The sequence below is a fragment of the Ammodytes marinus genome (genome assembly GCF_949987685.1).
Source record: "Ammodytes marinus genome assembly, chromosome: 6".
Classification (NCBI taxonomy): domain Eukaryota; kingdom Metazoa; phylum Chordata; class Actinopteri; order Uranoscopiformes; family Ammodytidae; genus Ammodytes; species Ammodytes marinus.
In genome coordinates this window covers 34444643-34588821 of record NC_137235.1, presented here as the reverse complement: position 1 = coordinate 34588821, position 144179 = coordinate 34444643, and the positions used below count along the sequence as shown (strand labels likewise).

At 40.9% G+C, this 144179-nt stretch overlaps 1 protein-coding gene and 1 long non-coding RNA gene across 2 annotated transcripts; one reads left to right on the top strand and one right to left on the bottom strand.

Annotated features, from left to right (window-relative positions):
* Positions 1-19483: 19483 nt before the first annotated feature.
* On the bottom strand, positions 19484-20193 carry LOC307251816. Its single transcript, XR_013844910.1, has 3 exons — positions 20091-20193; positions 19809-19930; positions 19484-19550 (listed from the first exon to the last, which is right to left on the bottom strand). It is a non-coding gene; the product is annotated as an uncharacterized lncRNA (long non-coding RNA).
* Positions 20194-77388: 57195 nt separating this feature from the next.
* On the top strand, positions 77389-136136 carry LOC307251549 (complement C3-like; the record flags this gene model as incomplete). The annotated part of the gene is made up of 43 exons (XM_080028917.1): positions 77389-77465; positions 78336-78537; positions 78693-78855; positions 79102-79196; positions 96942-97030; positions 99079-99161; positions 99245-99332; positions 99503-99605; positions 99964-100084; positions 102720-102835; positions 104693-104839; positions 105175-105277; positions 105417-105511; positions 105603-105794; positions 105953-106108; positions 107603-107732; positions 108876-108947; positions 109194-109391; positions 109491-109608; positions 109709-109797; positions 109898-110037; positions 110405-110617; positions 119075-119138; positions 119242-119331; positions 119514-119720; positions 119895-119970; positions 120115-120274; positions 120516-120611; positions 120978-121128; positions 121464-121549; positions 124870-124947; positions 125088-125243; positions 125474-125536; positions 125699-125780; positions 125940-125988; positions 126153-126243; positions 128045-128134; positions 128225-128327; positions 132545-132637; positions 134087-134179; positions 134274-134357; positions 135625-135769; positions 135995-136136. The coding sequence occupies 43 exons, from the start codon at positions 77389-77391 to the stop codon at positions 136134-136136; spliced, it is 4989 nt and encodes a 1662-aa protein (XP_079885043.1).
* Positions 136137-144179: the final 8043 nt, after the last annotated feature.

Here is a 144179-nt window from a genome sequence, read left to right as displayed (position 1 = left end):
CTCACTCACCACCGGTAGCACCGAGTGAATCGCGGACACAGGGACTGCGCCGGGGCTCTGCAGCGCTCCAGTGGTCACTGGCCCAGGATTTAGCTGAACATCTCCGGCCAGCAGGAGCAGTGTGAGGAAAAGACCTGCCATTCTTTTCCCCCTTTTTTTTCCCGAACATACCCCACCCACATCCCACCCTCACACCCAACAACACGAAATATACACTTCGAGAAACAGAAATAAACAATTAATATGAAAAAAAGAAGAAAAAAAAAAAAAAAAAAAAACACAAAGAAATCAAATTAAATCAAATAAAAAGGGGGGGGGGGAGCTACTCTTCTATAGTTATTGTTTTTTTAAAATAATTTAGGAAGGGGCGCCAAATTCGGTCAAATTTATTCTCGGATCCCTGGGTAGTGTAACGTATTTTCTCTAAATTCATACATGCCATAATGTCTCGAATCCAATGTGAGTGGGAAGGAGGAGCAGGATCTTTCCACTTGAGTAGGATAGCCCTGCGAGCAAGTAGTGAGGTGAAGGCCAGTACTCTCAGCTTCACTTTAGGTAAGCCTGGATTTGGTGCAATGCCAAAAATTGCAGTGAAAGGGTTCGGCTTAATTTGATGCTGAAGTACTTCAGAAATTGTTTGAAAAACTGATGTCCAGAACTCAGTCAAGGTGGGACACAACCAGTACATGAGAAAGAGTGATGCCGGTGCGCTCTTACAGCTATCACAGGTCGGGTCTACATCGGGGAACATACGGGCTAATTTAGTTTTAGATATGTGGATACGATGTACTACTTTAAATTGCACAAGAGCATGTCGGGCGCACATGGAGGTAGAGTGTATCCGATCCAGGACTGAATCCCACATGTGATCTGTGAAGGCAGAACCTAGGTCTTGCTCCCACAGGGTTCTTATAGCTGCTAATGAGGGGCTATGCAACTTCGAAATAAGGTTGAAAAACACAGAAATTGAGCCTTTTAATGTGGGGTTTACAGAAAGAAACAAATCGACATGATTGGCTGGCGGTTTATAAGGGAATTGGGGAATTAACTTCTGCGTAAAATGCCTGATTTGCAGAAATCGGAAAAAATTTGTCTTTTCGATACCAAAGTTTTTTGTCAATTGAGAAAAACTAGCAAATAGATCATTAATAAATAAATCACCGATGCATTTTAAGCCTTTTTTATGCCAGATCTTGAATGCACCATCCACCGTCGAGGGAGTAAACAAGTGATTAGCTGCAATTGGGCTGAAAAGTGAAAAATTCTGCATTCCAAAATTCTTCCTAAATTGGGTCCAGATTCGAAGGGAGTGCTTAATCACGGGACTACTGTTGGGAATAGCCGAAGAGAGTGGAAGTGCGGCACTTAAGAGGGCAGATAGAGACAATGGGCTAACAGCGCTCGACTCCATTGTTACCCAGACTGGGGCTGAGTCGTAAAGGTGAAAATGCACCCAGTACACTAAAGAACGGATATTAGCAGCCCAGTAATAGTATTGGAAATTAGGGAGGGCCATTCCACCTGTTTGTTTGGGTCTTTGAAGAAAAGCTTTCCGTAACCGAGGGTGTTTACCATTCCAAATATAATTTATCATTAAAGAGTCAAGGGCCTGAAAAAAGGATTTGGGGAGAAAGATGGGGAGACATTGGAATAGATATAGGAACTTTGGGAGTAATGTCATTTTAATTGAGTTTATTCTACCTATGAGAGAGAAGGCCAGAGGAGACCACTTCGATAATATTTGCTTCGCCTGATCCAATAATTTGAGGAAGTTCGATTTTAATAGGTTTTTAAAATTTCTGGTAAAACATACCCCAAGGTAACTCAGATGATCTGTCACCACTTTGAGTGGGAGAGCTGTATAATCAAGTTTAAGAGCTTCTTTATTAATCGGAAAGAGTTCGCTCTTACTCAAGTTAAGTTTATAGCCAGAAAACTGACTAAAGACCTCCAACACAGAAAGTGGCTCCGGTAAAGAGGTGGCTGGCTTGGCGACGAACAAAAGTAAGTCATCGGCGTATAATGATACCTTATGTTCACTTCCTCCTCTCCATATCCCCCGAATCTGTTTGTTACCGCGAATGGCAATCGCAAGTGGTTCGATTGCAATAGCAAAAAGGAGCGGGCTCAAAGGACAACCCTGCCGGGTCCCACGGTGCAGATCAAAACTACTTGAGTAACGGCTGTTTGTTAATACTGAGGCAGAAGGGCATGCATATAATAATTTAACCCAAGAAGTGAAAACAGGACCCAAACCGAATTTTTCAAGGGTGAAAAACAAATAATTCCATTCTACTCTATCAAATGCTTTTTCAGCATCCATAGAAGTGAGGCATTCTGATTCAATATTTCTGGGGGAATATAAAATGTTCATTAGCCGGCGGATATTATAAAATGATTGGCGTCCCTTTATAAACCCAGTTTGGTCGGGGGATATGATAGAGGGGAGAGCATCCTCCAATCTGTGGGCGAGAATTTTAGCAAGTATCTTCACATCCGTATTTAATAGTGAAATTGGTCGGTATGATGCACAATCTAGAGGATCTTTATCCTTTTTTAACAATAGGGAAATACAGGCCTGGTAGAACGAAGGCGGGAGTTTACCTGAGTCAAATGAGTCTGAGAATACTGAACATAAAAAAGGCGACAATTCGGCTGAAAATTTCTTAAAAAAGTCAGATGGAAGTCCGTCTGGACCAGGAGATTTGCCTGATTGCATAGATGTTATTGCTGCAATAATTTCCTTCTGAGTAATAGGTGCCTCAAGGCTATGTCTCCGGTCTTGAGAGAGGGAAGGCATGTTTAGGTTACTGAAAAAGGTTTCCATCACCGTTACGTCTACTGTACAATCAGAACTATACAAATTTGAATAGAATGTTTTGAACTTTTCGTTTATCAATTTCTGATCTGATGTTGTACACCCACTGTCTGTCCGTATTCCAGGGATGAGTTGCTTCGCTCTAAATCCGCGCAGTTGATTGGCCAGGAGTTTACCAATCTTGTCACCATGCTCGTAAAAAGTACTTCTGCTCCTAAGCAACTGGTCAGCAACTTGACGAGAGGAAAGAAGGTTGAAATCTGTCTGAAGTTTTAAACGTTCTTTGTAAAGTTCAGGTGAAGGTGAATTAGCACATTGTCTGTCTATGTTCAGAATCTGATCAGCTATTTCAGTTTGTTTCTGTTTTGTACACTTATTTTTGTATGCTGCAAAAGATATAATTTCACCTCTCAAATAGGCTTTCAGGGCTTCCCAAATTGTTGCATTGGACACATCTGGTGTTTTATTTATACTGAAAAAAGTTTTAATATGTGTAGAGATGTGTGAAAGAAAACTCTCATCTGTGAGCAACAATGGATCCAGTCTCCACTGCCTTCTTGTATACTCAACGTCAGAGAAAGCCAGTTGAAGGAGCAGAGGAGCATGATCTGAGATCACAATACTTTCATAACTGCATGACTTTAGGTCTGGCATCAATGAGTTATCGACAAAAAAATAATCAATTCGGGTGTAAGTGTGGTGGACATGTGAAAAGAATGAGTATTCTCTTCCTGTGGGGTATAAAAACCTGTATGGATCAGAGAGGCTATAATCAGCAAGAAATGATTTGATATAACCTGCAGATCTGCTAAGAGTGGCAGGTTTGGGGGAAGAGCGGTCTAAGACTGGATCTAGATAACAATTAAAATCCCCACCAAGAATAAGAGAATGGGAATTGAGATCAGGGAGTTGAGAAAAAAATCTCTTAAAGAATTCTACATCATCAACGTTAGGCGCGTAGACGTTGGCCAAGATGACTGATTTATTGTAAAGTTTGCCTGAAACAATAATAAAACGTCCATTTTTATCTGATATAATGTTTGAGGACTCAAAAGGAATATTACTATCAATAAGGATAGCTGTGCCCCTGGCCTTAGCCCTGAAATTAGAATGAAAAAATTGTCCACGCCAGCATTTACTTAGTCGCCCATGGTCAGTCATGTAAATGGGTTTCTTGAAGGAAAACTATTCCAGCCCTGAGCCGTTTTAGGTGGGTTAAGACCTTACCCCTTTTCACTTGGTGATTTAGCCCCTTGACATTCCAACTAATTAAATTAAGATTGCCCTTCATCTAGCTCAGTTGTAGTGAGAATAAAAAGAGTTGCTCCGATAAGAAAAAGAGTAGCAAAATATACAGAGGAGAAGAAAACACACAAAAAACAGCTAAACCCCCAGTTAACACCAACCCATCCCTCCCAGAACCCACCCCATGTATTGCTCTGAACAGCAAACCCCAAAAGACCCTTACTAGTCTCACAACGTACAATTAACTTCTAATATCAATTAGGTAACCCTGCAGCTTAAACATACTCATGAACTGAACAGAACACACAATGAGCAATGTACAGGTTCAGCTTGCCACACTTGTTATGGCTCCAAGGACTTTTTCCATTTAGGAGCAGTAATCATTCAAAACTTATCCTCTTAAGATTCCAACAACACAGGATCAGAAAGATAAATAAAAATAAGCCTGGCATGAGACAGAAACCCCTCAGCACGAGTCACAACAAGGCCCTTGAGGTTAAATGTAGGCTATGTGAATTTAACAGGCATAGGCCTCATGACAGTTAGGCTGTATTTCAGTCAAACGTGTTTGTGCAATATGAGGCATTGAGTCAAATGATCAAACACAGTCAGTCAGTGAGCCAGGCATTATGATACTTATCCCCTATCCCCTGTCGGCTGAGGCTTTTCTCTGAGCATATCGGTGTGCTTCATTTGGGTCGGTGAAGACGGTGTCAGTGCCATCGTATGTGACACGGAGCTTGGCCGGGTATAGGAGCCCAAAACGAACTCCTTGTACATCTCTTAGGATCGCCCTCGTCTTGGAGAAAAGAGCTCTCTGTTTGACGACCTCGGCGGGGAAATCCTGGAAGATCCTTATCTGCTGTCCCTGGTATGATAGGTTCCTATCCTTCGCCACTTTACGCAGTATTTCCTCCAGTACATGGCAGTGGTGCACCCGCAGGATCAGGTGGCGTGGTGGTCCGTGGTCGTCCGGTCGGGTCCTAAGCGCCCTGTGCGCTCGGTCAAGTGTGGGCTTTTCGTCCAGAGCGAGAGTATCTTTGAGTAGCTGCGCAGTGAAATCACGCACACTTTGTCCATGTTCCGCTCCCTCCTTTACCCCGGCTATTCTCAAATTTTGACGTTTTGAGCGTCCCTCTAAGTCCAGACACTTTTCCGACAGTTTTGACACCAAGCTAGAAAGGCGTTCCACTTCGGCGTTTAAGCCGTCTGTAGCGTCGGAGCTAGTAGTAGCCGCTAGCTCTAGCTCTTGTATCGTCTTGCTGTTAGAGAGGGAGGTAGCTTGAATGGCTCCTAGCTTACCGTTGAAATCCGACTCCAGTCGTAATATTTCCCCTCTCAGGGTCGTGGTTACGTCTTCAATGCGAGAGTCTATTTTAGCACATATATCCTGCTTCATTGTGGAGAGTTCTCGGCGGAGGGTTTTAATAGCTTGCAGAACCGGCGTTTGGTCCGTTTGTTCCTCGTCTGCGGGGCTCTCCGGCTCAGGGGAGCTCGGGGCTTCTGCGTGGCCTTCATCTCCGTCTTTCTTCGATTTCTTTTTGTTTGGCATAGTGAACTCTTTCCCGTTAACGATTGTATCGTTAATTTTTCGGTCTCTCGGGTATATTACTGTAGTAGTTATAAGCAAATTCTGTTCAGTTTTTGGTATTATTTGTTCGGAAGAGTGCAGAGCAACCTAAAAGTGCGTCCTATCCCTCCATAGCGCTACCGGAAGTCCTCCCAAATGGTTTTCAATAGTGTTATGGCGCTTTTCCACCGCAAATGTAGCTCGACTCGACTCAACTTGGTTTGGTAGCAGCACGGGTCGTTTTCCACCGCAAATAGTACCTGCTGAACGTGGGCGGGGTCGTCGTAAGGGGCTGAAAGCCTACTCCGGAGCAAAGTAGCAGAGCAGAAATTGCGAGCAGTTGTTGCACTATTAACTGAACCAACCGCCAAAAACACGGATGAAAAATGTTTAAGAAATACCCCCCTTGTATCGGTTTGCTAAAAGAAGTAGAAGAATATTGCTACGGGCCATTAAAAGGGATGGTTGTTGTCCCGATGTGTGACTCTGCCACACAGTCAGCTGTAGGGATGCGTCACGTACATCCCTATGCACGTAAACACGGGCATGATAAAGTTGACTGTTTAGTGCTTGTTTCAGGATACGTGTTTTCAAATGCAAGCCGTGTCTCAGCCTGAATATTTTATTGAGGTAATCAGTTCAGTCCGAGGCTTGTAATGTAATCGCTCGCTATCATGTCTGTCCCAGCTGGCTACTATTAGCCTAGCTGCTAGCTGCCCTACATGTCTCCTCTCGTATGATAAGTAACTTCCCCAACAACCAACACTGGGTGAGCTTAGCGAATATATGGAAAATAAATTCAGATCTGTGATGCAAATCAAATGAAAGAGAGCCAGAGAAGGCTGCACGCGGCGTAAATACACTCAAAAGTCCCGGAGAGTTGGGGAGAATAAACAACAGAATGAAGCCGGTAGTCTCTGGCCAATCAGTGGCCGGCCGTCTGCCGACGTCACCTTTTAGCATCGGCTCAGCTCGCTTGGAACCTAGAGCGAGGCGATACCAAAAAAGCAGCCGCTACGTGGTACCAGGTACCATGAAATTGCGGTGGAAAAGCCAAAAATGCGAGTTGAGTTGAGTCGAGTCGAGCTGATACCATGCGGTGGAAAAGCGCCATTACACAGCTTGCCAAGCAGATCTCAGGATGCCAAACCAGTTGTGCATTGAAATATGAAGAACATTTCAGAATAAGCCTTCATAAGATTTGTATTGCTTTTCTCAACATTTCACAGGGAGGAAATAAATGTTTTCAACTATGTTCAAATGTGCTCTCACGTTTTTTACAAATGGTTTTCAAGAATGTTTCAGAGCTTGCCAAGCAGAAATCAGGATGCCAAACAAAGTTGTACATAGTATTTGCATTGAAATATGAAGCAGATTTCAAATCAGCTTTCATAAGATTTTTATTGCTTTTTTGGACTTTTCACAGTGAGAAAATGCATATGTTCAACTATGTTCAAATATGCTCTAACCTTTTTCCCAAATGGTTTTCAATAGTGTTACACAGCTTGCCAATCAGATCTCAGGATGCCAAACCAGTTGTGCATTGAAATATGAAGCAAATTTCAGAATAAGCCTTCATAAGATTTGTATTGCTTTATTCAACTTTTCACAGTGAGAAAATGCATATATTCAACTATGTGCAGATCTCAGGATGCCAAACCAGTTGTGCATTGAAATATGAAGCAAATTTCAGAATAAGCCTTCATAAGATTTTTAATGCTTTTCTCAACATTTCACAGGGAGGAAATAAATGTTTTCAACTATGTTCAAATGTGCTCTCACGTTTTTTACAAATGGTTTTCAAGAATGTTTCAGAGCTTGCCAAGCAGAAATCAGGATGCCAAACAAAGTTGTACATAGTATTTGCATTGAAATATGAAGCAGATTTCAAATCAGCTTTCATAAGATTTTTATTGCTTTTTTGGACTTTTCACAGTGAGAAAATGCATATGTTCAACTATGTTCAAATATGCTCTAACCTTTTTCCCAAATGGTTTTCAATAGTGTTACACAGCTTGCCAAGCAGATCTCAGGATGCCAAACCAGTTGTGCATTGAAATATGAAGCAAATTTCAGAATAAGCCTTCATAAGATTTGTATTGCTTTATTCAACTTTTCACAGTGAGAAAATGCATATATTCAACTATGTGCAGATCTCAGGATGCCAAACCAGTTGTGCATTGAAATGTGAAGCAAATTTCAGAATAAGCCTTCATAAGATTTTTATTGCTTTTCTCAACATTTCACAGGGAGGAAATAAATGTTTTCAACTATGTTCAAATGTGCTCTTACGTTTTTTACAAATGGTTTTGAAGAATGTTTCACAGCTTGCCAAGCAGAAATCAGGATGCCAAACAAAGTTGTACATAGTATTTGCATTGAAATATGAAGCAGATTTAAAATCAGCTTTCATAAGATTTTTATTGCTTTTTTGGACTTTTCACAGTGAGAAAATGCATGTTTTCACCTATGTTCAAATGTGCTCTTACTTTTTTCCCAAATGGTTTTCAATAGTGTTACACAGCTTGCCAAGCAGATCTCAGGATGCCAAACCAGTTGTACATTGAAATATGAAGCAAATTTCAGAATAAGCTTTCATAAGATTTTTATTGCTTTTCTCAACTTTTCACAGTGAGAAAATGCATATTTTCAACTATGTTCAAATGTAATCTAACTTTTTCCCCGAACGGTTTTCAAATCAGTCAGTGGTGTTAGGTCAATATCTTTCTTAGTTTGGTGCCAAAGCCTTTATGCACTTACTTGGTTTGTGGAAGTTGATTGTAGTCTGTCCGGTAGGTTGTGTGAGCGTGTGCATGTGTTGGCTCTAACATGCAGCAAAATAAATCCAATAAACTGAAAAGTGCAAATACATTAAACTTACGTTAATATCACTGTTTGTTATACTCTGTCGTTATCAGAGTGTGTCAGGAGCAGTAAAAGATTGTGTGCTCTCTCAGCATTCACTGTTTGTTTGCACACCTGCCTACAATTACTGACCTGATTACAATGCTTTGCATCACTACCACTGGTCAACACCAGATGGAGGCATTTCTCATGCATTTAAATGAGTGATAATGGCTCCAACACTTACTTTTAGGGTTATCTTTATGTAACTGAACTAAATTTGCCAGGGGTATGAATAATTTCGGTTTTGACTGTAATTCAGTAGGTAAAATGTTCTTACCTTCATCACGGCTTGGAAGCCAAGCCTTTTTGCACTGCTTCCCCAGACGACGGACGCGTCACAAAGACTTTGCAGCACCCAGGTTCTCTGCGTTTATCTGAAACAACACAGAAGCATTTTTTGATACACATGACATAAATATACTGTATAGTTCTAAGAGTGGAGAGGGTTTGAACTGTCCCTGCTCTATGGGCCCTGAGGCAGTTCTACACAGTGGACACTAGGTGGAGCCAAATTACTTCACATCTTCACACAAGCATTCTCTTTCATGAGCAAAGCTTTTAACAGAAGCTTGATGATTGAATTGACTGAAAACAAAATCTGTGTTTGAACTTTGACCTAACCCCAAACCCAAACATATATGGAAGCCAAATGAAAAACATGTAATGTTTGACCAATCAATAAAGAACCATTTAAAACACATGTGTACTGTGGTTATTTTGAAGAGTTATTTATACAGTGGGCATGCGGAAGAGTAATGTTTTCTAGTAGACCTCTGAAATACACATTTTAACCCGAGATTTAGCATAATATGTCCCCTTTACACCAGCAAGCTATCCATCTTCTGTTTCATTTATATATTTAGTTATGACTACTCGATTAGGACAAGGATTTTTTCTCTCAAACTGTATTGTACATTTGTATTGCTTAATGTTGTTGTATATTTGTTTAATAAAATGTATCTAAAATATTCACTGGAGATCGCTTGGTATGCCTTTAAATCCAAACAAATGTAACTCCATTCATATTCACATTTTCAAAAGTAACAAAGCAAAGCATTTGCAATATATACAGTCAAAACCGAAATTATTCAAACCCCTGGCAAATTTCGCCAATTTTTGTTCAAATGTGAATAAAAGCTGACCATTTTTTTCCACAATGATGCCCCTTGTACATCGTCTTAATATCTTTTGGGAGAAGCCTGTGTCATTTCCAATCAAGAAAAAGCTTGCTGGTTTCATAAAAGTTAAAGCGGCAACAAGTAACTTTTAAATATCTTTTAAACAGCCTCATGTTTCCTCTCATAATCATAAATTACCTTTAACAGCAAACGAGACCATCAGTGCAAAGAAAGACGTTTTTATATAGTTTTTATTACTGAATTTGATCTGGTCGTACACCCAGTCCGATTTTCGGTTCACGCGTGCATGCTCTATGGTCACATATCCGTATTGGTCACAGATTTCAGTGAGGCGCAGGAACGCGATTTGAGAAGCCTATCCCTCCAGGTGAGGGAAGGGGAGCGGGAGCCTTGTTTGAGACAGTTGTTTGTCGTCATAATGACCGATAACGGGGCTGAACCATAAAAGAAAAAAAAAGAAAATGCAATGAAGAAAAGCTATAAGGGAGAGTGATAGTCCGGCGGGAGGGCGTTGCCAAGCAACGTATACACAATTTCACGCAGCGAAACTAGACTGCAGTGTTTACTCCTAAATGAATGAGCGGTAGCCTACTAAAACAAAGTTTACTTTGCCTCACCAGCATCATCAGATGACCATTATTCATCGGAAATAGTCATTATTTACAACATAAACACATTACCTCATCGTGATCCATAACTAACTGCCGTCTCTCGTTCATTCGCTTTGTGTGGGGACACATACTCGTTCAGCTCCGTGAGAGGTGACAATGCATCAACTCATTGCAATCAGGTGTGTTTAGCACTTACTGGCATTAGTTGATGCTGTGTCACCCATAGACTCACGGAGCCGAAAAGAGTCCGGTGCCCTCACACTTTCAACACACGGACACGCACCATATTGCTTCCTGATTATTTGAATCTTGCACGCCTGCACGAGCTACAAAACAGCTTCACGACAGCTGGCGTCGTAATAATACTACCGCTTTTGTTCGAAGGTGTCGCCAACGTGCCGACTTACTCGTAGTAGCTTTAAGTAACTTTAAGTCAAAATTTGCCAGGGGTATGAATAATTTCGGTTTTGACTGTAATTCAGTAGGTAAAATGTTCTTACCTTCATCACGGCTTGGAAGCCAAGCCTTTTTGCACTGCTTCCCCAGACGACAGACGCGTCACAAAGACTTTGCAGCACCCAGGTTCTCTGCGTTTATCTGAAACAACACAGAACCATTTTTTGATACACATGACATTTGTTATGTCCAATCTACAGTTGCCAACCACATCACTGCATGCACTGGTCATAATTTGAGTCAATATTCGTTGTGTGCTACAATGACAATAAAATCCTTGAATCTTGAATCTATACATTGGAAACCCGCCACAGCCAAAGCCATCTTCAATAACTGGTGCTCACTGTTAAATGTATGACTCCGCCCAAACGCAACCCGGCTACCACCACACCGACCACAACACTGACCTGGGGCTGAGTTCTACATCCAACATCCTCAACCTCTTCACCCCAATCCACCCTCCTGGAGAAGGGCCTTTCATACATCCCGTCCATCCAACTTTGACTGGGAGGAACTTCATTAGGGACCTGCACCAATACCACAGACGACTGAAAATCACCAACTACTTCCACTCCAGACCCACCACACACACACAAAATCATCATTTACTTACAGCTCCAATTGGGAACCCCTCACAGCCACAGTAGACACCACCACCACAGATTAAATCAAACAAAACATACGAGCCCTGCGCACATACCGGCCTCCGCCAGATGTCCCCGACAATCTGTCGGAGGCCGAGTGCAGGGCCTTATCACAACTCACCAACATCCCCAACATCATAATTAAACCAGGGGACAAAGGCTCCAAAATTATTATCATGGATATACCTCATTGAAGCAAACCGGCAGCTATCTAACACCCTCCATTACCGACCTATCCCATCTAGCATTCAAACAGAAACACAGACAGCACTCCGGACCATCATCCTCTCACTTTATAATAAAAAAAAATCATCACCTCCAAATAAAAGGACTTCCTCTATGGACCCGCGACACACATTTTTACCTCCTCCCCAAAATACACAAGGACCCACACACCTGGACCATTCCCTATGAAGTTCCTCCCGGCAGATACATTGTGTCCAATTGTAATAGTGCCTCATACCACATATCAAATTACATTGAACACTTCCTCGGCCCCCTCTCCACCAAACATCCCAATTGTATAGTTATATATGTTAGAGAAAAGTGTCAGAATATTTTCATAAATATATAAATATACTGTATAGTTCTAAGAGTGGAGAGGGTTTGAACTGTCCCTGCTCTATGGGCCCTGAGACAGTTCTACACAGTGGACACTAGGTGGAGCCAAATTACTTCACATATTCACACAAGCATTCTCTTTCATGAGCAAAGCTTTTTAACAGAAGCTTGATGATTGAATCAGGACCAGTTCTGGACCCTTAAACACCATTAAAATGTGCATACTTTGCATTTTCACAGATAGGGTAAAAGTTTCACAAATCAGAAACTATGTTTTCTATAATCCATAGCCTCACTGTGATATTCTAGTCCAGATTTGAAGAGTCTAGGTGCAGTGGTTTTCAATCAGGACCAGTTCTAAAGCGACATAGACCCCTAAAAATCATTAAAATATGCATTCTTTGCATTTTCACAAATAGAAAAAAAGTTTCACAAATCAGAAACTAAGTCTTCTATAATGTATAGCCTCTCTGTGATATTCTAGTCCAGATTTGAAGAGTCTAGGTGCAGTGGTTTTCAATCAGGACCAGTTCTAATGCGGTCTAGACCACAAAAAAGCGTTGACATGTGCCTTTATTTCATTTTCACAAATAGAAAAAAAAGTTTCACAAATCAAAAACATGGTTTTCTATAATCTATAGCGTCACTGTGATAATCTAGTCCAGATTTGAAGAGTCTAGGTGCAACGGTTTTCAATCAGGACCAGTTCTAATGTGGCCTATACCCCTAAAAACAATTAAAATGTTCATTCTTTGCATTTTCACAAATAGAAAAAAAGTTTCACAAATCAGAAACTATGTTTTCTATAATCTATAGCCTCACTGTGATAATCTAGTCCAGATTTGAAGAGTCTAGGTGCAGTGGTTTTCAATCAGGACCAGTTCTAATGCGGTCTGGACCCCAAAAAAGCGTTGACATGTGCCTTTATTGCATTTTCACAGATAGGGTAAAAGTTTCACAAATCAGAAACTATGTTTTCTATAATCTATAGCCTCACTGTGATAATCTAGTCCAGATTTGAAGAGTCTAGGTGCAGTGGTTTTCAATCAGGACCAGTTTTAATGCGGCCTAGACCCCTAAAAACAATTAAAATGGGCATTCTTTGCATTTTCACAAATGGAATAAAAGTTTCACAAATCAGAAACTAAGTTTTCTATAATGTATAGCCTCTCTGTGATATTCTAGTCCAGATTTGAAGAGTCTAGGTGCAGTGGTTTTCAATCAGGACCAGTTCTAATGCGGTCCAGACCCCAAAAAAGCGTTGACATGTGCCTTTATTTCATTTTCACAAATAGAAAAAAAGTTTCACTAATCAAAAACAAGGTTTTCTATAATCTATAGCGTCACTGTGATAATCTAGTCCAGATTTGAAGAGTCTAGGTGCAAGGGTTTTCAATCAGGACCAGTTCTAATGTGGCCTATACCCCTAAAAACCATTACAATTTTCATTCTTTGCATTTTCACAAATAGAAAAAAAGTTTCACAAATCAGAAACTATGTTTTCTATAATCTATAGCCTCACTGTGATAATCTAGTCCAGATTTGAAGAGTCTAGGTGCAGTGGTTTTCAATCAGGACCAGTTCTAATGCGGTCTGGACCCCAAAAAAGCGTTGACATGTGCCTTTATTGCATTTTCACAGATAGGGTAAAAGTTTCACAAATCAGAAACTATGTTTTCTATAATCTATAGCCTCACTGTGATAATCTAGTCCAGATTTGAAGAGTCTAGGTGCAGTGGTTTTCAATCAGGACCAGTTTTAATGCGGCCTAGACCCCTAAAAACAATTAAAATGGGCATTCTTTGCATTTTCACAAATAGAAAAAAAGGTTCACAAATCAGAAACTAAGTTTTCTATAATGTATAGCCTCTCTGTGATATTCTAGTCCAGATTTGAAGAGTCTAGGTGCAGTGGTTTTCAATCAGGACCAGTTCTTATGCGGTCTGGACCCCAAAAAAGCGTTGACATGTGCCTTTATTGCATTTTCACAGATAGGGTAAAAGTTTCACAAATCAGAAACTATGTTTTCTATAATGTATAGCCTCACTGTGATATTCTAGTCCAGATTTGAAGAGTCTAGGTGCAGTGGTTTTCAATCAGGAACAGTTCTAATGCGGCCTAGACCCCTAAAAACAATTAAAATGGGCATTCTTTGCATTTTCACAAATAGAATAAAAGTTTCACAAATCAGAAACTATGTTTTCTATAATGTATAGCCTCACTGTGATATTCTAGTCCAGATTTGAAGAGTCTAGGTGCAGTGGTTTTCAATCAGGACCAGTTCTAATGCGGTCTGGACCCCAAAAAAGCGTTGACATGTGCCTTTATTGCATTTTCACAGATAGGGTAAAAGTTTCACAAATCAGAAACTATGTTTTCTATAATCTATAGCCTCACTGTGATAATCTAGTCCAGATTTGAAGAGTCTAGGTGCAGTGGTTTTCAATCAGGACCAGTTTTAATGCGGCCTAGACCCCTAAAAACAATTAAAATGGGCATTCTTTGCATTTTCACAAATAGAATAAAAGTTTCACAAATCAGAAACTAAGTTTTCTATAATGTATAGCCTCTCTGTGATATTCTAGTCCAGATTTGAAGAGTCTAGGTGCAGTGGTTTTCAATCAGGACCAGTTCTAATGCGGTCCAGACCCCGAAAAAGCGTTGACATGTGCCTTTATTTCATTTTCACAAATAGAAAAAAAGTTTCACTAATCAAAAACAAGGTTTTCTATAATCTATAGCGTCACTGTGATAATCTAGTCCAGATTTGAAGAGTCTAGGTGCAAGGGTTTTCAATCAGGACCAGTTCTAATGTGGCCTATACCCCTAAAAACCATTACAATTTTCATTCTTTGCATTTTCACAAATAGAAAAAAAGTTTCACAAATCAGAAACTATGTTTTCTATAATCTATAGCCTCACTGTGATAATCTAGTCCAGATTTGAAGAGTCTAGGTGCAGTGGTTTTCAATCAGGACCAGTTCTAATGCGGTCTGGACCCCAAAAAAGCGTTGACATGTGCCTTTATTGCATTTTCACAGATAGGGTAAAAGTTTCACAAATCAGAAACTATGTTTTCTATAATCTATAGCCTCACTGTGATAATCTAGTCCAGATTTGAAGAGTCTAGGTGCAGTGGTTTTCAATCAGGACCAGTTCTAATGCGGTCTGGACCCCAAAAAAGCGTTGACATGTGCTTTTATTGCATTTTCACAGATAGGGTAAAAGTTTCACAAATCAGAAACTATGTTTTCTATAATCTATAGCCTCACTGTGATAATCTAGTCCAGATTTGAAGAGTCTAGGTGCAGTGGTTTTCAATCAGGACCAGTTTTAATGCGGCCTAGACCCCTAAAAACAATTAAAATGGGCATTCTTTGCATTTTCACAAATAGAAAAATAGTTTCACAAATCAGAAACTAAGTTTTCTATAATGTATAGCCTCTCTGTGATATTCTAGTCCAGATTTGAAGAGTCTAGGTGCAGTGGTTTTCAATCAGGACCAGTTCTTATGCGGTCTGGACCCCAAAAAAGCGTTGACATGTGCCTTTATTGCATTTTCACAGATAGGGTAAAAGTTTCACAAATCAGAAACTATGTTTTCTATAATGTATAGCCTCACTGTGATATTCTAGTCCAGATTTGAAGAGTCTAGGTGCAGTGGTTTTCAATCAGGACCAGTTCTAATGCGGCCTAGACCCCTAAAAACAATTAAAATGGGCATTCTTTGCATTTTCACAAATAGAATAAAAGTTTCACAAATCAGAAACTATGTTTTCTATAATGTATAGCCTCACTGTGATATTCTAGTCCAGATTTGAAGAGTCTAGGTGCAGTGGTTTTCAATCAGGACCAGTTCTAATGCGGTCTAGACCCCAAAAAAGCGTTGACATGTGCCTTTATTGCATTTTCACAGATAGGGTAAAAGTTTCACAAATCAGAAACTATGTTTTCTATAATCTATAGCGTCACTGTGATAATCTAGTCCAGATTTGAAGAGTCTAGGTGCAAGGGTTTTCAATCAGGACCAGTTCTAATGTGGCCTATAACCCTAAAAACCATTAACATTTTCATTCTTTGCATTTTCACAAATAGAAAAAAAGTTTCACAAATCAGAAACTAAATTTTCTATAATCTATAGCCTCACTGTGATAATCTAGTCCAGATTTGAAGAGTCTAGGTGCAGTGGTTTTCAATCAGGACCAGTTTTAATGCGGCCTAGACCCCTAGAAACAATTAAAATGGGCATTCTTTGCATTTTCACAAATAGAATAAAAGTTTCACAAATCAGAAACTAAGTTTTCTATAATGCATAGCCTCTCTGTGATATTCTAGTCCAGATTTGAAGAGTCTACGTGCAGTGGTTTTCAATCAGGACCCCCCAAAAAAAACTTGAAATTTATCTTTATTGCATTTTCACAAATAGAAAAAAGGTTTCACAAATCAGAAACTATGTTTTCCATAATGTATAGCCTCTCCGTGATATTCTAGTCCAGATTTGAAGAGTCTAGGTGCAGTGGTTTTCAATCAGGACCAGTTCTAATGTGGTCCAGATGCAAAAAAAGCAGTGAAATCTCCCCTCTCTTTCTTTTAAACAAACTTAATAAAGGTTACATCAATTGTAAACTGTTTTTAAAGAATGGTTAGACTCTCTTAGATAATCTAGACTAATTTATGTGGCTTTACCGCGGCGATTTAGGAGGTTAAACAACGGAGAATCAGTCGCTCCGCCGCTCCTTAAGAATCCCTTAACTTTTCCTTAACTGCCGAATCGGCTGCTGCAAATCAGCTGCCAACTTCAGCGTTGTGACATTGAGTGAGCATTACGCGGTTGGATATAGGCCTACAACTATCTGCTTTGGTGAGTTATTCATATGTATTTAAATTGTAGGACAATCATTTTATATTATCTGCTGCCCTTCTTATTTTAAATGGTGACTTAGGCAATTTTCTTACAACTACAGCCCATGCTTTTTTTCTCTTTTTTTCTCCCCATCGCAGACCTCCCTGGCATCTTCAATCGTCGTCTTCGTGTATAATTTTTACCTCCTCAAGGCCTTTCCCGAAGGAAAGCTCAAGCCTAATTGGCATGGGACGATGCCATCAGGGAAGGTGTTGACCCAGACCGTGTTATGTATCTGGACCTCCTTCTCCTCTTCGTTTATGAGATCAACGGTATTCTCCGAAATGCAAAATCCAATTGCATTGAATTTTACTTTTCCTTGCAGCACCTATAGGAAATAAGAGTATAATTAGTTTCCTGAACCGGCCTGGTATGACAGCAATCCTATTGGTCAATACAATACATGTAGTCATTTTCTCACCTGAACTGTGCTGTGGCCAGTGGTCCACAGATTGTGGAGAGTCGTCCCCCTCAGGTGGGACACTCTCAAAGGCCACCCGATCAAAAGAGTACAGATGGTGGCCTCCCGCCACAGGGTAACTCTTATTGTCTTCTCGCCCTTCAATAACACAAAAAGGCAGCATAAGTACTTATTTCCTAATAAAATATGATTCAGACAAACGTTGACTGGAAACTCTCTCTCTCTCTCTCTCTCTCTCTCCCTCTCTCTCTCTCTCTCTCTCTCTCTCTCTCTCTCTGAGATAGGCCTACTGTTTTGAACCTAGCCTACATTGTTGCACCCAATACGTGATTGATTGACTCATAATTCGTTACTTAATTTTGTTTTGACGAAAAAGTCAATTTTACATATTAGATACAAGGAACTTTTAAATATTTCTAAAAACTGTCTAATTTTTCCTCTGATGATCATAAATTACATGTAACAGCGAACGAGGAAATCAGTGCAAAGAATGTTATTTTTACAGTGTTTTTAATGTCTTTGTCCGGGTATGCTCACCCAGGCCGCAAGAATTAACACAAAATGAAAGTACCTTGTAGCTACTTTAACCCATTCATGACTATGGCAGTTTAGGATGCATGTCCTTAATGCCTGAGGGTTTTCTGAAAAAAATAGTACGAATTGTCAACGTCTACCAAAACCTTAATATCTAAGCCTGTGTAGCACAAATAAAATACATTTAAAAGGTAAGGTTAAACATGCTCCCTTAGCGCTTACAAACCAACACATTTTTCTAAAAATCGGCAAAATTAGATGGGGGAGAAAAAAAAAGAATAAATAATATAAAATATTTAAAAATAATGTGCTAAATGAGGTTACAATCCTGCTTCCTTTTAGCATGGATAGTAGTGACTGAGTGTGCAGTGGAGAGATAAAGATAGACAGATATAGGAAGGAGGAGATAGCTTTATTTTATTATTTAGTTCAATTATCACTGGCACCATAAATCCGACTTCCCAGTACAACTGGAACGCAGACTGACTCCCGCTGACGAAAACCGATCAGCTGGTCCAAACGGTTGTATACCACGGAGATGAAAACGAAACTGAAACTTAACTATCGCCTGGCTGGGCTGAATTTGAGTTGGAGCAGCAAAATATAGCCTAAATTCATAAATATTGTTAATAAATAGATGAAATGTGTTGTGTGATTTTTGTCAGTAGTCTATAGTCGGCCTAGATCCTGCGCTCTGAACGCCACTAACTGTTCTGTAATACACTATTGCAGACACAGCCGGCTTATTTTTTTTATTATTTATTTTTATTTTTTTTATTTTTTTTATTGACGTGATTTTTGGCAAATCACACAACTTTTGGGTGGTCACGTGGTCTTAAAAAAATCACACAGCAATGCCAGTGTGAGAAGTGAAAAGGGATTTTTGGACACTTCACCATGAAAACAAGTTTCTAGTAAGTAATACAAATCTGAAACTGAAAAAATACATAATATAGGATCTTTCAAATAGAAATTAAAAGTTTGTGAGGGCAGTTTACCATTGGCAGTGGGTCCTGGTGTTTGAGTAAGCGGTTGTTGATGTTGTTGACGATCTCCCGGACGTCGTAGTTGGCTATCTTACAGGCCCAGCCGGTGCCGATGCCTTCAGCTCCGTTGACCAGCACCATGGGGATGATGGGGATGTACCACTCTGGCTCCACCTTCTGGTTGTCATCGTACAGGAACTTGAGCAGGTTGTCGTCCAGCGCTGGAAACAACAGCTTGGACAGAGGACTGTAGGGTGAAATCAGACCACCATTAAAATTATAATTCTTCTAAACTTTACCGTTTGAGACAAGAAAGAAACTGAATCACAAGGCATATTTTATTTTCATAGTTCAATACACTTTCAAATTTGAGAGTGAAAGTTAAAAGGTGAAGTGAGCGATATATTTATGTTGATATACGTGTTAAATCGCTCTATAGTCATACAGTGATCACTTATATAGTGTGCGCGCGCTTCATAACACAGGTCTCTCAGTCACCCATTCTGCATGTAATCAGCAAATAAACTTTTCTGGGATCCCACAACCTGATATCCAATCAGAAGAGAGAACACAACAAACGGGTACGTCTCTCTGCTGGTGCTTTACCTGAGCATGGTGAAAATGTAACCAGGGCTGGCAGCGTCTTTGCCTCCGTTGATGCGAGTACCGAACTGACCCAGAGGCTGCAGGATGTTCACGTTGTTGCTGCCCACAAAGTTCTGGGCCAAGTTGACTATGGTCATCATGAGGGCTTGCTACAAGGGACAAATGGAAAAGCAGGACATAGAAACATAACATTGGTCATAAAATAATTGAGAATCACTTCAATACCTCTACATGCAAGCTACGGAACATAGGTTTAAAAAAATGAAAAATATAGAAACATTCACTCACTTAAAGTTTTATGATTTTACAACGGATGGATTTTTTTTTTCTTTAAATCTTCCCCACTGGCATAATGCCTCTTAATACATTTGTTTGTCATGCGTGGAAGCCATGAGGTTGACTGTTACCTCTCCGTGATGGTAGGCTGACATCTCTGCCACTGAACCAGCCAGCTGTGCCACCTTCACTTCCCTCTTGTCATTCCTCTTCATGCAGGTGAAGAGCACCTTCCTCTGGCCGGGCTTCAAACCTTTTAAAAAAACACACACACAAGCCATCATCGACAGACAGACAGTGATGCTTTTAACTGAATAGTTTTAGAATAGAATGGTGGAATGAATGATTCTGTCACTACTTATGAGAGAAGTAGCACACCAAACAGATGACAGAGACGAGGAGAGTATACGCACCGTCCACCAAGGATGGGATGGATCTCTCATTGTCAGAGTTGGAGAACAGAATCAGCTCTTTGTTGATAAAGTCGTTGTAGGAAAGGTGCCGGGCCTGGGTTCCATTCAGGTATTGCTGAAAAAACAAACACACAATGAAAACACATATACTCTTATCAGTAAATGGATGGTAAATGGACTTGACTTATATAGCGCCTTCTACACTCTAAAAAGTGTGACCATTGTTTGCTTAAAAAAATTATGGCAACAAAGTGACACGTGATATAATTGAGCAGATTTTACTACTACAATTTTAATTAAAAAGTATTGAATAAATTAACTATATTCAAACAAAAAAAAGTAAGTATATTGTGTTAAAAGCAAATGTGTTAGATTTAGTAATAACTTGCCGAATACATAGCAATATAGCCCAAAAATATTTGGTAAATCTAAATAAATTTCACAAGGAAAACGGCTTGCATTTACCATATATTTGGTGTAAATTGAGTTACATTTACTATATATTTGGTGTAAATTGAGTTACATTTACTATATAATTGGTATAAATTGATTTACATTTACTATATATTTGGTGGAAATTGAGTTACATTTACTATATATTTGGGATAAATTGATTTACATTTACTATATATTTGGGATAAATTGATTTACATTTACTATATATTTGGGATAAATTGATTTACATTTACTATATATTTGGTGTAAATTGATCTACATTTACTATATATTTGGTATAAATTGATCTACATTTACTATATATTTGGTGTAAATTGATTTACATTTACTATATATTTGGTATAAATTGATTTACATTTACTATATATTTGGTATAAATTGATCTACATTTACTATATATTTGGTATAAATTGATCTACATTTACTATATATTTGGTATAAATTGAGTTACATTTACTATATATTTGGTATAAATTAATTTACATTTACTATATATTTGGTATAAATTGATTTACATTTACTATATATTTGGGATAAATTGATTTACATTTACTATATATTTGGTATAAATTGAGTTACATTTACTATGTATTTGGTGTAAATTGAGTTACATTTACTATATATTTGGTATAAATTGATCTACATTTACTATATATTTGGTTTAAATTGATCTACATTTACTATATATTTGGTATAAATTGAGTTACATTTACTATATATTTGGGATAAATTGATTTATATTTACTATATATTTGGTATAAATTGATTTACATTTACTATATATTTGGTTAAAAGAATAGAAATCTGCTCAAAAGTATTAACTGTCACTTTGTTGCCATAATTTTTCTATGTATAATTCACTCAATATCATGCATTTTGGTGCCACAGTTTACTAAAGTAGGTTCAAATGATACACATGTATAACAATACAAGCATGTTAACATTTATTTATGCCACTGTGTCTCAACATGGTTATCAAACATTTTTCAGGTGCAAATACATCACATTTTTTGAAAGAGGGGTTAGTTGGAAAAGGCTGAAATTTAACAGACTGCAGAATGACCTTTGGAATCTGCCCACACTTGTGGGTGTTACAGGCACACCACAATACATCACAGTACATTTGCATTACTAAAATGTTTTCAGACTGGAAAATTCTTTTTAATATCAATTAGTGTATGTACATGCGCAAACTGAAATCATAAGGACCAATATCTTTTACAAGCAGCTAAAATTTAGTTCCAATACAATAAAAAAAAATCTTCAATTTGCATTCCTACACAGTGAGCAAAGATTAGGAACAGCTGCCTTTGCCAACTAAAAACATTACGCCACTCCCCTCAAATGTGTATGGTTAATTGGATTTTTCAGAACAATCAACTGCAGCACAGAAAATCAAGCATTGAACAGAGCCCTTAACATAACTGACATTGACTTAACAATTTCCTCTAAAACCCCTTTTCTACATCACAGACCTCAACAAACAAGGCATTAGCATACGTATGTATGTGTGCTTGTGTTGGTGCGGTAGCCTAAATATAATCCCCTTTTTCAAAACTTTTTCAGGGGCATGTATGCAAATGTTACGGACATGCAAACCTTGCAGAGATAGTTCCATTATATGATCCATCCGTCCAGAACAATTGTGCTTTGATCGTGCATATTTCCTATACTTTTCTGTCCTTTGTTTCTCTCTTTTTACATTCATAAAAAAAAGTCCCTCATGCGCACGCTATTATTATTGTGTGACATAACGTAGTCGACCTACAGGTTTAGAATTTAGGAGCCAGGAGAATAGGCTGTCCCTTTCATTTATTCTGTTGTTGTGGTTTCCATGCAAATTAAAAGTGCCAGTGTATTTGCTGTCCTCTTGTGCCCTTTTAGAACTTAAATAAATGTTAACAGAGAGCATAATGGATAGTAAAAAAGTATAGTTATTTTAAACTCAGTGTACTCTTTAGTGTAGATAAGTTTGTAAATCAGAAAAAAAAAAAGCCTTTTTAAGAATGCAATTCACAGTGGTCTTTTAATTACCTCGAACCAGTAAATGAATCACCCTTAACGAAAAACAGCATATCAACAAGCTGCACGAGCTTCAGTCCGCTTCTTAAGCCGCTAGTTTCTTAAAGAGGACCTATTATACTACTTTTCTGGTCTTAATTTCTTGTTTTACACCGCTATAGAGCAACCTGACACGAATCACATCACAAAAAACTATGTAGATTTTCGGGAAGCTCTTTCTCTTATTTTGGCGATCCAGCACGTCCTGTCAACACTTGAGTGTGTGTGCTTCGGCAATCTCCGCTCCCTCCGCCTGTGCATCGGCCATCTCCGCTACCCCCCCCCCCCTCCTGCAAACCCCACTCCGTTGTGATTGGTTACCTTCCTTCCGGAACACTTTCAGTGGCGGGAAGCGCGAGCATGGACCTATAAGGGCGCGAGGCAGACGCGAGGCAGACGCGAACAGGGAAGTGACAGCATTACCATACATGGAAACATCCGCGTGGTGACTTCACAAAGTTACATGCGACGTCACAAAGTTACAAAGGGTAGACCGCTTTGAACACGTGACTTCTCGACTGGCTAGAATAGTGTTTAGTGCTCGGCACAGACACCCCAGACGGTCAGCAGGGAATACGTCGAAATGCATGTAAGTCATTATTTGATAATTTAGTATGGTTAAGCATGACTATGAATCATCATAACAACGTTTATAGGTCATAAAAGTCAAAAAGCATCATAGGTCCTCTTTAAGCTAGTAGCTTATTTTTGAGGCTGTTCACTTTTGGGGACAGCTTCGAACTATCCAGTTCGAGAAAGAGCTTCTGGAAGGCTTCAAATGTGTACCTGAGCTCCTTGGGATAGGCAAGATTCACCGCGTATGCTAACCCAACGAGCATGGAGCAAGCCCTTGGCATGTTACTCAGAGCGCTCAGAACTTTGATACCGTCCACCACAATACCAACGTCGGGATCTTCTGATGTCTTAGTCTTTATATTGTAGATTTTCATCTTTTGTACAGCAAGGTCCTGTGACACAACGTCTTCATCAGCATCCTGCAATAGCAAACACATAACAGCAAAATGTTAATGACCAAATTGAACATCTCCTAAAATGCTTCAAACCCTTTGGACAATTAAAGGCCAGACTCACTGTCTATTTCGCCATTTGTCACATTGTTATCCAAGATTAGTTAAAAAAGGATCCAACCAGCTTATTAACAAATGATATAGCACTGTGAGCTCATTCCTGCTTGCTTAAAGTCTTCCTAAGCAACTTATTTTACTTCAGTCTCTCTGTAAAAATGTCTCTCAACTGGTTTGTAAGTTCTCAGGAAGAAAAGAAAGAGATGGGGAGTATTAAGTAAACCCCTATTTCTGCAGTAGTTATTTAAAATTGCCAAAGGAAAACAAATGTACAATATCTGGGAGTTACTTATATGAATCCTCAAACCTTAGTAGCTTGCAAAAAATGACTGGGAGTTTCTTGAACTGTATTCTCTGTTTTAAGATTACCAAGACACAACAGACGTGAGACATGAAAGAGATAGATATCACCTTCTATGTATTTTAAAATGTACTAAAATATTACAATAATACATATATTAGTGCCCATATCTAATTTTCCCAACTCTTTAACTCACATGAGATGCCTCAAATAAAGCGGGCCATCTGGCTTTGATGTCCTCGATGCTGGGTGATAGGTTGACCATTTCGTTTCTTCTGTGCGCAAATGTTTTGGCCATTTTTTCTTTTATCAATTTGTTGTTGTCTTTTTTCTTTACTTCAGTAAGCAACTGAAGCCTCTCTTGTTCCTGGCTTTTTTCATCCTCTCCTGCTGGGTAAGGGGGAAGATAGTTCACTTCTGCCTTTCTAGGCTTTTTTACACTTTTGGCAGGCTTCTGGTCTGCAGGGCTCTTGCGTTTCAGTGCATTGCACATCACCTCGGGAACACCATAGCCTCTGAGTTTAGAGCGATAATGTGCCATCTTGTATTTGATGCTTTGTTGCCAGCCATAGTAACCTGCGAAGGAGCCAGGTTCTTTGAGACATGGATATTTGTTTACAAGTGCCTCAGCAACATAACATACCTGTGCACTTGATGGATAGGCTGTATATGCATAAATAGTTTCGACCAGCTTCTCAAGAATGTCTGCCTTTACTTTTGAGGTAGTCAGAACAGTTCCATTCTTCTTGTAGTAATCAGAGGCACTTTCAAGGTACATCTCAGTTTCATATGCAAATAGTGGAATGGGGAACTGCTTTGGCCATGGCTGACATCGTTCTGTGGTACTTCACTTGGGCAGAATAATGGTGTCCTGTGAAGAAGACGTTCCGGTAGATGATTCTGCATGTGATGCACTTGACTCTGCATATGAGGTAGATTCATAATCAGTTGACGTTTGACTCAAGTGACTGCCCACGCTTTCATCAAGCTGATGAAAGGTAAAAATGATTGGGTCAGCCTGAACAACCATTATCGTGTCTTTGTGTTTAATTTGGTCGCTTTCAAGAAGAGTAAAGAAATCTTCAAATTCAGAGTCCAAATACTGAAGACTGAACTCGCCCGAAATTCCAAAGGTCTCCTTCACAACAGTTTGCAGCTCCTCCACAGTGGGGGGGATTCCTAAAGGAAGGACAAGCTTCTCAATTCGGTCCTCTAGTAATACTCGGAGCTTTGCTTCCATCTTTGCCAACCTGACAAGAATGGGAATAGACAAATTAAATATCATAACAAGCATACTCTTATAGATGAGAATAGACATACAAAGAATAAAGAAGAGCCTAGTGTGTTCCACCAGAATAAATTTAGTAAAGAATTAAAAAATAAATAAAATAAAATGTGTATTTGTAATAAAATATCAGCAGAATGCCAAGTAAATAAAGGAAATATAACTGGCAACTTAGCTGTGTCGCCATGTCTATTGTGATTTAATTGCACATTTTTAAGAAGTAAAGAAATACATGGTGAATGTCTATTCAACAGGCAGAAACATGCAAGTGGATTTTTTAGAATTAAATTATTTTAAGAATATGGAATTATATTCAAACATTTAATAACTAAAACATAATTGAAAATAATGTACATATAATTATGTATATGTGCAAATTCAATTTATAAATGTTTAACATCTTTTTAAAATGTAAGCAGTTGGTAGAAGTTTAGAATTATTCAAATGGAACTACACTGGTTTATAATACGTGTTTCAATAAGGTATTATGATTTTCAGGAAATTGTTAGTATATTGTGTTTAAAGAGGACCTATTATACTACTTTTCTGGTCTTAATTTCTTGTTTTACACTGCTATAGAGCAACCTGACACGAATCACATCACAAAAAACTATGTAGATTTTCGGGAAGCTCTTTCTCTTATTTTGGCGATCCAGCATGCCTGTGCTTCGGCCATCTCCGCTCCCTCCGTCTGTGCTTCGGCCATCTCCGCTCCCCCCGCCCCCTCCTGCAAACCCCACTCCGTTGTGATTGGTTACCTTCCTTCCGGAACACTTTCAGTGGCGGAAAGCGCGAGCATGGACCTATAAGGGCGCGAGGCAGACGCGAGCAAGGAAGTGACAGCATTACTATACATGGAAACATCCGCGTGGTGACGACACCAAGTTACATGCGACGTCACGAAGTTACAACGCGTCAAGCCGCTTTGAACACGTGACTTCTCGACTGGCTAGAATAGTGTCTAGTGCTCTGCACAGACACCCCAGACGGTCAGCAGGGAATACGTCGAAATGCATGTAAGTCATTATTTGATAATTTTGTATGGTTAAGCATGACTATAAATCATCATAAAAACGTTTATAGGTCATAAAAGTCAAAAAGCATCATAGGTCCTCTTTAAGTTATGATTAAAACACTGTGGTTATATTTCCAGATACATGCATTACAGATATGATAAGATAAACAGATTAACATAATTCCAAATAAATTACCTAAAATGAGCAACATATGTGATGTTTGAGTACAACCAGGCGTTTTCCTCCCACACTGTATGCAGCCAAGGGGTACACATCATCAAGTTTCTGCTGCTCCAAAACAGCCATTTTCCCAGTGTCTTCCAGTTGAAAGGATCTTATGCCTCATTTCCACCGAGTAGAGCGGGTCGGATCGGAGCGGCTCAGAGCGGGACAGCTCACTTTTAAGAATCTCGGTGTTGTTTCCACCGCGGACCCTACCTTTACTGGTAGGGCGGGGTTTATGACCCTACCCTTACTGGTAGGGCGGGGTTTAGGCTGGACTGCGATATCCGCCGCCAGAATATGGGTCAAACTATAGGGTTGTGGAACAACTGTGGTCAAGCAAGCGGTCTCTCGTTCTTGCTTGGTCAAACCAGCCGCTTCTTTATTTATTCCCACCGTGTTGTTGTGAGCACAGAGACTGCTCGGTGCAACTGATAGACAGTGAGCGAACAGCGCTGGCTACGTGACATCGTAGCAGTGGGACACAGTGTAGCCAACTGATTATTTTAATGACGAGGAAAAACACCACACAATAAACAGTGCCGCGCTCACATTTTCGCCAAAACAAGACTCTCTTCACTCTAGCCGAGGTGAATACACATGGCGACCTTTCGACCAACCAATCAAATGACGGCAGCGTGTAGATCCGCATTTTCGGTCCGCTTTCAGGCGGCTAGTACCCCTACGGAGGAGTACTGAGATCTGGAGCGGCTCAGAGCGGTTAGGTGCGCTTAAACCGTACCCTACCCAACTTTTTACAAATGAAAAGCCAAACTACCCGGACCGAACCGCTCCGATCCGACCCGCTCTACTCGGTGGAAATGAGGCATTAGATGGTCTTCATACCAGGCAGCACGTAACTTTACAAGAAAATGTACACAGCTATCCAAAATGGCTATCTGAATAATCTCAGCAAAGTCAGGTAGTCCACCAGTAGAGCCATGTGTTAATATCATCCCTACACTGTACCTTGTTCCATAGTATGTGACAGTGTTAACTGCACCGTAGAAAGAAGTGGTGACGTTTCTCTTAAAGCTTCCTGTATGTCTGAATGCAGCACTTCTAAAGGCAATTCAGATATTTTTGTTACACACAATGCCTGTTTTCCAACATCTGTATGCAAGTGGTATGCCATAAACAACTGGGGCCGTATTCACAAAACATTTTAAGGCTAAGAGTAGGTCCTAAGGTGCTGATTTAGGAGTAACTCTCAAAAATAAGGGGCGTCTCACTCCTAATTTTAGGACTCCTAACTTTTTAAGATAAGTGTAATTCACAAAGCATTTTAGCGCTAAAACTAGCTCCTAAATCTATGAAAAGCTAGGAGTCCTCGAGAGGACTCCTAAGTCACTAAGAGTAAATCACAGACACTCATTTGATGGCATTTTGGAGAGATTTAATGCTAGTGAGCTTTACAAAAGGTACCTTAATAGCTGTAAGGGTTTAATGATCTTAGTAAAGCTATATTTAGAAAGTATAGACACATTTATATTTATTATATTTATATAAAAAATTATTTATTAATTATTAAGTTCCTTTTCCTGCAGTTGCTTTGGGTTTACGATGCACTGAAAGTTACTGTTGGTGTCACGTTTGGGTTTAATTTGTTACTAGAGTAGGCCCATATGTGGCGCTTCCATCTCCTCCATTCCACAGGTCCGCTACTGTATAGTTGCGTGTCTCGCCTTTTTCCTTCCACATGCACTTTACAATTTTGCCAGTTGTTGTTTCTAAATTGTGAATTTCCTGGTTTATCGCTGTCAGACTATTGCTGCATAGTCCGCCGTTGAGGGAAATACAGTGAGAGTGCATGGCGTGCAGCTGTTCAATGAGGATATTTTTTCCGATTCAAATCATTGTAAAATTTTAAATGAATAGACCTATGTGGCGCTATTGTAGGTTAATTGTGAACGAATGTGTGGGAAACCCTGCAGTATCTTGGTTTCATGTTAAATAAGTGTTACTTGTCATTAATTGTATATAAAAACTCTTCACTTTAATACAGCGACACGATATGGATATCTCCCACAGTAGGCCAGGCAAAGTAACCCATTTTTGGGCCAAAAAACCGACAAATTGTAAAAGAATTTTTTTCAGCTCAGATAATTTCTATGAGGTGTCCAGAACAACATACTAAAAGTCCTAAGAAATCCTAGTTGAGGAAATATGTTTAATTCTCATCAATCCGAGGTGTGTGCCAATAAGGCGAGACACCAATAAATCCCAATAGGGCTATTTTTTTCCTTTAGTCCTATCAAAATGAAACTTTACACAATGAAAGTATCCATGAAAATGAAAACATTTTGTTTTACAAGTTTCTTTGAAAATGAATTTTAATATGCAAATGAGCTATACACTAATCGTACATGCCCAAAATCAACCCAAATAGGCTTAATTTTTTCCTTTACTCCTACCACAATAAAACTTTACATAGTAAAAGTATACTAGAAAAGTAACTTTTTTTGTATTACAAGTTTATTTTTAAATTAATTTGAATATGCACATGAGCTCCACACTTATTGAATATCCAATCATCCTACTGCCAATGGGTGATGGCAATGCTGCTTTTAGACTGGCCTCAAACCTGAAAAACTGCCTGGCTTACCTGCCAGGGGTATAACAGGTGCCTCTCATGAATTAGATTTGTCTCTTCAAATGCCACTGCACGCAATTTGATAGCACTACAACCAATCAGAGCAATGAACAATGTGACGTATTAAGCCCCGTTCATTCAGCGAACAGTGGGATTAACTGTTAAATTTTACTTTTGCCGTGGTCGTCTGCAAAACCGAACATTCCACTTACTTGCTAATGAAAGATTTGAGTGCCGTCTTCCAAATCGTTAAGGGTCGAGGCCAAAGCCATCTCAAACTCAAACAACATATCCACAGCCATCTTTGACGTTTACTATCACGGCTTCGACGGCGCACTGTCGTCATCCGTTTACGTCCGCCCCAGAGCACCATACATAGGGCTCTGGCCCGCCCATATCAGATAGAACCAATTGAAATGTAGCTCAGGATTTCTTGACATATTTAATGAGCTTCAATGGAGAGTGCCCAGACCAACAGGCGCAGCACATTTAATTTGCCAGCGCCTAGTGGCAGGTCTGGATTTACAGGCTAGTGCCATTCCCTTTCCTATGCCAGATGTAGAATCACAGCCTGAAATGGCATGGAGAAAGAGGAGATTGTCACGCACCTTGGGACCAAGTAACTCCTTTGTCTACTTTATGCACCATATCCGTCTTATTTTTGTTGCTTTCTTTGGTTCTTGTGCCATAAACAGCTCGTGTGCATTCAGATCAGCATGATGCAACAAGAGTACTAACAGGTCTGTGTCATCACCTACTGAGACTGTGTCTTTTGTTCTGGCAGAGGCAATGGCAGTTTGGACAATGAGCACATCTGCATCGTGCTTTGCATGGTTTGTGATATACCATTTTTATCTTACAAGTTTCTTTGAAAATGTATTTTAATATGCAAATGAGCTATACACTTATCAAATATAGGCTACCCAAAATATATCCGCATAGGCTTAATTTTTTCCTTTAAAGATCCAAGTGACTGCTGCAGATATTGCTGCGGTTGGTCGCATACACATTCAGTACTTTATGATTCCTCCCATACGTGAACCTATTGAGTATCAGCCACTGGCTCTGTTGCCAGCAGATAACAAAACATTACAGCTGGATGTTTTCTGGAAGACATCCCTACTCCTTCATTCTCAAAGGCCATCGTGGTCTGGTATGATGCAGATCCTGCATCTTCTAGATGAACACCCTGGAAGAGCTTCAGTAACATTCCTTCCAATGATTGATCTTGATCCCAGTGATGAATCCTGCATATACTCAACATTGAGGTTTGTGGCAACTCAAGCTCTGCAGCATGATGTGACCCCTGTTCTGACGTTCGACCAACCCCTTCTGGAAAGCCTTGACCATTATAGGTTAACTTCTAATACAAATGTTTTACTTTTCATTTAGACTTTCATTGTGTAAAGTTTTAATGTGGTAGGAGTAAAGGTTCAAATTAAGCATATGCGGATAGCCTATATTTGATAAGTGTATAGCTCATTTGTATATTAAAATTCATTTTCAAAGAAACTTGTAAGACAAAAAATGGTGTTTCACAAACCATGCAAAGCTGATGCAGATGTGCTCATTGTCCAAACTGCCATTGCCTCTGTCAGAACAAAAGACACAGTCTCAGTAGGTGATGACACAGACTTGTTAGTACTCTTGTTGCAAGTCTGATCTGTGGCAAGTCTGATCTGTATGGGTTCACTTTGGTGGGCCTACACTGACCTGGTTTGATCTCTGTTTTATCTAGTGCCACCCAATTTCTTCCCTAAAGATCTCTCATTGCATTGGTCCATTTCATCACTCAATTTGGCCCACCTGATTATGTTTACCTGCTATTGAGCAGGTAAACATAACCCTGAGCTGCATTGGTTAAATTGTTAACCAATGCAGCTCAGGGTTCACAAACTTTTGCACATACAAAAGTTGGCAAATAATTTTTTTTAATCTGTTTTAACAATTGATTTCTGGAAAATAAAAATGTTGAATTGATAAACAAAAATCTGTTATTTCATTTAAAAATACTGGTATTGATAAATAAAATTCATAAAGGCTCAAGGGGTTCACATACTTTCAAGCAGCACTGTATGGTGCATAAAGTAGACAAAGGAGTTACTTGGTCCCAAGGTGTGTGACAATCTCCTCTATCCATGCCATTTCAGTCTCGTCTATTTGGCATAGGAAAGGGAATGGCACTGAAAAAAGTAAAAAATTACACTAGCTAGGGGAGGAGTAATCTAATTCATGAGAGGCACCTGTTATACCCCTGGCAGGTAAGCCAGGCAGTTTTTCAGGTTTGAGGCCAGTCTAAAAGCAGTATTGCCATCACCCATTGGCAGTAGGATGATTGGATATTCAATAAGTGTGGAGCTCATGTGCATATTCAAATGCATTTAAAAATAAACTTGTAATACAAAAAAAGTTACTTTTCTAGTATACTTTTACTATGTAAAGTTTTATTTTGGTAGGAGTAAAGGAAAAAATTAAGCCTATTTGGGTTGATTTTGGGCATGTTCGATTAGTGTATAGCTCATTTGCATATTAAAATTAATTTTCAAAGAAACTTGTAATACAACATTTTTTAATTATCATGGATACTTTCATTGTGTAAAGTTTAATTTTGATAGGACTAAAGGAAAAAAATAGCCCTATTGGGATTTATTGGTGTCTCGCCTTATTGGCACACACCTTGGATTGATGAGAATTAAACATATTTCCTCAACTAGGATTTCTTAGGACTTTTAGTATGTTGTTCTGGACACCTCATAGAAATGATCTGAGCTGAAAAAAATTCTTTTACAATTTGTCTGTCGTAAAATGCTATTTTGCCTGGACTATCATAAACTCACTCTTAGCTCTCATTCCCTCTCAGCCAATCACTGTGGGCATAGAAGGTATGAACATGACATCATCCATAGCAACAGGGTCAACACCGCCCTCTAGTCTTAGCTTAGGAGTCCCTCCCATTCCTTAGTAAAAGTTGATCTTATCAGCTTTGTGAATAGGTTTTAAGAAATTACTCCTTACTAAGAACTTTTAGTGCTCCTTAGGAGTACTCTTAGCGCTAAGATAAAATTTTTTGTGAATACGGCCCCTGATGTCTAGTAGAAAGGGTCAACAAAACATTTATGAAATTCTTAGAGTGCCTCACAATTTGCTTTAAAAAGCTGTGTTTTGCTTCAAAGTGCATTGTCCAAACACCAACCAGAGGCCCATATTCTTCAATCAATGCAGGGTAATGTTCCAAAAAATTATGTTTGGGTATCAATTTTTGTTCTGGAAAAACTGCAAGGAATCTGTCACGATGTTCAGATATTTTCAAGTCAAGGTAAGCAATAATTTCAACTGTGTGCACAGGTGCAACGGACAACTCAACTATGTCTTTTAAGGTCATAATAACCTGCCAGGCAGAATCACCTTCAGGTACCCATGAACCAACAATGAGAGGCAGCAACCATATTAGGGCACAATTTTCATGGGCATTTCCACCTATAGTTCTGCGATTAACATAGCTTTGAGGGATAGCTTGAGGACTGTTTGCTTTGTCTGCGCCTTTATAGGGAAAACTTGTGATTAACTCGTTCAGTACAGCCAAACTAAAGTACTTCTTCTTGGTAAAAATCTGGAAACACAATGCAAGTTCCCTTGGGACGATGCCTTCAAACAGGTCGTGCAGAATATCCGGTGGATACCCACAGACAAAGTGAAAGTGATTCAATTTGTCAGTCAGTGGACATGAACGCTTTACGCCAAAACAATGTGTTAAATTTGGAGTTTCTCGCAAAGTTTGTAGATGCAAACTATGGTCCTTCTTTGTCCGAGGTGGAAACACTCCAGTCCGCACTTCCCGTGTCTGGTACTCTGAAGAATGTCCAAGGCAAAATCTACAGATGTATGGCCCTGTAAAACTTTCAACCAATCCACTGATCGAATGTGCACCAAGGTTATCAGCTACAACACAGTGTACAGTTCCTTTAATATTTTTTCCAACGCTAGAAATGAAAATCCCTTCCTGTTCAAGAATGGCAAGATCTTTCAAGAGTGGTTCCAAAACTGCTTTGTATTCAAACTGTTTGACATCAACCGCTTTGCAAAGTAAAGCTAAATGTACTGATGTTAATGTAGATTGCAACCTGGATGGCACATTTGCCAAAAGCCAATAAAAAGCTGTTATTTTGTGTTTTTTTCTCGAAGTTCCAAGTGGGTTGCACACCTCAAAATCGTCAACATAAAGGATTATAGAGAGTCTTGTTTCTCCCCCGGAATAGAAGTCATTTTGTTTGAAGGTTTTACCATCAAAAATTTACTTAATATAGTCAGTACTGTTTGAATGTGTGGATAGGATTTCGTCTGCAATGTCCCTATTCTTCAAGAGTGCCTGCAAAGTCTTGAGTACAGGCACATATTGAAAAGTCTTGTTCTTTTGAGAATCAAGAATATATTCAACAGGATCAACACACTGGAAATGCTCCTTAAACCACCTTCTTCTCTTAAAAGCAGAACCAAGTGGACCACTTGCCCCAAGTGCTGTACTAAGGGGATGCAAGTTACACAACTGTTCTGCCAAGTCAGTTATGATGGCCTGGTCAACAATGCATTCATTAGACTTTAATGTTGAATCGAGTATGTTTCTAACAACTGCAACAGATGCTGAAGATGAAATGAAGTGGAGGTCTTCAACTAAGGCATCAATGCAACTCACTGAGGCGTTATATATGCTTTCTAGCTTCAGCAATAGTAAGCCAATCCTTTGAAGAACTAAGTATGACACACTTTCCTGATCAACATTTGAACTAGTGCCCTCATCATCACTGGCCTCTGGTAAATCAGAACGGTCAACAGTTTGATTATGGTGACTATCATACACGTCTTGCTTAAAATCACTCAAAGAATAGGATGTGTGTCTTCTGCTTTTGTGTTTCAAATAAGTATTGTATATATTTGTCCTAAAGTTGCAGCCTTCAATTACACAACAGACAGTTTCGTGGCTCTTCAGATGATTTCCAATATGCTTAAAGTAGTCCTTCTCTGTATAACAACAAACATCACAAACTAAACACTTGAAAGCAGAGCTAATTCCTGGCTGTAAACTTTGAGCTGCGTGGTATCTTGACAAATGTGTGCGAAGGGCACTGAGCGTTTTAAATGTGCAAGGGCAACTGTCATGTAGACATGGCTGGGATTGCGCACGACCAAAGGTTGCGTGTTGTAGTCTGTAATGCTTTAGGAGATTCCCCTTTGTGGCAGACAGACTTGCAGATCTTACACTGCCATCCCATAGGAGAAAACCTGAGGTCATAAGAAAAAAGTAGCCTACATCACTAATAGGTCCAACAATTAAATGTGCTTTGGCTTTTTTTTGTGTTTGTTGTTTAATATTTTTTTTTATTTAATCCATAAGTGCGCGTCAAGTTTATTTGATAGACATTTCTGATCAAATGGATTTGGACTAAAATCCTTTTTTCCACTGGTACATTATTATAAGACAATTTGATTAATTAGTGTAAACGTAATAAAATGAATGTAAATAGTAACCAAAGGATGTGGAAAAGTATGTACAAACCATGTCAGTTTAGCTTAATTACATGTCTATGAGAAGCAAAATTTCAATCAGTAATTCAGCAGTATTTCAATATTTTCTATTGATTTAATTTCAGATTCAGGTTGGAACTACAGGTTCTGATCATCAGTGACAAAAAAAAACTGTAGCAAATCTGCTTTTATACCAGCCAACGTTTGTGCAAAATAGGAATAATCACATTTTCTATTGCAAACAAACAGTGTTTGAACATTTAGGCTACATATGTTTTGGATGTGAAATGATTACAGCACGTTGTGTTATGCATGTTAGTGCGATAATACATACAGTCCCCTCCATAAGTATCGGAACAGTGAGGCCAATTCCTTTATTTTTGCTGTAGACTGGAAACATTTGGGTTTTACACCAAAAGATGAATATGAGACAATAGCTCAACATTTCAACTTTCATTTCCAGGTATTCACATCTGGATCTGATACACAACTGAGAAGATATCATTATTTGTAAAGGAACACCACATTTTTAGGCGAGCAGAAGTATTGGAACAGATAGACTTTAAATAAATTAAAGTGAATAAAACATACTATTTTGTCGCAAATCCTTTGCTTGCAATAACCGCATCAAGCCTGTGACCCATTGACATCACAACACTTTTGCATTCTTCTTTTGTGATGCTTTTCCAGGCTTTCACCGCAGCCTCATTCAGTTGTTGTTTGTGTTAGGGGGTTACTCTCTTAAGTCTCCTCTTTAGCAGGTAAAAAGCATGCTCTATAGCATTTAAGTCTGGAGATTGACTTAGCCAGTCTAAAACCTTCCATTTCTTGCCCCTGATGAACTCCTTTGTTGTGTTTTGGGTCATTATCTTGCTGCATGATGGAGGATCTTCCAATCAGTTTGGTTGCGTCTTTCCTTAAATTGTCAGACAAAATGTTTCTGTAAACTTCTGAGTTCATTTTGCTGTTGCCATCATGTGTTACATCATCAATGAAGAATAATGAGCCCGTCCCAGAAGAAGCCATGCAAGCCCAAGCCATGACATTGCCTCCACCGTGTTTCACAGATGAGCCTGTATGTTTGGGATCATGAGTAGATCCTTTCTTTCTCCAAACTTTAGCCTTTCCATCACTTTGGTAAAGGTTCATCTTGACAACAACACAGTAACACATGATGGCAACAGCAAAATGAACTTAGAAGTCTACAGAAACATTCGGTCTGCCAATTTAAGAAAGATGCAACCAAACTGATTGGAAGATGCTCCATCATGCAGCAAGATAATGATCCAAAAAAACTGCAAAAACAACAAAGGAGTTCATCAGGGGCAAGAAATGGAAGGTTTTAGACTGGCCAAGTCAATCTCCAGACTTAAACGCTATAGAGCATGCATTTTACTTGCTAAAGAGGAGACCGAAGGGAGTAACCCCCCAAAACAAACAGCAACTGAATGAGGCTGCGGTGAAAGCCTGGAAAAGCATCACAAAAGAAGAATGCAAACGTTTTGTGATGTCAATGGGTCACAGGCTTGATGCAGTTATTGCAAGCAAAGTATTTGCGACAAAATATTACGGTTTATTCACTTTAATTTATTTAAAGTCTATCTGTTCCAATACTTTTGCTTGCCTAAAAATGTGGTGTTCCTTTTCAAATAATAATATCTTCTCAGTTGTGTATCAGATCCAGATGTGAATACCTGGAAATGAAAGCTGAAATGTTGAGCTATTGTCTCATATTCATCTGTTGGTGTCAAACCCAAATGTTTCCAGTCTACAGCAAAAATAAAGGAATTGGCCTCAATGTTCCGATACTTATGGAGGGGACTGTATCTTTAATCCCTCTCCCTTACAGAAGTTGTTCCTTACCACTGCTGTGCACTTTCCATGGCTGGCCATAAAGGAAGGTCTTCCTCAGTTGCATGTTCCACCACAGACAGTTGTCTTTCCAGCATTCCCTCCTTTATGCACTCCTCCCGTCACCTGCTTATTGTATCGCTTGATTGCGTCAAAATAGATTCTCTTTTTTTTCTCGATACAACTGTTGGGTCTGGTTGCTGTCTATAGTTACAAAAGAGACATAAAACATTAAATCCAGGTGGTTCACTGGTTAAGGTGAATACCATATACACTCACCGGCCACTTTATTAGGTACACCTGTTCAATGGCTTATAAAAACAAAAAGCTAATCAGCCAATCACATGGCAGCAATGTAATGCATTTATGCATTTAGACGTGGTCAAGACAATGTACTGAAGTCAAACCGAGCATCAGAATGGGGAAGAAAGGGGGTTTAGGTGACTTTGAACATGGCATGGTTGATGTTGCACGGCAGGATGGATCCATACTTTCATGTTGTTTACGCCAAATTCTAAACCTGCCATCTGAATGTCGCAACTGAAAATCGAGACTCATCAGACCAGGCATGATTTTTCAATCTTCTATTGTCCAATATTGGTGATCCTGTGAGAATTGTAGCCTAATTTTTCTGTTTTTAGCTGACAGGAGTGGCACCAGGTGGGGTCTTCTGTTGCTGTAGCCCATCTGCTTCAAGGTTGGTCGTGTTTTGCGTTCAGAGATGGTGTTCTGCATACCCTGGTTGTAACGAGTGGTTATTTGAGTTACTGTTGCCTTTCTATCATCTCAAACCAGTATGCCCATCCTCCACTGACCTCTGACTTCAACAAGGCATTTTACATCCGCACAAATTTCGCTCACTGGATATTTTTTCTTTTTCGGACCATTCTTTGTAAACCCTAGAGATGGTTTGGACGGATCCCAGTAGATCAGCAGTTTCTGAGATACTCATACCCTCAACATTGCTATGTTCAAAGTCACTTAAAACCCCTTTCTTCCCCATTCTGATGCTCGGTTTCAACCTCAATAAGTTGTCCCGTCCAGGTCTACATGCCTAAATGCATTGAGTTGCTGCCATGTGATTGGCTGATTAGTTATATGTGTTAACAAGATAATGAACCGCTGTACCTAATAAAGTGGCCGGTGAGTCAGTGTAGTACCATAATGGCCCAGGTTCAAAAAAGGCTTGGGCCCTGTGCTGCATGTCCCCAAAGAATTCCAGATAAGAGATTTGCAGATCATGTCAATACATATAAATAGGTGAGTCAGTAACCCACCAGTGCGATTATAGAGGCTTGCTGTTTTTGATAAACACCCAGACACATCTGCTCTATTAACCGCTGAAGGCTGAGTTGGTCAACGCAACTGCAGTTGGGGAGACAAAAAACATTCAATATATACTGTGAAGTGATGGTCAGCATACTTTTCCGATAACTACTACTAAACTGTTAACTTTGCGGCTTTGCTTCAGTTGTGTGGAAGCAAACTGAAGCTGTGAACAGAAATTTGAAAGCCAAATTACCATTACCAATACTTAAAATTCTTCATTGACACCTTTCAGAATGAGACCACAAATCCATCTGATAGCTTTGTCTAGAGATGCTGATTAAGCATTTTGGGACAGTGGCTTTGGCTGAAATATCCTATACATGACATTTCCATTGGAAACATAATGGCCCTCATTTATCAATCTTGCGTAGACCAGAAAAATGGGTGTACGTACATTTCCACGCAAATCTCGGCATTTATCAATATGGACGTGAGCGTAGGATACGCTCAAATCCCACGCCAGCTCTCAGCTCGCGTACGCAATTTTGTAAACAGCATGGACTCGCAGTGCAGGCTGTGCCGGGTAGCCGATGACTTTGTTGGACAATTATAAGAAGATAATACAAATGCAGTGTTTGCTCAGACCGAAATAAAGATATTAATCACTTAAAATTGTGCAGCTTATGGTGCGCAACTGAGTAGGAGCACTGATTCAATAGTGCACACACCGGCCACTTAGGAGCGCTGCATGGGACTGCGTAAGGGCAGTTATCTCCGTCTGGAGCTGCTGGGGGGGACACTGAGGCACGGGGGCTGCATTCATTCAAAATGTTAGCCACAGTATTAAATATGTAGTAGGCCTACACTGCTCTTTATGATAAAAAATACACGGCACAACATTCAGCTTAACATTTTATTTATTTGACGCACTTTTTAGATGTTAGTTCCTCTTTTAATGTGTTATTGATCGCTTAAGCGAGCGATTTATTTCCACCGTTAACCGGCACGTTTTTCCGACCTGCTGGTGGAGCAGGACTGTGGGCGCTCTCACAGCTGATCGTTGCCGGGTCGGCTTGTGCAGCTGACCGCCGGGCTGACCACTCCTGCTGTCATACAGTAACGCAAAATGTGTTATTTTTAGTTTTTACAACCCTTTTGAGTAGTGCTATCTAAAAGGGCCAATACATTCTAATCATTCAAATCTCTGCAGACCTGTATTTATTTCATGGGGACCATTACCGGACAGTTGGTGCGTCTGTTTCTCCTCTACCACTTAGGCTATATTATGCCCGCACCCTCAGTTGGTTGCATTTCAGAACAGCAACACGCTTTTTTTAGTGGCGATGTTTGAGTCAGACCACTTTTTCTTCATCTATGTAAAGAAATGGCGACATATAATTGTATATGCTGTTTTATAGCATTTGAGCGATAGTAACCTACTGATGTAAACCTAAAATGCTAAATCCTCAGCTGGAGATCGTTTTGTCAACACCAACGCTGTTGACTGCAGCAGTTATTTCCTTCCTAACTGCTGCCTTCTGTTGTTATTTGATGCCGCTTGTAATGCTCCGAAATGAAACTATTTTTGTTCTACTTTCGCTGTTATTCTGTCAATTTCTACTTCAGATAAATTCCTCTTCTGTGCCGTAATTCGCATATCCATGTCGTAAAACCTCTGGGCGAGGCCTCTAAACTGAGAAAATATAGGGGCGTGGTACGATCGTTTTCAGCCGCCGCATTTATCAATAATGGCCTGGCGTACGCTGAGATTGGCGAGATACGACTGTTTGATAAATACCACGCGACACCTGGCGTAGGGAGGTATTTGCGCCAGAATCTGCATCAGTTTCCACGCAAAATTGATAAATGAGGGCCAAAGTGTTACAGGACAGACAGTAATGGATTACAGCAACACGTTCAACACTGCATATTACACAATGCAGTTAAATAAATATTATTTGGAACTATGGCAATATAATGTACCATCAGTTACCCACTGTCTGACGTCATCAACCCACAGCTGCACCATGTTCTCCAGCCCTTCAGCCTCTGGGAACCTGCCTCAGCCTTAGAACAGCCTATAGTGAAAACAACAAACAAACAATTGCAGGGTTTGTGTGTGTAGGTAATCATGTGATAATATTATTAGTACCTTGACATAACTGTTGGTCAATTCTAGGTTAAGACTGTCGTGCTTGTGCCTGTTATAACCAATGACATGAAGTCAGCATGTCATCCCGATAAAAAAATAAAATATATAAAATGGACCTCAGTGGGTTAGGTAGTTCAGTCAACTGTATGTATTTGCATATAGAAAATGGGCATGCAAGACTAAAGTAATAAAGGAGAATTACATACCTGATTTGATAACCAATTCAGTTGACCAATTCCTCCTCTTCCCCTGCAGTCGTGCCGGCCCCCTCCATATTCTTTCTACTCAAGGCAAGGCAAGGCAAGTCAAGTTTATTTATATAGCACAATTCAAACACAAGGCCACTCAAAGTGCTTTACAGGGGCAAGATTAAAATACATAAAACACATTAGAAGACATTTAAAAGCAAATGAAAAGAAGTAAAACATTTAAATTAAATAAAAAGTACAGGTTAAAATGGAAACAGAAAAGTCTTCAGACTCGATTTAAAAGAACTGAGGGTTGCAGCAGACCTCAAGTTTTCTGGGAGTTTGTTCCAGATATTTGGTGCATAAAAACTAAAAGCTGCTTCTCCTCGTTTAGTCCTAACTCTTGGGACTGTAAGTAAACCTGTCCCAGACGACCTAAGGGCTCTGGACGGTTCATAACGTATCAGCAGATCAGTAATGTATTTTGGCGCTAAACCATTTAGTGCTTTATAAACCAACATCAGTATTTTGAAATCAATTCTTTGAGTGACAGGAAGCCAGTGTAAAGACCTCAGAACTGGGGTAATGTGATCCACTTTTTTGGTCCTAGTGAGGACTCGAGCAGCAGCGTTCTGAATTAGCTGAAGCTGTCTGATAGATTTTTTTGGAAGGCCTGCAAGGACACTGTTACAGTAGTCAAGTCTACTTAAGATAAATGCATGGACAAGTTTTTCTAAATCTTGCTGAGACATAAGTCCTTTAACCCTCTGAGGTCTAAGGGTATTTTCTCCGATTTTACATGGTTCTATAGATATCTATTTTAAATGTGCAAGAAAATAAACAATACCAAAGTGTTTTATATGGAAATGTTCAGAACCCATTAGCCCTTAGTTTTATGAGGTATATTTATGTCCTAGACCACTGTGTAAATAAATAATTGGCTTGAATGCTGAAAAAATGCAGTGCGATTTTTGAAAAACCTGGAAATTTGTGTGAAATAATAACCTTTAGTCATCCTGAGGAGTTGTTTTGGCTCTTGAAATTGCTTCTCCCAAGCCTTAGCTTCAAAAATGCAGTAGACATTTTCCAAAAAACAGTAGGTAAGTGCACAAAACATGACTAATAAGAAATTTGGTCCAGACGCTTTTTGGTAGAAATGTTGTCTCCAACTGTGCTTTCACAAAACATGAGGGAATTAGACTGAATGAAGACTTTGTACCACATATAAAGATTCATGGGATATATACTAATAAAAAAGGAAGCATAACACATGTTTTTCAAACAAACAATTTACTAAATATAAAAACACAGGAAAAACAATATTTTCAAACTATTTACACACTATGTACACTCTATTTACAACCTAAGCATCAATGCCATGCCACCTGGCAAAACAGTTCCTTTCGATTCGCAGACAGAGGGCAGCAATGCAGCTATTGCACCTCCATGGTGTGTCCGTGCGCTGCTTTCCTTTTTTCCATTGTTCACATGCCTTTCGACCCATGATGGCTGGTGAGCCGCTTGCCCTCCCTTCAGTGGGGACTGAAATCCGGACAGGAACATGCACTGCAGATGCCTGTGATGGAGGTGTCTGGAGGGGCATTCCACAGAGCCCTGCTGCAAGCTCCTCCATAAATGTTTTGTGAGCCATGTGTTTGGTGTTTTGTTGCTGACAGAGTTCCTTGTGGAGAATGTATGCATTGGTGGAGGCAATGTCAATAAAATGGTAAAAAATGTTCCGGTACCATCGCATGGTTTTGTGTTGTGAGGTGTAATACTGTATGAGCTGGTCTGACAGATCCACTCCCCCCATGTGGGTATTGTATTCTGTCACGGGTGTGGGACAGGGCACTGCAATCTTTGCCCAAGAGCCATCCTGCTTTTTCACTCTCCTCTGTACAGTCTTGCCAGAGTATGCCATGTGGATGGTGGAGCACACTGACACCTCCCTCGTGTCCATCCATTTCACGAACAAGAGTTGGCCTTCTCGGATCCATCTAATGGAGCCTCTGGCAGATTTCTTGGTGAGGGCATTTACAGTTGTCTTTGGGCACTCTTTTCTGTTCTCCCGGTAAGTCCCACAGGCAAAATATTTTTTATCATGGAGGGCTGTGAAAAGTTTTGGGCTTGAATAAAAATTGTCCGTGTAAATATGGTATCCTGACCCGAGGTAACTCTGTTGAATAAGAGACATAACCACGTCGTATGAGAGGCCATGTCCGGAGGGTATGTCACCTTTGCCTGTGTATATGTTGAAATCCACTGTGTAGCCATTCCTGGAGTCGGCTAAAACAAAAAGCTTGAAGCCCCACTTGGTTGGTTTTGCCTTCATGTATTGTGTCATGCCTGTTTTGGCTTTTGAAGCCACCATCCTCTCATCCACAGATAGGTTTTTGTGTGGGTGATAGAAGGCTTTTGTAGCTGTTTTTATTATGTCCGGGAGAGGTTTTATTCTGAAGAGTTTGTCATGGTCTGGTGTTCCCTTCTTCCTGTCGTTCTCTGGGTCTTTGTCTGGGTCACTGATGTGGAGGTTCCAAGATATTGTTCTGTATCTGTCTCTTGTCATAACTGTTGCCGGGTGTGAAATCGAAAATATAGTGTTCTTCCGCCAATAGTCTGCAATGGAGGTCAGTTTGACCATGGCCATGTAAAAAAGAAGTCCGAGGTATTTGTAGAACTCCTCTACTGTCAAGTCTACCCATTTGTACTTTTTACCACCAGCAATTTTTTTGGCAGCCTGTATGTTGGTGTTTTTGCAAAGTGTAAGTACAGTTGAAGCTGTAAAAAAAGTTTGAAAAAATCCAGTGGTGTGTATGTTGACATAGAGCTGAGTTGTGGACCAGGGGTGCGGGCTGGTTGAAACCTGGAGACAGGAGGAGCAGTGTCTGGATCTGCTTCCGTCTTCCACGCGGGCTGCTGTGGGTGTGTGGGTGCTGCTGGTGCTGGTGGCGCTCGGGTTGGTAGCTGGGGCGTTCGGGCACGGGACCTAGCAGCTGCTGGTGGAGGCCTTACGGATCTGGACCTTGTGCTGGGCAGTGAGGAAGGCAGTGCTGATGGTGCAGGCGGTTCGGGTGCTGCTGGTGCTGGTGGCGCTCGGGTTGGTAGCTGGGGCGTTCGGGCACGGGACCTAGCAGCTGCTGGTGGAGGCCTTAAAGATCTGGACCTTGTGCTGGGCAGTGAGGAAGGCAGTGCTGATGGTGCAGGCGGTTCGGGTGCTGCAGGAGGTGCTGATGCTGCAGGAGGTGCTGATGGTGCAGGCAGTGCTGGGCTGGACTCAGGCCACTCTGAGCCCTGTCTGTGAAAACAGGGAAAAGGGACAATAAAGACTCAGTCTCCTACTTTATAACTGATAACCCCAACTGCTGTGTACCTGCTCCCCTCCCCCAAACAGTTCACACCTTCTAGTGTGTGGGGGTAGGGACACAGTTTTTACCAACTATGGTGTTTGTGTGAGGGAGAGGGTAAACAACTGCCATTTATTTTTATTTTCATTGTAAAAAGCGACAACAAGTAACCCTTGTTACATAATAATACTAATAAAAAAAGTGTAAACCACACAGATTATGTATGCAAACAATAGTTTATGCAAAACCGTTTCCAAACTAGACTATTTTACTTTTACAGGGGAAGCACTTTTACACAACATACAAAGCTATATTTGACATGCCATGTTATAATTTTTTATTTATTTGTTTATTATATGATAAGTGTGGGCTAATAAACTCACTCAAACGTTGCATTTTTGTGATAGAAGTCAAGTCTTAGAAATAAGAACCATTGCGCGTCAATTTACTATGCGCGCATACAGTGGGCGCAAGTTTTAGATTACAAGAGGTTTAGTAAAAATATATATTCTCTTACCTGTCTTCAAATGGGTCGATGTTTTCACTATAGTCCCATTCGTCGCCTGAGTCAAACCCTTCGATGTCCGAATTTCCATCTTCCTCATCGCTGCTTCTCAGAATCATTGCAAGAGCAACTTTCTCGGGCATCATCTTTCTCGCCATCGTTTCAACTGAATGATACCTGTCCTATTCCCTTCAGTAAGAAAAACCCCAGGTACTACGGTAATAAGGTATGTCCTTAGTGTTTTACTTAGTGCTGATAGGTGGGTTTCGTTTCAGAAACATTGATAGACAAGAACCTCCAACCAATAGCGCAACGAGACAAGCAGGTCCAACCAATCGCGCATGGAGTGACGCACAATGTGCTGGAGAAGGAGGCTCACTTCTCACGTTGTTTTCTAAGCCTGTAGTGGACGGAGAGTATCGCGAGAACATACCCCGGAAACAGGAGAATCTCTAGTTTCAGACGATGTTTTCATTTCATTTCTCAGCCGTTTATTCACAGAGATATTAATAAAAATATGCGCGCACGCGCGCATTCACGCGGGGGCGCGTGAGGCGACCTCAGAGGGTTAATTCTTGATATGTTTTTAAGGTGGTAGTATGCTGACTTATTAATTGATTTAATGTGTTTCTTGAAATTCAAGTCGGAGTCTATGACAACACCAAGATTTCTGGCTTGGTGTGTGGTTTCTAGCATAACAGATGTAAGCTGTGCGCTGACTTTTAATTGTTCATCTTTGGCACCAAAGACAATTACTTCAGTTTTGTCGTTGTTTAATTGAAGGAAATTTTGGCACATCCAATCATTGATTTGTTCAATGCACTTACTCAGTGCTTGTATCGGACTGTAGTCTCCTGGTGATATGGTTATGTAAATTTGTGTGTCGTCAGCATAATTTGTTCTAGTGGGAGCATGTAGATGTTAAACAGAAGAGGCCCAAGAATGGAACCTTGGGGGACCCCGCATTCAATATGTGTCCGCTCAGATGTGAAAATTGCCTATTGACACATAGTAGTCTCTGTCCTTTAAGTAGGATTCAAACCAGTTTAGTACAGTTCCAGAGAGTCCAACCCAGTTTGCTAGTCGATCTAGTAATATGCTGTGGTCAACTGTGTCAAAAGCGGCACTGAGATCCAGTAAAACTAAAACAGAACTTTTGCCACTGTCTGTGTTTAAGTGGATGTCATTGAGGACCTTAACCAGAGCAGTCTCAGTGCTGTGGTGTTGTCGAAATCCTGACTGGAAAACATCAAAGCAGTTGTTCATTGCTAAGTAGTTATTTAGCTGTTGATAAACAGCTTTTTCAATGATTTTGCTTAAAAATGGTAGGTTAGATATGGGCCTATAATTGTTCATGAGCGATGTATCTAGATTGTTCTTTTTTAGTAGTGGCTTGATGACTGCTGTTTTCAGGGCCTGTGGGAATACACCTGTCCGAAGGGACATGTTGACAATTTGTAGAACATCTGAGGCCATACAGCTAAAAACTGTTTTAAAGAAGCCTGTGGGAAGAATGTCAAGGCAACAGGAGGAGGAGTTCAGGTGTTGTATAATGTCCTCCAGGTTTTTGTGGTTTATCAGATAAAATTGTGTCATTGCATTTGGATTGATTTTAAGTGGGCATAGCGATGACACATATGTTGAACTTTGTATTGATGCAGTGACAGCTTGTCTAATTTTGTGAATTTTCTCAGTAAAGAAGGAGGCAAATTCATTGCAGGCCCTTGTGGAGAGATGTTCAGACGCTACTGACACAGGAGGGTTTGTTAATCTGTCGACAGTAGCAAACAGGGCACGTGCATTGTTGTTTTTGGTGATGATGTCAGAAAAGAAAGACTGCCTTGCACTTTTCATCTCTGAGTTAAAAGTGCAAAGTTTCTCTTTGAAGATGTCATAATGAACCTGGAGATTTGTTTTTCGCCACCTGCGTTCCGCTTTACGGCACTCTCTTTTTTCTATTCTGACCTGCGGGGCATTTCTCCAAGGAGGTCTTTTCTTACCAGAGACAACCTTCATCTTAGTGGGCGCAATAGCATCTATAACACTTGTAATTTTGCCATTAAAGTTGTCTAAAAGCTCATTAACTGAGTTACAGGGGAGGGGTGGTATTAAAGAAAATGCTTGAATAAATGTTTCACTGGTATTTTCTGTAATATACCGTTTTTTGATTACTTTTGATTGATCAGTTGTGTGCACAGACATTTTACTCTCAAAACATAAACAGGAATGGTCTGAGAAGGGACCTATATCTGCCACTGTTACGTCTGAAATGTTCATTCCTCTGGAAATGATAAGGTCCAGAGTGTGCCCTTTGTTATGAGTTGGTTTGTCAACATGCTGATTTAGTCCAAAGTTGTCAAGGACACAGCACAGTTCTTTCGCACATCTGTCCTCGGGTTTGTCGATATGAATATTTAAGTCTCCAACAATTAATACACAGTGAAACTCAATACAGATTACAGACAGCAGCTCAGAAAGGTCATCTAAAAAGCTTGTATTGTATTGTGGTGGCCGGTAGATATTGATGAAAATAGCTCTAGAGGCTGAATTTAACTGGAGAGCCACATACTCAAATGAATCAAAATTTCCATAAGACATCTTTTTGCATTGTAGAGATTCTTTAAACAAAATAGCAACCCCCCTCCTTTTTTATGCACTCTGGATTCACTCACGAAAGTGTAGTTTGGGGGGGGCGGACTCTATCAGTGCAGCTGAGCTGTTATCTTGGTCTAACCAAGTTTCAGTTAAAAACATAAAATTAAGATTGTGCCTAGTAATAAGATCATTAATTAAAAATGTTTTACCTGCCAAGGATCTGATGTTTAATAAAGCTAAATTTAGTGTGTTCGAAGCATTGTCAGCCCGATTTATTTCAGCAGATTGTAGCTGAAGAGGAATGCTTATCAGATTTGATAACGGTTTCCCGTTTCTTGAAATAAACCTTGAAAAACAGGGCCCCGGCTTATCCTGTGGGTCGAAGGCGATAACTGTGTAGCCGCGGCCTGGCACATATCAACAAGTGCTGACAACCTCAGTCTCCCAAGCCTAATGATGATGACGTCGCGGTGGGATTGGAGGGGGTTTGCGTGGAGGGGTGAAGAGCCGGGCGCTGTGGCTTAGATTGGCGAGTTGAGGGGGACGTTGACTGCTGGGGGTATATATGATTTCCTTGAATCCCAGATCAGGAGAGGATGGAGAAAGGGTGGTTGTAGGAGAGATTGAATGAGCAAGAGGTGGGCTTGTTATGGGTGGGGCCCCCTCCTCTCTGCCCTGGTATCTCTCATGGTCTGACCTGTCATCTGGGGCCGGCAGTTGTCCTTCGGCGCTGCTGCTACGCTGTGTTATCGTCTCCTCCTGGGCCTTGTCCTTGGCACGAACAGATGGGTGACGTAGGACGTAAATCACGTTGGATGTGAATAGTTCGACTCCAGCCTTATTTAGACAAAGTCCATCTGTCTTAAAAAGCTGCCTGCGGTTCCAGAAAATTTTAAAATTGTCAATAAAATGCACTGAGTGGTCAGGGCACGCTATTGAAAGCCACGTGTTCAGTGCTAACAGTCTAGTGAATCTCTCAAGTCCTCTTCTGATTGGTGGCAGAGGACCACTGATATACACCTCAGCATTCAGTGAGCTGACCGTGTTCAGGAGATTCTTAAAGTCCTGTTTCAACATTTCAGACTCGTGCTTTACAACATCATTTGACCCGATGTGCAGAATGATTTTCTTTACAGTTGTGTGTGCTGCTGCAATTTCCAGGATTCTTTTTTCTAAGTCCGACACCATATCATTGGGAAAGCAGAGTACTTTGGTATCAACCCTACACATGCTTTTCATATCTCTAACAGAAAAGTCTCCAACAATCAGATTTTCAGGCTCTGTTGTTAGCTTGGTTAGCCCGGTTGTTAGCTCTCTCTGTGGCTCTTGGCTTTCAGGCCTTACCTTGTTGTGTGCAGGTGCTATGCTATCTTGGTCATCAGAGGGACATTTTGGGACTTGCATCAGTGGAGTAAACCGGTTCGACACTTGCACACTTGTTTGCTGTGGAAGTTTGTTGTTACCTCTCCCCCTTGCAGTAATCCATTGCTGCGGCCTTCGAGGCGCGGGGGTTGAGGAGGCACCGTGCCTGGGTGATAACGCAGGCCAGCCATCCAGATCAGTCATCTCATGGTGCTCGGCCCTGCCCGTTATCCGTCCTCCCTTTTCCAATCTCTTTGGCCTTCCACCAAGACGATTCCAGGGAGGGTTATCACTAACCTGGACACGGTCCTTTTGTTTCTTCATAGCCTTGTCGGTGCTAGTTAGCTGTGTGTTAGCTTGATCTTGTCCACTATTTAAAGTCACTATGTTCCCACATAGTCTATTCACTTCAATGTTCACTTCTATTCGATTCATTTTTGTTTCCAGTGCTGTAATCCTCTGTAGGAGTATTTGATACTCCTCGTTTGATAAGGGAGGCATCTTGCTGCTAATTAGCTTTAGCTGAGCGCCTCGCTTCCAGTCACCACAGGCTTGTCCTGTTGTTAGGTCCCCCCTCACGTTCTATTGAGAAGGTCGTAAAAGTGTCCAAAATGCCTGTAGTATCTATAAAAATAAAAATAAATTACAGTCCCTTTGATTTGTATGTATCCAGGACCTGCTGCTAAATTTATTAGCGAGGAAAAATAAGAATGTAAGCAAAAAGTGCAAGAGGAGGAGAGAGCAAGCAGAAAAGCGTCTGCACAGTAGGAAAGCAGGAATAAGCATTTAAGACAATTTAATATGTGTGAAACAAAGTTATCTGTTGGGATGCACCGATCTCAAATGTGTGTATTGTCATTATCGATAATAAAATGTGTTTACAATGTTAATAATAAAAAGTCAATATCTCACACTTGGATGAATAGGCCTATGCAGGAACAGGCTCATTTGATGGAGAGGGCTCAGTTCCGGCAATGCAACCTTTTGAAGGAAGGGGTAGAACTCTTGTCAAACACAAATGTCAGTCAGTGCACAAACATTTTTTGCTTGTGGGCTGCCTGAATCTCCTTCTGCAGGAACAGCGGTTGTCTTAATATCTCCCCCTGTTCAGTGGCACCCCATGCTGCAGACAGCTACAGATCTGCAGATCTTTGGCTGGCACCACAGCTACCTCTTCTTGTAGTGTGTATGCAAAATGTATTTAGATAAGACTGCAAGACTACAGCATTCACAGCCGGACTATAAACTGGAATAATTTCAGCCCAGATGCTCCTGTTCAAGAAACATTTAACACATGACATGGTTCTTCATATTGGATTTAAAATGCGGCAACTTCCTAGGGCTGGGCAATAATTCGATACGATTAGTAATCGCGATTAAACTCCCGTCGATTAAGTCAATATGCGTTTGACATAAATCCTCGATATGAAAATTAAAAAAAAAAAAATTATATGGATTTACCTAACAGCCAATCACAAAGCAGAAATAAACTCAACAGCCAGTCAGATTGCAGTTTTTGCATTTCCTGTCTAATTACACGCCCATTTCCTGGTGCGACGTGCATGTTTGAGCTTCAGCGGTAAGGAAAGAGGAGGAGAGCCTTGTGTGATCACCTCGGCAAGAGTGAAGAGAGTCTTGTATTTAGCGAAAAATGACGGCGCAGCACTCTGTTATAGTGCTTTTCCTCTTCATTAAATTAATCAGTGGGCTACAATCAACACTGTGTCTCGCTGCTACGATGACACCATAGTCAGGTAGCTGCCGCAGCCAGTGCTGTTCGCTCACTGTCTCTGTCGACTCGACTCGCCCCGAGCCGTCTCTGTGCATTTACCGGAGTTGTACGCTCACAGCACGGGGGGAATATAGGCTATTGGAGCGGCCACACAGAAAGTGTGAAAATACGCGACAAGTATTAACCGCCGTCCGACCGCTGCTATCAGCAGCGCGAGCGGTGGTTGCACTAAAGGCTGCACTGTGTGTGTCCCACTGCTACGATGACCACGTAGCTGCCGCGGCCAGCGCTGTTCGATCACTGGCTCGCAACACGGGGGGGAATAAATATAGGAGCGGCCACACCGAAAGTGTGAAAAGTTTTAACCGCCGTCCGACCGCTGCAGCGCTCCTGTCTATCGTATTTTGCGGTAGTTGAACCTTATGAAAAACTATCAAAAAGAAGCAAAGCTACAGTAGCCTATAACATACAGGTAGCTGTTCAGTTCAGCCTCATTAGCCTGCTGGTCTGTAAGACCATGTAGCTACAGCATGAGCATATCCCCTACCTACAGCTGTTGTTGTACTGTATGTGTGAGTAGTAGCTTGTGATGTGCTCTGACATTCATCAAGCATCTGAGCCACAGCTCTATAAACATTTAAGATTGTTGCCTCCCTGCCTGAGGAGTTAGATGTGATAGTAGTCACTCACAGATCTTTAGTTTTAAACACATTATGTTATGTAGCATAATATCTGGTTTTACAATGTTTACATTTTGCACTTTCTACTCACATTTCTACTTTTTAAAATAGCTGACATGTAAAACCAGTAATTCTCATATTCATATTTTATATCTTAAAGTTCAGTACTTGTGTCAGTGCCTTTATTGATCCAATTGTTAACTTTTTATGTATGGTTGTGCCTCTACAATATGTTTACATCTTACAAGATGTTTGCTGTAGCCCTGCCAAAGGAGTTTATCGTGAAAGAAGTCAGCTTTTATTTTTATTTACAATATTTTCAATAGGTTACAAGGCAAGCTATCTTATATTGTTTAGATAAAACATGTTTGTGAAGTTAAATGTTTATATTTAAATGTGATTCAATGTTCTCTTATCACAATATGCTAATAAACAACATTGTATAGTTCAAGCTTCAGCAGTATCACACTATATATCGTGATTAATATCGATATCGATCAATATCGAAATATTAATCGTGATAATATTTTTTGCCATATCACCCAGCCCTACAACTTCCCCTAATACAGATACCAGGGCTCCAGAGTGCGCCTAATTTGGGCGCACATGCGCCCAAAAATCTGTGGAGTGCGACCAGATATTTCCACTGGTCGCACCAGTGCACCTGAAATTGATCACGTCATATTAAATGTAATATTGGGTGTTGTGCTGCACGATTCATCTAATTGCGATGTGAGCAGCTAGTGCAATTACATAACCGCAAAATTGGCTGCTGCGATTGCGATTCAATGTAGGATAAATGTGCGCGCGTGTGTCTATACGTTCCAACTGCTCCTCTCGTCTTTTTGGTAGCGCCCCTCTGACAGTGTGTGTGTGTGTGTGTGTGTGTGTGTGTGTGTGTGTGTGTGTGTGTGTGTGTGTGTGTGTGTCGGTGTGTGTGTGTCGGTGTGTGTGTGTATCTGCACGCGCACCTACACGGCGTGCAAGACGGTTGCCGAGTCGACAGCAGAGTAAACAAACAAACATGGACGCCGACGCGCAGCAGCATCCACGCTGAACTTTGACGGAAAACAAAGGCATATAAAAGAGTTGCCTACCATGAACTGTCTTTGGGTTGAAAAAAAACTCCTTCAACTCAGTATCCGTCTACCTGTAGTCCAAAAAAATAAAAAAAATGCGCACAGCTGCTGCTGCAGACGGGCTCGGAGAGTCGGCACCGTGCGCATCAACAGTCATTCAAAGCAGCGGTAGTTATCATACAACCGGACGGTGTAGAAAGTCCTGTCAGTTAAAAATAGTTATCCAGTTTTCAAATCCATGTTAAAATCGGCAGGATATAGCATGTGATATAGAGCTAGTTAGCTTAAAAAAAAGTTGCTAACGGTGTCAAATGTGTTGTGTTCAGGTCACCTCGGTAATATAAATTTTAGGCAAAGGTAAATAAAAGGTCATCATGGTGTGTTCAAATGTAACAAAAAAAAAAAAATTTTTGGTTTTTGGAGAGAAATTTTAATAATACAGTTTTGGTGAAAAACTTGTTTTTTTCAGCAATATAAAATAGATAGTAGCCTAACTATGGAATTATGACCTGTTTAACATCCTATCTTGAGCTCTGATCATCTTATGGGCAATTAAAGCAATAATACCAGTTATCTTTCAACAAAATAATAGAAAAGTATGGATAGTGGTATCGATAAAGACCCGGATCGATAAGGAGACTCGATAATGCTTATAGAGACTATTGTCTTTGGAGGAATGCATTTATTTTAATGGGGAAGTATTTTTTTTTTATTACATTTTTTAACTATAATTTTTATTATTTTGAAAACAGTATAGGCCTAGTAGATAAGATAAGATAAGATAAGATAAGATAAGAAAAACTTATCTTATCTTAGAAGCTTAGAAGCTTTATTTTTTATATTTTCACTGATTCTTAATATGTGCTTGTTTTAAATTGAGATCAGGTATCGAAGCTGTCAATATTCTCAAATCTTCCTTGAAAACCAAGAAAGTAGGATCATAATAGCCTACCATTTATTATATTGCATCGCAAATCGCAATATTGGCCACTATAATCGCATTTCTCCAATTCATGCAGCACTAATTTGGTGCACCCAAAATATATGCTGGTGCACCTAGATGAAAAAGTTAGGCGCACCGGTGCACCCAATGAAAAAAGTTAGTCTGGAGCCCTGGATACTGTAGCCTGTTTTACTGTAGCATGGATCAACCTAATCCAATGTTCAGCCCTGCTCTTAATGTGGCTCTGGCAATAATCTAAAAACAATCAAACTTATTAAGCTTGTGACACAACTGAAAAACAAAAATATGAAAGTTAAAACAGACATACCATTTATGCTAAATAGTTGCCCTGCCAGCAGACTGTGTGGGGTGCAGGTCGAAGCTGCACAGTCAGACAGGTCTGCAGTTCCTCTTTGGAACCTCTCTGGAGGACGACAAGCAGTCCAAGTGGTAGAGCCTTGCTTGGGTCATCACCGTGGGTACCTCATCAGACGGTTCACAAGGATTCAGGTCCTCACTGGCAGCTACAGAAAGAACTAATGTAGGATAGATACACAAGATATGATCAAAATACAATGTAAAATACTGGCTGGCAGATTAGCTAGCTAGCTGAAAGTTATTTTATGTAAATAAATGTATATTGATGAACATATTAACCCCTTTAAATGTGATTTATCCAGAGAAAACATAGACCAACATGTAGCTGAAGAACGTTTTTGTGATTACCCACTTCTGCCTTTTCTTTTCAGCAGTGGAATTCCTTAATTCTCTCTCATCCCCATCGAATAGGAAATGTATGGTTGATCTAAAATGTGCTTTGCCTTTCATGACAGAAAGTGAGCATTGCACGTAAGCACAACAGCAACTATTGGACAGTGGTATTTTTTCTAATTTTTATTTGCAGAATAATGTCTATCCAAAGGTACTTGCATTACCATGAGCCAGAAATAGGTCTGCAAACAAAATAGCATCCTCTGCTGGACCTCTATTGTGCTGATTTGCCATCTCAATTATACACTATTGAATGAACGAGTGAATAAGAACTTTCACCCAAGATTTCACATGTTTAAAGTAAAGAAAGAAAGTAACTTTGATGCTTTAAAAGATAATCCTACATAACTCAAATTATCTGTGAAATGATCTTTAAAGCTAGTCTTGCAGCTACCTTTAAAGCCAAACGAGCTAACTCGTTGATGGTATAGCGTCCGCTTACGTTTACTCAATTCATCTTTTGGGAAATACTTTCGGTTTTCTACCGTCTGATTCAACCTACATGACATTTACAATATTACATGTATCCTAACAACAAGCTCCAGCACAAGTTTTCAAATGAATAGTTATATTTGCCACGTTTATCATACCCTTACCTGAGAGCAGTGGTGTAGTCTACGTGATACGCAGGTATACGCAGTATACCCACTAAAGCTCCAGCATTTCCGTATGCCCACTAAGAAATGCGAAATGATACGTAACAATTTCGATAGTGACAGAACTCAACTGTCATACTTTCATTCATAAATTCAACCTGTGCGCTGTGTCCCTGTGGAAGTCGCAACGGACTTATAATAGATGCGGTACCAGGCATTACCCACGGCCCTTTTCATTGCTGACTGTTGGGTAAAAGAATGGGCGATGTCCAACCCGAAAATACTGGCAGCGTGACGCAACATTCAGCTCAGTAGTCCCCTCGGGAGACGCACACGGTGCTGTCGGAGCACACCAAAAGCGCGCAGGGACTTTTTTTCTCCCAATGAGGAAAAAGTAATATTCTCAGTTTGCATAACCGGTCTGAAATTCATATTAACTTTTGCGAGCACTTCAATATCAGATCATCAGTGCAGTTTTCATTGGCTTAGGTGGCGATTGATTCACCCCGTCAACTCATGCACTGAACATGAGAGAAAACCAGAGCCGGCCCGAGGCATAAGCGAACCAAGCGGTTGCTTAGGGCCCCCGACCGCCAGGCTCCGCCCCCCCCCCCCCCCCTAATTTTTTTTTTCTTTTTCTTTTTGAGTTTGTGTGTTTGATATTAACATCATATTATGCAAACGTAATGTATCATACAAAGACATTTGGAATACAATGTTTTGGTCTAGATAATTAATAGCCTAATAATTGGAGATAATCCGAGGTTAAAGCTATTCTTACCTTTGTAGAGTTTTTACACTTATTTTAAATGACTTTAAAATGGTATAAATAAGGTTTTTACACTCTAAAATGCATGGTAGACCCACCAGGAATAAAAAGAAACAATTATTTCAGTCTCATAATATTAGGTGAAAACTACAACCAATCAAATCGTTCGGACCGAACGATTTAATTGGCCGACAGACCTGTCTGTTTGCCGTCTGCTTGTGTACCGCGCATTCGTGCACGCGCGTCCTCAACGAAAGGGTTTGTTTTGATTCCACGGCAGACAGTAGCCTAGCGAGTAGCGACCATTGTAGAAAAGGTTACAGTGTTGTTATTTCTTGTTATTTTTTACAGTGTGTTAACCTTCAATCACACCTAGACACACTTGTGTGTTTTGGGATTTTAATTTCTAGCATATCTTTTTCATTTGTTGCTTATATTGTGTATAATTTGGCCAGCTTGTGCATTTTAGGGGTTTCTCAATTTTTTTCATGAATACTTTATGTTCTGCCTTTTGTAAACACCCCTACTGCAAATACTCACACCTTTACACCTAAGCACAAAAGTGTGTCCCATTGAAACCCATTCAAATCCGTTGAAATCTCTATTTTTGATCCTGCTTGAATAACAAGTATAAAACATGCAATGTCTAATTTTTCCACTTCAATCGAGGCCTGGGGCTTCAAGTGTGTGCTCCGAGGCATTTCTTTGGAGATGACGTCATTTTTACTATATGTGGCAAATGGAGAAAAAAACGTTTTTTTGCGAAATAGGGCGCTCGCACTCTATCCTTCTCCTACTCTCGTTACACAAGTTTTAGGGCATTATTCTTGTGTTAGTGTGCGAGTAGGTGTGTGTGGGAATGAATGCACATCAAAGTTTGTGTATGTGCACGCGCGCGGGTCTTCAGCGTGCACACTTTATTACTGTATGAGCGAATGGGTTGAAGCGCAGGTGCTTTCAAATGGCCTTTATCCATACCATTCCATTCATGTGCATTTTTCATGCAAAAGTTCAAAGCACCACATTTTTTTTTGTTACAAACTACTTAAAACAGACATCTACCCCTGGCCCTTGCACAACTTTGATATAAATGAAACTCAGGTCCTTTCCCAGATCATGAAAGTTAATGCCGCCGTGAAAATCAGAATATACGCAGACTTTGTTTAGACAGGTGCACAATGCTCCTCTCTACATTAGTAGAGAGGAGAAAAGCTTCTGATTTCTTACCTGGCATCATGGAGAGACTATACTGTACCGAGGAAGCGCGGCTTATGGTCATGGAGACGGACGAAGAGCCCGAGGAGGCAGATTGCACATCGGACTCCGATACGGATACGGCGGATGAGGATGCAGACTTGGACTACCATCCGGACCCTGACACATCCTCCGCCAGCTCCAGTGAAGCATCCGATTCAGGGGAAGAGGAGGCTCTTCCGGACCAGCTATGGGGGTCCAAGAACGGCCTCATCCACTGGGCACCGTCAAACGCCCAGACGCTCCGGTACTTCCCTGCAGAAACCGGACTCACTCCAGGACCAACCCGCTATGCTGTGGCCCGCGTCAATGAGCTCGTAGACACCTTTATTTGTTTTTTACACCCGAGATGACGGCGCTGATCACTGCTTATACAAACCTGCACGGGAACAGGACGGTCCGGGACAGGAAGGATGTTGATGACATCACCGTGCGGAGCTACATCGGTCTCCTCCTGCTGGCCGGTGTTTACCGCTCTCGGGGAGAAGCGACCCGCAGCCTTTGGGAGCATGAGACTGGCAGGCAAATTTTCAGGGCGACAATGTCCGTGAAGACATTTGAGAGGCTGGCAACAATCATCCGTTTCGATGACAGACTTTCTAGACCGCGGCGCAGGGGAAACGGCAAGCTGGCTGCAGTAAGGGAAATGTGGGATCTCTGGACGGCCAGGCTCCCCCTGATGTTCAACCCAGATAAAGATGTCTGCGTCGACGAACAGTTGGTACCGTACAGGGGGCGCTGCCAGTTCCGGCAGTATATGCCAAAGAAGCCGGCCAGATATGGGCTGAAAATGTGGGTCACATCATGCGATGTGAAAACTGCATACGCATGGAGGGTGTCTGTCTACACCGGCCGAACAGCTGGTGAGCCCGCAGAGCGGAACCAGGGAAGGAGGGTCGTGCTGGAGGGCCTGAAAGGCATGACTGACTCAATTATATTTTTATATGTGTGATAAGTTCTGATGCTGGTTCAATAAAATGTAAAATAATTTAATAAAAAAATCTAATGATTTCATTTTTATAGGCTCATTTCTCATGGACACACAAGTGTGTCGAAGGTGTAAAAGTGTGAGTATTTTATGAAAAATGGCACTGCAAAAAAATAGAAAATGCAAATTGATAAATGTTGCTGCTAATCTTTCACACACACTAGCCTGCAATAACCAAACCAGAAATAGTCTAGTTTGCATAACGTTTTTTGAAAATAAATCATATTTTGCATATTTCAACCGATAAAAAGGGGGTTTTGATTGTCAAATCATGTCAATTAAAGGGTTAATTATCAAAAAAATACATTAATATTGTATATGTATGTTTAGTTCTGATGCTGGTTTAAAATAAAATAAAAAAAATTTTAAATAAAAACATTACTCTATATCATTTTTATAGGCTCATTTGTCATGGACACACAAGTGTGTCGAAGGTGTAAAAGTGTGAGTATTTTATGAAAAATGGCACTGCAAAAAAATAGAAAATGCAAATTGATAAATGTTGCTGCTAATCTTTCACACACGCTAGCCTGCAATAACCATACCAGAAATAGTCTAGTTTGCATAACGTTTTTTGAAAATAAAACATATTTTGCACATTTCAACCGATAAAAAGGGGGTTTTGATTGTCAAATCATGTCAATTAAAGGGTAAATTAACAAAAAAATACATTCATATTTTATATGTATGTTTAGTTCTGATGCTGGTTTAAAATAAAATGTAATTTTTTTTTAACAAAAATATTACTTTATATCATTTTTATAGGCTCATTTCTCATGGACACACAAGTGTGTCGAAGGTGTAAAAGTGTGAGTATTTTATGAAATATGGCACTGCAAAAAAATAGAAAATACAAATTGATAAATGTTGCTGCTAATCTTTCACACACACTAGCCTGCAATAACCAAACCAGAAATAGTCTAGTTTGCATAACGTTTTTTGAAAATAAATCATATTTTGCATATTTCAACCGATAAAAAGGGGGTTTTGATTGTCAAATCATGTCAATTAAAGGGTTAATTAACAAAAAAATACATTAATATTTTATATGTATGTTTAGTTCAGATGCTGGTTTAAAATAAAATGTAATTTTTTTTTAACAAAAATATTACTTTATATCATTTTTATAGGCTCATTTCTCATGGACACACAAGTGTGTCGAAGGTGTAAAAGTGTGATTATTTTAAAGGAGCATGGAAGGGTTAAGCTGTGTTTTAGTGTTGGGCCGTGACGTTAGTCGGCCAGAGAGCTAGTTCAGTAAGTTTCCTTTCGCTTCTCCCTCGGTGAGATGTGTGTGAGCAAGTTGCCACAGTAAGCCATCATTCGTGTTTATCTGAGTGTAAATGTGAATCACCCGTGTGTGAGTATGTACATGTAGTCCCGATCGCTGTTATAAGTTATAGTTTGTGCATGTTATTAGCGGCTGCGATTCGCGAGTCGCAACAGCTGTTCAAACGTCTCCTCACGAGCGGAGTTTAAGCCTTTGTTCTTTTTCCGCGATCTATATGCGGCTGTGCCTGTGAAAGAAGGAAAATAAAGAGCGGATAAAACCCTACTCCTCCTCTCCTAGTCTCATTATAAGCATAAGTGGTGTTCTGGCCGACATATCTGAAGTGAAACCAGTGATACAAGCAGATCAGCGCGGTACCGGTAGCCTACTACAGCCACCAGTTTCTTCAGCCACAATATAACTCACTTTGTGCACGGAGACAGTATTAAGCAAGTAAGTCTGCTTGTGTAGCCTAAATTAAGTGTCTTCAAAAAGAAAACAAAAAAAACAGGGATAGGAATGAGGGGGTGGGGCTGCATTGGAGGAAGGCGGGATATTATGATTGTGCTGAAATGCTCAAACTCAAATCCATCCGAACTGCTTTAACTGATCACGTCAAGTTCACGTCCAAGCACAGTGTGTATTGAGTTTATTTAAATGGAAATGGGGCTGCCCTCAGTTGCCCATGCACTGTGTATAGTCTATAGCCTATTTCAGCCTCGTCTGTGGAAATAAAGATAGCTGGACAACAGAGTTCTACTACTTCGTTCCTCTCACTGCATTTAAATGCATTCACTATATTACAGAGAAATATTTCCATAAAAGAAAAGGAGCACCAAGCCCATCCCAGAGGACCCTGCATAATATTTTATTTTAAATTAATATTTTTATGGAAAATCCATGTGTCTTTCTTCAATAGCTTCTAATTCACCCGACCCAGCGTCTCCAAGTTCTTTGTTCACACAATTCTTCAGATTAAGCCTCTTAATTTTCCTCTCAAAGTGCACCAGATTCATGAATTTCACTTAAAAAATGTTAAAAAGGATCTCCCGGGGGGCTAACCCCCGGACCCCCCTAGAAGGGCCGGGATCTAGAACAGACTTGTGTTTATCTATTGTAGAGTCACCAGAAGGTGGGAAACATTGTATTTTAATATAAAAAAAATCTGGGGGAGACCAATTTCATTTGGGAATAGAAATCCTAAGATTTGTGTTTCTAAAGGCAGGCTAAGGTGTAAAATGTTTTTGCCTTTGCTGCACCTAATGCAGAAACAACAAAATTGTAAACTAACCACGGTGTAAGCCATATGTTTAATGTACAAATGCTATGCTGCATATTCAAGAAGAGGCTAGGAGGGAATCATCACAGTATACCCACTACAAAAAGCTAGACTACACCACTGCCTGAGAGTGAAAGCGTTTCACGAGGAAATATCCAGGTTGTTTACATGTTGCAAGCTCTTCTTCACGCCGTCTGGATGGGGATCTTTTGACATTGGCATTAAATGATCGCCCCCTGCCCTACTCCTCCGACGGCTGCGTCTCTCATAAAAATCATGGCGGTGCATTGAAAGATCTTTCTGTCGAGCCTTCGTGATAACTATCAAACTATCCTACACACTCACTGAGTGAAGATTGGGAAAGTAAAGTGGACATTTCTCGCTAGAAATGTTATCAAACACGTTTATGATGAATCTATCCTTAAATTGCCTGTTGCATTGTCGGAGAATGAAATGCACCCGCATTCCGACATTTAAAAACCGACTTCAAACTAAGAGTCACTTATATAAATAATCACAAGATGCGAAAGTAAAATAAATGAAATGAATTTAAAAAGATATAATCTCAAAATACATTACCAAGATTATGATAGGCTACTGCTCTAAATCACCTCTCATCTAAAAGTGAAATAAAATAAAAAAGCCTACAAAAATAATTGAGAATAGAGCTGGCTTGTTTCAATAATATTATTAAGCCCAAAAATAGGAGCCCTTTGCCTGGTATGATAGCGATCTCTCCAGAATGTGAAACCGGGAAGGTATTGATTTAATAAACCGAGTTAAAATAAAATAAAAACTAGATCGTCGGGAAAATACATTTTTGAAACAGTAAACAATTGAGAATAGAGCTAGGATGTTTCAATAATATTATTCAGCCCAATATAGGAGCCCTGTGCCTGGTAAGACAGCAATGGATCTCTCGGAATGTGAAACCGGGAAGGTATTGATTTAATAAGCCGAGTTCAAATAAAATCGTGGGCATTTTTTAGACAGTAAAAACATCACCCAGCATGCATTACAATTACAAACGTATAAATAATAGCGTTTTAGCCTGTGATCCACTTTAATTTAGCCTGGAGTATTATTGGGAGACAAGGAAGACGTAACTTTACTGCATAAGATACAGTGCACGTCACATCCTGTTGGTATAATAACAACACACGGCCGATAGTTTGATCAAATATGTGAAGTCACAGTATGCCAACACAGTCAGCTGCTCTTACTTACATTTGAACAATACCATACTCTGAATAGGATGGATAAATGAAAGCCCATTCGCCTGTTATCTGCTTGAAATGTGGCTTAGACAATGTTAAGAGTAGGCTATATTCGCCGTCTCGTTCCCGGGCGCATGCGCCACATTCACCAGTATATCTAATGAAGAGCAATAAGCTTCCAAAAGTGACGCCCAAGGGCGGATTTAGCGTCATATTTTGAAGCCTGAGGCACTGCAAATCCGTCCCTTTTTGACGCCTTAGGAGTGAGAACGTGTTGAGGAGTCCTACTTAAAATATGGATTCATCGCAACAGATGATTCCCGCGCACCAAGCCCGCTCTGCATTATATGCAGCGAGCGGCTCTCCAACAGTGTTGGGAAAGTTCTTTTTCTACATGAACTAGTTCAAAGTTCAGTTCACACCCTTTAAAATGAACTAGTTCAGTTCATAGTTCATAATTCAAAATTATGAACTAAGTTCACAGTTCAAAAATGAACTAGTTCATAGTTCTTTTTTTTTTAAATATGTTGCTGCAGGCTATTATTTTTCTAAATAATTGCCACATACCATATGGAACCACAGACAGAAATTATTTCAATAACATTCAGTCCACACTAGAAGCCAGCTGCAGCTTTTACCCTACAGTATATTCTCAAAAACATGAGGAAAAAGTTGTTGTTTGAATGATCTTTTTAATGAAGAATTATTCAAACAAAAACGGTAAAGGTGCAAATGTTTTTCCATTTTTATAATTTTCCAAACCTGGAAACAATTCACATGAAATGTCATTCAAAGAAAGCAATACTGTAAAAATATACCAGGCAGAACCAAATTAGCCTACAACTTAAACTAGTAAAACCCTCAAGGAGACCATTCTAAACTGCAGTGTAGGGCCTACTGTTAACAACATAGTCCAGAAGATGTGTTGACATACTTATTAACACAAACACAATCTGAGGTAGGTAACAGTCATACGAAGAAGAGGGTATAGCCTGAGGCTAGGTCCATGGTCTGAGTAAGTGCTGCTGCATTCATTTGTTTTTGTTTTTTTCCGCGGTGTTTCGCATTTTGATGACGCAGCGGCGGTGCGACGCTGTGGTGGCATGTGTTGCCAGATTGGGTGTTTTTCAGCTACATATTAAGGGCTGTTTACACTGTCTTTTAGGGTGGTTTTCTATGGAAATCTGGCACTCTAATGAACGATTGAACGACTGAATGAGCGCCGTTCACAAACGCCAGAATGAATGCGTTCGCAAAAACGTTCATGAGGCAGAAATACATACGTTCAGTTCACGTTCGCCCCCAATATGAACGAGTTCATGAACGATCGTTCATTGAACGCGTTCAGGCACAACACTGCTCTCCAATGAGGCAATGAAGCCTTCAAAACTGCTTCGCCACTTGGAGACCAAGCACCCTGCATTAAAAGACAAGCCTTTGGAGTATTTTGAAAGAAAAAAGCATGAACAAGAAGGACAGAAGCAATTACTGAGGGCCACCACATCAACAAATGCGAGTGCACTGAGAGCATCATACTTGGTGGCTGATTGTATTGCTAAGGCTAAGAAGCCATTCACCATTGGTGAAGAATTAATCCTGCCCGCCACTAAAGACATTTTCCGTGAAATTCTAGGAGAGGCTGCGGTTAAAAAGATAGCACAGGTGCCTCTTTCGGCTAGCACCGTCACTCGGCGCATTGAGGAAATAGCAGAGGACATTGAGACACAATTGTTGGAGAGGATTAATCACCGTGGTATGCACTCCAGGCTGACGAGTCTACAGATGTTGACAACAAGGCAATACTACTTGTTTATGTGCGATATCTTTATCAGGAGGATGTGCATGAGGATATGTTATATGCACTATCGTTGCCAACCAAAACCACAGCCGCAGAACTATTCAAGTCGCTGGATGATTATATATCAGGAAAACTGAAATGGTCCTTTTGTGTCGGCATATGCACAGACGGAGATGCTGCCATGACCGGACGGCTGTCTGGTTTAACTACTCGGACAAAGGAGGTTGCACCTGAATGTGAGTCTACGCATTGTGTCATTCACAGAGAAATGCTGGCTAGCCGAAAAATACCACCGGAACTTAACAGCGTATTGAATGATGTTGTTAAAGTTATTAACCACATCAAAGCACACGCCCTTAACTCGCGCCTGTTCGAGCAGCTCTGTGAGGAGATGGACGCGGAGCACAGACACCTTCTCTTACACACGGACATACGATGGTTATCCCGAGGGAGTTCGCTGGCCAGAGTGTTTGAATTACGAGAGCCGCTGCAGAGATTTCTCTCAGAAAAAAAGTCACCGCTGGCAGCACATTTCAGTGACGAGGAATGGGTCGCAAAACTTGCTTACTTGTGCGACATATTCAACCTGCTCAATGAACTCAATTGGTCACTTCAGGGGAAAATGACAACTGTCTTCCAGTTGGCAGATAAAGTAGCTGCATTTAAAGCCAAACTGGATTTGTGGGGACGGCGCGTGAACAGAGGTATATTTGACATGTTTCAGACATTCGCGGGGATTTTGGAAGAGACTGAGCCCGAGCCTTCATTCACCCAGCTGGTGCACGATCACCTGTCTATGCTTTTAAATGAGTTTGAGCGCTACTTCCCAACCGCAAAAGACCCACGAACTGCCAAGGAATGGATCCGCGACCCATTTCTCAACAAACCAGGGGAATCCAGCATGTCGATGCAAGAAGAAGATCAACTGCACAGTGGCGTAACTTTGATGTTCATATTGGTGGGGACACATTTTGGCGAAACGTCACACAATTTGGCGAAACGCCCTCGCCCCAGACCCAGCATCCAACCGCTCACTAGTTTATTAACCAAACCAGTTTTATCATGTATCTATGTACAGTTTAGTCAATAGTTGAGCGGCTATCAATCGTTTTGTACTAAAAAACTTATTATATTCATACATCCTTGGCTGCTTATGTTTCACAGTAGGGCTGTCTCCGACTCGGAATTTCAGTTTACGAGTGAACCGGGGAGTTGGAGCGCAGCTGAAGCGCGAGCGTGCCCGAGCCTCGACGAGCCGGTGAGAGAGAAACAACACAGAGCCGGTGACGGCTGCAGAGAATGGTGATTTGCGCGAGTAAAAAAGACAAGATGCTCGCGGTCTACCTATCTTTACTACAGCACATAGCAGAGCAGAATCAATAGGCATATATGGTGCGAAATTTGCACAGTGCTTTGGTTCTGCTTTCTCCTTTCCAGTGGCGTGGCGTGGGGATTTTTTTTGAGGAAGCCAAGTGAGACAACACCTTTAATCTACATGTGTATTGTAAGGTGGGGGACAGAAAAGAGTAGGCTACGTCGCAGTTTGTATTTAATGTAACTACAAGAGCTATTATAGCGCCTGGTCACTTTACCAGGACTTACACACGCCTGTAATCTGTCCGACACCGCTCGTTCGCTCTCTCTCTCACTCACTCACTCACTCATTCACACACTTCCTTATCGTCTTATTAAATTATACATTTTATTATAAATGCACCCCCCACCCCGACCGGAATGCACAACTAATGCCCAATGCAGATTCGAATTAATTCACAATATAATTAGGGGACGTTTAAGGCTATTTTAAATTTCACGTTCACATGAGACACGAGTCACACAATCAGTTGTAGGTGCTTGACATACACACATACTTTTTATACATCCTTTTCGTTTAAGAACTAGGCCAAATGTTCATTACAACACTATACTTAAAGGCCTACTTCACCGGTTTGAATATGAAGGTGTATTGAATTCTGAGATACTATGTAGTATAAATGTGCAAAAAAAATTAAAATCGGTTCATCCTAGCCTGAGAAAAGGCAGAAAGAGTGTTTTTTTAACCCTATATTTCTCTTTCTCGTGACATCACAGAAAGAGAAATATAGGGTTAAAAAAAACGTACTTTGTAAATATTACTGTGATGTCACAGTAAAAGACTATTTACAAAGTAAGTTTTTTTTTAACCCTATATTTCTCTTTCTGTGATGTCACGAGAAAGGGAAATATAGGGTTAAAAAAACACTCTTTCTGCCTTTTCTCAGGCTAGGATGAACCGATTTCAATTTTTTTCGTACATTTATACTACATAGGATCTCAGAATTCAATACACCTTCATATTCAAACCGGTGAAGTAGGCCTTTAAGACAACCCAGAACAACTTCAGTGGATATACAGTAGGCCTACCAATGCAATTTAATCCAGGCAATCAAGGCACAATTAGCAATAAAATAACACAAAACATAACACACATAGTTACACAGACAGTTAAGGGAACAGTTAACCCGCGCCGGGAGAAGGTGTGTATTTTACTCACTATTTGTAGAGGAAGGCCATTAGCTGAAGTTTGCCGCTACCAGCTAGCCACTCGGTGCGGACATAGTTATCCTCACGGAAAGTGCGATAAACTTTCTTTCTCTCCACACGCATTGGCCTGCCGTCAGATTTGATTTTTAATGGCTTCTCAATTGGCTGTTTGGTAAAATAATTTGTTACTAAATACTCAAAATCTCCACCCTCCATAACTGTTCTTGCTAATATGATAACAATGCAAACATGCTAATCTCCCGCTATTGTTATTGTTGTTAAATTTCAGTGACGTTGATAATGATGCTTTGATTTGATTGGTGTGAAGCCAAAGGCCGAGTGGCTTCCCTTGGCACCCTCCTGACCAATCACAGAGGGCAGTGTCATGGTAATAGCCTCACCTGATTGGTCAATTATTTTTCTTTTTTTTACCAAGGGAAGCCAGCAGGCGCGGCTGGCCCATAGAGGGCGCTGGGGCGCCGGCCCCCTCCTCCGACCCCAAAAAAAATAAAAAATAAAATTATTATTTTTTTATCAATTTGAGGCAACTAAACTATTTAATTGTACTTAAGAATGCACACTGAATTTATATTATGGCACTGTATTTACATTTCATGGCGAAATTCAAGCTCGAAACTGACTAATTTGACTTCTACGGGCGCCAGTTCACGGCGCCCCAAACCCTCGTTCACTCAGAGTGGCCCTATCAATTTCTATTACCATTCAGTTTTAACGGAGGGTTTGGGGCGCTAGGCATTGGCGCCCTGTAACTGGTTACCTGGCAACAAAAACAACAACATTCTGATCTACTACCGGTTGCTCGCGGAGTCGCGTGCAGTGTTGCCAACTTAGTGATTTTGTCGCTATATTTAGTGACTTTTCTACCCCCCTGGCGACTTTTTTTTTCAAAACAGCGACAAGCGACAAATCTAGCTTTTTTCTGGTGTTATTTGGGACTTTTTCGCCAAGGCAAGTATCACTTTTAACTGTTCTCAACGAGCAGCGGGAGACTACCCGGCCCCTCCCCGTCACAGAGCACTGATAGGCGGCGGCCCGGTCCTTGCGCACCAGTCCCTCTCAGCTGCGGTCAGAGCAGGAGACACACACCTCTCTGCTCATGTTCCGTTAGCATCCCTATTAGCAGTTGTAGTAGCAGCTTCCCCCCCTCTTCTACAGTCTATGAGTAGTGCAACTCAAAATATTATGCAGTGCTTTTTAAAACTTTGAGCATGTATGATATGATTACTACTAGACTTACCATTATCACGTTGTTTATGCGATTGTCACGTTCATAACACACTAGAACCTCACCTATTGCCTAAGTTTGCATCATGCTTTTAGTGTGCATATTGTATATAATTCTCTGCAGACCTATGTTGGCATCCTGCTTTTAGTGTGCATATTGTATATAGTTCCCTGCAAACCTATGGTGGTGTGACGCACACAAGACATATGGTCACAATTTGTGTTTATGTATTAATTTTATCAGTGATCATAATCACTTGTTTCCCAGCACTTGCTGATGATTTAAATTTCAACTTTTATTATCTCTTATTCAGTCTTTGAAGGCTTGTACTTCTGGGTGTGATACCGATTAACGCCAGAGAGAGAGAGAGAGAGAATGTTAACTTGTGTATAATTCTCAATTGTTATTTGCACTTTTAATCTTGCTGAATTCTACAAGGCAAATAAATTAAGTTAAAACCTAGTTCCCCTGCCCCATTTGTCTTTGTAAGGAAATGTTCTATTTTGTCTTTATTATTTTGTCAGAATGCACCAGAATGCTTAATTTGTATGTGAAAATCACCAAAAAATCTTCTGGGGGAGGATCCCCCCAGACCCCCCTACATGGTTTTGGTTTAGGTTTATAAAATGTCAGCCCCACCTAAAAGAAAATTCACCAGCCGCCACTGGAAGCCAGCTCGGCCTGGCCATGGTCCATGGGCCTGGCTTCCTCGCAGACATACAGTGTGCAGTGTCGTGTTTCGCCGCGTCTTCAGAATCTAAATGTAAAGGGGCGCTGTTTCGCGCATTGTAAAATGCTCAACGAGAGGAGAGAAATGGGGAAGAAATGACAGGAGCACAGCACCAAAGATTACCGAAACTGTTAATATAAATGTTTTTATTGGATGACAACTACAGCCTAAAAAACAGGGAAGCCTGGCTTCCCTTGGCCACCGGGAGAAAACGCCACTCCTTTCCTTTATTTCCCCGACATTCTTCCTCAGTTGACGTCAAACTTCAGCCGCATTCATAGCGCAGCAGCTGAGCTGATAGATTCCGAAATGACAGCAGAAGCTGTTTTGCCGCTCTCAAATTAAGCAACCAATCACCGCTAACCGAAACACAACCCACGACAACCAACAGGAGGCAAAGCCAATCACAAAATACTTAAGGCGGGACTATAAAGAGGCAACGCATTAACCCTTTCTCGTCGTTGTCATATCCTTCTCATATTGGTGTGGACAATTTCAGCACATTTGAATATTGGTATGGACACGTCCACACCGTCCATACGCAATTTTACGCCCATGGCTGGAGATCGCAAATGACGGCGGCCTTAAAAGTAGGCTATGTTCGAAACAACCACTCTGCCGGTGTTCTGGATTAAAGTCACAGCAGAATACCCTGCGATCGCCACAACAGCACTGAAAACCCTGTTGCCATTTCCGACATCCTATTTGTGTGAAGCGGGATTTTCTGCAGTGACAGCAACCAAAACAAAATATCGGAGTAGACTGGACATAAGCAACACACTTCGGGTGTCATTGTCTCCCATTACTCCTAGATGGGACCGTCTCGTTGCAGAGAAACAAGCTCAGGGCTCCCACTGATTTAGCTATATGGTAGTCATGCACTTTATATTTGTTTTTGTGTTGCGTCTTATTTTGAAGGCATGTTTAAATGTTACCATAGCGACCAGAGAGTGTTGGGGGCAGAGCCTGAGCCGCAGAGACATGGACATAATAAGGGCAGAGAGGATTCATGTTATGTTGTTGGCACGATGTTACGAGGGCGCTGCTAATAAAGTTGCATAAGAGTACACAGTGGATTCACGTTTATTATTATATTCAGTAACACCATTTAATACCACCGTTTTTATGCCGGTAGTATCATTTTATTTTGTGTAATTATCCGCCACACCTTAAAGGCCGGTCCGTGAAAATATTGTAACATTAAACCGGTCCGTGGCGCAAAAAAGGTTGGGGACCGCTGATGTAGAATATCATAGTGATGAGTGGGAAACATACAGGTGATGCTATATTAAACATGATCGGTGGTAGGATATTTGCCGATGTGCTGTCACAAATTAATCTGATCGCCACACCTTGCCCCCAAAGCCAACAACTGACTCCAAACTTCGTGCTGTTACGCACATGTGTGACACAAATCTTACCTCACACTGTTCCACTAACAAGCTGTAGGCTATGGAAGTCTAAATATTAAGTAGATAGTAGGCCTAATCATCACGTTTGCGGGCATCGAGTCTACTGTCACCAGTTGCCCTGATCTGGATCATTACATTGGGCCCCAACCAAAAAAGATAAATAATTAGTATATCTGTCAGAGTCCAACCAGCAACCCCATTTCCATCTCAATTACTCTCAGTGTCAGAACCTTATCAGTACGCCACCAATTTGGTGAACAACGTCTGTGCTAGTTTGTTATTATCACCATTTAAAAATATAATAATAATAAAAAAAACATGTAAAATGAGCGAATTGCAGTTCTATGTCCACCTGGACTAATTAAGTAGGCTACAATAGCAAAATGCTGCTGCTTTCCTTATACATTGACAATATTGTAATGTGATATAAGTCACATCCATATAATAGGCTCCGAGTATTGAAAAACACATTAGTGATGATATGAAAACGGTATGAAAAACGGTAGTAGAGTTCATTCACTAGTTAAACTGATATCCCACTAAGCCCCAGCTAACACACACCTCCACGCTTCAATGGTTACACACAAATAGTTTACCACAAACAACATTTCACTAAAAGCGTATGGACAAATAATCACCAATCCTTCTGAAGTAGGCCTAGGCCTAGATCTGAATAGCGTTAAATGTACAACTTAAAACTGACAAGGCATCGACAGTCAGCTAGCCTACTTGCTCCATATCCTCCCAAGCCTGTCACCAGATAATCCAACACATGAACCAGGAGTAGGTATTTCGTCTCTATGTCGCATTCATTTGTCGGTTTATTTTAAAACATCATGATAAGAACTGTTTTCAGTCACATAGCCTCCACAAAGTATGCCACACACACAGTAGGATGTAGGCCTATTCAGTAGCCTACGAAAGAAAAAAGAAAAGTCTCCCACGCAACGCGTTAGTTTTCTGAATTTACTGTCCTCCGATTTTCAAATTGAGTCATTTATAATCTGGACGGGTTCCGAGTAATGTATAGTGATGAGTGGGAAACATACAGGTAATGCATATTAAATACGATCGGTGGTATTGTCGATGTGCTATCACAAACTAATCTGGTCGTCAGACGTTGCCACCACAGCCAACAGCTGGCTCCAAGCTTTGTGCTGGTTACGTACACTGTGACACAAATCTCACCTCACATTGTATATTCCACTAAAAGGCTATGGAAGTGTAAACCGATATTATGTAGATCGGATTTTTACGGCCAACATGAACATATTAAACATTTGAGGTTTGCGGGGTTTTGATCAGGCATCGACGGAGCTACCACCACCAGCTACCCTGGCCACCAGTTGATCTCATAGACATAATAAAGGATAGACGCCGCGTTGGCCGCTGACGAGCCGTGGGGCCGCCATCTTGAACCGGTCAAACGTTCCACTCAGTGTAGTCTGTTTGGCAGGTGCAATGAACTGTCAGCGCATTAATCATATCTCATTAAATACCAAACTGATTTTCATGCGGTTTTCTTTGCTGTAAAGATCATACATGTAGCTATGATACAGGGCACAAGTTTTGACGTGTTTTAATATTCAGAGTGGGCTTAACAGTCATAGAAGATTCTGATATGATATAAGCCTACCAGACGTCCGAGATCAGAACGAGGAACATCCCCCGAAAAGGGGGAAAACGGAGACATTTCCAGTTTGACTAGCAATCTGATTGAAAAACCTAATGAGGTGTCAACAAAATGGGAACAGGTAGTTGTTTCTGTTTACCCAGGGACAGGCAACCAACAATGGGGACGTCTGGTCACCTTTATGATATGTGATGTAGGCTATGATAGGTATTTTGCAAATCACACACTATAGACTAAATAGCCTATGATAGAGAAGCAGAAACAGATAGGGGCAGTAAAGTCAGCTATTTTAATAAGTTAACAATATATGATTAGGCTATATATAAATATATTTATTAATTTACAGTGACGAGCATACACAATAAAGACAATCACAGGGATAACATAAACAGAGAACAGAAATAAAATAGGATAAAATATATAAATTTAAATAAAGTAGGCCTATACAAAATACAAAAAAAGAGCAAAAATAAAATACTAAATGAACAATGAATTCCGCTAACACAGTTACAGTCAGATGTGTAAAATTCAAAAATCATAGATTCAAATAAACCAAGAGTAGGAAGATTTTTAAGTTGCTCTGCAGAGCATTCCATGAATTAGGGGCACTATATGAAAAGGCAGTTATTCCTAAACTGGAGTTAGCTCGGGGAAATTTAGGAGGAGTAGTCGAGCATGGTACATATGAAGGGTGGATGTTTCCCATGAAGGCATTAAATATAAATAAAAACCAGTATAATATCTCATTAAAAGAGAAGGACAACATGAGTGTTCATGTAAAAATAGGTTTTATTTCTCTAATTTAAAACACAAGCTTGTTAGGCAATTGCCTCTTAAAAGAGGACGGGATTATTTAAAAGCAAAGTCTTCTTGGTTGTCCAATGTTCTATACTAGGGGGGGAATACCAAGTTCAGTCTAGTCTCGAGTTGGTTCCTCAGACACAGACAGGAAATCAATGCGTGCCTTGCAGCGCGGTACATTTAAAAACACATTCAATACAAAACCACAGCAATCAAAAGTATTAAATTAAGGGAAAATCAAACAACAACAGCAAACAATAATACTCAAATGCATAAAATAAAGTTAACCATCCTTACAATCGCATTTTACTCCGAAGAGAAATAAAAGGATTTTGATTCTGATCTCTGATTAGCTAAAACCCCTGAAAGAGGACTGTTTTACAGAGCTTCTTTCTTGTGCTCCCTTTCTGTAATTCAAGCGAGGCGAGTTTGGCAATGTGGTGCAGCCTTAATTTGTGAAAGACAGACACAACCAATGACAAAAAGTCGGAATGGTGGTTGTCGATGCCAAACTGTGTCTCCTCAATATGTTCCTCAAGCAGAAACACATCCTCCGTTCCAATCTCCTCCCGGACGAAGTGTGTGACGGACGTCTGGTTACTTACATATATAGCTCTGTTTTTTTAATTTAATTTTTTTCTACAGTATGTTGGTTTCAATGAAAAAACAAATTAACTGATAGAACCCTGACCGACTTGGCCTACTGAAGTGAATAAGGTATCATATATAGGGGAGAATGGGGTAATCTGAGACACTTTTTACATTTGCTCCCCTCTAAGCGAGCTAAAATGATTTATCACTCAAATGTATACATTTCCCATTAATTAAGGATGTTTCCTAGAAATGGGCATTAGCAGAATTTATTTGAGACAAAGGGCAGTGAAAATATGATTGTTTTAAAACAAGTTGTCATGTGTCTCACTTTACCCCAGCTCTGGGGTACTCACAGGTGTCGAGTACTCACATGCATCAACCCTTGTTGACTGCTCGACACTCTCTGCTAAAAATGGTGCTCTTTGTGGTCCATAAATATAAATACGTATTTCTATCTATGTTCTATCTATGGTCTAGAGAGCCGTCCCATCATTTCCGGCTTCCGTATTTTTTCGGGCCACAATACAGATTAGCGCCGCCTGCTGTTATGGAGACATTACGTCCCGCGCAAGCGCAGAGCGTACGGAAAGTCAGCAGTCGGTTTGGTGTGTTCTTTGCACTTTTTCGGCCGCGACGGGAAGACTGGAGCTCCCTGAATCGACAGTCTCCATTTTCGGGTAGTCGGACTGGTGTGTCCTGGCCTTAACACATAGGTTTTTTTTTGTGTTACCTACTACATAGGGTTTTTTTTTGTGCTAGGCAGGCTGGAGTGTACCCCCTACATAAGGGTACACGGGAGTGCGAAATATAATCCGGAGCTGACTGCAGAGAATCCAGGAGTATATGAAGAGGAGTTGATTGCACATAAGACCAGGTATAAGAAGATTGCAGATGAAGAGGCTTATCGGCTCACGTTTTGTCTATTAATGTTGGCCAAATTATCAAATGTTAATAAATTATGCTTTATAATTGAAAACGGTTTAAATAAAAACTGTCTACATCACAGCTTTGCATTAATAATAATTCATAAATTGTTACAAAAAGGGTTGACAGTTCATTCACTAAACTGAAGCCTAAGATAAGTCAGTATGGTGAATCATATGTGTTAGGTAGCACAAAAAAAAAATCCTATGTAGTAGGTAACACAAACAAAACCTATGTAATAGGTAACACATATCTATGTAGTAGGTACTACAATTTTGTGTACCTTATTGTAAAGTGTTACCGTTCACGGTTCAATGAGGAATTATTCAAACAAACGGTTAAGGTGCGATGAAATTTCATTCAAAGAAAGCAATACTGGAAAAATATACCAGGCAGGCTCTACAAACACATTACAACTTAAAATAGTACCTCAGAGAGTTCAGTCTTAAGTTCGCATATGTTTTCTTCAAATTTCTGTGTCTGTACTCTTTTCCTTGATGGCACATTTTTGGATGGCTGCAACCCCTTAATTAAGTTGATGAAAGCTGGGCTGTCCAATTTTCTCAAAGGCTGCAGGTCTCCGACATATAGGGGAGAATGGGGTAAGTAGGCACACTATTTACTCTAGTGAGAATTGCTCATCACCTAAACATCTTTCAATAGTCATGTGTACCCATCACTTTTTCTGTCTTATTGTAATAAAGAAGAAATTAATCATCAAAGACACCCTTACACATTGTGACAACCGACCCCTTGATGGGGGTTGTTTGTCACAATGTTATCTTAATGGGAATAATCTTAAAAAGAAGGCAAGAAAGTAGAACTACATTTGAAAGTTTAATTGCATTGTCAAGTTGACAAATAGGCCTACATAACTTACTGTAGTCTTGGCAGCTGGTCTAGTTTGGGATGCACTGGGTTGTTTTGATTTTGTTGCCCTTTTTTCTTTTGCATGCTAGCTGCCTTTTCCTGCTCTATTCTTTCCTTCTCTGGGGTGTCAGTGAGGATACAGCTTGACAATTTCTTTCGTTATTGGGTTCCTTTTCTGGCTGCAGCCTTTGGATAACATGTGACTGTGAGGAAAAGGAGTGTTTCGCCTCAGTGAGAATGGTGACTGATTCACTCACTGCAATCAGGTGTGTGTGCACTGATTGAGCCCAGGTGTGAAGAGGTTATATCTGCCCTGAGACCCCAGTGCTCTGTGCTGCTCATTGTTTGCTCTATGCAATGGTGAGAGGTTCACTCTGAGTGCCCTCTGAGTTAGAAAAAATAATTGTTCAAGTTTTTGTCTTTCGTTCAGCTGCTTGGCAGCAGTGGTTTGGTTCTCACTTTAGTTTGGTTATTAAAAGGTAGCCTTGTGCTTTTTGTTTTCTCCCCCTCCCCTGTAGTCGCTTGTGCGTTTTTGTGGTTATCCCTCCGGGGATAACTTTAAGACACCCCTGGGTCCGCACCTGTGCCCCGAACCCCCCCTCCCCCCACGCCAAGTCTCACAGTGACAACCAACCCCCAAAAAATGTGACGACCAACCCCAACTTGAATTTCTTGCTAGCATCAAGGCCAACAACCATTTGACAACTAATTAGCTTGCTAACCACAATCTAAACTATAGTTTACCCATCACACTTTGTATGGGTAACAAGTGTTTTGTTGTAAACCCATTGTGTAAAAGCCTAGAAGAAAAATACTGAGGAGCTAAATATTTTCAATTTGGCATGAAAAACACAAACAGTCCTCTCAACTCAAATTCAGCAGTCTAACTCCAAGGAAGACTATGTAGGTGACCTCTGATCCCAATTATGGATATTTACATACCAAAATTTCACAGACATCGCGTTCTGGTTCCGAGATATAACGATTGTGACAAACTACCCGTGTGACATATTACCCCGTTCTCCCCTACTGCAAAACCAGGTTGTCCAGCTGCGGCTGGGAGACCTCTACTGTACGCCGTTAATGCAATTAACTGCTGCATTCATTTGTTTTTGTTTTTTGCCGCGGTGTTTCGCATTTTGATGACGCAGCGGCGGTGCGATGCTGTGGTGGCAGGTGTTGCCAGATTCCAGATTGGGTGTTTTGCCGCTACATATTAAGACCTGTTTATGCTGTCTTTTAGCGAGGTTTTTCTATGGAAATCTGGCACTTTATGAACGATTGAACGACTGTAAGAGCGCCGTTCACAAACGCCAGAATGAAAGCGTTCGCAATAACATTCATCAGGCAGAAATGCATACGTTCAGTTCAGGTTCGCCCCCAATAGGAACAAGTTCATGAACGATCGTTCATTGAACGCGTTCAGGCACAACATTGCCTGGGGTAATCCTGTGCTTACTGCTATTGTTCGTGATGTTTGGCTGCCCAACATTACAATGTCTGCCGCTGTGTCAGGAAGTCCAGGACCCAGTTGCAGGTGCCAGTGTCCACCTCCAGCAGTCTCAGCTTTTGTGGAATGATAGTATTGAATGCTGAGCTGATATCGATTAAGAGGATTCTGGCGCTGGTGTCTTTCCTTTCTAGGTGTGACAACATGGCATTTAATTGTTGATAACTAATGAGCTAAACAATTTAGGATGTGTTTTTAGACCTGTTTTGATGAAAGACTATTTAGGGGGGGAGGAAAAGAGTAATGTTCGAGCCCTTTTATTTTTATGATTGAAATTGTCAATTGGCATTTTTATGCTTTATTGATAGTGTAGAGACAGAGTTGAAATGGGGCAGAGAGGGGAGTGACATGCAGAGAACGACCGCGGGCTGGAATCGAACCCGGATCCGCTGCTGGCCGAGGCCCATGGGGGGGGGACGCCCTACCAACTGAGCTAAGGGCGCCCCTCATCCTAGGATTCTTGATATATTTACTCATAAGTACACATTTCTCGCTAAAAGTGTTATCAAAAAACCTTAAGATGCAGAAACGGCACTAAAATTAAGCATTTTAATCGGCCTGCCGCCATCTTTCTTCTGTGCTGAAAGTGAAAACTTAAAAGTCACGTGGTGCGGGCGCAGTGTCCACTCTTTACAATGGAACGTTGATTTAAAACCTATTTTTGCTCTGAAACGTTGACTGACGGCGTGATTGTCGTTTGCAGAAGAGTTCTCTAAGGACGTTTTTCTCCGGAGACTGGGTTGTACGAATGCAAATAAAAAAACAAAACAATGCGCAGCAATCTGCAGCGCCATCTTGGAGAAACCTCTCTGTAAGTTTCTCTTTGTTGGCCTCTTCATCACCATACAGTATCTCTCAAGTCAATACTCAGTATGTCATCAAAATGTTCACAGTGTACATTCATTTGTTTTTTTATTCTAAATGATTTACTCTACCTACCTAAAAACCCAAGGCTTACTAAGCAAATTTGAATCAATAAAATAAACTTTGTTCATGTTTGTGTTTTTGTAGTTTACTATTTATAGAAAGTAGGGCTGTCAAGCGATTAAAAAAATTAATCTAATTAATTACAGGCTCCGTGATTAATTAATCTAAATTAATCGCATACTTTTATGACACTTTTATACCTGTTTATAAACAGCTGTATAGCCTGCTACAGTTTGTTTCTCTCTCTCTCTCTCTCTCTCTCTCTCTCCGTCTCTCTTAACTTCTGTCTCCACCAACAGACCGGCAAAGGCATCTGTGCACTGCCACAGATGCCTATGCCGGTTCATTCACCATCGTCGTAGCCTACTCATAGGCAAAAATATTGACACACACACACACACATACACACACACACACACGGGGCGGGTGTCCGTTTACGCGGGAGACGAGACAGCTAGCAAACAAAATTGAGACACACAGACACACAGAGGAAGATTGAGAGATACTTTTGAACCTACATTGTTGCACCCACTAAATCAATAATGCACAGATACTGCGGAGAATAAAGTAAGATGTCTTCCTACCTTCATGCCATAAAGTAAACCATCCATAGAGCCCTCGGCCCCGCCCTTTCCACTGCTTCTCTCTTTACTTTTCTCCCTTTCACCCGTGCGGGCTGTGTATGCAAGCTACAGGTCTAGCTCGGTGCAGCTGCACACCACTTTTGCACTGGGTCAAAGGGCATTATAGAAGTGCGATTAATCTGCGTTAATTTTTTTAATCGCGTTAATTTTTCTGTGATTAATTAATCGAAATTAACGCATTAATTTGACAGCCCTAATAGAAAGAAGAAAACAGTCAAAAGCATTAAAATGTCACGTACAATTAGTGCACCCTGGTGGCATAAAGTAGGAGGTAAATTGCCGGCCATAAACTGCAACATCCTTGGTTTGCATCTGGCCCAAGAAACCAAAAAAAGCTGGCGCATATTTAGATGAAATTATTTAAATGGGATCCGTCTTTAAATCTATCATCCTACTGACATTGAAAAGATTTGAATATATTTGCAACATCCATTCAAATCATATAATCCATTGAGCCATAGACTGATCTTAATACTTCCAAAAATATACAGTATCAAATGCATTACATAAATAGAAAAAAAACACTTAAATTACAGAATACACTTAACTGAATCAGGTTGTCATTGAAAGAAATTCCCTGCTACTGAAACTCCAAAATGCCAGAATTACTCAACCTAACTTTCACTCGATACAAGTTGTTTGTTTGTGCATGTTCAACATGTTTGATTTTGTGTAAGTAAACTGATTCAGCAGGTTCACAGTTAAAAAGAAAATGACACTGTAATCTACAGCAGCAAAAGACAGAAATAAAGAATGCAAACATCTTAGAAAACATCCTAAATTAATAGTTGTTTTGTGAATTGGTGGCATCATGGTGGACTAAAGTGTACTTTACAGTGCATGTGTGTAATAGGCCTTAATTGTGTTTTTGTAAGGAAAATGACCAAAATCTTGTATCATGCTCTATTCTATGTTTTATAGAGCATAATGATGACTTTTTAGATATTTAATTTGTGTTATGGGTATTTAAATGGCCAAATCAACAAAAACAACTGAAATGCCAAGTGTTCTAATACGTTTGGCCACCACTGTAAACCTCATTGATTTTCTACTGTTTGCCTTTTTCCTCAGGTCAGGGATAAAGTTCATCAGAATTAAACAGTTTCTCAACCACTGCTGGGAAATGATGAAGATGTGTCTGTGTGTTGTGTACATAAGTATACAGACACATTGGGGGTGGGGGTGGGAGCAGATAGATGCACTGAAGTGAATAGGAGCAGCAGGGGGATGGAGGACAGTGTATAAAAGGAGCACAATGCAGAGCAAGAGCCCACAATAACTGTGAACAGGATCAGGAGGGAGAATGCGTAGAACTGTGCTGTGGCTGTTGGCCTCTCTGGCCACTGCCTCCCTGATTTCTCTGGCTAATGGAAGTCCACTGTAAGTAGACCAGCCTTACTTTTACAAATGATTCCACTGAGCTGAAATTCATTTAAGCAAAACACATATAAACTACTACTACAGTCTGTCAGTTCTTGACATTCAAATGTTTTTGGCTAAACTGTAATGGGAGCTTGTCTTACATAATGGAACGCAGTAGTCCAGTAGGAGTTTGTGTCTCAAAACTTCAAATTATCATCATTTATTTTATCATTTAATTAACTTAGATTTAGTTCTGAGATGGCACAGTGATGCATTACGCCATACACGGCAAGCAGTCTAGCGTCAAGCTAAAATGTTGTATTGATCCATTGCTGGATCTCAGTCAAGATAATCAATGGATCACTCATTGAATGCAAAGTCCATGCTGGAGCTTATGATATTTATCTGACAACTTAGGTAGTGGTTCTCAACCAAGAAATTAAAGGAATAATTAATGGGGGGGGGGTTACAAAAAATATTCAGGATTTTCGATTGTTTTTGCTTTTTTTCATGTGAAATACATGACCTTCTACTGCCTATCATTCAAATGATCAAGATTTAGTGGAAAGAGCTGAAGGGTTGAGCCCAATACATTTGACATTCGGTTATGAGCACATTCTTTTTGATTTTAAGGGGTCACATGCAAAAAAGTTTGGGAACCACTTTTCCAAAAAAACAACTCATATAAATCCTTAATACAAAAAGGCAAAACACACATCAGTATGTCATCTGTATAACCATTGACAAGCCTCCACTTTAATATTTGTGCTTTATATTATATATAATAAAATAATAAGGTTTTTAAGTGCATTTTGCTCATCATGTAGTCCTTTCTGCACTGTGACAACAGAATATTCCCTTTCTCTCTCTTTCTCCACTGCTATGCAGGAAGGTGATGTCTGCCCCCAACTTGTTGCGTGTAGGAACAGCAGAAAACATCTTTGTGGAGTGTCAAGACTGCACAGGAGGAGACATTCGTGTTGAAATCAATGTGATGAACCATCCAACTAAAGCCAGAAAGCTGCTTAATGCTCCCACATATGTGACCCTCACTGTGGATAACAACTTCCAGGAACTCGGACAAATAACGGTAAATTAAATACTGTTTCTTTATGTTACTGTTACTTGGCTTAATTTTCTCTGAAGACTTCTGACCACAAACAAGAGATCCATAATCTTGAAATGCACAAAACATACCCTGTCCAGTTCCTCATGTATTGCTCTTGTTTCTTTATACTGGTTCAGATCCCCCCTGGAGAATTCAGTAAGGATCCCAGCATAAAGCAGTTTGTGTACCTGCAAGCTAAGTTTCCTGATGCAGTTCTGGAGAAAGTGGTCTTAGTGTCCTTCCAGTCTGGGTACATCTTCATCCAGACTGACAAAACCATCTACACCCCCAACAGCAGAGGTGAGTTAAATACTATATCAGTGCTGAAAAACACACCTACCTCTGTGAGTATGCTACATATTATCATAGAAAATATATCATCTATTTATTACAATCTGTTTGCACAGACATTTTTTCAGTTTTCAAATTGCATAACTGTACAGTACAAATCAGTCAAATTAACTCTTCTTTTGAATCACACGACTCATATTAGACATACATCCCTTTAACATTGAGCAGTGAAATGAACCTTTTTCTCTCTGTCAGTTCATTTTAGAATGTTTGCTCTGACGCCCCGTATGGAGCCCGTAGTGAGGGATGAGGCAACCAGAATTGAGGCTTCTATTGCCATCGAGATTGTGGTATTATTTTTATTCTTTAATAATGACAGAATTAATTACATTATTATATAATCTGCTGTAACCGCGAGGATGACACTTCATGATGAGGTGATGTCACAGAAGCTAAACACTAAACACTTTCTTGACAAATTATTAAAATAACACATCCACTGAAGCTTTTGTCTTTGTTAAAGGTCTCATATTATACACTTTTCTGTCAATATTATATGGTCTTAGAGGTCCCTAATACGTTTTTTTTTAGTTGTTTGCTGAAAAAAACCTTCAGATCATTTATTGTGGTATGCCTCTATACCCTGATTTTCAGCTAATCTCAGGATGGCCTATTTTTGAAAACAAGCTGCACAGTGGTGTAGTCGACGTGATACGCAGGTATACGCAGTATACCCACTAAAGGCTCATTTATGCTCTACGCTAGATACGCATACGGATACGGACGGAGCCTTCTGTCCGTACTCTGCGTACATTACGTGCGTATTTCTGCACGTATCCTGCAAGCTTGCGGATGCGTACCAAACGGACAGAACGGAGCATTACTACCGAATATCACGGGGGGCGCACATAGATAGTATATAGGTTAATATAAGGGGCGCACAGCCAACAGTTCACTTTCACTTACTGTACATTTGTTTACAAACACAAACGAAAGACATAATACTTTAGAAAAGGTCTTAACTTTTGAGGAGAGGTTTGTGTGAGTTGGTACGAAATTACATACACATGTATATATCTATGAAGTTACACGGCCGGGGCACAGAGACATACAACTACAACAGAGCAGCATGAGCGGGGATCGCACGGGGAAGAATGTCAGCTAGACGGCAGGCTGACGGCAGCAATAGAGAAGTACCGGAGGTCCGTGCGAGACTAGTTTGTTTGACATGTCGTGATTGATGTCCTCAGACCCCCGCTGTCTATAATACAGCCTCCAGTTTAGCCTCTTCCATTGCTACGGTAGTATATCGCTAAAGTTGTTTCTTCCATGGACCTATTATAAAATATGTATTCCAGTCAATTCACTGTTTGACTCTTCTTCTTCCTATTTGAGTAACTTTTTACACTGAGCGGCGATGCTGCCCACTAATGGTTGATTTGCTTAATGTCCATTCCAACATAAAGGACGCATGGAAGTATGAGGGCAGTGACGGATATAACGTTGTAAACGTACGTCTCTATTTACGCACGGAATTGGAGCATAACTGAGCCTTTAGAAAGCTCCAGCATTTCCGTATGCCCACTAAGAAATGCGAAATGACACGTAACAAATTCTATAGTGACAGAACTCAACTGTCATACTTTCATTCATAAATTCAACCTGTGCGCTGTGTCCCTGTGGAAGTCGCAACGGACTTATAATAGATGCGGGACCAGGTATTACCCCACGGCCCGTTTCATTGCGAACGGTTGGGTAAAAGAAAGGGCGATGTCCAACCCGAAAATACTGGCAGCGCGACTCAACATTCAGTTCAGTAGTCCCCTCGGGAGACGCACACGGTGCTGTCGGAGCACACCAAAAGCGCGCAGGGACTTATTTTCTCCCAATGAGGAAAAAGTAATATTCTCAGTTTGCATAACCGGTCTGAAATTCATATTAACTTTTGCGAGCACTTCAAGATCGGATCATCAGTGCAGTTTTCATAGGCTTAGGTGGCGATTGATTCACCCCGTCAACTCATGCACTGAGTAACATGACAGAAAACCAGAGCCGGCCCGAGGCATAAGCGAACTAAGCGGTTGCTTAGGGCCCCCGACCGCCAGGCCCCCCCCCCCCCCCAATTTTTTTTTTTTTAGTTTTTTTTTTTTTTTAGTTTGTAGGCTATGTTTGATATCAACATCATATTATGCAAATGTTATGTACCATACAAAAAAATGTGGAATACAATGTGTTGGTCTGGATAGTTAATAGCCTAATAATTGAATCAGTTCATCTGGGAGATAATCCGAGGTTAACTGATCACGTCACGTTCACGTCCATGCACAGTGTGTATTGAGTTTATTTAAAAAAAAAATGGAAATGGGACTGCCCTCAGTTGCACATGCACTGTGTATAGTCTACAGTCTATTTCTGCCTCGTCTGTGGAAAAAAAGATAGCTGGACAACAGAGTTCTACTGCTTAGTTCCTCTCACTGCATTTAAATGCATTCACTGTATTACAGAGCAATATGTCCCATAAAAGAAAAAGCGCACCAAGCCCATCCCAGAGGACCCTGCATAATATTTTATTTTAAATTAATATTTTTATGGAAAATCCAAGTGTCTTTCTTCAATAGCTTCTAATTCACCCGACCCAGCGTCTCCAAATTCTTTGTTCACACAATTCTGCAGATTAAGCCTCTTAATTTTCCTCTCAAAGTGCACCAGATTCATAGCCTGGCATTCCCAGACCTGCCACTAGGCGCAGGCAAATTAAATTTGCTGCGCGTGTTGGTCTGGACACCCTCCGTTGAAGCTTATCAAGAATACCAGAAATCTGGTATAACGTTTCAATTGGTTCTATCTAATATGGGCGCGCCAGAGCCCTTTATATGGTGCTCTGGGGAGGACGTAACCGGATGACGACAGTGACGTGCATGCGACGTCGAAGCTGTGATAGTAAACATCAAAGATGGCTGCGGATATGTTGTGTGAGTTTGAGACTGCTTTGGCCTCGACCCTTAACGAATTGGAAGACGGGACTCATAGCTTTCACTAGCAAGTAAGTGGAATGTTCTGTTTTGCCGACCGACAACGGCAAACGTTTAATTGAACAGTTTAACAGCTGTTCGCTAAACGAACGGGGCTTACGTCACTTGTGCATCGCTCTGATTGGTTGTAGTGCTATCCAACTGCGTGCAGTGGCATTTGAAATGCACGAGTAGGAGCCGCCCCTAGAGTTGGAAATTACTATTGATCGTCGCCAGACCCTCTATCGTTCAAGATATCAGGGTCAGGATTTCCAGGCTACCAGATTCATGCATTTCACTTAAAAAAAGGTAAAAAAAATCTCCCGGGGGGCATACCCCCTACAAGGGCCTAGAACAGATTTACTGATTTTTGTGTTTTTCTATTGTAGTGTCACCAGGGCTGGATATAGGCATAGGCATTCTAGGCACGTGCCTAGGGCCCATTTCCACTAGGGGGCCCAGTGAGAAGGATTAAAAAAAAAGAAAAAAAAAGAAAACATTTTATATATTTTTTATTTTTTTATTTTTTTAGTATGTGTGTTTGATATTAACATCATATTATGCAAATGTAAGTTATCATACAAAAAAAGGAATACAATGTTTTGGTCTGGATAGTTAATAGCCTAATAATTGAATCAGTTCATCCGAGGTTAACTTATCACTCGGTATTGAGTTTATTTAAAAAAATTGGAAATGGGGCTGCCCTCAGTTGCCCATGCACTGTGTATAGTCTATAGCCTATTTCAGCCTCATCTATGGAAAAAAAGATAGCTGGACAATAGAATTCTTCTGCTTCGTTCCTCTCACTGCATTTAAATACATTCATTATATTACAGAGAAATATGTCCCATAAAAGAAAAAAAAGCACCAAGCCCATCCCAGAGGACACTGCATTATATTTTTATGTAAAATCCATGTCTTTCTTCAATAGCTTTTAATTCTACTTCATTCGAGCCAGTATCTCCAAATTATTTGTTCACACAAAATTCCTCAGATTTAGCCTCTTAATTTCCCTCTCAAAGTGCACCAAATTCATGCATTTCAATTTAAAAAGGTAAAAAAAATCTCCCGGGGGGCATACCCCCGGACCACCCTAGGGGAGTCAGGATCTCGGCTGGCTACTATTTTCACTAAGCTGGACATTGGAGGCACTAGCGATGAACTGGGTGTGTGAATGACATTTAACAATAGTCAATCATTTGGCCACGATCAGGCCTGCCCACACTAATGGCTGGGCCCCTGAAAACCTCCAGTCAATTACCCCCTTACCCATTACTCCTATCAACAATGAGTGTGAGTGCGCTCATCCCTCAATAAACACATACATGTATTTGTAGAGAGACTAACTATCTTATCAACCAGGGACTTGCAGGGACAGTTGGGGGAGCAAGGGCTCATTATTATTTTAAAATAGTAGCACATTTCTGACTTAACCCAGCATACCAACCAATTTATTTTGATTCCCTTACACTCACACAATTGTTAACAGATCAACAGATCTCTACAAAATAATCAGTTCACACAGAGACATTGTTCTTCTTTAGTATTCACTAAAGCAAACAGTTTTTTCACAATGTGCACGTTTTCTATGCTACTATTTTCTGGTGAGATACATTTACACTAATTGACTGCACCAAATATTGCACTTTTTTGTATTTCTGCACATGACATTAAATAATTTGAAATATTTTGGTGGTATTGTTGAAATACATAACACTTAAAAAACAACATCAACAACTGTGTGTCTATCTTTGCATTATGAACTTTTTTAGGTCTGTTTTTATTGTTTAGAAACAATACAGAAAGCAGGACTTTGGTGGTTACGGCAATAATTAAAACAGGATGATGCTGCTCGTCAGCTTCATTGTGATATGACCCGGCTTTGTGAAAAACTGGTCAGACCTGCTGGTCATGTCAACCTGAAGACTTATGTCAAAGCCTTTAGAAGTTATAGTCCCCAAAGGGAAATTGGGGAGAGAGAATTTAAACCTATTAGGGCCCGTGTCCACCTAACGCCTTTTTCCAGCGTTAAACGCTGGCTGTGCGCTCGGGAGTGTGTCTACTGAGCGTTTTTTTCGACCGGTTTTTTCGAACGCTTTTTTCAAGCGTTTTATTTTATTTTATTTATTTTATTTTTCTTTAACCTTTATTTCACCAGGAAGGTCCCATTGAGTTACAGTAACTCTTCTCACAGGGAGTCCTGGCCAAGACAGGCAGCAGAAAAGAAGTTGCAGAATTTGCACAAGGCCACACACACACACACAAACAAAGTACACCACAATTGACACTATAATGCTAAAATTACACTTCATAACAGGCTATATAAAAACAAGCTAATACAGCTAAAAAAAACAAATTAAAAATAAATAAAAGGCATCAGGTTAAAAACTGTTGCAGTGTTCTTTTAGAGCTGATTGTAACATGTTTTTAAAAGGTACTGAGTGGTGGGAGTGATTCCAGCTTTAGAGTGGCTTGAAGTTCATTCCAGACCTTTGGTGCATATGATGAGAAAGCTGTTGTACCCAGTTGTGTTCTTGTTAGTGGTGTGGTTAATAACATATATTCTGATGACCTTGTTTTGTAAACACTGTTATGGAAGGAAAGCAAATTTGAAATGTAAAGGGGTAGTTTACCCATTAGTGCTTTCGCAATAAAAATCAGTGCATGTAGTTTCCTTCTAAGGGAGAGGGAGGGCCATTGTACAGCCTCATACAGAATGCAGTGGTGAGTTCTAGCTGGGGCACCTGTGATGAAGCGCAGGGCTGAATGGTAAATTACATCTAGTTTGTTTAATAGCGATGAGGAAGAATGCATATACAGTCATATGAAAAAGTTTGGGAACCCCTCTCAGCCGGCATTATAATTGACTCTGCTTTCACACAAAAAAGATAAAAGTGGTATGTCTTTCATTTACCAGGAACAGCTAAGTACTGGGATGTTTTCCAAACAAAGATTTTTTGAAAAGCAGTATTTAGTTTTATGAAATTAAATAAAATGTGAAAAACTGGCTGTGCAAAAATATGGGAACCCTTGTGGTCTTGCTGATTTTAATGCCTGTAACAGCATGTAAAACTGAGGACTTTAAACACAAAATTGGTTGGATTATGTTGTTAAGCCTTGAACCTCATATAAAGGTCTGTTTAATCATGATAAAAGGTATTTTAGGTGTCTAAATGCAAGTTCCACTTCTCTTTGACTCTCTGCAGAAGTGAGACAGAATGCGATCATCAAAACAGCTCCCAAAAGATCTTAAAAACAAAGATTATTCATTGTCATGGTTTAGGGGAAGGCTACAAGAAGCTTTCCCAAAGGTTTCAATTGTCAATTTCTACTGTAAGGAACGTTGTCAGGGAATGGAAGGACACAGGCACAGTTGCAGTTAAACCCAGGTCTAGCAGACCAAGAAAAGTACAAGAGCTGCATATGCGGCGGATTGTGAGAATGGTTGCACACAACCCAAAGATCACCTCCAAAGACCTGCAAGAACATCTGGCTGCAGATTGTGCATCTGTACATGGTTCAACAATTCAGTGCAATTTGCACCAAAACATCTGTATGGTCGGGTGATGAGAAGGAAGCCCTTTCTGCGCCCACGCCACAGATACAGTTGCATGGAGTATGCAAAAGCTCATTTAGACAAGCCAGCTTCATATTGGAAGAAAATGCTTTGGACTGATGAGACAAAAATTAAGTTATTTGGTCTTTATAAAAAGCAGATGTTTTGGTGCAAATCGCGCTGAATTGTTGAACGATGTACAGATACACAATCTGCAGCCAGATGTTCTTGCAGGTCTTTGGAGGTGATCTGTGGGTTGTGTGCAACCATTCTCACAATCCTCCACCTATGCCGCTCCTGTTTTTTTCTTGGTCTGCCATGCCTGGGTTTAACTGCCACTATGCCTGTGTCCTTCCATTTCCTGACAACGTTCCCTACAGTCGAAATTGACAATTGAAACCTTTGGGAAAGCTTCTTGTAGCCTTCCCCTAAACCATGACAATGAACAATCTTTGTTTTTCAGATCTTTTGGGAGCTGTTTTGATGATCCCATTCTGTCTCACTTCAGCAGAGAGTCAAAGAGAAGTGCAACTTGCATTTAGGCACCTAAAATACATTTTCTCATGATTAAACAGACATTTCTATGAGGTTCAAGGCTTAACAACATAATCCAACCAACTTTGTGTTTAAAGTCATCAGTTTTACATGCTGTTACAGGCATTAAAATCAACAGAACCACAAGGGTTCCTATATTTTTGCACAGCTAGTTTTTCACATTTTATTTTATTTCATACAACCAAATACTGCTTTTCAAAAAATCTTTGTTTGGAAAACATCCCAGTACTTAGCTGTTCCTGGTAAATTAAAGACATACCACTTTTATATTTTTTTTGTGAAAGCAGAGTCAATTATAATGCCGGCTGAGAGGGGTTCCCAAACTTTTTCATATGACTGTAAATGAGGTCACCATAATCTAATACTGATAAGAAAGTGCTCTGCACTAACCTTTTCCTTGCTAAATGAGGAAAACACTTTTTCATGCGAAAAAAGAAACCTAATTTAGGTCTAAGTTTTTTTAAAAGGCTCACAATATGGACCCCGAGAGACAGCTTATCATCAAGCCAGATACCTAAGTAAGACGATACTCTCTCTATTATCGTACCATCCTGAGTTGTTAAAGTGATGTTTATTGGAGAGCGTGAACGGGTAAAAATCATTGACTTAGTTTTTGTAGCATTTAGTACCAACTTTAAGCTTACCAGAGATTTTTGTACTACACTAAAAGCAGACTGTAAATATGTAATTGCTTCACTGACTGATGTGGCAGATGTATACATAATGGTATCATCTGCGTAAAGATGAATCTTTGTTTGCTTTAAGTCCCTACCTAAATTGTTTATATAAATGGAAAATAAAATGGGGCCCAAAACTGACCCTTGTGGGACACCCATTTTTACTTCCAGCAAAGATGAGGTACAGTTATCCAATGCCACACACTGAGTTCTACCACTCAGGTAATTAGTGAACCAGCTTAATACAGTGGTACTAAAGCCTATACTTTGCAATCTCTGCAGGAGAAAGTGATGGTCCACAGTGTCAAATGCTTTAGAAAGGTCAATAAATAAAGCAGCACAAGACTTCTTGTTATCTAAAGTATGTAAGATATCATTTGTAACTGAGGTTACAGCAGTAATTGTACTATGTCCTTGTCGAAAGCCAGACTGAGTGGGATTCAAAATGGAGTTGTCAGATAAGAAATGTTTTAGTTGCTCATTTATGAAAGACTCAAGCAGTTTGGCCAAGACAGATAGTCTGGAGATTGGGCGATAATTATCTAAAACCGAAGGGTCTCCGCTTTTTAAAAGTGGAAGGACAAATGCAGATTTCCATGACTTTGGGATAGAACCACAGTGTAGACTAAGATTGAAGATGGAGGAGATAGGGCCAGCAATCAAGTTCGCAGCAGTTTTAAGAAAATATGGCTCAATCTGGTCTGGCCCAGCAGACTTTTTACAGTCCAACCCCAACAAGGCCTTTTGTACTTCCGCGGCAGATATTGGAGTGAAGTTAAAATTATTTAGACTTTCATTAGATGAATCAATGATGGAGGTTCCACTATCCATGGGGGTGGCTGGAAGTGTTGACTGGGTATCTCTTCCTGCATTAATAAAGTGCTCGTTGAAAGTATCTAGTATGCTTTGTTTACCCCTAACTTCACCATGGCTTGTTGTAATGAATTCAGGGATAGCGGGAGGTGGCACATCACCTGAAGAAGATTTAATAGCTTTCCAAAATTTTTTAGGATCACTGAGGTTTTCATTTATTAAATTCAGATAATACTCACTTTTTGTATTTTTTATTAGTCTTGTGCATTTGTTTCTTAATACCCTATAATTTAACCAACATTTGTCATTATTATTTCTTTTTGCTTTTATCCATGCTTCATTTCGTTCTCTAATTGCAGTTGCAATGCTGTCATTAAACCAGGGGTTGTCTCTGCCCCTCACTCTATATCTTATAGTAGGAGCATGTTTATCAATTATGGCTAAAAAAGTCTTCTTAAAATAATCCCATGCCAGTTCAACATCATCCATAAAACACACTAAATTTAAATCACTTTGATAGATGTCATAAAGAAATGCTTGCTCATTAAAGCGTTTGTAATTTCGTTTAAAAATAAACCGCGGCTTGGTTTTAGTCATTTTACAATTTTTAACACAGGCAACCATACAGTGATCACTGACATCATTACATAAAACACCGGAGGCAGAGTACTTGTGTGGGGAATTAGTCAGAATTACATCGATTAATGTAGATTTGTCCATTCATTTTAGATTGAGGCGTGTAGGTGACTGAACTAGTTGCGTCAAGTTTAACGCGTCGCAAATGTCTTTTAACGGTGATGAAGGCGAAAGCCAGTCCCAATTCAAGTCTCCCAGAACGATAAACTCATTGGACAGTTCTTGCAGAAAATCAGAAAGCAGAGCAGTTGCCGCAGCTACAGCTGATGGTGGGCGGTAGCATCCTACCACAGTCAATGAAGTGTCATTGGGGAGATTTAATTTGACAGCACACAGTTCAAAAAACTTCGGTTTTGTTATTGTTTCGACGGAACAGCAATCCAACGAAGCCTTTGCATATATGGCTACGCCCCCTCCTTTATTCACACGATCCGTCCGAAAGAGATTATAGCCATCGATATGAATCATGTTGTTCGTGATGGTTTGAGCCATGTCTCTGACAAGACAATTACGTCACTTTCTGTCATTTTAGCCCACAGACGAATAGCGTCGATTTTGTTAATCAGACTGCGCACGTTGACATGGACAAAACGCAAGCCTTCGCTACTTTAAATCGTCAGGACTCAAAATCACTTCTGGGCCTGGGTTTGGATGGATATTACCTGATAGGACCACGAGTAGGACAATCCAAAGGCCCGCTGATCTTGTCGAGCGGGCAGCGCCGACTTCCCGGTCGCGTCTGCAGCTGTTGGGCCGAAACTGCCGTACTTCTGCCCAGCTGAGGAGTTGAGACCCGGTAGAACAGCCAGGAAAGACCGACGCGGACATACGGATTGCTGCAGATCCGCCAGCATCAGAAAGCAGCATAGTTCCAGAGTTTGGAAGAATAATCCGAGAAGAAGCGAATGACCCATCACTAAATCCCAGAACTCCCACAGAATGCGAGACGAGCACGCAGGCGAGCAGCAGGTAAACCGGTAGACTCATGTTGTTGAAGCAGTCAGATGTATGAGCAGGTTTACCAAAGTGCAAAAGTGTACATTTAAAAAAAAGGATTGTAGAATAAAATTTAGAGTAAAAAATCACTTAAAAACTGTAGGGCCGTGTCCGGACTGCCATACTAACGTCCTACTCATACTCATTTTGACTTCAATTTGAGTATGTGACGGTTGGGTATGTGAGTTTGGGTATGTGAGAAATTCCCGGATGAGTACTAACTTCCGGGAAGATTTTGGGTATGAATCGATTGTATACTTTTCCTACTCAACCGCCCCACAATACATTGGGTCAATTCTACCCGCCCAGGAAAATGAAATATTTTCGAGCAAGTTGCTAGGCAACAACATTGTTTGGGGTTCCGCGATCTGACAACTGTTCGTGCAGTCATTCATAAACTCTTACAATAGATAAGAGATGAAGATAAATACCTAACAACATTAGAGTCACTAAGTGAAATGAGTGAAGTGAGTCTGATAGTGGAGAGAGATTAGAACAGATCGCTGTTCCACACACCGCGGCTCGTCCAGCTCAACTCACAGACAGCTGAGTGCTGATGAGCCGGTGACTTGACATTTTCTGCTACCCGTCAGATTTTGCTCCGTAGTGGTTCTGCGCATGCGCATTCCGAAAATAACAATCCTGCGTGAGCAGCCGTCAGATTCTGCTACCTTTTTTTGCTACCGAGTATTTTCTTCAAAACATGTTTTTAACTGCGTAATTATGCTACACATATGTTTAAATTGTGCCTTTTGACCTGTGAGCATGTAGACACTGGCTTTGCTGCTGAATATAGAAATAAAATGATAGGCTTTTCTATGTGTTAACTTTACCAGACTCGGAGTGGAGAAAGTTTTCGCCGGTGGTGGTGGTGGGAGGGGGGTGTACATAGGTAGTGGTGTAAAATAACGTGATTCTGTAGTGGGAGCATTATTTGATAGAGACAATTGATCTCACATTATACCCTACTAAATCTATAATAACGTTATAAAGTAGCATAAAAATATACAGCTTTCAGTGTAGGCTACATGGGGTGAGTAGTGGTGTTGTAAGTAACGTGATTCTGTAGTGGGAGCATTATTTGATAGTTAATGGGTCTACAGATCAAATACGCTACCAATTACGTGAGGTAGCATTTTCTGATAGGGTTGCATAATTTGATATAGGCTATTAAACACTAACAGCATCAAAATATGCTCCCCATATTCCTACAGTGTAGGCTACACTGTGTGTAGGCCTACATAGGGTGAGTAGTGGTGTAAAATAACGTGATTCTGTAGTGGATGCATCATTTGATGAGGTAATTGTCTATACGCTACCATGACGTAGGGTAGCATTTTCTGATAGGTAGCAAAATCTGACGAGGGAGCAGAAAATGTCAGAACACCGGACAGAGAGCGTCGGAGGGATCCTCCGCCTCAAAACATCATTATTATAAAACAAGCAGTGGCGTGGCGTGGGGATTTTTTTTGAGGAAGCCAAGTGAGACAACACCTTTAATCTACATGTTTATTGGAAGGTGGGGGACAGAAAAGGGTAGGCTACGTCGCAGCTTGTATTTAATATAACTACAAGAGCTATTAAAGCGCCTGGTCACTTTACCAGGATTTACACGCCTGTAATCTGTCCGACACCGCTCGTTCGCTCTCTCTCTCTCTCTCTCTCTCTCTCTCTCTCTCTCTCTCTCACTCTCTCTCTCACACCTCCTTATCGTCTTATTAAATTATAAATTTTATTATAAATGCACCCCCCCCCCCACCCCGACTGGAATGCACAACTAGCCGCTTAATGCCCAATGCAGATTCGAATTCATTCACAATATAATTAGGGGACGTTTTAGGCTATTTTAAGTTTCAAGTTCACGTGAGACACGACTCACACAATGAGTTGTAGGTGCTTGACATACACACTTTCGAGACATCCTTTTCGTTTAAGCCAAATATTCATTACAACACTATAGCCTACTTAAGACAACCCAGAACAACTTCAGTGGATATACAGTAGGCCTACCAATGCAACTTAATCCAGGCAATCAAGGCACAATTAGCAATAAAATAACACAAAACACAACACACATAGCTACACAGACAGTTAAGGGAACAGTTAACCCGCGCCGGGAGAAGGTGTGTATTTTACTCACTATTTGTAGAGGAAGCTTAGCTGAAGTTTGCCGCTACCAGCTAGCCACTCGGTGCAGACATAGTTCTCCTCACGGAAAGTGCGATAAACTTTCTTTCTCTCCACACGCATTGGCCTGCCGTCAGATTTGATTTTTAATGGCTTCTCAATTGGCAGTTTGGTAAAATAATTTGTTACTAAATACTCAAAATCTCCACCCTCCATAACTGTTCTTGCTAATATGATAACAATGCAAACATGCTAATCTCCCGCTATTGTTATTGTTGTTAAATTTCAGTGACGTTGATAATGATGCTTTGATTTGATTGGTGTGAAGGCCGAGTGGCTTCCCTTGGCACCCTCCTGACACCCTCCTGACCAATCACAGGAGGGCAGTGTCCTCACCTGATTGGTCAATTCTTTTTCTTTTTTTTACCAAGGGAAGCCAGCTCGGCCTGGCTTCCCTTGGCTTCCTCGCAGACATACAGTGTGCAGTGTCGTGTTTCGCCGCGTCTTCAGAATCTAAATGTAAAGGGGCGCTGTTTCGCGCATTGTGAAATGCTCAACGTGAGGAGAGAAATGGGGAAGAAATGACAGCAACACAGCACCAAAGATTACCGAAACTGTTAATATAAATGTTTTTATTGGATGACAACTACAGCCTAAAAAACAGGGAAGCCTGGCTTCCCTTGGCCCCCGGGGCCTATTGCATAAAACTAGGATAAGGGATTAACCTAGGATATTTCGGTTATCCTGGCTTGCGTTAGCCATGATCTGGTTGCATAAAAGCGGAGGGACATAAATTACCATGGAGATTTATCCTTTACGTTTAGCCTGGTCGGGACCAGGCTAAACGTAAAGGATAAACTTATTCTGTTGCCTGATTGGCTCAGTCAGCTGTCACTCCGATCTGAAATCAAGGTGTTTAACAGTTATTCCATGATCTTCCGTGTATTGCTTTATTTTCATTAACCTGTTTTAAGGTACCACATAAAAGACTGCATTGTCATTTAGTTAAATAGTTCTTCTTTTTTATTTATTTAACCTGAACCATTTATAATTAACTTAATTATAATTAGATTAAGATGCAATGATATAAATTATAATAATTTATGTGATAGTCTGTTCATATTGCAGGCTATATTTATACAATTGATTATCGATGGCAGATGACGTTGCAAGTGTGGGTCAAATAAATTCACTTTGTACTTATAACTATATCGAGGTGCATCTGAAACAAAATTCAATATCAATGAAAAATTCCTTTTTTCTGTAATTGAATTCAAAAAGTTAAATTTAAATATATTCTAGAAATTCATTACACATGAAGTGAAATTAATCTAGAATAAACATACTTTTCAGAAGGTCGACATTTCTGTATTATAAATCCTGTTTCTGATTGGTTGTATGTAACATTCTAATATTTTGAGATACTGGATTTTTTATTCCATGATCAATCAATCATCCAAAAAAAGGCCTGACATATTTCACTTCTTGTAATGAATCTATGAAAGTTTCACTTTTTGAATGGACTTTCCATGATATAAATTTTTTTAGATGCACCTGCAGACTGCTCACTGTCAACTATTTTATCATAAAACAATGCAGGGACATCAAGAACAGTTGGCAGAGAATACATCTCCTGTATGAAATGAACTGCCCCCTGACTTACGGTTTAAACTAGCAAGGCATTGTGGGAAAATGGGCCGTCTTTTCCATTTTTCCATCAGTAAATCTGTGTTCGATCTTTGGGTCTACTTCTGAAAGCTGTGGGCTGGCACTTAACAGAATTACTTACACCTGGCTTGACAAAGCAGCCCCTTTACATCCTGGATTGGCGTTTATGCAACTGACTAATCCAAAGTGCCCAGGCTAGACTTTGTCAAGGCTGGCTTTATCAATCATCCTGGATGTCTTTATTCCACTTTTATGCAATAGGCCCCGGGAGAAAACGCCACTGAAAACAAGAGGTCTAAAACACAGATGATGAACACAGGACTGTAAAAATCTAGTTCAATATCTAACCTGTAGAGGGCGGTTATAAGCTTAACAGCGTCTAAACTGCCTGAATCTTATAAGAAGAAGAAGAAATTCTTCATTGCTTGAGTATACTTCAACTGAGAACGTTTCGACGCAGCTCGCATACACAATCGATCTTTGAGTAGAGAGTATGCATGAGTATGTAGGATGTAGGACGCTAGTATGGCAGTTCAGACACGGCCAAAGACTAACATACTGCCATCTTGGATTCAGGCCACACCCCCTTTATGAGCTGGGAGAGAGAGTGCTGTGATCGGGGGAGAGAAAATGCTGATCGTCACCTGTCAGTCAGACCTAACACTGGTTTAACTGTTTAGGCTTGCTGTTTTCTATTTAAATCGTATACATTTTAATATGAGTAGTCTTATGAAACAGAGAATACTTTCCACCATCCTCTGTTTGGATGAGGAGTTATCGCGGCTCCTGCAAACACACACGGAGCAAGTTGTAGGCTGACGTGTGCGCATGAAACGATCCGTAGGAGATAAAAATACAGCGAATCAAGTGTTCGCCTAATCTGCTGCCACAAACGGGCTCTCCTCCCTCTGTTCTGATCATTTTAAGTCACTATTTTCGTACAGTTTCGGGTAAACAGAGACGGAAAAAGCAGTTTCTCTTCCGTCTTCTTTGTTGCCAAGGCGACGAGTCCCGACGATCTACTATCTGATTGGCCCTTTGAAAAAAGCGGCGGTGACGTCCCCACCGCCTTTCTGAAAAGTTGAACTTTTTTCAACTTGCAAATCTCGAAGCGGCCGCACAAAAAGGCAAAAACGCTGGAAAAAAAACGCTGGGCGCTGCGCCTTTTCTCCGAGCGGCCGCCTTTTCCCGAGGCGGCCGCTTCGCATTGGGAATCAATTGAAAAAAGGCACTTGCGGTGGGGAAAAGGCGGTAGGTGGACACGGGCCTTAGTATACTCAGGAAAATTACAAAGTAAATGGAATGTAGAAGAACTACAAAAGGTACCCAACCTGTTTTTTCATGGGGTCCAAATACTTTTCACAACGACACCCAGACAAAAGTAGCAGGTAGCTACCTACATGTGTTTTCCGTGAGCAGGAATGACTCAGGAAATATAATCCAGACAAAACTGTTTAATATCAAAACCCAATCTTGTCACCATTTGGCACACAAAGGGTTTATAGGATGGATTATGTTTGAAACAGTCACACTCCGCTGTGCTCAATCTGAAACATTTTGAACATTTCTGCTTTTCTACTGCTTTTTAAATGGCCGTAAGCGGAGCCGCGGCTCTGTGTAAACACCCAACTTTGAATAGATATTGACATAAATATCTAAAAATGAAGTTTAGTTTAGTTAGGTTCTTGGCTTCCAAAGACCATGGGCCCCCTAAGTGGCTGGGCCCTAGAAAGCCTTCCCACTTTCTACCCCTTATGGACGGCCCTGGCCACGATAACATTGGAGAGGGGGGCCCTAATCAAATTCGGCTTAGGGCCTCATGAAGGCTTGGGCCGGCTCTGCTCCCCGGTTATTATTAGTCGTCAAACCAGAGTTTTTCTGTGCGGCGGCTCACACCGGCGATGTCTCACTGTGAATTTCGCCGTTACCCACCATAGAGTTCCACGCCAGGTTTCACCAGGTGAATCGCTGCTTCGCTCGCGCAAGGCTTTTGTGTTTAGATCAGGCTTGCACAAGTGTTTTAACTTTATGCTGAATAAAGCATTGCATGGCACTGTTTTTCATCCAGTTTGAAAAATTGCTCCCACACTGGACTCTGCACGCACCTTACATAAATGCTCCTTCACTGAGCTCACGAACAGACGTGAACTTGCATACACGGGTACGTTTCTCTTTACTCCCGTTTACAAACGCGCAACTCTTAAACAAATTAATGAGCATAATACTCTTGTGGCAGTTCAAATGTATGTAGTTTTTTCACCAAATCGTGAAGTATCCATTTGGAGGGGGCCCGAAAAAATGCGGTATGCCTAGTGTAATCTTTCCTTTTAATCCGGGCCTGAGTGTCACCAGAGGGCGGGAAACAATGTATTTTAATATAAAAAAAATCTGGGGGAGACCCCCATACCCCCCCCCCCAATTTCATTTGGGAATAGAAATCCTAAACTCTGTGTTTCTAAAGGCAGGCTAAGGTGTAAAATGTTTTTTGCCTTTGCTGCACCTAATGCAGAAACAACAAAATTGTAAACTAACCACGGTGTAAGCCATATGTTTAATGAACAAATGCTATGCTGCATATTCAAGAAGAGGCTAGGAAGGAATCATCACAGTATACCCACTACAAAAAACTAGACTACACCACTGAAGCTGCAGCTCCCCTCGTTTTATATACCATCTAAGAGCTCCCCCTGCCCCTGTCCGGAAGCGAAGCCATTGGCCTCGCCCTCTGTCCATAGGTCCATAGCGTCCATAGCCCTTGTCACTACACGATCTGAGGAGCCAACCATGTCTAGTGCTAGTAACGCAGGAGCTCAGCCGCACTTTGAACAGTTTGACATGACCGATCCTTGTCTACATGAAAGATTATGTTCATACAGATGCACTGACAGCCACAAGCTAATGGAAACGGCATGTTCACAAATGCAGCAAAAGATGGAGGCTACTGCGAAAATCAGTGAAAACATTAGTTTCAAAGTTTGACTTCTACACTATTAGCTTCCAATCCTTTGTCTTGTTAAAAACGAGGCATTACTAGACAGCTGTGGTTAATACAAATAGATTATTATGAGCAAAAGATGGAGGCTACTGCGAAGCTACCTCGGGAGCTAACGGCTAAAAATACCACTAAAATCAGTGAAAACATTAGTTTCAAAGTTTGACTTCTACACTATTAGCTTCCAATCCTTTGTCCTGTTAAAAACAAGGCATTACTAGACAGCTGTGGTTAATACAAATAGGTTATTATGAGCTAAATCTGGATGCTTGTCCCAAAGCTAATAGCTGTACACCAGTCAGGCAAACATACCAATACAAATATTTATTTTAGTTTCACCATTTGAAAAAAAGCACAAGTAGCTTCCTATCTGCTGTGTTATTAAAAACGAGGCATTTGACTGCTGTGGTTAAGATAAATTAGTTGATTATGAGCAATCGGCTTCTGTGTTGGTTTATGCAACATTCAGCATGCTTTGCTGTACTACAGGCATCTTGTCGCTTAGCGGGGAAAACAACATGGCGGTGAAGGAATATTTTTCCAGAGGATCTCAGGGCCGTGGACCAATAAGAAATAGGGGGGTGGGGTTATCATAGACTACTGCACGGTGGACGTTTCTGGTTACTAATGGGGGGATGTGGGGGGATGTGGCTTTTTGACGTCAGAAACTGAGAGAATTCTGACTCGAGTAAATTGGGGGGAGGGGTGGAGGTTTTCAGAAAGGGGAGAGTGAGAAAAGGAGAGTTTTCTTTTTTTTATATACTTTGGCAGTCTCTAGGCACACTGTGGACACACATTTATGTTCAAAACATCGAAAAAGTTCCTTTTGCATAATATGGGACCTTTCATGTCTTTCTTTAGTAACACCTGTCCTAAAAATAAAAAAGCATAACACTTTCTAGTGATTGAGTTAGACATTTTAGCAGCCTCTCCCTTCAGGGTAAGACATAAAATAAGTATATGGAATAGCTGAAAAAACCATCAATATTGCATGCATTTACATAATGATTCATTAATCTTGTTCAACTCACTTTTAATGGTTGTTCAATAATGTCTGTTTTAAGACCCCCGATGGCATAATTTTACCACTGGATCCAGTTTCTCTGAACGCAGGCATCCACTCTGGAGGTTTCCAACTCGGGGAAATCATTAGGTGAATATTTTAATTTACTTAACTTTACATGTAACATTGTAGGGGAGAGTGGGGTGAGTTGTGCCAGTGGGGAAGTTGTGCCACAGAAAACCATAGAAGAAATTGGAAATGTGACCACATATTTAAGAAGAGCCATCCATTTGACTCATCCTGTAAAGAAGGGAGAAACATGGAATAAGATATAAGCACATTTAAGCTCAAAAAACAGTTTTTTGCCTTTTCGAAGTAAAATTTCCATGATCAAGGTTTTCTGATTATTGTACACGTTTGAAAACATTTGACACATGTTTTAGTGCTTTAGTATGCTACACTTTGTGTCTATCTATATAGTTAGCACGATGTCAGCCCTAAACTGCTGCATCATGCTTATTATACAAAAGTCTGGGGTTGGGGTGATTTGTGCCAGAGGGCCTGGGGTGAGTTATAAGTAAGTAGGTAAGTAAAATGTATTTATAAAAGCACATTTATAACAGTTTGCACTGTCCAAAGTACTGAACATAGTGCATTCAGTAGGTAAAAAATGAAGGTAAAATAACAAAAAGAAAAGACATAAGCCCCAGACATCCACATATAAACAAAGATAGTAGTGGAGAGGTAAGATTAATGGTGAGGAAAAACCAGGGTGTACATATGGGTTTTGAGCCTTGATTTAAAGGCAGAAATGGAGGGGGAATCGCATATGCCAGATGGCAGTTGGTTCTACAAGGGCGGAGCAGCTAGTGCAAAGTACATTTCTGAGAGTTGTGCCATTGGCATGGCTGTATACGCTGGTCACCAAAAGAAAGTGATTGTCTACAGTAGCTCAGAAGAGACTGACATCTCTGTTCCACTTAACGACACCACTGATGAGAGTTCAGATGGCCAGAAAGATGATGATGGTGACTTTGTCATTGTGAGCTTGGCAGGTAAAACCATTAGATCTGCTAGGCCTTGTTTAAGAAAAGTGTCCTTCAATCTTTGTAAAATATTTACTTTATTTACTTTAAATAAACCTTAAATAAGTGATTGTCTAATGGATTGGTCTTGAATTACAGTTTATGAGATATATATATCAATGGCACAATTTACCCCATGGTATTCTCTCCAGTGGCACAACTTACACCACACCAGGGGCAAGTTATGCCACAAGACAACTTTTTCCAAAAGCTATATTTCTTAAACAGTTTATTTCAGATCCAAAGTTATTGTTGCCGGGGATGCATAACACCCTGAAATATATGTACATATTTGAGTAGGAGACTTTACTGTCAAGGCCTCACTTTAAAGTCACTTTGAGTAAAAAGTGGCACATCTCACCCCACTCTCCCCTATTTCCATACATTTTGTTTATAAGCAATTCCTTTGCATGAAATGGTGGATAATGGGTAAATTATACCAATATATGTACACCTTAAATCATTTAAGATTATGCAAAGTGTATTTATCTTAACACATTAATTTATGTTTTATTCAACACATTTCCATGTTGCTAATTGAGTATTTGGACAACTAAAAATATCTTCCACTTGGTTGGTATAGTGATTCTTGGATTCTATTACCCCTCAGTCACACTAACTGCAGAGGCATAGACTACAGTATTATGTAATTAGCTAAGTGGGGAAACTCGTGAACTCCCCCCCAGCAGTACTTGTCACTTATGATTTAAAAATTTAAATTTCTGGTTGGATGAGAATTGTCACCACTGTCATATCTGTCCATTAGCCAAGAGAGGGTTAGCTTTGTGTAGCATAATCACAGGAAACAGGGAGAAACAGCTAGCAGGGCTCTGTCCAAAGATAACAATTAGGATGTTACCAGACAACCAATATACGAGCAAATAAATAGTCCAGTATGGTAATATCTCATATATTTTTTGATCCAAATATTAATTTTAAATAGACAGACAGACATTACAAAACAATTGTACACGCAGGAGCTAAAATATAACATTCATCTGCTTCATGTCTGAAGTCTGATCCCTGTGTCACCGTCAGTCCTTGAATGTTATGAATATTTAGATTTTAAGTTTGATTATTAAAATGTTTGTGTGTGTGTAATGTATCTCTTAGTCCAGGACTGTGGAAGGTGGTAGCAAAGTTCCAGAGCAACCCACAGCAGAGCTTTTCGGCAGATTTTGAGGTCAAAGAATATGGTAAGTCCCTCATTAGCTGTTGGTCTACTCTTATTCAAAACCTAAAAAGACGATAACTGAAACAATACAATCAAATGTTTTAGTGCTGCCCAGTTTTGAGGTGAAGCTGACGTCTGGGAGCCCTTTTTTCTATGTCGACAGTGAAGAGCTCACCATCAACATCAGAGCCACGTATGTGAACATGTGAAGGTTTTTGTTGTGTGTCATTAGAGTCCTTGTAGATCGACAGTAGGAGAAAATAACGGGAGAAAATGTAGAGGTTATGTCGGTGCTCTTGCTGTTTTAGTCAATTGTTGTCACTTCATTGTGGGCTTTAACATGTCTTTCTCTTGTGCTCTTAGGTATCTGTTTGGTAAGGAAGTGGATGGGGTTGCGTATGTGGTGTTTGGGGTTATGCAAGAGGGTCAAAAGAGGAGCTTTACAAGTTCACGTCAGAGGGTTGATGTAAGCATATATTTATACTTTTGATACATCCCAGTCTGTCGAACAGTTTTCTAGTTGATTGGTTATTCTATCTCATACATTATACATTTTGGGGCTTGCCCTATACCAGTGCTGTAAGATTCTAAAAACTCAAATATTTCAGTGATTACCTGTTACTCAGATGGCAGCAGTCATTTTTGTTAAATTGTTGAATTTCCAATCTGTAAATATTATTATTTGTGAACGGTGTTCAGAACAAAGCAGGACGGATGCAAGAATTTACCCATTCTTATGAACCTCCAGCTGTTCACTGACTGTATATCTCTACTACATTAGTCTACTGTATATCAAGATGAATTTTCATTTCATGTCACATTAGATTGAGAAAGGTAATGGCGTGGTCACACTGAAGAGAGAGCACATCACGCAGACCTTCCAAAACATCAATGACCTGGTGGGGAGTTCCATATACGCAGCTGTCAGTGTGCTGACGGAGAGCGGTAAGAAAGAAAGGCTGACGATTATATGTGATTGATAGCTGCTAAAAGGGGTCAAATAACTCTTAGCTTGATTAGGGTCCAAAATTACTCCCTACAAGTACAAGAGGAAAACAATCTCCAGAAGATATTAGTATGGCGCCTCCAGGCCCGGCCCTGGGCATAGGCAATATAGGCAAATGCTAGGGGCGCATCCATCCGCAGGGGGCGCCGCTACAAAATAAAAATAAAAGAAATGGGCTACCAAAACTTTATTTTAATTTTTTTTACTAATACTGTTAATACTATAATTTCAAAATATGAGTTAAGCTTAAAATATGACAACTACTGAGGATAGACAAACTATAAAAAAAATTGAAGCGCCCCCCTCTCCTCCGATAGACTCTTCCAGATTTCTGCCGATCAGCCAGGTATCTGAACCATGAACGGTAACTTCACCGGTCGGAACCGGAAGGAAAGAGCGCACACCATGTCAAAATGACAAAAGCTCTCTCGTGCCAAGGGAAGACTGAAAAGGAAAAGAAGAGGAGGAAAAACGTGACAAAGACAGAGGTAGGCCTACAGTGACGTTAATGTGATGAATAAATAGTGTGCTGCATTGTTTTAGCCGTTGTAGGAGCAGTGTGTTAACTTGCTAGCTTACTTTTGGAAGATGGATGGGTAACGTTACTCCCAGCTTAAATTCATCAGAGGCATTTATAAAGTTTTTTCATGTAGCCTACATCCCCTGTCATAATTTGCCAAAGTTTGCACTGCTTGTAATGGTTATTAGAAAGCTATTCCTTTTCCACTATAATTAATGGTTGTCAATCTTGGGTTTATTGTGTTAGTTTACATCAGTGTTAAAAGTGCACAGTATAATAACTGTTAATATTGCATACTTGAGGCAAGTCAAGTTTATTTGTGAGGCACTTTTCAACACAAGGTAAATCAAAGTGCTATACATAAAGCCATGAGATATCATCAGAAGGCTTGATTCTGATTTAATAAAAAGCAGTAGCAAACTTTTCCGTTTGATTGTACCTTACCTAGGCCTTTAGCTTTCCATTAGTTACTGCTTCTCTTCACTCTGGTTGGATGCTAAACTGCATTTCATTTTAATGACAAGAGTTTAATCTTATCTAATTTCCATTTTAAAGCTTTTCACCATGTATTAATATAAATAATGTAACAACATGTATACTTCTCTTTTCTCTTCAGGTTTTCATTTGAAATACTTTGAGCCACCTGTCCTGCAGACATCTTCTCCACCTTAGCACAGCCCAGTGATGCAGCATGAGGAATAAAGGCTTCACCAATAGACCCAAAGGCAAGAGTAGTCAGGCTGTAGCAAGGTGAGGTGAGCTTGTTGAGATATGAAGATGAGGTCTTAACATCTAAATGTAGACAGCTCTCTCTGTTGGAATCAAGTTAAATAGCAGTACAAAGCAGAGGTCTCTTGTCATTTAATTTTGTAATATAGCTTTTGTGTGGAATAATATTCAATGCAAAGTTATGATTTATTGAAACTATACTTGTAATAGATTATAATTTTAAATGTTACCGTCTGCATTTTTTTGTGCAAATCGTAATATTGTATTCATTTTTTAATGTTATGTCACTTGTTTTGTAATATGTTTTTTTATTTTGTGGGTTATTTTCTATCTAAAATAAAATGAAATGTCAAAGACAAAGCTATCCAGTTCTGTGTGAGTGTATGAACAGTGGTGGACCTGACTGCAATGCAATGGGGGGCGCCAGCTAAAATCTTGCCTAGGGCGCCAAATTGGTCAGGGCCGGCCCTGGGCGCCACAACTATACCTACAAATTACAAAAAACTAGAAATGTGAGTTAAGAGTTGTGTAGCTGCAGTCCATCTATATCTGTGTGGGTAATGAGATTTGAAAATGTGCAATGCAATTCCTAGATGTGTAATGATATTTGTGAATGTTTAAAGTATTTCGCGAATGTATATTAATTTGTGTGCGATTCTGTGGGTACGAAATCCATTTGTAAATGTGTAAAACTTATAAAAAAGAAAATACAAACCCGTGTTCAGCTTTGCATGTAAGATTTGTAAATGTGTAAACACATCCATAAATGCATGCATAACTGTACACATAGATCTGCAAATGCGTTATGGGTATACGGTGTACAGTAGTTCTGTTCATGTGCACATGATATTAAAGGCATGCTCAGCGATTGTTATCCAGCACCTTTTGTCAAAATAAGCTAATTCCTACTCACCATCCGCGTAGTGTGTTTGCACTAGAAAAAAGTTGGGGGCTTACACACACTCCGTCAATGGTGATATAAGCGCTGTGGCTTTGAGCTAGCAGCTGTCCAGAACGTCGGGGATCGACGTTTTTGGGGAACGGTTCGGCCCAGGTCACTCAAATATTGCCAAATTTGCAAATCTGAATACATATTTGAAAACGTTCCTACACATTTAAAAATCTAAATTATTTACAGTTACACAACTCTCCACTCATATTTGTTAATATGGTTTCAGCTACGATAATGGCCTCTTATAACATGACACATTTTCGGTATCAATCAATAAAGAAGACAGTGAAGAGATTTATTAGTGGAAAAAGAAAATTGTTTTGTGTTTCAGGGTCGTGTGTGAATGTGTTTGTGTTTCTATATCAACTCACAGGTAGTGAAATGGTGGAGGCAAAGTTGAAAGGTATCCAGGTTGTCACGTCACCTTACACCATCCACTTCAAGAAAACGCCCAAATATTACAAACCGGGAATGTCCTATGATGTTGTGGTAAAGTACTCATTCACATATACATATACATAAAGTGACAGCAGAAGTTTAGCTATATACAGTCCCCTCCATAAGTATCGGAACAGTGAGGCCAATTCCCTTATTTTTGCTGTAGACTGGAAACATTCGGGTTTGACACCAAAAGATGAATATGAGACAATAGCTCAACATTTCAGCTTTCATTTCCAGATATTCACATCTGGATCCGATACACAACTGAGAAGATAACATTATTTGTAAAGGAACACCACATTTTTAGGCGAGCAGAAGTATTGGAACAGATAGACTTTAAATAAAGTAAAGTGAATAAAACGTACTATTTTGTCGTAAATCCTTTGCTTGCAATAACTGCATCAAGCCTGTGACCCATTGACATCACCAAACTTTTTGCATTCTTCTTTTGTGATGCTTTTCCAGGCTTTCACCGCAGCCTCATTCAGTTGCTGTTTGTGTTAGGGGGTTACTCTTTTAAGTCTCCTCTTTGGCAGGTAAAATGCATGCTCTATAGGGTTTAAGTCTGGAGATTGACCTAGCCAGTCTAAAACCTTCCACTTATTGCCCCTGATTAACTCCTTCATTGTGTTTTGGGTCATTATCTTGCTGCATGTTGAAGGATCTTCCAATCAGTTTGGTTGCATCTTTCCTTAAATTGTCAGACAAAATGTTTCTGTAAACTTCTGAGTTCATTTTACTGTTGCCATCATGTGTTACATCATCAATGAAGAATAATGAGCCCGTCCCAGAAGAAGCCATGCAAGCCCAAGCCACCGTGTTTCACAGATGAGCCTGTATGTTTGGGATCATGAGCAGATCCTTTCTTTCTCCAAACTTTAGCCTTTCCATCACTTTGGTATAGGTTCATCTTGACAACAACACAGTATCACATGATGGCAACAGCAAAATTAACTTAGAAGTCTACAGAAACATTCGGTCTGCCAATTTAAAGAAAGATGCAACCAAACTGATTGGAAAATGCTCCATCATGCAGCAAGATAATGATCCAAAAAAACTGCAAAAACAACAAAGGAGTTCATCAGGGGCAAGAAATGGAAGGTTTTAGACTGGCCAAGTCAATCTCCAGACTTAAACCCTATAGAGCATGCATTTTACCTGCTAAAGAGGAGACCGAAGGGAGTAACCCCCCAAAACAAACAGCAACTGAATGAGGCTGCGGTGAAAGCCTGGAAAAGCATCACAAAAGAAGAATGCAAACGTTTTGTGATGTCAATGGGTCACAGATGCAGTTATTGCAAGCAAAGTATTTGCGACAAAATATTACGGTTTATTCACTTTACTTTATTTAAAGTCTATCTGTTCCAATACTTTTGCTTGCCTAAAAATGTTGTGTTCCTTTTCAAAAAAGTATATCTTCTCAGTTGTGTATCAGATCCAGATGTGAATACCTGGAAATTAAAGCTGAAATGTTGAGCTATTGTCTCATATCCATCTTTTGGTGTCAAACCCAAATGTTTCCAGTCTACAGCAAAGATAAAGGAATTGGCCTCACTGTTCCGATACTTATGGAGGGGACTGTATCTACTTTAATAAAAAAAATCCGTAACATTTCACTACCGAAATACAGTCAATCTGAAAGAAATACTGATGACACAACATCCTCAATAATATAAAAGTCTCATGCTTAAATGCCTCTTCTTTAACTAATTTGATTAGTGTAATGTCTCGAATTCTAATTATGAGGCAGATCTTTTACAAACAGAGGAGATACCAGAGACCAAGAGTGACCCAATAATTTTGCTCACTATATGATATACTATCTACAGTAGGTCATGCAACTAAGAGGAAAGCGCTAACAAACCAACAGCATTAGTTGTTCAGCTGTTTTGTCTCTGATGCCAGGTTGAGGTTTTGAATCCTGATGACACTCCTGCACAAGGTGTTGCAGTGGTGGTCAGTCCGGGCCAGGTGCAGGGCTACACTGCGGACAATGGCATGGCCAGGCTGACTATTAATACAGACAGAGTGTCCAACAGTCTGACTGTCGAAGTAAGTCCCTAACACTTTATACATTAACCCAGATTTTTTACTATTCACTTGAAGTGGTAGAATCAAGCAGAACTATCACCCTACTCTTTTTGGGTTTTGCTGATCCCACATTGGTAATCAGTGAATGGTGAACATGTTACCAACTTGCTACTTGTTTTTTTGTCATACTATGTCAAGATATTTATATTAAACCTTTGTTAATTCTCGTCAGTGTTATGTCTTTATTTTATTTCATTGAGCAATGTTATATTGCTAGCTAGGCTCCAGACAAGGTCACAATAGGTTAGACTTGAATATATTTATATTAATATTTAACTGTGTGTCTTTAACTGTAGGCAAAGACCAATGATCCTCGTATCCTCGTAAGTGAAAGACAGGCATCAGCAACCATGGAAGCTAAGCCATATGTCACCAAGAGCCACAACTACATCCATATAGGTGAGGTGCATCCTGAAATACCTTCAGATGGTGAAAAAGGTGGTGATGTTGGTGGTGATGGAAAGTGGTGATGGAAAGTATGTGCCATTCAATAGATACAACAGTGTCTAGCACTCATTGCAGCATTTCATCTTTGCAGGTGTGGATACAGCTCAGCTGGAAATAGGAGACAACCTTAAAATAAACCTCAACATACATGGGCAGGGAGCTGAACAAAGTGACATCACGTACCTGGTGAGAAATATTTAACCCCTGTGCATGTGTGCCCATACCTAAACCGTTTTCGATGTCATTTAAGTACTGATGTGTGAATCTCTGTCTGCAGATCATGAGTAGAGGTCAGCTGGTGGATAAAGGCCGTTTCAAGAAAAGTGGTCAAGTACTGATTTCCCTGTCCATTCCCATTAAAAAAGACATGCTGCCATCATTCCGCATCATAGCCTACTACCATACAAATGGCAATGAAGTTGTGTCAGACTCTGTTTGGGTGGATGTAGAGGACTCTTGCATGGGCTCGGTGAGACACACAACTCTTTAATTAGGCAAACTACACACCCATATTGAAACTGATATATTTAATTGTATATTTGTAAGACACACTTTTTAAATCCATATAACAGTGTCAACAAATTAAAATGTGCACGTCTCATTCATTGCTCTTCCTTCCTATTTAAGTTGAAGTTGGAATCCACCAGGACAGCTCCATCCTATGAGCCTCGCAAGATGTTCGGTCTGAGGGTGACTGGAGACCCAGAGGCCATAGTGGGACTGGTGGCAGTTGACAAAGGCGTCTATGTACTAAACAACAAGCACCGCCTTACACAGAAGAAGGCAATTTATTTATTTAATTTGAATTTATTGAGTTAAAGCAGCTCCGAGTAACATTTAAATATCTTTTAAACAGCCTCATGTTTCCTCTCATAATCATAAATTACCTTTAACAGCAAACGAGACCATCAGTGCAAAGAAATACGTTTCTATATAGTTTTTATTCCTGCTTTTGGTCTGGTCGTACACCCAGTCCGATTTTCGGTTCGCTCGTTCAGGCTCTATGGTCACATATCCGTATTGGTCGCAGATTTCAGTGTGGCGCTGCAACGCGATTTGAGAAGCCTATCCCTCCAGGTGAGGGAAGGGGAGAGGGAGCCTTGTTTGAGACAGTTATTTGTCGTCATAATGACTGATAACGGGGCTGAACCATCAAAGAAAAAAAAGAAAATGCAATGAAGAAAAGCTAAAAGGGAGAGTGATAGGCGGGCGGGAGGGCGTTGCCAAGCAACATATATACACAATTTCACGGGAGCGAATTAGACTGCAGTGTTTACTCCTAAATGAATGAGCGGTAGCCTACTAAAACAAAGTTTACTTTGTCTCACCAGCATCATCAGATGACCATTATTCATCTGAAATAGTCATTATTTACAACAACATAAACACATTACCTCATCGTGATCCATACTAACTGCCGTCTCTCGTTCATTCGCTTTGTGTGAGGGGACACGGACTCTTTCAGCTCCGTGAGAGGTGACACTGCATCAACTCATTGCAATCAGGTGTGTGACTGGCATTAGTTGATGCTGTGTCACTAACCACTCTCACGGAGCCGAAAAGAGTCCGGTGCCCTCAGACTTTCAACACACGGACATGCACTATATTGCTTCCTGATCATTTGAATCTCGCACGCCCGGCACGCGCTAGAAAACAGCTTCACGACAGCTGGCGTCGTAAAAATACTACCGCTTTTGTCCAAAGGGGCCGCCAACGTGCCATGTTACTCGTAGTGGCTTTAAGTAGAGTCTTAAGTTAAGACTTTAATTTGTCGACAGACTCAGATTGTCTAATGTCTGCCGGGAGCTTGTTCCGAAAGAAAGGAGCTTGATTGGAGAAGGCCCTGCTGCCGGCAGGCTTTAAACTTTGGAGAACGTCATGGCGCACAGCATTCATAGACCGTAGTGCCAGGGATGGGGCATAAAGAGCAATCAGAATAGACAGGTATAACAGTGCGAGCCCATTGACTGCCTTATAGGCCAGAAGCAGCACCTGAAAGTCTGATCTGACAGGGAGCAAATGAAGATAGGCTCAAATTGTAGTACATTTTCTACTGTGCAAAATGAACTATGTCAAATCAACTGAGCCAACACTAGAACAAGCAGCGATGTGATGGATAAAAAGGCAAGCGGGTTAAGTTAAAGTTGCAGTATTTTGTTAAGTAGAACAGAAAAAAATATGTGTATTGTGAGTAAATGTTTGCAAAATGCGTCAGAGCTGTCATGTGAGTCTTGCCTGTTTGTATTTATGTTAATGAATGACTTCCACCCTGCTCAGGTTTGGGACATTGTAGAAAAACTCGACACAGGCTGCACAGCAGGTGGAGGGAAGGATGGTATGGGTGTGTTCTACGATGCTGGGCTGCTGTTTGAGTCCAACACAGCTTCTGGGACTCCCTTCAGACTAGGTGAGACTACTTCAATCACCTGGCTCATTCTTTTCCTTCATCCTAATAATCTTACTAATCTTAAGTCCTCCCAAATATCCAATGGTTTGGATCGATCCACCGTCATCCGCTTATCCGGGGTTGGGTCCTGAGGGCAATCGCTCCAGCAGGGGTTCTAGTTCTTTCGGTCACGAGTAAACCTTTATGACCTTAGAGGAGAGTAGGAAAAAAGACTGACCGGTAGATCGAGCGCTTTGCCTTCCAGCGAGTTAAAATCTATCCATCTATGCCATTTCTCCTGCAAATCTCATGCTCCATTGTTCCTTTGCTCGAACAAAATCCTGTGGTACTTGAACTTCTTCACTTGGGGTAGGGACTCATACCCTACCCACAGTAGGTTAATCCTTTGAGTTTTTGCCATGGCTTCAGATTGCTAAACTTGGTTGCACACTGTTCCATTGAGTGCTGAAGGTCAGAGCCGATGATTCCTTCAGGACCACAAAGCAGCAATGCAATCTAATGGACTGCAACCCCTCCTGTCCCTGACACCAATCTCAATATCCTGTCCATGAACAAACAGTATTGGTAACAATGTGCAGACCTGGCAGAGGCCAAGATCCTAAATTGGGCAACACGTGTGGTTAAAGGTCAAATTAGGACATTAGCTGTCGTTGTTTTTTTTCCTATTTTTCACCGTCATTTTAGGTGTAATGTAATGGACCGTAGAAGAACAGCATTATTATTTTACTGTAATTTTTTTGTAATAATGGTTCACTTGACCATCTTTGTGATTGGGGACAGAGCCTCAACCCATCTTAAACTCACACTGTCAGATACCACTTGTGGTAAAGGAGGTACATAATATTTTTTTTATTTAAGAGACCTTTTGAGGCACCTACACGTTGTCAACAATCAGCCAAGGTGATTGCTATGAGCTGATCATGGTCTCCATTGTTTGGTCAAAGGTTTTAAAATGTTTTCTATTTAAGCAACAGTCAACCAAATAACAATAACAGGAGTGGTGTGCCCTCTCCATTTGCCCAAACATTATTTGAGCTCACTCTGATTTTAGGATGATCACATCAATTATACCATTCAAACGTCGTGGTCCAAATCTAACCTTTTTGACTTTTATTAAATATCTTGTCTGTGTTTCATTCCCAGAATTGAAATGTCTGGCCCCAAGCAGGAGGAAACGAGCAGCCCCTAACATAATGGATGTCACCACCAGCTTATGTAAGAACCACAGCTCCCAAATACAAAATAACCACATAATCAGCCAACTTTTGCCGTATTTTCTTGTTGTTGAGACTTTCCTTATTCAAATCAAGGGTTTAACGATAAAAGCCATGTAACTCAAACAGACTTGACTTAACTAGAACAACTTTTGTTTATTTCTTATTTGCTATATTAAAACGCTCTATTAGTTGTTCTCCATACCATTCACCTCTGTCTTTCCTCCATAACTGTATTTCTTTCCAGTGAGTAAATATGAAGACAAACTGCAACGTGAATGTTGTTCAGATGGCATGAAGGAGATCCCTGTTTCATACACCTGTGAGATGCGCAGTGAGTACATCATGGATGGTCCAACCTGTGTTGAGGCCTTCAAGCACTGCTGCAACGAGATGAAAAAGATGCGAGATGACAGGAGGGAGGAAAGCCTTCAACTGGCTCGCAGTAAGAGACGGGACACATTTTGGGAGGGGGGTGGACTGCATGGTTATCAATGGTCATACTCCCAATTAAAAATTGTAAACCTTTTTAATCACACTTTAGGTGAGGAGGATGACAGTTACATGGACAGCAATGACATTACTTCTCGCACCCAGTTCCCTGAAAGCTGGTTGTGGACAGATATCACACTCCCTCCTTGCCCTAAACAGAGCCCTAACTGGTGAGTCTACACAAACTATAATGGCTAATAATTGATGCCTTCATTAATGACATTACTAAGATTTACCCTATACATTTTTACACACTTTTCTTCATTTCAGTGACACCACATCATTTGTGAAAAATGTTCCCTTGCAAGATTCAATCACGACCTGGCAGTTCACTGGCATCAGTCTGTCAAGAACTCACGGTGAGGATTCAGTGACTACCCTTAAACATCTTCCATTCATTACAACTTTGTTCTTTGTTTGTTTCATCCCTGGTACTTAATCATCCCTATCAACTTTAAGGAATCTGTGTCGGCAAACCATTAGAGGTAATTGTCCAGAAGCCATTCTTCATTGATCTCAGGCTGCCCTACTCTGCTGTCCGTGGAGAGCAGATAGAAGTTAAAGCGGTCCTCCACAACTACAACGATGATCCAGCCACTGTAAGTCTGGTGTTTCAGGCCAGAATTGTACCAAGATATTTTTTTTGTATAAGAGTTTATATACAAAAGGCCTGGCTTTTAATTCGATAATTTCTCAAGTCTTATTATTAGATTAGTGTAATATAAGCGGATTTGGTCAGCCTCAGAACTGGGACAACCTCACAATATGCCTTTTCATTCTAAAGATAAAATAAATTCTGTAGGAAACAATGTAAAGCTTTAATTTTCTTCAAATTAAATAATTGTTAGCTTAACTCAAATACAACTAAAGGTTTTGTTATGCACTGAATGGGGATCTTTATCTGGATCTTAATCAACCACACATACCTTAGTATCGTTGTCTGTCTTTTCTTGTCTGTTTTTTAAGGTGCGCGTAGAACTGATTGAGGAGGAGAATGTGTGCAGTGCAGCTTCTAAACATGGAAAGTATCGACAGGAAGTCTATGTTGGGGCCCAGACTACGAGATCTGTACCCTTTATTATTATTCCCATGAAGGATGGGGAATACAACATTGAGGTCAAAGCCGCTGTTAAAGAGTCTTATCTCCATGATGGAGTCCGGAAGACGCTTCGGGTGGTGGTGAGGGAATCACATTCCATGTTTAAGAGCTCTTGTATATCAGAACTGTTTGCTGTAAAATGTTGAAGCTGCATAGAAGAAGGTACTTGGTTGAACCTATACTTTTGATCTCAGGCCTTCAAGGCTATGGTGGGATTGTACAGTCATATGAAAAAGTTTGGGAACCCCTCTCAGCCGGCAACATTGCACTGATTTGTTGAACCATGTACAGATACACAATCTGCAGCCAGATGTTCTTGCAGGTCTTTGGAGGTGATCTTTGGGTTGTGTGCAACCATTCTCACAATCCGCCGCATATGCCGCTCTTGTGCTTTTCTTGGTCTGCTAGACCTGGGTTTAACTGCAACTGTGCCTGTGTCCTTCCATTCCCTGACAACGTTCCTTACAGTAGAAATTGACAATTGAAACCTTTGGGAAAGCTTCTTGTAGCCTTCCCCTAAACCATGATAATGAATAATCTTTGTTTTTAAGATATTTTGGGAGCAGTTTTGATGGTCCCATTCTGTCTCACTTCAGCAGAGAGTCAAAGAGAAGTGCAACTTGCATTTAGGCACCTAAAATACATTTTCTCATGATTAAACAGACATTTCTATGAGGTTCAAGGCTTAACAACATAATCCAACCAACTTTGTGTTTAAAGTCATCAGTTTTACATGCTGTTACAGGCATTAAAATCAACAAAACCACAAGGGTACCCATATTTTTGCACAGCCAGTTTTTCACATTTTATTTTATTTCACACAACCAAATACTGCTTTTCAAAAAATCTTTGTTTGGAAAACATCCCAGTAGTTAGCTGTTCCTGGTAAATTAAAGACATACCACTTTTATCTTTTTTTTGTGAAAGCAGAGTCAATTATAATGCCGGCTGAGAGGGGTTCCCAAACTTTTTCATATGACTGTATGTGTTTGTAAGTGTCTATGATGTGCCAATGCTGTTGTTGTCAGGATTGTACCAAAATGGCAGGCCAGAACCCAATAGCACGACAACAAACCGTTCAGGTATAGCAACAAAGTTTAATAAAGAATCAAACCAGGTAGTAGCGAGGCAACAAGTCCAAGAGGGGCAGGCAAAGGGAATCCAAAAGGATGGGTCAGAACACGAATAGGCAGGCAGGTAAACAGGCAGGAATTCGGAATAGGCTGGAGAGCAATGTAACACAAAGACAATCTGGCAGGGAACTGAGGGAATGAACCGGTATATATACTGTGGGGCTAATAGCTGATGGGGAGCAGGTGAGTGTGGTTAAGCCAGGTGGAAGTAATCAGCAGGGAGTGCAGAGCAGGGGGGAGTGGCCGGGTCTGAAATGACAAGAGAGTTAATATGGGAACAGACAAATGACAAAAAACTAAATTGTGGCTGAAGTAGTGACAGAACCCCCCCCTCTAGGGACGGCTCCTGACGTCCCACCAGGCTGATCAGGATGGTCCCTATGGAATGTGGTGATGAGGTCGGGGTCCAGGATGTGGCGAGCCGGGACCCACGAGCGCTCCTCAGGGCCATAACCCTCCCAATCAACCAAGTATTGGAAACCCCTTCCCCGTCGTCGCGACCTGATGAGACGATGAACCGAGTAGGCAGGCCCTCCATCAATGAGCTGGGGGGGCGGCGGGGGTCTGGAGGAGGGCTGGAGCTGGGACTCTTTAACGGGTTTGATCTTGGATACATGGAAGGTGGGATGGATCCTCATGGAGCGAGGAAGACGGAGACGGACTGCAGCAGGATTGATGACTTTATTGATGGAGAACGGACCCACAAACCTGGGAGCCAACTTCCTAGACTCCACCCGGAGCGGAAGGTCCCGTGTAGACAACCAAACCTTCTGACCCGGAGTGTAACCGGGTGCAGGGGTCCGACGGCGATTGGCATATCTCTGGTATCGGTCGGACGAGCGCAGGAGAGCAGCACGGGCCCGCACCCAGGTGCGCCGACATCGCTGGACGAACGCCTGGACAGACGGGACACTGGCCTCTCGCTCCTGCTCAGGGAACAATGGAGGTTGATATCCTCGAGAGCACTGGAAGGGGGAAAGACCTGTTGCTGAACTTGGAAGTGTGTTGTGAGCATACTCCACCCATAGGAGCTGCTTGGACCAGGAGGACGGGTTCTGGGATGTGATGCAGCGCAAGGCAGTCTCCATCTCCTGGTTCATCCGCTCAGTCTGGCCGTTGGATTGAGGATGGAAACCCGAGGATAAGCTGACCGTGGCCCCCCAACAGCTGACAAAACTCTGTCCAGAAACGAGAAGTGAACTGCGGCCCCCGGTCGGAGACAATGTCACAGGGAAGGCCGTGCAGACGGAAAACATGATGCAACATAATTTCAGCTGTTTCCTTGGCAGATGGTAACTTGGGCAACGGAACAAACTGAGCAGATTTAGAAAATCTGTCCACAATAGTAAGAATAGTGGTGTTACCCTCGGAGGGAGGCAGTCCGGTGACGAAGTCGATCGAGATGTGGGACCACGGACGATGAGGAACAGGCAGTGGCTGAAGAAGGCCCGCAGGAGCATGGCGAGCGATCTTGTGCTGGGAGCAAACACAGCAAGCAGCGATGAACTCCTTGGCGTCCTTTTCCATGGTAGCCCACCAGAACCGTTGCTTCAGCAGGGCTAGAGTGCGCCTAACCCCTGGATGACAGGCAAGGCGAGAAGAATGTCCCCACTGGAGGACCTGAGAGCGGAGATTCACAGGCACATACAGACGATTATCAGGGCAAGCACTGGGGGCCGGGTGGTCGGCCTGGGCCCGTTTTACCTTGTCCACAATGTCCCAGGTAACTGCGCCGATGACCATCTTAGTGGGGAGGATGCTCTCAGGATGTGTGGGAACATGTTCGGATTGGAACTGACGGGACAGGGCATCTGGTTTGACGTTCCTAGAACCTGGGCGATAAGACAGGGTAAAATCAAAACGATTAAAGAACAACGCCCACCTGGCCTGACGGGAGTTCAACCGTTTGGCTGACCGGATGTACTCCAGGTTTTTGTGGTCCGTCCACACCACAAACGGATTCTTCGCCCCCTCCAACCAGTGCCTCCACTCCTCGAGAGCCATCTTAACCGCCAATAGCTCCCGGTTTCCAACGTCATAATTTCTCTCCGCTGGGGACAATTTGCGGGAGAAAAAGGCACATGGATGTAACTTTTGGTCTTTACCTGACCGCTGAGACAGGACTGCCCCCACCCCGGAGTCTGACGCATCCACCTCAACGACAAACTGGCGTTCTGGATCTGGTAGGATGAGGATGGGAGCAGAAGAGAACCGTGACCTTAACTCACTGAACACCCTTCCTGCAGCAGGGGACCATTGGAAGGCTACCTTTTGGGAGGTGAGGGCTGTCAGGGGAGCTGCTACAGAACTATAGTTGCGGATAAACCTACGATAGAAATTGGCAAACCCCAGAAATTGTTGAAGCTTCTTACGAGTGGTGGGGACCGGCCAATCCACCACCGCTTTAATCTTGGTGGGATCCATGTGAATACTTCCGACTGAAATTATGTATCCCAGGAACGACACCTCAGTGGCATGGAACTCGGACTTCTCGACCTTCACGAACAGCTGGTTCTCTAGGAGTCTCTGGAGAACCCTGCGGACATGCTGCACATGGTCCTGTTCGGTCTTGGAGAAGATGAGGATGTCATCAAGATAAACAAACACAAATACATTGATAAAATCCCGGAGCACATCATTCACTAAGGCTTGGAATACTGCAGGAGCATTTGTGAGTCCGAAAGGCATTACCAGGTACTCGTAGTGGCCCCTAGGGGTATTGAACGCCGTCTTCCACTCATCCCCCTCCCGAATGCGAACTAGGTGATAGGCATTCCTGAGATCAAGCTTGGTAAACACAGTGGCCCCTTGCAAAAGTTCAAATGCAGAAGAGATGAGTGGGAGGGGGTACCTGTTCTTAATGGTGACATCATTCAGACCGCGGTAATCGATGCAGGGCCGGAGGGATTTGTCCTTCTTACCCACGAAGAAAAACCCTGCTCCAGCAGGTGATGAAGAGGGACGGATGAGGCCTGCTGCCAGTGAGTTGTTTATGTATTCGTCCATGGTCCTGGTCTCCGGGGCTGACAGAGAGTAGAGCCTCCCCCTGGGTGGGGATGAGCCAGGGAGGAGGTCAATGGCACAATCATACGGGCGGTGTGGGGGAAGAGAGGTGGCCCGTACCTTGTTAAACACCTCCTTTAAGTCGTAGTACTCCGACGGGACACCTGAGAGATCTGGGAATTCATTAGAAGAAGGGGTGCTGCAGGCAGGTAACAAGGCAGATTTCAGACAGACCGCAAGACATTGATCACTCCATTGTAGAATGGAACCGGTTCTCCAGTCAATGTGTGGATTATGTTTAATTAACCAAGGATACCCCAAGACCACTGGCTGCTGAGGTGCATTAATCAGGTGAAAGGTTAGTGATTCAGTGTGGTTACCTGATATGCCCAGATGAACAGGAACTGTGCGATGGGTTACAGTGCAGAGGAGGCGCCCATCGAGAGCAGTAGCCTCAATAGGCTCGGCCAAGGGTTCCAGGTTAATACCCAGCTGCATGGCAAGGCCCCGATCCAGAAGGTTGGTGTCAGCTCCCGAGTCAATGAGGACAGCGACAGTATGGGACAGACCATTAAAGTTGAGCTGGGCATGAAGTAGTGCTCGAGAGGGACCTTCAAAGTTCTTGATGCGGCTCACCAGCGCCCTCTGGATTCCTGGTGAGCCCTGTCTTTTACTGGACAGGATGACACGTAATGGCCTCCCTCTCCACAGTACATGCAACAGTTCTCCCTTTGGCGCCGTTGTCGTTCAGCAGCTGACAGCCTGGTCCTGCCCAGCTGCATGGGTTCAACTGGGTCACTAGAGGCAGCAGCGGTAGGAAAACCCGTTGAAGTGGAAGGTGAAACTGGAAGACGTGGAAGACTACGGGAAGTGCTGGTCAGTACCTTCTCTCGGCTCCTCTCCTGGATACGTCCATCGATGCGGATAGCGGTGGCGATGAGAACGTCCAAATCCCCTGGAGGATCCCGGGCCGCCAGCTCGTCCTTGATGGCATCAGAAAGTCCGTTGTAAAAGGCGTCAGCCAGGGAGGAAGAGTTCCAGTCACTCTCTGCAGCGATAGTCCGGAACTCGATGGAATAATCAGTCACTCTCCGGCTCCCCTGAGCCAGGTTAAACAGACCCCGAGCAGCCTCTCGACCAGGGGTAGCATGATCAAACACCTTCCGAAGACCCTCAGAGAAGGCAGCCACAGAAGAACAGAGAGCCGACTGCTTCTCCCACTCGGCGGCACCCCAGTTCCGGGCCCGCCCAGTAAGCTGGGTGATCATGAAAGCCACTCTCGACCTCTCCGTGGGATATGTGAGAGGTTGTAGTTCAAAAGTCAATGAGCACAGAGTCAGAAAGGAGCGACAGGTATCTGGAGCTCCAGAAAAACGCTCTAGAGCACTTAAGCGGGGCTCTGGCCGGGAGACAGCAGGGACAGGAGGGCTGGTGGGTGGTTGAACCGCTGGGGTCTGGCTGTCCAGCGTGAGCTGCTGGAGCTGGCCGCTCAGAACCTCAAAATGCTGATTGTGGCGTTCCGAAGCTTCCTGGAAAGCCACTTCCATAGCGGTGAACTGTCTCGAATGCTGGTGTAGGGCGGCACCTTGTGCTGCCACTTCTTCCTTAAGAGCCTTTGTGTCGGCTGGGTTCATCTTTTGGCCAGATTGTACTGTCAGGATTGTACCAAAATGGCAGGCCAGAACCCAATAGCACGACAACAAACCGTTCAGGTATAGCAACAAAGTTTAATAAAGAATCAAACCAGGTAGTAGCGAGGCAACAAGTCCAAGAGGGGCAGGCAAAGGGAATCCAAAATCCAAAAGGATGGGTCAGAACACGAATAGGCAGGCAGGTAAACAGGCAGGAATTCGGAATAGGCTGGAGAGCAATGTAACACAAAGACAATCTGGCAGGGAACTGAGGGAATGAACCGGTATATATACTGTGGGGCTAATAGCTGATGGGGAGCAGGTGAGTGTGGTTAAGCCAGGTGGAAGTAATCAGCAGGGAGTGCAGAGCAGGGGGGAGTGGCCGGGTCTGAAATGACAAGAGAGTTAATATGGGAACAGACAAATGACAAAAAACTAAATTGTGGCTGAAGTAGTGACAGTTGTAAAGTTTGAGGTAAATGTTAAGTACAAATGTGACTGGATTAGGTTTAGAGTAAATAATTATTCTCTGGGTAAATATAAGTACCGTATCTTCCGCACTATAAGGCGCACTGGACTATAAGCCGCAGGTGTTATAATGTTTAATTACCATATGTAAGAGTTTGTGCACAGGGGATTATCGGGAAAGAGATGGCTGCTTGAGGAAGCTCCCATTTATTGACATTTCAATAAACAAGTTGCATATTTGCATAACGTATTCAAGTGTGCCATTTAGTGCAATAGTAGCTACTAAGGATGGGCACGTAGTGTTTTGGCTACTCGAGTGATTGCTTGCATTCCTTGAGGATCAATCGATTCCTCGTTAAACTTTTTTCTATTTTTTGAACGCAACGCATCTGTCTGCAGAATAACGGTTCACCGCAATAAATCGCTCAATGCTTATTGTCAAACAGTCACAGTTGCCATGTGATATTAAGGATTTTTTTCAACAAGTTTAAAACACCTTTTCCTCACTGAAAGTAATTAAATAGACGGGCCACAATTTAAACCGATCGAGTAGGTCTGCGGTGGGGAGAAAAAAAGCATGGGCTGTAGTTGTAACAAAAAAAAATTGCCAAAGTCACCATTTAAAATAAGAAGGATGAATTTTCCTACAATTTAAATACATATAAATAACTCACCAAAGCAGATAGTTGTAGGCCTATATCCAACCGCGTAATGCTCACTCCGTGTCATTGAATAATTACCGCGACTAATTCCTCATTAACGGAACGTTACACCGGTCGGTTTTTGAATCTCATCCCCATATTCCCTATTGAAGGCTTCTTAAAGCTCCCATATTATACACTTTTCGGTACTATTATACACCATATTATATGGTCTTAGTGGTCACTAATACGTTTTTCTTTAATTGTTTGCTGAAAAAAACTTTCAGATAATTTATTCTACTATGCTGAAGTTCAGCTAATCTCACAATGGCCTATTTTTTAAAAAGAGCTGCAGCTCCCCTCGTAAATATACAATCTTTGCGCTGCCCCCGCCCCCTGTCCGGAAGCGAAGCCAGATACGCCTCGCCCTCTGTCTGTCAGGGCCGTGGACCAATAAGAAATAGGGGTGTGGGCTGCACAGTGGAAGCTTCTGGCTTTCCAGTTTGTGAGGTCAGAAAAGGGGAAAATTCTGACTGGAGTATATTGGGTGGGGGAGGGGTGGTGGTTTCAGAAAGGGGGATTGTGAGAAAAGGAGAGTGTTATTTTTTTAAATATTTTGGCAGTCTCTAGGCACACTGTGGACCCATGGATATGTTAGAACACATTTAAAAAGTGCATTTAGCATAATATGTGACCTTTAACTGTTGTTGGTTCGGAGCGAATGTGCCTGAAGTAAGCCTTGCTTCTTCTTTACTTTTCTTTCCAAGCGGAGAGCACCTTGCATGCTCACCTGGAGTCTACTCATTACTAACTGAGAGTAACAGGTGTCATCTCCCCTTTTTATAAACGTAACATTATCATCTACTTTGAAATAATTGGACAGTTATATTCCTGAAAATGTTCTGGAGAAAGGAGAGACCGTGTTCAGCTCCGCGGTGCTGTGGAGACCACAGGCTGCTCTGTGGTGGCACGGAGGTGGCAGTTATTTGCAGTTGCTGTTTGACACAACGCTCAGTTTATTGCACTTGCATCAAAATATTTAATTTTGTTAAACTTTATTTTATCCATTTTGTGCCGTTTTGTACATCTTAAAATAGGGGCGGCCCACCGGCCTAAAGGCTACAGACAAAAAAAAAAAAAAACGATTTTCCTCATCCACCAATCGAGTTCATTTGAAACGAGGAGTCGATTACTAACGCTCATCCCTAGTAGCTACAGAACATATACTGTGCTGTGTAATAACGGGGTCGAAAAATTGAGAAAAAGTCGTGGCTTATAGTCCGAAAAGTACGGTACTTAAAGTTCTGGGAGGTGGTTACAGTAATAATCATATGGTTAAGTTACGAGTAGGATTGTGATCATGATTTAAAGAAAACAACATTGAATGTCAGTTGGGAACAGAAAATAAATCAGTGATGATCACCCATTTTAAAGTCAGTATTGGGGTCAGTATTGGGGAAACTGACTTTGGGAAATCTTGAGTTGAAATTCCTAACTTTGACACAAAAGCCCTTTAAAAATAAACTGTAAATAACAAAGAAAAAAAAGGAACATGTTGAATAACAGTCAAGCCATGCTTTACCTAATGAGCTCATAAGTTACTTAAAAATTACTGTGATTTCTAATGTTAACTATATCTTTATTAACTGTTGTTTTTCTAGCCTCGAGGAGTACTAGTAAAATCTCCTCAGATCATAATTCTGGATCCCACTACTAAAGGTGTAGGTGAGTTTACCCTTTAAATTACATTATATTGTAATTTAGTAATACAATATTTCTTATTATTAGCTTACTGATCCCCCAACTTGCCCACTTTCTCTCTCTTTAGATGGTACACAACACGAAATTATGAACAGTCAAATTCCTAAGAAGGATTTGGCTCCAAATACACCTACCAGCACACAGATCTCTGTGACAGGTGAGATATGTTATTTTTGGAACTGTTATGGAATAAAGTGGATGTTCTTTGTAATGGGATATTACCACGTCTTTGGTTATTTGTTTTTTGTTATTATTGATTCATAATTTAAATGTGTGTGTGTGTGTGTGTGTGTGTGTGTGTGTGTGTGTGTGTGTGTGTGTGTGTGTGTGTGTATGCAGGCAGAGAACAAGTATCAGCACTTGTAGAGAACGCCATTAGTGGGAACTCAATGGGTACCCTCATTTACCAGCCCAGTGGTTGTGGAGAGCAGAACATGATCCACACGACCCTGCCTGTCATTGCAACAACATACTTGGACAAAACCAATCAGTGGGAAACTGTGGGATTTCAGAAACGTAACGAAGCAATACAACACATCAAGACCGGTAGGCAAACACACAAGTATTTATTAGCACAGATAACATAAACTGATAACGCTTTGTGAAGGATGTTAACGTTATAAATGTGTTTAAAAGAAACACCTGCCCTACAAATTCAAGCTAGGGACATTGAGAATAAAGGCAGTCAGTTAAAAGGTTGGTTGTTCTGTTTGTTCCCAGGCTACCGAAACGAGCTTGCCTACCGTAAAAACGATGGGGGTTTTGCTGTGTGGGCCAATCACCCAAGCAGCACCTGGTGAGGCATCCAAAGATCCATGAATTTAAACATATTTGTTTACACATCCTCCTCTAATTTAGATTCTGACTGTGAGAAGATGCGTGTGTATCATGTGCAAATAAATTAAACTTCACTATAACGCCCTCGTCTCTTCTCTGTTAGGCTGACAGCCTATGTTGCCAAGGTGTTTTCAATGGCCAACAATATGGTGGCGGTGGAAAGCGATGTCATCTGTGGCGCCATCAAGTTTCTGATTCTCAGAGGACAGCAACCTGACGGCTTGTTTCGAGAAGTTTCAAAGGTTTACCATGGGGAGATGATGGTGGGTGCACTGATTTTTATCAACATAAGTTCTTCATCTTAATGCTGCAAAAAATAGTGGATCGAGATGAAAATGTCATTGACTATTTGTATGAATAAAATGTACGTGTATGTGTGTGTGCGTGTGCGTGTGCGTGTGCGTGTGTGTGTGTGTGTGTGTGTGTGTGTGTGTGTGTGTGTGTGTGTGTGTGTGTGTGTGTGTGTGTGTGTGTGTGTGTGTGTGTGTGTGTGTGTGTGTGTAGGGTGATGTACTGGGCAAAGATTCAGATGCTTCCATGACAGCCTTCTGCCTCATTGCTATGCAGGAGTCACACACAATATGTGCTGCCACTGTACCTGTAAGTTCCTCACCTCCATACACTTTCTCTTTTTCCTTCTCACGGTTTGTTTCTTCATTTCCCTATCCCTCTCTGACACAAGTGTGATATACTGAAGCCTTGTTTGTGGTTGTTACGTTATTGTTGTTGTGTTGAAGCAAGGCTCCAAAACATCTTGCTGCAATACAAACTGGTCTTCGAATGCATCCCAGGATCGAAATGCTAAGACATTCCTGAGAAGGAGCGGATATTCCAAAAACAGTCATTACAATTATCTGAACAACTGGCCTCCTTTTTTTTGTTCATCCTGAAATATTTGCTAAATTTCTATGTACTACTGTATCTGATTCTCCCTCATTCTCCTTCTTGTCTCTTCCTTCCATCCAGAGTCTGCCAGGCAGTGTAGACAAAGCAGTGGACTACCTAGAGAAGCATCTGCCCAGCCTCACCAACCCATATGCTGTTGCCATGACATCATACGCCCTGGCTAATGAAAACAAACTGAACAAGGATTTACTCTTCCGGTTTGCTTCACCAGGTACCTTAACACAGCATTGTTATTTAACTGATATTCAGGTACAGAGACTACAGGTGTATACTGTGTCATTTAAAAAGTATGACACATTTAACAATGAATACTATAATACGTTTATTAGAGCTTGACTGACAATAATCAATAATATAATAGGATTTCTTCTCAGTGCTGAAATGCAAAATAATTTTTTGAGGTATGTCTACAGTATGTCTAACATTTGAATGACAAGGTTTAAGGGAAATCAATTTTTTTCCCATAATATTAAGGTATTAATATTGAATTAAGTGTGTTCAGGTACACGGAAATAATAAAACGTTATTTGTGTGTGTCTTACTCAGAGTTGTCCTACTGGCCAGTACCTGGTGGACATGTTTACACAATGGAGGCCACAGCTTACGCTCTTCTGGCTCTGGTCAAGGTTAAGGTGAGCATGTCCTACTTGTGTGTGTTTGTGTTTCAACTGGATATTGTTAGGAGAAAATGAGACGTAATATACTGTTTTAAAGGTCCCATGTTATGCAAAATGCCCTTTTTATGTTTTTGAACATAAATATGGGTCCACAGTGTGCCTAGAGACTGCCAAAGTATCTCCCCCTTTCTGAAAACCTCCACCCATCCCCCCAATATAATCCGTTCAGAATTCTCGCAGTTTCTGACGTCAAAAACAGAGAAGCCACCTCCCCCCACATTAGTAACCAGAAACTTCCACCGTGCAATAGTCTATGATAACCCCACCCCCCTATTTATTATTGGTCCACGGCCCCGAGATCCTCTGGAAAAATCCGCCATATTGTTTTCCCCTCTAAGCGACAAGATGCCCGTAGTACAGCAAGGCAAGGCATGCTGAATGTTGCATAAACCAACACAGAACCCTTTTGCTCATAATCCACTAATTTATCTTAACCACAGCAGTCTAATAATGCCGAGTTTATAACAAGACCAAGGATAGGAAGCTATTAGTAATTCCATCGGTGAAACTAAAAAGGAATGTCCTCAATGGTTATTTGCCTGTTATTTACCTAGTGTAGCATGTAGCTTCAGGAGAATCATCCAGCTTTTGCTCAAAATCCTCTTATTGATCTTACCCAGAGCAGTCTAATAATGCCTCATTTTTAATAACACAACGTATAGGAAGCTACTTGTGCTTTTTTTCAAACGGTTAAACTAAAATAAATGTTTTTATTTGTATTTTTGCCTGACTGGTGTATAGCTATTAGCTTCGGGACAAGCATCCAGCTTTAGCTCATATAAACCTAGTTGTATTAACCACAGCAGTCTAGTAATGCCTCGTTTTTAACAAGACAAAGGATTGGAAGCTAATTGTGTAGAAGTCAAACTTTGAAACTAATGTTTTCACTGATTTGAGTGTTATTTTTAGCCGTTAGCTCCCGGGTAGCTTCGCAGCAGCCTCCATCTTTTGCTGCATTTTAATTGTGAACATGCTGTTTCCATTAGCTTGTGGCTGTCAGTGCATCTGTATGAACATAGTCTTTCATGTAGACAAGGATCGGTCATGTAAAACTGTTCAAAGTATGGCTGAGCTCCTGCGTTACCCATTTTGGTTATTCACGGGAGGGTAAACACTGTGTTCGCACTCTGCAGTGTGGCTCTAGTAACCAATCACGGCAGGTGGGAGGGCCCAGCCAGAACGCAGGCTGCAGACACCAAAATAGGTTATCCTGACATGAGCTGAAAATCAGGGTAGAGAGGCTTGCTACAATAAATGATCGGAACGGGTTTTTCAGCATACAGCTAAAAATAATTGTATTAGGGACTACTAAGACCATATCAAATTTACAGAAAAGTGCATAATATGAGAACTTCAAAGCAAAGTGTATTTAATCAAACAACAGAAGCTTAATTTCTTGGTTCCTTGGAGATGAAGGTCCATTCTGATCCCGGCAGCACTCATGCTACCGGGGTGGGAATGGCAAAGTTAATATAGCAAGTCACATGCTTTATACAAGTTCCAACAATGCGCTTCATTTCAACATAATAACAATACAGAGTGTTTCAGTTGGGCAGTCATGTGAGAGGGAGGGGGGTTGGGGGAGACTCTGAGACCTTCTTTAGGCCTTTCACACCAAAATGAACCAAGAGTCAGTTCCAGGCTGGTGTTGGGGTCAGTTCAAAACTGGTTACAGCCTTATCCCAGTTATGAACCGGTTGGTTTCACATCGACCGGAGACAGCCATGGAGCCGGCAAGAGAGCAACGTCATGAAGTCACTGTAAACGTGTGTGTACGTCGCCCGACGCCGCTGCTCTTGTGGCTAACGCTAAAGCTACCGCTAGCTTTAAGCACAACAACAGCGGCGAATACGTCTTATTTTTACACGTGTTAGCTCTCGCTTTGCTTTCTTAACCAAACGGGACCCATACAGAGTATTCTCGCCGGTCAATTTGATCGCTACGTTCGGTAATTATGTTATGTTTACGTCTCGTAGTAGCGGTGTTTTTAAACATGGCGGGCATGAGGTTTTAGTTGGTCTGGTTGGTCAGGATAATCCCTCCCCCGGCCGCTGGCGCAAGCAGTTCACTTCAAACCCTGCTCAATCCTGGGGTATGAGTTGAACCGGTTTTTACGGCCCGGAGCAGGCTTTCTGGCGGTGTGAAACCAAAACACTGGCTCTAACTCTCAACTAGCCCAGAACTAGCGCCGATTTTGCGGCGGTGTGAAAGGCCTACTTATCAACACAACAGGGGGGGTCTTGGTACAGGACAATAGAAGAGGTGTAGCCTATCTGAGTGGTTTTGTGGAATATGCATTTAGGAATTTAGGAATGTAACATTTCAGTTAGGAGACATACAATATGCAATATTTCTCATTACAATATCATGCTACGGAAAGCATACAACGGAGTCATCTTCCATGCTACCTCACTATTAGGGCAGAGGGCTAGGAGACAGTACTCAGTGACATGTTTCCCTCACTTTGTGATTATACATAGATATTTGAAAAGAATTGCAAAAAACGCCTAGCCTGGCTCTGCCCGCCTACCTACTTCCGCCCAAATTTCATTTTCCCTTCAGTAGTCAGTCTGGGGCTGGGGTGTATTAGTGGGATCCTGCTCGAACAGATTTCTGAGTGTCCAATCAGCGAACAGAGCAAGTGGCTGAGAACGATGACGACAAAGTCGCGCTCCAGTTTCAGTTGAATGCTGCGTTCCTTTATACTCGGAACTCGGAAATGTCCGACTTGGTAGTTCCGAGTTCTGACCTGTCTGTGTTCCAGTGCATCTAAACCTTAGGCTCTAGCAAGTTACCGTTGCCAGGTACTGGTAGATCCATAGACTACAATATGTAGTGAAGTCGGAAATTTCCGAGTTCCCAGTACAACTGGAACGCACCGTCAGAAGCCGGCTCATGACATACGTCACAACCAAACGCTATGCGATTGGTTGGCTGATCCAGAGTGGCACTGGGCATATCCAATAGTTTTAAACTTCAACAGACACCCACCTCCAATTGAGTGAACGTTTGCCAAATAGAGCAATTCCAGACCTTCTGTACAAATGAAATGATGTACGATGGTCTGGTAGCACCAGGCTAAAAACGCCAGTTTGGACATATTTGTGACTGATTGCTTTGATCAAGCAAGTCTCAAATGTATGATATTGTGACATAATAACTGATTAAGAAGCTCCATTGCAGGTTTGGAAAACTTCCAGACTGTGACAGAATCAATATTTGCAAAGTCAACCACAGAAATTATTTAAACATCTACTTGTCGTCTTCTATTAAAGGCCTTTGATGAAGCCAGAGGTGTGGTCAGATGGCTCAACAAACAGCAGAAAGTGGGCGGAGGATATGGATCTACTCAGGTAACACAGACCCCTCTTTTCATCTAAACACAGTTATGAACCGCTAGTTTTTTTTTATTGCAATTGCACTTTCTCTTCATCTTTCATTTTCTAACTTTTTTGCCCCCTCTGCCCCCTCTGCCCTCTCTTTCCCTCTCCAGGCTACTATAATGGTGTACCAGGCTGTAGCAGAGTACTGGGCCAGTGCTAAAGAACCAGAGTATGATCTGAATGTGGATATCTTGTTGCCAGGCAGGTCCAAGCCTGATAAGTTCAACTTTAACAGAGAAACTAAGTTCGCCACAAGGACATCGAAAGTGAGAACACACACCCAACATGCAGACACACACCCAACACGCAGACACACACCCAACACGCAGACACACACCCAACACGCAGACACACACACACACACACACACACACACACACACACACACACACACACACACACACACACACACACACACACACACACACACACACACACACACACACACACACATTTATGTTTGTGTATTTATGTTTCTTTTGTTTTTCTCCTACAGATTAATGATATCAACCAGGATGTGACAGTGACGGCAAAGGGCACAGGAGAAGCAACGGTGAAGGTAAGTAATTATTTTCTGTTTTGACATTCATAATATGTTTTTTTTGTGTCCGTTTGGAATTACAGAAGACATTTATTTTTACCGTGTGTGCACAATATTTTTAACACGGATGCCAGTTTGATTCACATCACATATTAAGAAACACTTTAATCTATGTGACAGATGGTGTCGCTGTATTACGCTCTGCCTACTAAAAAAGAGAGTGACTGTTCAAGGTTTAACTTGTCAGTGCAGCTCCTCCCAGGTAATTTGTCTATTTATTTGTAATTTTATCCGTTTGTTCTGTTTGACTTGTTATCTCTTCTCCGTTGTTCCTGCTGTCTATCCATCATCTTTCCAAGTATTTTTCCTCTAGCAAAAAAAAAAATATTCAAAATGCTCATTAAGTGTTTTGCTCTTGCAGAGAAAATGGATGAAAATGAGAAGATATACAAGCTGAAAATAGAAGTTTTGTAAGTATAATCAAAAAGTCATACTGATCAGTATTACAGTAACATGGCTTTTTACACAGAAAAATTAAATTATATTCAATGTGACACAAGATTAAGCTTTTGTTTTTTCCCCCTCTTTCTAATTAATGCTGTTATTTTAAACATACTGTCCATTCTATATCCAGGTTCAAGGACAAAGACCATGATGCTTCCATGTCAATCTTGGATATTGGCTTGCTAACTGGATATGAAGTTAATACAGATGACCTGAACGCAGTAAGATCTTAATTTAAGTTTTTACCATAAGATTTTACTTATGCACACATTCCCTCAAAATCAGTTTTATGTTCTAACTGTCTAATGATACAGTCATATGAAAAAGTTTGGGAACCCCTCTCAGTCGGCATTATAATTGACTCTGCTTTTACAAAAAAAAATATAAAAGTGGTATGTCTTTAATTTACCAGGAACAGCTAAGTAGTGGGATGTTTTCCAAACAAAGATTTTTTGAAAAGCAGTATTTGGTTGTATGAAATAAAATAAAATGTGAAAAACTGGCTGTGCAAAAATATAGGAACCCTTGTGGTTTTGTTGATTTTAATGCCTGTAACAGCATGTAAAACTGATGATTTTAAACACAAAGTTGGTTGGATTATGTTGTTAAGCCTTGAACCTCATAGAAATGTCTGTTTAATCATGAGAAAATGTATTTTAGGTGCCTAAATGCATGTTGCACTTCTCTTTGACTCTCTGATGAAGTGAGACAGAATGGGATCATCAAAACAGCTCCCAAAAGATCTGAAAAACAAAGATTGTTCATTGTCATGGTTTAGGGGAAGGCTACAAGAAGCTTTCCCAAAGGTTTCAATTGTCAATTTCGACTGTAGGGAACGTTGTCAGGAAATGGAAGGACACAGGCATAGTGGCAGTTAAACCCAGGCATGGCAGACCAAGAAAAAAACAGGAGCGGCATAGGTGGAGGATTGTGAGAATGGTTGCACACAACCCACAGATCACCTCCAAAGACCTGCAAGAACATCTGGCTGCAGATTGTGTATCTGTACATCGTTCAACAATTCAGCGCAATTTGCACCAAAACATCTGCTTTTTATAAAGACCAAATAACTTTATTTTTGTCTCATCAGTCCAAAGCATTTTCTTCCAATATGAAGCTGGCTTGTCTAAATGAGCTTTTGCATACTCCATGCAACTGTATCTGTGGCGTGGGCGCAGAAAGGGCTTCCTTCTCATCACCCGGCCATACAGATGTTTTGGTGCAAATTGCACTGAATTGTAGAACCATGTACAGATACACAATCTGCAGCCAGATGTTCTTGCAGGTCTTTGGAGGTGATCTGTGGGTTGTGTGCAACCATTCTCACAATCCGCCGCATATGCCGCTCTTGTACTTTTCTTGGTCTGCTAGACCTGGGTTTAACTGCAACTGTGCCTGTGTCCTTCCATTCCCTGACGACGTTCCTTACAGTAGAAATTGACAATTGAAACCTTTGGGAAAGCTTCTTGTAGCCTTCCCCTAAACCATGACAATGAATAATCTTTGTTTTTAAGATCTTTTGGGAGCTGTTTTGATAATCGCATTCTGTCTCACTTCTGCAGAGAGTCAAAGAGAAGTGGAACTTGCATTAAGGCACCTAAAATACCTTTTATCATGATTAAACAGACCTTTATATGAGGTTCAAGGCTTAACAACATAATCCAACCAACTTTGTGTTTAAAGTCATCAGTTTTACATGCTGTTACATGCATTAAAATCAGCAAGACCACAAGGGTTCCCATATTTTTGCACAGCCAGTTTTTCACATTTTATTAAATTTCATAAAACTAAATACTGCTTTTCAAAAAATCTTTGTTTGGAAAACATCCCAGTACTTAGCTGTTCCTGGTAAATTAAAGTCATACCACTTTTATCTTTTTTGTGTGAAAGCAGAGTCAATTATAATGCCGGCTGAGAGGGGTTCCCAAACTTTTTCACATGACTGTATATAAAACCCTGCATATGTGTGTGTGTGTGTGTGTGTGTGTGTGTGTGTGTGTGTGTGTGTGTGTGTGTGTGTAGTTGTCCACAGGACGTGCACGCACCATCTCAAGATTTGAAATGAACACAGCCCTATCAGAAAGAGGCTCTCTTATCATCTACCTTGACAAAGTAAAACTTTCTTCCCTCCATCCTGTTCTCTCCCTGCCTTGTTCTGTATTCATGTATCTCTGTCTCACATTTGATTTCCATTCTCCAAAGGTTTCTCACACTCGACCAGAGGAGATTAATTTCAGGATCCATCAGAAGCTGAAAGTGGGCGTCTTACAACCAGCTGCTGTGTCCGTCTATGAATATTATGACCGTAAGTCTCAGAAATACTAAAACATATGCTGCCTCCATCTGCTTCAAACTGTGTTTCTTTTAGGGGTGTGCACGTGTAACCGTTTAGTAAATCATAACCGTTTAGGAAAAATCAATAAACGAAAACCGTTTTTTTAATAATTTTTTCTTCAAATTTTAAATGTTATTTTTTTCAAAGTTTTTAAATATGTTCTGGAGACACGCATTTATTGATTTTACATCACTAATAAACTAATTGGGGAAGATAAAAGCTAGTCTGCCAAATCTGTCTGTCCCTCGGCGCGTGTGTGTGAGTGTGTGTATCGGTGCACACACACACGCACGCACGCACGCACGCACGCGTACACACACACACCATAGACGGATTATGAGATAATGGGCCCCTGGGCACAAACTCTTAAAGGGCCCCCCACTCCTCCCTATCCAGTCAGGTACACAGACTTTTCCACACAGATACATACAACTAATGGCAAAAACATACACTCAACAAAAATATAAACGCAACACTTTTGTTTTTGCTCCCATTTTTCATGAGATGGACTTAAAGATCTAAAATTCATTCCAGATACACAATATTACCATTTCTCTCAAACATTGTTCACAAATCTGTCTAAATGTGTGATAGTGAGCACTTCTGCTTTGCTGAGATAATCCATCCCACCTCACAGGTGTGCCACATCAAGATGCTGATCTGACATCATGATTAGTGCACAGGTGTGCCTTAGACTGTCCACAATAAAAGGCCACTCTGAAATGTGCATTTTTGTGCTTTATTGGGAGTCTGGGGACTCAGAACCAGTCAGTATCTGGTGTGACCACCATTTTCCTCATGCAGTGCAACACATCTTCTTCGCATAGAGTTTATCAGATTGTCAATTGTGGCCTGTGGAATGTTGGTCCACTCCTCTTCAATGGCTGTGCGAAGTTGCTGGATATTAGTGGGAAGTGGTGCACGCTGTCGTATACGCCGGTCAAGCACATCCCAAACATGCTCAATGGGTGACATGTCCGGTGAGTAAGTAAGTAAGTAAGTAAAGTTTATTTATATAGTGCCTCTCGCAGACCAGGGTCACAAAGCGCTTCACATTAAAAAACACAATAAAATACAATAAAACGACACATATACAGTGTCTGTTACAAAGAAGAGTTTCCTAAGAACGTACAATATAATACTATACAATATAATACAGAGTACATAGACATGGATCTAGAAGGCCTGTCTGAACAAGTGCGTCTTAAGCTGACTCTTAAAAATATCCACAGAGTCCAGAATGCGCAGGGACTGGGGCAGGTCATTCCACAGACGAGGAGCAACAGCCTTGAAAGATCTGTCTCCTCTGGTTTTAAAACGAGTGCGAGGAACCATCAGGAGGTTCTGCGTGGAGGACCTCAGGCTCCTGTTGGAGGCATAAGGCTGGATCAGGCCCTTAATGTAATCAGGAGCCTGACCGTGAAGAGCCCTGAACATCAGCACCTGGATTTTAAAGTTTACTCTGTATGCGACAGGGAGCCAATGTAAAGCTTTCAAAATAGGAGAAATATGGGCTCTCCTGTGGGTGCGGGTCAGGAGCCGCGCCGCCGAGTTTTGGACAACTTGTAAACGAGCCAAGCCTTTTTTATTAAGGCATGTTAGAAGGCTGTTACAGTAGTCCAATCGTGAGGACACAAAAGTGTGGACAATCATCTCAAGCTCGTGGCTCGAGACCATGTGTCTGAGCTTGGAGATGTTCCGCAAGTGAAAATTGCAGTTCTTGACCAGCTGATTCATATGCCGTTCTAGTTCTGTTGTTTTTAACTTGCTTTTGTATTTCTCCCCCACTAGTTTAGGGGCCCATGATGATTTCTATCTTGTTAAATTTGAATGAGTATCCTTATATTTAGGCTATTCCTTTTTGGACCCTGTTATTGACATGAGTGACTTAGCTCTTTGACTATGCAACATGAAAAGTTACTATCAGTATCTCTGGTTAAGGGCCCCCCTGAGCCCTTGGGCCCCTGGGCCTGTGCCCGGTGTACCCGTGCAGTAATCCACCCCTCACACACACACACACACACACACACACACACACACACACACACACACACACACACACACACACACACACACACACACACACACACGGGGAGTCGCCGTGCTCGGGCACGAGTCACAGCCACGGACGAGTGATGAAAGATAACCTAAAGATTAAAGTTACCCGGTTGATGTGAACTACGCGCGTAAGTAGCCTGAACTTTACACCTGTTCATCCTGCATAAACGTGGACATGTAGAAAGCGATAGGCTATATTAATCAGGAAATTAATGAAGCGCGATGATGATGGCGAACACATGACAGGCGAACGTGTGTGTGTGTGTGTTTGTGTGCACCATGGACCTATTATAAGAGGTGTGTAAACGAGCGTAGTTCATGTCAACTGTGTGTTTACAGGCGAACAAACGCGTGTGTGTGTGCGCGCGCCTACAAGACGACGGCCGCACGAGGACAATGACGTCACGGTTAACCGTGTACACAAAAAAAATTCTGTCGTGTACATGGTTAGACATTTTTGTAAACGTTCACACCCCTAGTTTCTTTGCTGCTATATAACGCTGTGGATATGGAGGGTGAAGAGCTATTTTTTGAGAGCAGCGGAGAACTCAGATTCACAGCATTAAAAATCTCTGAAAATCTCTGGAGATGTCCAAAAAAGGAAAAACCACTGATAAGGCAATGGAGGAAGACAAAGTTTTTGCGGAAGAAATGAAAAAACAGTTGGCAGACTTGAAGAAAGGAATGTTGGCAGATTTGAAGAGAGAAATAAAAAGTGAGAGGGAGACGGAGCGAGCACTGCGGAAGGCTGAACTGGCTGGGATTATGGACGAATTGATTGGGCGTTTTGATGTAAAAATCAAAGAGAAAGTTGCTGCTGGTCTGAAGCCACTGATGATCGAATTGAAGGAACTTCAAGCCGTCAATGTGAAGAAAGATCAGCTCTTGAAAGAGCTTGGAGATAAAATTGATGATCAAGAACAACAAGCAAAAAACAGAGATGTGATAATAACTGGAATGGATATTAAACCAAGGTCGTATGCAGGTGCCGGGAATGGAGAAGAAGAGGGCGATACAGGGAATGTAACGGTGGAAAAACAAGTGGCAATGTTTCTGAGAAGCAAAGCCATTAATCTGGATCTAGAGAACGTGGAGTCCTGTTTTCTTCTCCCGAAGGGGAAATTCGCCAAAAAGCGTGCTGTCATTCTGAAATTTGTGAGTAGAAAGCATAAGATAAATCTGCTCAGTCAAGGCAAAAAGCTTAAAGGTGAACAAATTGGAATGAGTGAAAATGTAACCAAGAGAAAGGCTTATCTGGCCTACCAAGCGAGAGGGTTAAAAAAATGTGGACAGGTCCAACAAACTTGGACGAGAGATGGAAGAATCTTCAACAAAATGAATGGAGCTACACCCGAAGAAGCCAAAATTGTGCAAATCAAAACGGAGGAGGATTTGGATCAATTCCGGAGGGACGAGGATTAAAGAAGGCAAAAGCATGGACTTTGAACTAAAGGGATTTAAACTGGTTTGTGTCAAAATATAAGGTTTGAAATAAAATGTAAATAACGTAAATAAAATGTGCTCTGCTATTGATAACCTAATGGAATGTGTGACAAATGTTAATTATCAGCTGTGTGTTCAGAACACCCGATTCAAAATTAGAAGACTTTCTCTGACTGAAGAATTTGTAAATTCACTGCATGTTATGGGACTGTAGCCGAGGTCAGCAGACACACTGACTGTTTTGAATACTTTTGCAGATGTGTTTAGACTACTAGAGAAGAAATGGACAAGGCCATATCTGCATTGTCACAGGCAGAGAGGAAAATAGAGACCTAAAATGATCTGTGTATTAGAATGAATCTTCTTAAAAAAAAGAAAAAAAAATGTTCTAACTGTAGTAGCTGTGTATCTGTGTATCTGAATCTTATGGCAGTGGGGGCGGGACCCGATAAGCCTTTGGCTTCTCCTGCTTCCCTTCGGACGATAACACAAAGTAATATGTATGAATATGCAATGAGAAAATTATGTATTATGTGTAATTGTCCGGAAGAATAATAAATAAATAAATAAATAAATAAATAAATAAATAAATATGCAGGCATTACTCCATTTCATTTCAGATGTGTTGCATTAAGCACTATTTCTTTATCGGTATTATTTTGAAATGTCTTTGTTCCTTGTTGCAGAAACACACTGCGTGAAGTTCTACCACCCACAGAGGAGGGCTGGGGAGTTACTGCAGCTCTGTGGTGCCAATGGGGAATGCACATGTGCTGAAGGTAAACAGGATGATGTCATTTAATATAGAAACTATTTTCTGTAAACATTTGTTGAGTGTAAAGTTTTTGAAGGAATACCTAAACACAATACCATGTGCCTCTTAGAGGTGAACCATAAATCGTTCAATAATGATTCATCATTATTCTATAAACTGCAGCAGTTTATTATTGTATCTAAATAAAGTCAGGGGACCTTGGGGTGAAATATCAAGCAATGCAACTGGCTCTGAGAATCTGTACCTATGCACAGCACAGCTAGGCTGGCTCCGCCCGCCTATCTACTTCTGCCCAAATTTCATTTTCCCTTCAGTAGTCAGTCTGGGGCTAGGGCGTATTAGTGGGATCCTGCTCGAACAGATTTCTGAGTGTCCAATCAGGGAAGAGAGCGAGTGGCTGAGAACGATGACGTTGAAGTCGCGCTCCAGTTTCAGTTGAATGCTGCGTTACTTTATACTCGGAACTCGGAAATGTCCGACTTTGTAGTTCCGAGTTCCGACCTGTCTGTGTTCCAGTGCATCTGCCCAGGAAAGTATGGACGCCTACAACCTTTCTTATCCAAATAACTAAACGTTAGGCTCTAGCGAGTTACCGTTGCCAGGTACCGGTTGAGCCATATGTGGTGAAGTCGGAAATTTCCGAATTCCCAGTACAACTGGAACGCACCGTCAGAAGCCGGCTCATGACATACGTCACGACCAAACGTTATGCGATTGGTTGGCTGATCCAGAGTGGCACTGGGCAGATCCAATAGTTTTAAAATTCAACAAACCTCCAAGTGAGTGAACGTTTGCCAAATAGAGCAGTTCCAGACCTTCTGTACAAATGAAATGAAGTACGATGGTCTGGTAGCACCAGGCTACAGCACAGCAGCACTTTGAGGGAATTGCTATTGTCAGCATGATGACATGCTCAAAAGGACAATGCTAACATGATAATGTTCAGCAGATAAAATAATATTTGTTGACTCCATTTTAATTTAGAATGTTTGAAAGTATTTGTTCAATAACAAAGACATGGCACAAATTAAAATGTTAAAAGATGATGGGACTATTAAAGTCACCACCAAAGTTATTGCTAAGTACTCAGAAATGAAAACATAAATGATTGAACCAAACACAATGTCAATGGCTGCTGATTGTGCTACAGGAAAAGTCAGCTAGAGTGGATAAATATAACCAGGATTACTCTCTCTGATTTAAGAATATGGTATTTTCAAGGTGAGTATTATTCCTAGTGATAAAGTCATTATCTTGTAGGGTATACTACCAGTTGAGTGCCCATCTGTGATTTTTGTCACAGACTCTAAGCACCTGCAGGATACTGAAGTCTAGGATAACTGTATCCTTCACAGCTACAGAATAACTCAATAACACACATGCAGCTACACTCACCCGTCAACTCTTGCACACACACATTTTAATTTACTTTCTGCTTAATGTGTTTTTCCAGAGAACTGCAGCATGCAGAAGAAGGGCAAAATCAGCAACGATCAGCGCACAGCCAAGGCCTGTGAGACTACAGAGACCAGCAAAATAGATTTTGGTAAGAGTTAGTGTAAAAGGACTGCATTTATAGCACTTTTATAAAAAAAATAAGTATTCTGAGAGCTAACAATCTTCTATTTTTCTGTCCTTAGTTTACAAGTTGAGTTTGGAAGACTTTGAAGACAGTGGGTTCACTGACATGTACCATATGCGAGTTCTTCAAAGCATCAAAGAAGGTGGGTATTTATCTTTGAACTGCCATCAATAACCCCTGATGGTAATATCCCCTAAAGAGTTTCTAAGATGCCTTAAAGGAGACCTAACCATTGTTTTCCTCGTTCTGAAATGATCAGTCACATTATCAATCTTCTCCTGTAACTGCCGCCAAGAGCATGCATGATTCAACTTTGATCATGTGAAAAACAATTGACTGTTTTGCACTGCACATTAAAGGTGAAGTAAGCGGTTTATTTATGTTAATATAAGTGTTAAATCGCTCTTTATTCATACAGTGATCACAATCATAATGTGCGTGTTTCGTGAAGCCGATCTCTCAGTCAGCTGCTCTGCATGTAATAAACTTTTCGGGGATCCCGAAATTAAAGCTCCCATATTATACACTTTTCGGTTCTATTATACACCATATTATATGGTCTTAGTGGTCCCTAATACGTTTTTCTTTAATTGTTTGCTGAAAAAAACTTTCAGATAATTTATTGTACTATGCTGATGTTCAGCTAATCTCACAATGGCCTATTTTTAAAAAAAGAGTTGCAGGTCCCCTCGTAAATATACAATCTTTGAGCTCCCCCCGCCCCCTGTCCGGAAGCGAAGCCAGATACGCCTCGCCCTCTGTCTGTCAGGGCCGTGGACCAATAAGAAATAGGGGTGTGGGCTGCACAGTGGAAGCTTCTGGCTTTACGGTTTGTGAGGTCAGAAAAGGGGATAATTCTGACTGGAGTGTTTTTGGGGGGAGGGGTGGGGGTTTCAGAAAAGGGGAGAGTGAGAAAAGGAGAGATTGTTATTTTTTTTGATATTTTGGCAGTCTCTAGGCACACCGTGGACGCATGGATATGTTGGAACACATTTAAAAAGTGCATTTAGCATAATATGGGACCTTTAATATCCAATCACAAGAGAGAAAGCTACAAACCGAAACCCGTCTCACTCATGGTCTTACTGCCGGTGCACGCCAGAGCGACACATGGGTGAATGTTTATGCGCCTACAATGGCGGAGCAGGTAAAAATCCTTCCCAATGTCTGTTTTGATGGTTTTTATCATGTTTTATCACACTTATGGATCTGAGATGATGCTAGATAACTCGCTGCTTGAAGACCGCAGTGCATTAATGTGGTGACGTAGGGACGAGCGGGGGGGGGGGACTGCTAACTGCAGTAACTGACAGGAAGTTAGCTAGAAGAACCATTCCGCTTACAGCACCTTAAGGTATGCATTTAATCCTAAAGTACTGTCATTCTCTTTCCCTATATTTTAATTACAGGGAGTTATGATGTCGGCCCTGAGGGTAAACTGCGTACATTCCTCAGCTATCAACACTGCAGAGAGTCTTTAGGGCTGGAAGTAGGCAAAACCTACCTTGTCATGGGCACATCCAAAGATATTCGCAGAGATGACAAAAATCAATTGTAAGTTTGTTCTGTGAATGTGTGTGTTGTGTGTGCACCTGACATAACATTGTGTCCATGTAAACAGTTTTATTTTGTTTTACTGCTTTGGTTTGTTTATATTGTACTATAGTTAATCTACTGTTGCTACTAATAATAGTAATTCGACGTACAGTTTGTGTGGGTTTTCCTTATTTATGTCACTGATAGCTGGCCACTCTAAAGACTTCACTTTGCTGTCCTTAGGTATCAGTATGAACTCGGTGAGAGAACTTGGATTGAGTACTGGCCCACAGAAGCTGAGTGTCAAAAAACGGAACACAGACCAACCTGTTTGGGCCTGGAGGAGTTGGTCACGCAGTATCAATTGTTCGGATGTGACCAATAATGAAACTCAACAAAATAAAGTGTCCTTTCCAAATTGTTTTGTATTGTATTTCTCTTTTTTTTATGTAAACATTCCCTGCTGTAAGATATAAAGGCTGCAAAGTTACAATGTTGCACTATATTGATTAAAGGATGTAAGGATGTTAATCTAATAGTGTGTTTGGCTTTAAGAACAATCTTGATATTTTTTTGTTGTTGTTGTTGAGCTTGGCAGAGTGATGAAACCCAATAATTTTAAGATAAACAAACACAGGTCAGATCAAACAAAGTTTTAACAAACAAAGTTTTATCTGACAAATCTGTTGGAACCAGTTTAGACAATACTTGGACATGATAAAGTGCCCCTTAAGCATATCATTAAAGAGGACCTATGATACTTTTCGACTTTTATGACCTATAAACGTTGTTATAATGATTTATAACCATACTAGAGTATCAAATAATTACGTACATGCATTTCGACGTATTCCCTGCTGACCGTCTGGGGTGGCTATGCAGAGCACTAAAAACTGCCGGTGGCAGCCGGTCAAGCTGAACTTGTTCAAATTTCCGGGTTTTCTCTGTCACGCTCGGGTTGTTTCTGTCATGTTTCCATGTATGGTAATGCTGCCGCTCAGGCAAGCTCCGGCTGCATGCCCCCACCTTTCTGGAAAATTTCCCGCCGCTGGAAGGAAGGTAACCAATCACAACGGAGTGGGGTTTGCAGCAGGGGGGGAGGGGCGGAGAAGCTCAAAGCAGTGTGTAGAGAGAGACTGCTGTGCTCGATAGGGTAAGAGGAAGAGTGTCCCGAAAATCTACATAGTTTTTTGTGATGTGATTCGTGTCAGGTTGCTCTATAACAGTTTTTAACAAGAAATTAAGACCAGAAAAGTAGTATAATAGGATCTCTTTAAGAAAAAGACAATCTATTCTCTTAGTCCAGAGGCCTTTTTCAGGAAGAAGGGGTTAACAAACTCTGAGTTCATGCCTCACAAGTCCACTCTGAGTTGACCGGGCTGGATATAATGGGGCATGCCGTAAAGGTTCAGCCTTCACAAGCAATAATAGGCAGAGGCTCACCATTTTCGGTAGAGCTGCATAGGAAAACAGACCAACAGTTTAAAAACAACATTCCTGCAAAGAATTTGAGGATTTCAACATCTACAATCAATATTATAATTAAAATATTTAGAGAAACCGGATAAATCTCTGCACGTAAGGGGCAAGGTCCAAAATTAAAATGTAATGCCCATGACCTCAGGTGGCACTGCACTAAAAAATAACATGATTGTATAGGATATCACTACATGGGCCATGGAACACTTCAGAAAACCATTATCAAAAACACAGTTTGTAGCTACATCCACAAATGCAAGATAAGACTCTACCATGCAAAGTGAAATCCATACATCAACAACATCCACAAATGCTGCAGACTTCTCTGGGCCTGGGCTCATCTGAGATGGACTGACACAAAGTGGAACAGTGTGCTGTGGTCTGATGAGTCAACATTTCAAATAGTTTTTTGTAAATCATGGACGTTGCTCCACAGAGTGCGGATACTAGACTGGCCTGTCTGCAGTCCATACCTGTCTCCCATTGAAAACATTTTGTGCATTATGAAGCACAAAATATCTCGAGCATCTGAAATGTATTTAAAGCAAGAATGGGAAATTATTTTACATAGCGTGCCAACTTTTTCGGAATTGGGGTTGTAATCTAAAATAAGACGTAAATAAATGTATCTATTTATTTTATTTATTTTTTCAGGACAATGCACATTAATGAACATGCACAGCAGTACACGTAAAAATGCCAGATTGTAGCCAGGGGACTAATTTTCATCTGTAGTCCATTAGGCAGGTTGATGTTACAATAAAAATGACAAAGATATAGAAACATTTGCTATATACAAATAGGGAGAAACAGAAAGAAAGAAAAGTAAAACAGGATAATTAATTATTAGGATTGGTAGGTTAAACAAATACACAATTAATACACAACTAATAAGGTACAGCATACATTTAGAGGTGGTTGCACCTTTGGTTAGTTCTTAGCCATACCTTTACTTGGCTCTTAAAGGTGGCCAGAGTAGGATAGTTGGGGGTAGTGTGTTCCATAATGCACTACCTTTAATAGATAGTGCATAATGGCTGAAGGCAGTTTTTCTAAAAGGAACCTCACAGTCCCAATTTACAACAGCTCTGGTGATCCAAATCTGTCTGTAATTAATAAACTCTAGCAGTGGGGGTGGTGCCAAACCATGTACTTAATAAATTAAGCATACAGAGGAAAATGTACAATAATTCTCAAAACTCAGTAGCTTATATTTCTCAAAGATGTTACAATGATGATAAGAGTAAGGTTTTTTATCTAGAGTTTTGAGTGCCCTTTTGTACAGAAGCTCAACTGGTTTTAGGATAGTAGCATAGATATAATATACATAGATGACGCGTTCGCCGCTGCTGTACGTTGGAATGATACGTCGTCGCGGCCGCCATCTTGACCCGGTGGAGCCGTGCATTCTTCCTGCATAAAGTCAGTGGAGACAACTGTCTTGAGTGGACCTTAAATCTTCATAACTCGCTGAATTTTCCACCGATTTTCAATCTGTTTGGTTCGTTATAAAGGGCAGACTTGTATTTATGATACAGCACACTTGGTTAAATAAAAAAAAAACAGAGTTTCATCTCAAACTACTTCATCGCCAAGTAAACAGGCTATTGGTATGAATGTTGTTTATGGTTGATAGCTAATTTACATGAAATAAGTTAAACACACCTGCAATAATAATTAATTAGCCTTGATGATACATTGTTTAAAATGGACTTACAATGGGACTGACTGACTGCCAACAATGAAAGAGTGACTCATTCAACTCGTTTATAAATAGGCTATTAAAAGTTTAACTACTGTATTAAAGTTAACATTTGTTTCACTCTGTCTGTTTACATCCTATCCAAGTATTACACAACTCACAACAATACATATTAATACACACATGGTAATTGGCAATGGAAATACATAAAATAAAAGGACATTGTGGCTCCTGAAAGTATGCTCAGTTCTTAACCTTGGTATACAAAGTAGACAAACAAACACAATCTACATAAATGTACCGCCACCGGACCCTAACGGCACCGCAAGAAGATTAGCTTAGCTGCTAGTAGAAGTTGCTTATGAAGGCATTGCGACCATTTAGGCTAATACAACATTCACGGCAGAGTTAACTAGCCAACTTTTCCCCACATAGGCCTATCTAAACCCTTGCCCAGCTTGTTTGCAGGACAGAAAGTGCACCAATAGGTCAAAGCCACCATGTGGCGGAAATTAGGTACTACATGCATTACATTATATGACTGTATAATATAAATGTCTACTTCAAAATGAAACAAAAACATGAATAATGACTGTTAAAATAATGATGGCAAAAATAAGGACTTCATAAAATAAAATATATATACGGGTGTAGCTCCCTCCAGTTAACAGACACGGACACAAGGTGTTCTTGTTTACGGGCATTTATTAGCTCTTTCTCGACGCCATCGGACATGCCAAACATGCGTGAGAACTAAATAAAACATAGAAATCATAAGTTACAGAAATAATAATATTCTCACAGAGAATAGCACATGAATAAATAAACAACACAACGTTAGATTGACTATTAACTCTAAAAAAGATAGGATTTACATTGATAAATACACATTCAAATGAATACCTCATTGGAGGCGTTAACTCCAGGGGAGTGAAACAGGTAACACTAAGGATGCTACATCAATAAACATATGAACCCCAGAACAGTAGTTCCGCTATACTAACAGGTCAGCTTGTAAACATATTTCAAAATAAAATAAATGCAGATAAATATATAATGACATATTTAAATGTGGTTTATTATCCAATTAAACCTATTCTTTTATGAAACTTAAAATTATTATAATAAATAAGAAACAAATTATGCAACTGTTTCTGCTGGCAGCTACAATGGGGGTGTATGTATCTAACAGACACTATTCTCACAGTTACAATATTTATTCATTGAACTATTTAACTGCTCCACGTTCAGTTTCACTTAGCAGGTTTCATATCTAATAGCCTTGCAGCAAAACTACCTTGCACAACTTTTTCCTAAGGCTTGCACTCTGCAGTTTTAATGTGTGCAGTTTAGCAACATGGTGTCGCCTTAGTTTAAAAAAACAGTTAACAATAAGTGACATCAGGCTGTAGTGGTGGTTGTCAATACCGTATTGTGTGTCAACAATATGCCCCTTGAGCAGAAAGACATCTTCACTCCCTATATTGGCCCTGACAAAATTGTTCACTACAGAGACCTTGCACTGATGTGCTGCAATTGAAATATTGGTGGAGCGTCTAATGCAGTGCTCTGCTGTACGGATTACCTTTAAGGTGCCTGTGGATGGAATCATAAGACCTCCATTATTTTTCAATGTGAGGAGGTGGTAACTATCACTATGTGAAGCTGGTACAGCCTCACATACCAAGCTGTTTGAACATACATCACAGGTTTTAATACCTGCCTCACAACAAAACCTGCTATGTAGGTTAAAGCGTTTTCTATAAGGCGCCCAAAGCTTGTAGGCAGGTAGCTATGGTCTAAGACAACACTAGCGACAGTGTCAAACAGAGATGGTGCACTGTCAGAGTCTACAGCTGGCACTACAGAGGACATGTCCACAGCCGACAGGGACACAGTGTCATCCTGTGCTCTGACATTAGCCCCTTTTACACAGCCAGTGAAAGCCGGGAATATGCCGGCCTTTCGGCCCTCCCCCCAGCTGTGTAAATGCGACAGTTGCGGAACGAGGGAAGAAAGGTGCGAGTGATCGTTCCGGGAATTTTACTACCTCGGGGGGTAGTAAGATTCCCGACACGATCAGTTCCGCCTCTCTGTTTAAATGCTCCAGCTTGTTGTTGCGGAACAGGGGGGCGTTTGACGTTCCATAGTCTACGTTCTAAACATGCGACCATGTTAGCAGTTGAAGGACGTGTGTTTAACATTAACCACGGCGGCCTGATGTCCCGTAAAAATCACCAAATAAAAGGAACGGTGTATAATCTAGCTGATCATAAGGTCCGTTGCTCAATCCAAACCCCCGCGCTTCATTTTGCAGAGTGTATGAGTCTATTTCTGCCCAGGAGAAGTTGTACAATGGAAAGCTAGGCTAGGCTAAGTAAGGGATAAAGTATAGCGAACGGGTCACTTGCTAGAAATAAAGACCGACAAGCTGAAGCAGGAGCCCGACGCGCAGCGGAGGGCTCTTGTTCAGTTTGAAGGTCGACCTAGTAACGGGGGAATAGTCTGCTCGCCCCGCTAGACTGTCTGCTTCAGCTGACTGAAGGCTCCGGCTCAGCTGTTAGCCACAGAGCTACTGTTTTGCTAACACATTCCGCCGCCACTATTATTATCCTAAGTCTGAGCGTATATCCACACTTTATTTCTGTCTACAGTAACGTGACTTCACACACTGTGTGTATGTCTGATTGGCAGATCGCTGCCCTCACAAAGAGACTCGCTCACAACCAACCTGTCACACACACACATACACACACACACACACACACACAGAGGTGAAGCGGTCGGATTGATTTAGTCAGTTTGGTTAACTGTCCCAGTGATGTTGCACTCAGCGCGTAGCGAGATCAACTGGCACATCGTGGGGACAGTAAAATACGGCCCTCTTACTGCAAGCTCCAGCACTTCTGCTCTCAATTCACCGGCCATTGTTGTTGTTGTAAAGCAGCTGACCGGCGCGGCGCTAAATGTTTACGTCACACCTGACGCTGTTTACAAGCACCTCTTTCGTTCCGGAGGCTGTGTAAAAGGGGCTACTGATGCGCCAGCAGGCCGGCGTTGCTTGGTTCTGTGTAAATAACACAGAAGCAAGCAAAGCCGGCATATTGGAGTGATGTTGTTCCGTCAATATGCCGCAATCTCTGTGTAAAAGGGGCTAGTGCCTGTGTTTCCTGGTGAAATGCCGCAGCGGACCATGAGCCGGCGGAAAATGCCTTGAAAGTGAACCACACTTGGATTGTTGTTCCATCCACCTTAAATTAGAAGAAGATAACGAGATAACTTAGTTATGTGTTTCTTTGTATTATATACTGAGATAATATAGTTGTGATTTTGAAATTAAGTTACATACCCGACACCCTTATCGAATTAAATAAGAGCTCCAAATGATCCTGGCTAAAACGGTATGTGCACACATACCGTTGTGACTGAAGTAGCTCTGGGATCATCAGAGTCAATGTATCAATGTTGATTAGAAAACCAGTCACAGATAGACACCTTTTGAATTAGAGAAACATGTCAGTATTCAAATATGTACTGTACAACACCTTCAACTCATTCTAAATGTAGCCTAAATCCAGATCTAAATGGAGATGGAGTAAAGAAGTAGGACAAAGAAAGTGCATTACCCAAACTCATCTCTGATACGAAGGTATCTTTTTACTTGACTTCTGAAAACTTGACAACTCAAATATGAACATTATGATGCACTAATGAATTTTAAATTCTTATTATTAAAGGTGGAGTCACCAAGTGTTGCTGAAAATCTTTGCCATATAAAGATTCTAACGGACTAATAGTGGCATTTATCGTACATGTTAACAACAAATAAAATGATTACAAAAATAAAGGAACCTCTTCGAACGATGAACCGGCGTGCCATCAGTCATTGACAACTGGGTCTAATAAATCCGGGCTTGGGTCAGAAACTCTAGTGTTTCTTCACAGTTTAAGAAACCAAGCCTTTGGCACGAGGGTTTCTGCTGTTCATCACATCGAACAATCTGTCAATCACCTAAAACACAAATATTGGTAACGCTTTATATTAAGGTTCTTGTAATAAGCCTTAGTAAATAGGTAATAAGGACCTTATTAGATGCTTATTAACATTAATTTGTGTTAATAAGACTGTATGTAAGTGTTAAAAGTAACATAATAAACATGTTGACAGTGTGATTATAAGACTTTTATAAGCACTTATAAGAAACTTCTTAACTATTTATTGATTGCTTAATGGCATTAATAAAAGTCTTATGAGTTTCTGATAGCTGTTAATAAAAGCATTACAAACCTATTTATTGAGTCTTACTAACTTGCCTATTGTGTCATTGTTAAACCTTTACTAAGCCTTGTTTGTTGCTTTACAAAGGTAAACACATCTTTATTAATCAATTATTAGCAGTTAACTATGCTTTATGAACAATGCTTATTAAGGTTAATAAGTCCTCTATTAAACAGTTAATTATGCATTTTGCAGGTACTGGATCTAAAGCGAGAACAATGCTTATTAAGGTTAAAGCATCCTTTAATATACACTTTTTAACAGTTAATAAGTACTATATCTTGTCAAGGTGGATACAATGAGAATTAAAACTGCGAGCAGTGATGACCGGGCCCTTGCACTCTCGTGCTGGACGCAGTCCCGCTCCAGGCGACCGCGTGATAGAACGCGCCGCGACCTCCTCCTCTTTGGAGTGCGCGGCACTGTAATACCCGTCACCGGAAGCGCGGAAGTTGCCGCGACGCGCTCGATACGGATGCGAGGACGTCCTCGGGCCTGGGCTCTTACCAGGCGGGTGAAGTTTGGAGCGCGTGGGACAGTGCACAGCGAAATCACGGCGACTTCCTGTTTCGTGGCGATGATGCCGAGAAACTACGAAGGCCACTGAGCCGATAGAACCGGCTTCCCGTGTTATCATTGACTGTAGACCTCCCTGAGCTGCTTTGAGGTTGATTTGATCAAGTGTGTAGGACTTGAAGGTAAATAACTAGCATGCAATATTTACTTGACCCAGCAGCTCTCACTTTTTGGTGTGAATGCTGAAAGCATTCACAGCTTTGATATTCACCGTATTTGGTGTGAATGCTGAAAGTATTCACAGCTTTGATATTCTGCGTATTTGGTGTGAATGCTGAAAGCAATGCTGAAAGCATTCACAGCTTTGATATTCACCGTATTTATTCTTATTCTTATTATTCCGCCCGCTTTTCAGGCCCGGCCATATCTTCAACATGCTTCATTCCACAAAC